This window comes from Nyctibius grandis, chromosome 5 (genome assembly GCF_013368605.1).
Source record: "Nyctibius grandis isolate bNycGra1 chromosome 5, bNycGra1.pri, whole genome shotgun sequence".
Lineage (NCBI taxonomy): Eukaryota > Metazoa > Chordata > Aves > Nyctibiiformes > Nyctibiidae > Nyctibius > Nyctibius grandis.
This window is the reverse complement of record NC_090662.1, coordinates 55,793,903-55,915,798: the sequence shown is the minus strand read 5'-3', so window position 1 is coordinate 55,915,798 and position 121,896 is coordinate 55,793,903. Positions and strand designations below refer to the sequence as shown.

At 39.6% G+C, this 121,896-nt stretch overlaps 4 protein-coding genes and 3 non-coding genes across 16 annotated transcripts; 2 read left to right on the top strand and 5 right to left on the bottom strand.

The window, feature by feature from the left end:
- Positions 1-5,625: 5,625 nt before the first annotated feature.
- On the bottom strand, positions 5,626-42,992 carry APAF1 (apoptotic peptidase activating factor 1). Of its 4 annotated transcripts, XM_068400449.1 has the most exons (28): positions 42,841-42,992; positions 42,231-42,411; positions 40,800-40,941; positions 40,316-40,505; positions 38,915-39,112; positions 37,704-37,887; positions 33,810-33,922; positions 33,147-33,278; positions 32,508-32,746; positions 31,786-31,953; positions 30,790-30,921; positions 27,258-27,371; positions 26,480-26,658; positions 24,447-24,573; positions 22,228-22,353; positions 21,477-21,608; positions 19,421-19,546; positions 18,148-18,309; positions 17,723-17,851; positions 16,820-16,945; positions 15,828-15,947; positions 13,688-13,813; positions 13,200-13,325; positions 11,407-11,526; positions 10,954-11,079; positions 10,036-10,161; positions 9,483-9,629; positions 5,626-5,855 (listed from the first exon to the last, which is right to left on the bottom strand). In XM_068400449.1, exons 3-28 carry the CDS (start codon positions 40,935-40,937, stop codon positions 5,712-5,714), a joined length of 3,750 nt encoding a protein of 1,249 aa, XP_068256550.1. In that variant the 5' UTR covers positions 40,938-40,941; positions 42,231-42,411; positions 42,841-42,992; the 3' UTR covers positions 5,626-5,711. The 4 variants fall into 4 exon arrangements, with proteins under 4 accessions (XP_068256550.1, XP_068256551.1, XP_068256552.1 ...); XM_068400450.1 differs by lacking the exon at positions 42,231-42,411; XM_068400451.1 differs by lacking the exon at positions 5,626-5,855 and having other exon boundaries at positions 9,530-9,583.
- Positions 42,993-43,114: 122 nt separating this feature from the next.
- IKBIP (IKBKB interacting protein) lies at positions 43,115-52,064 on the top strand. 3 transcript variants are annotated; one of them, XM_068401223.1, is made up of 4 exons: positions 43,115-43,219; positions 44,891-45,114; positions 46,700-46,817; positions 51,069-52,064. In XM_068401223.1, exons 2-4 carry the CDS (start codon positions 44,921-44,923, stop codon positions 51,822-51,824), a joined length of 1,068 nt encoding a protein of 355 aa, XP_068257324.1. In that variant the 5' UTR covers positions 43,115-43,219; positions 44,891-44,920; the 3' UTR covers positions 51,825-52,064. The 3 variants fall into 3 exon arrangements, with proteins under 3 accessions (XP_068257324.1, XP_068257321.1, XP_068257323.1); XM_068401220.1 differs by lacking the exon at positions 51,069-52,064 and adding an exon at positions 47,755-50,857; XM_068401222.1 differs by lacking the exons at positions 43,115-43,219; positions 51,069-52,064 and adding exons at positions 43,236-43,315; positions 47,755-50,857.
- A 5,921-nt stretch (positions 52,065-57,985) lies between these two features.
- On the bottom strand, positions 57,986-67,441 carry SLC25A3 (solute carrier family 25 member 3). Of its 2 annotated transcripts, none has more exons than XM_068400400.1 (8): positions 67,336-67,441; positions 67,033-67,186; positions 63,391-63,512; positions 60,309-60,488; positions 60,010-60,191; positions 59,120-59,292; positions 58,436-58,546; positions 57,986-58,320 (listed from the first exon to the last, which is right to left on the bottom strand). In XM_068400400.1, exons 2-8 carry the CDS (start codon positions 67,178-67,180, stop codon positions 58,160-58,162), a joined length of 1,077 nt encoding a protein of 358 aa, XP_068256501.1. In that variant the 5' UTR covers positions 67,181-67,186; positions 67,336-67,441; the 3' UTR covers positions 57,986-58,159. The 2 variants fall into 2 exon arrangements, with proteins under 2 accessions (XP_068256501.1, XP_068256502.1); XM_068400401.1 differs by lacking the exon at positions 63,391-63,512 and adding an exon at positions 63,105-63,226.
- LOC137664474 (small nucleolar RNA SNORA53) lies at positions 59,592-59,831 on the bottom strand. The gene has a single exon (XR_011048323.1). It is a non-coding gene; the product is annotated as a small nucleolar RNA SNORA53 (small nucleolar RNA).
- Positions 67,442-73,309: 5,868 nt separating the features above from the next.
- On the bottom strand, positions 73,310-97,914 carry TMPO (thymopoietin). Of its 4 annotated transcripts, XM_068401653.1 has the most exons (9): positions 97,458-97,914; positions 87,280-87,406; positions 85,472-85,630; positions 83,729-83,829; positions 78,777-78,896; positions 78,577-78,672; positions 77,897-78,007; positions 76,508-76,602; positions 73,310-75,197 (listed from the first exon to the last, which is right to left on the bottom strand). In XM_068401653.1, the coding sequence occupies exons 1-9, from the start codon at positions 97,707-97,709 to the stop codon at positions 74,906-74,908; spliced, it is 1,353 nt and encodes a 450-aa protein (XP_068257754.1). In that variant the 5' UTR covers positions 97,710-97,914; the 3' UTR covers positions 73,310-74,905. The 4 variants fall into 4 exon arrangements, with proteins under 4 accessions (XP_068257754.1, XP_068257755.1, XP_068257756.1 ...); XM_068401654.1 differs by lacking the exon at positions 78,777-78,896; XM_068401655.1 differs by lacking the exons at positions 78,577-78,672; positions 78,777-78,896.
- Positions 97,915-105,359: 7,445 nt separating this feature from the next.
- TRNAW-CCA (transfer RNA tryptophan (anticodon CCA)) lies at positions 105,360-105,431 on the bottom strand. Its single transcript has one exon. It is a non-coding gene; the product is annotated as a tRNA-Trp (tRNA).
- Positions 105,432-105,892: 461 nt separating this feature from the next.
- On the top strand, positions 105,893-105,964 carry TRNAD-GUC (transfer RNA aspartic acid (anticodon GUC)). The gene has a single exon. It is a non-coding gene; the product is annotated as a tRNA-Asp (tRNA).
- Positions 105,965-121,896: the final 15,932 nt, after the last annotated feature.

The window sequence follows — 121,896 nt, the reverse complement described above, 5'->3', positions numbered from 1 at the left end:
ATACGCCATTCCTCTCATGCAGTATCATCGTGCTGTTAAACCAAAAGTATTTTTTTCAGTGTTTCCTTAATCTTTTTTTCCTGCACTACTTCTGCCAAGGAGTTTATAAAAAACAGCCAATAAAGATCATGGTATTAAAAGATGAATTGAAGTGGTTCTAACTGTGAAGCGCAGAAAGAAATGTCCCTGTCATTGTGTTTCTGGGACTGGAAAACTTTCTCTTAAAACATAACAAGACTAAGATTTCTTAGCACTGGATTAAGAGTTTGTACCAGCGGGCTACAAAGTCTTAGCACACATAAACCTAAATATTGACTCTAGTGAGGAAGAGGAGTATGGACCAGTTATTACTGTCTTTGGAGAGTATTACAGAAAAATAACGTGATTTTTGGCACTACAGGAAATCCCTGCTCTCATTTGCTAGAAAGTACCAGTTATCTATAGCAATGAAATTTGCTACACAATTAGTAGAGAGCAATTAAAAAAGCATATTGCTCTTTCATGCGAGTAATGTAAAATATAATTTTTTTAAGTTATTTTAAATATTAAGCTTACTTTGTGTGCATTTATGCATTAGAAATAACACATGCTTTACCTAAATACGATTGTATTTAGTTTTACACAGCTGAATTGGGCAAATTTCTCTTTGCCTCATTTTGAGCCATTTTAAACGTTATGATTTTCAAAATTCAACAGTGTTCATATGTTATTAGAGAAAGTGGACAAAGCTAAAAAAAAAATCACAGAAGGAGACAAATAACAGAAAGAAGTAAACAGAAGAAATGAAAAATACCACCCATAAACACACAGACTCTAATTGTGGCATCCTAAGTGCTCAGATGATCCCTCTCGAGTACAGAACAAGAATCCTCTCTAGCGTGAAGGACTTGGATCTAACCATTCTCGGAGCACTTGTTACACGTACAACCTATGGTTTGTTAAATGGAAACAAGCACAGGAAGCTAATTTGTTCTGTAAACAGTCATGCCCCAAGAGAGAAACTGCCTATTGAAACACTTATAAGATACTTTCTCATCCTTCTGAATAAACACACACATGCCACTTAAATAATTAATCTAGTCCCAACTATCACACAGTTGTGCTAAATACCACAAGTGTAACTGCAGGAGATGATATAGGAACTGCTGAAGCCGTCAATAACACATGCAGACTGAAAATGTTACTCTTTTATACTCACTGGATCTTTTAGGATGCACCGTAACAGCCCGGCTTAGGTCTCTATTAAATCTAGTTGCAAAGTTTCTCATAAAAAGCCCCCTTAGAAGAAAGGTGTGCAGTAAGTTAATTTGGAAAACCTCGAAACCCAAGAAAACCCAACACCCCTCCTCCAAACCCACCTCTCCCCACCCCCTCAAAAAACCCCACACCAACATGTAAAGATGTGGATAGCAGCACACTGCACAGCAGCTTTGGAAGGTCTGAAAAGTATAGGTCAACCTACTGCAGAGTTCATGCCACAAACAAGCCTGGTCTCAGTTTGACAGCTTATTGCATGTTGGCAGAGCCAGGGATTGTCCCCCATTCCTAGATTGAAAGAGGAAAGGGAAACTGAGCACAAAAATCTCAGTGAAAGTGTTCTAGGTAGCTGGCACACTCCCTGTTCTCCAAACGTTAAGGTTCATTTGGCTTCTGCTCTTCTTGAAATCACAACAGAAATAAGGTGATCGAACTCCTCAGAGCTGTTGGGCATCATCATCACCATCTATGAGCCCAAATAAATTTTTGTCTTCATAGAAGACAGAAGGAAGAAAGCAAAATGTGGTCAAATATACCTGCGCATGGCATGTGCAATCAGAGGGAAATACCAGAAAGCCTCTCTCAGCCACCAAGCTGACTTGTGTGCTCCTTGGCACTGCCGTGGCATCTGTACTTGCTATGAAGGAGAAAGGGCGACTGAGCAGTTTGCTAACGGGTTCATGCTCTACCAGCAATTGGAAGAACATACCTGAATTCTCTGTGACCTACTGGTATTCTGGATTTACCAGCTTCTTGAAGATGGGGCGGAGTGGCCTCCCTGCAATGTTCCATTTCAGGAGGGCAGAAGAAACCCCGAGCCAGACTGCTTTCTCAGCCTGGCTTTCCCCTGAAACCTGCAAAGACATCAGCTTTTGTAAAACACCTCAGGGGAGCAGAGACAAGGACACAGACTCTGTCATAGCTAGACACAACCTGGGGAACCAGGTCCCAGCGACTTCACTTAAAAAAAAAAATAATTGGGGAAAAAATCAGCAACTTGCAGAGCATTCTGTAGTAGGGAGTTTAACTGCATCGTTTTCTAGGGGAGGCAGAAAAAATTTCAGGTGGAGGATGTTCCTCTACTGGCAACAGGTTACCCATTACAGCTCTACCCACACACCCCAGCACCACAAGAGATCTATAAACTTTTACATGGAAAAACCTCAGGCAGTAACCACACAGTTCCATTTCAAATCACTCTGTGATATCAGAGAGGGGGAAGGGGAGCGCTGTAGTTAAAGGAATAGTCCAGTTCAAGGCAATATAAAGCATCCTCTTGAGCAGCTGTATTGCACGTGGGTACAATTCCTTGTTAAAAAAGGAAAAAGAGATTTGTGAAGGAGCTGTAGGTCTAATTGCCAAAGTGAAGAGATTCAAAACTTCTACAGAAACTGATAGGCATCGTTAATAGGAAGTGTACCTAAAAATTGTTTACACAAAAGCATATTATAATTTCAGTTAAAGAACTAGATAAAATTGGCAATGCTCATTAGTTAAATTTGAATGCCGACTGATTCAATTTGATCTGGCATTACAAGAGATAATGGAAGCAATAATAATCTACATAAAAATTGCTTCTAGCCAAACTTTTTGTTTCCTTTAAAATACATCTAACACCAAAAAGAATAGCTAAATCTGATGACACAGCAGGACTTTATTTTTTATTACAGTAAACTGCCTTAACCTGCTTAAATATTTTAAATTAAAGAAGTTGTTGTCTTGGTTGGCCCCTATTTTAACAATTTTTCATTTAAATTTTGTCATCCTCTTCCTGTGAATCTATCTGTTCTTTGGCTCTTCAGACTTCCTCATCGCTATTTCCTCCTTCCACCTCAGTTACAAAGACTTACAGCCAACTCCATAGATTTGCACGTGAACGCAACCATCCTGACTCTGTTAAGACCACCTTCCATAAAGCACAGCTTCCTCAGTTCCAGCAACAAGTATAATGCTGCTGTGTTGTCATTCTTGCAGAATAATTCAAGAATGTACGATTTATCTCACACTTCAAGCTACTGTGCTACTTGCTTCCTACATGCTTCAAAACTGAAATAGTCTATGAACTCCGCTCACCCACCGTTCACTTTCTTCATTAAACCATGATCAGTTTTTCCTATTATCAGTTTCATTAGTGTTGTCACAAAAGACAACTTTCTGCCCTGGCTCTTCACGTGAAACATTTATCCTGTTATCTTTTTACCTAGTTGAGTCTGTTAAGTTCAGACCAACATCGTCCTGTGCAATAAGGACAGCCCAGCCTATGCAATCAAAACACACGAGCTGAGAGGAGCTTCCCACTCCTTAAGTCTTCAGCTGTTCAGGGAGGGTACAGATGAGGTCTGTACAAACTAGACAGTAGAAGCAGCTCTGCCCTGAACATGGTTGTTCAGCCTGGAGAAGAGAAGGCTTTGGGGAGACCTTATAGCAGCCCTCCAGTACCTGAAGGGGGCCTACAGGAAAGCAGGAGAGGGACTTTTTACAAAGGCGTGGACAGGACGAGGGGCAACAGTTTTAAACTGAAAGAGGGTAGATTTAGATTAGATATTAGGAAGAAATTCTTCACTGTGAGTGTGGTGAGACACTGGAGCAGGCTGCCGAGAGAAGTCGTGGGTGCCCCCTTCCTGGCAGTGTTCAAGGCCAGGTTGAGCAACCTGGTCTAGTGGAAGGTGTCCCTGCCCATGGCAGGGGGGTTGGAAGTAGATGATCTTCAAGGTCCCTTCCAACCCAAACCATTCTATGATTCTATGATTGCAGGACATGTTCCAAGACTTCACCTTTGTTCACTTTTTCCTCCATCCTCATATTTAATACTGTGCTTACCTGTCCAAGTATTTTTGATGTAGTTTGTAAAGCAGCATTACGTTTAGATTGAAAATAAAACCACAATAAAAGACAAGAAAAGAGGCAGCACTCCCCCTCCCTCCTAGCCTGTAAAAAAAAAACCAAACCACTCAAGAATTCAAATTCATTTACAACTTTGGCCAATATTGCCTGGATTATCTTTATTGAATGCTGTACATACTTAGAATACAAAACATCATGTTTTTTCTATTGAATTTCTTCTCTTTACATTTCTGGCAGCAGTACTTTGATTATACTGACCCGTATTCAATAGCACCTTAGAAATGGTGGAATTTCAAGTTAAAAAAAGAAGAAAAACTGGTGATTGTCAAAACCAAGAAAATACTAAGAATGTATATTAAATCTTCTGAAATGCACACACAAAAATACTAAAAGTGAGAATTTCATTATTCAGTATCACTTGCTAATGTACTTTTTACAATCAAGTACTAGATAGAGTGTTCTACTGCCAACTACAAAAATATGAAAATTAATGCTTGTGCAGTCACTCATAGCAGTTGAGAGGCAATTTACTAGAAAAAGGTTTACTAGGTACCGAAGAAAAATTATCTAATTATTCACAAAAGATATTTCAAGTATAGTTAGTACAAAACATCAAAATGTCAACCTTATATTAAATCTATAAATATATTGTAAAAACCCAAAAAACCCAAAAAATCAAACAAAAATCACATATTACCAGGCAAGAGATCCCTGTGCACAGAATCCCATGTAAACAAAGCTGATGACAATAAAATGTCTCCATAGTCTAAACTGACTGTTAATTCTAAAAGGAAAAATAACTAAAATTCACACCTTCTTATATTTTTCAATATAAAGCTTTTAAACTATTTCCATTCTCAGTTTAGCTGCTTAGCTCTAGTCACCCTTTGACTGGAAATGTGGCACAATCTCTTCCACTTCAATTGCAATATCCTTTCAGATCTTGCCTTGAGAAAACAAACCTCGAGATGTTCCCCTTAATAAGAATAGCTCATATGTGTTACAATGCACTTTATCTCCACAAGGCTGGAAGCATGAAGGTTCTTGCCACAAGCAGGAAGCACTCCTGCTCTAACAGCTACTTGATTTGTTTTGAGCATCAAGCACCAAGATAGTTAGTTTCATTTTTCAAATGAACGATGTCCCCGATTCTTTCCATTCTGTACTAAATGAAACTCCTTGCACCACAGTAAAAAAAAAATTTTTTTGCATCTTACACAGTTGTGTTCGTGGCTGGAGAGCATTTAGCCACCAGCCTTAGCACAAAATACAGTTTCGAAGTAATATATTCCTATTATTTCTTTACTGCTATTAATATTAATTTCAACTAATTTGAATAAATCTTAATATAATTTCCTTACAAAATTGGAAGCAACATACTTCAGATGCAAATCAAGGCTTAAGGCTTATAATAATGCTTATTAAAAACAAGATTAAATGCAAGCTCATTTGAAAAAACATGCATAAATGTACATAAATATACATGAAAACATCATGAATACAACAATAAAATATAATTCACAGCTTAAGGAGTGTCAGACAAAGATTTAGCAGAATTTTGTTTCCAGCTTAAAAAAAATCAATTAACTTTGCAACGTTCAGCACATTAATCACAACTTCTGTAATACATAAAGAATACCAAGATTATCAACAGTCACATACACTTTGAAGTCAGGGGACACATGTATTGACTTGAGGTTTGTTCCGTTTGTGTAGAAGGTTTGTAAGGATTCTCCAGTAGTTACATTCCACCACTACAAAAAATAACAACACACTTTCCATTAGTTGAAAGAAGCTTAGAATAAATGGCAAGACCAGTTGACTGCTTTCCCCAAAGAGGCAGAATTAAAAATAAAAATACAAGCAATAATAAGTGGAAAATGCTTAGGATCTGTTACTAGAGGTATAAGACTTTCAGATGAAAAGAAACTTCAAAAAGACTGAAGCTGTTCAATTTCAGGAAAGCATACAAAATAATAAATTCAGGTACTGTCCCCGACCCCATCACAAAATGCGATTAGTAGATGTAAACTGTAACATGTCCAAAATGTAAGAGTTTATGTATTTTTATATAACCAAATGAATACATGAAACACATTGCCAGACAATATAATTGAAACTATAGCTGGATTAAAATACTTAGCTGGACTCACCAAGAAGGTCAATCACGTACACATTTGAAACCATTTGCAGTTTTGTTAGCAGGACAGACTATTTTTCAGCGAGATTATAATTTTTTTTTTTTAGAATATACAGTAAGCACTAATAACAAAGATACAGAGAAACCTTCGAGTATCAGTTTACTCCATGAATGTAGACTGAAATTCCACATTTTTCAGTAAAAGTGTAGACCAATGCAAAATTGAGCCAAATGCAATCCAGCACAAAGCTGTTACTTGATTGTTCCAGTAAGAAGTCTACCCTCTATACTTGTAACATGAGTACAGTAGCAAAATATCAAAACAGATTATCTTCAGCTTTGATCTTCTATAAAAGCAAGTGGTATTACTATTTTTTAGCTTATTCATCTCATGAAATATGTAGCATTATAGTTGCATGCATAATACAGATTTGCAACTACACAACTATAATGTTTTGATTAAAAACACCTTTCCTAAAGTTTCTGTTATTTGATGGAGACCCAGAAAAAAACCAAACATCTCAATCAGCTCTTGAACCTTTGTTGGTGGATAAGTGATCAGGTGCTGGGCCAGTGGGTACTACTCACGCAGCAAGTTCAACAGTACAAAGCTGGATGCACCTCACCTATGAATAAGATAACTCATTTGTTTAAAGGTGTCTTCCATGTAACTCTACAATCCAATTCAGTCCAGTTTTTAGAGTTTTAGACTTTCACTGACTAGTATCTCCCTACAAAATGCTGCATATGTGTGTGTGCGTTTTCATGCACATCATACACATCCACCTGTAGATCTTGAAAGAAAAGTAGAAACACAATACTTTGAGAAGATATGGTGATTGAATCTGGTCCCAATGACCAGAAAAAGACAAATGCCATACTCATTTTCACAAAGGGCAAAGATGATGCTGGGAACTACAGGCCAGTAACCTTCACTCCAGTGTCTGGGATTTTTATGGAACAGGTTTTCTGGAAGCCAATTCAAGTCACGTGAAGGACAAGAAAGTTATCATGAACAACTAGCACAGATGTACCAAAGGGAAATCATGCTGAACGACCCCATTGACTTCTATTGACGATAATGGTGGCTCTGCAAACAGCATGGCAAGAGCAGTCCTGGGGTGTATTAGAAGGGGTGTGGTTAGCAGGTCACGAGAGGTTCTCCTCCCCCTCTACTCTGCCCTGGTGAGGCCGCATCTGGAATATTGTGTCCAGTTCTGGGCCCCTCAGTTCAAGAAGGACAGGGAACTGCTAGAGAGAGTCCAGCGCAGAGCCACGAAGATGATTAAGGGAGTGGAACATTTCCCTTATGAGGAGAGGCTGAGGGAGCTGGGTCTCTTTAGCTTAGAGAAGAGGAGACTGAGGGGTGACCTCATTAATGTTTATAAATATGTAAAGGGCAAGTGTCATGAGGATGGAGCCAGGCTCTTCTCAGTGACATCCCTTGACAGGACAAGGGGCAATGGGTGCAAGCTGGAACACAGGAGGTTCCACATAAATATGAGGAAAAACTTCTTTACGGTGAGGGTGACCGAACACTGGAACAGGCTGCCCAGAGAGGTTGTAGAGTCTCCTTCTCTGGAGACATTCAAAACCCGCCTGGATGCGTTCCTGTGTGATATGATCTAGGGAATCCTGCTCCGGCAGGGGGATTGGACTAGATGATCTTTCAAGGTCCCTTCCAATCCCTAACATTCTGTGATTCTGTGATTCTGTGAGCAGTGGATGTGATTAACCTCGACTTTAGCCAGGCCTTCAAAATGGTCTCCCATAGTGTCCCTATAGTTAAACTGGAGAGATAAAGACTGGGTGGGTGGAATACAAGGTAGGTGACTAACTGGGTGGACTGCTAGATTCAAAAAGCAGTAGTCAGCAGTTCAGTCACTGTGTGTTGAGCCCCACCCTAGTACAAGAAAAACACTGACAAACTGGAGCAAGTCCAGCACATGGTGATTGAGATGGCTGGACACCTAGAGCAAATGTCGTAGAAGAGAGACAGAGCACTGAATTTCTTTAGCCTGAAGAGAAGGCAGCTAACTGCTGTCTTCAACTATCAAAAAGAGGGTTACAGAAGACAGTCAGGCTCTCCTCTCAGGGCCCAAAGGCACCGTGTTGGAGTGAGGGATAAAACCTGATGGGGCAAGGCCCTAAGCAACTTTACCTAACTCTGCAAACTACTTGTAGCAAGGGGCTGGACTAGATGAGTTCCAGAAGTCCCTAAACCATCCTAAACCATTCTATGACTCTAAGAAGCATCACAACGCCATACTGTGTAACTACAAGACAAAATGGGAAGGAAGCTAAAAACGGGATGCATGTCTTGTTCTTTAATATGAAATGAATGTCAGAAGATGTTTTCAGTGCTCAATTAGAAAATTCAATGCTCTTTGTTAAATGGTTACTAACTGACTTCAAAGAATTAGTCTGGTAGCATGTCCAACAGCTAAACACTGATCAATAATCAACTAACTTCCAGCACTTTGTGAGATGAGAACTACACAACCTGTCGTTTCGCATACACACACAGTTTCTACTAACAGGTATTAGCTATCGCATGAGGGGAAAAAAAAAAAAAAAACTCATGAGAAATTTACAATTATGAAGAACCAATTCACAGACTGAAAGAAAGACCACCTTTTACCCTTCCCAAAAAACATATGTCCAGTAGATGTCTGAACCAATGAAAGACTGATGAGAAGACTGATTTCCTCAGTTTCAACATGCCCTTTTCCAAAGATTACTTATAGAATGTCTTTCAAGGCAGAAAATTATCACTTGCAATTTCTTCTGAATTTCTATTTATGAAAAAATGTAAAACTCCATATCTTTAAAAAAAAAATAAAAGCCTGACATAGAGCATTTTTCATTATAAAGAACACAATCCTGCTGAAATTGAATGGATATTAAGGCAGACAAAAATGACTGGGATCTTTAATATTAAAGATACTAATGAAAGACGTTGCTAATAAAAATCTAAAGCTAATAAAAATGGAAAATATGTAGTTTGAAAACAAACTCCAAGTCTGTAGTCTGAATTCTTAAGAGACCTTTTCAGGGGGGTTTCAGATTTGAGAAGAAATGAAGTGAAAAGTGCTAGACAGTCATGAAAATGGAGCAGCTTTGTGTTAAGCAAAACTTTCCAGGTTTGTTTCTTAGAATTAGTCTGCATTTTCCTTTAGAATTATCAGAGTACTGACATTTAATTAGGTATGTTAGGATATTTTATTACTTCAAGGTTTACCTTAAGATAGCCTCCAGATGACACAAGCATTTTACTGTCAGAAGAAAATGAGAGGTCTGTTACCCAACCACCATGTGTTGGCTCTCCTTCGTCTACAGTAACTGGGGAGCAAAAGTGAAGTAATGCACCTGTTAAAACGTCCCAAATCTAAAAGAGAGGGAAGATTATGTATATAAGTAAACTTAATGGGGAAAAAAAATCTCAAGTAAGGAAAGCTGAAATGTATTTTTCTATATTAGAGAAAAAACCCCTTGTAAATAAGCATTCTCCTCTTAGAACTGTATCATATATGGAGGATTTAATCACACATGCAATTCACAGTAGAATAATTAGTAAGTCATGTGAGTCAGTTCCTCAGCATTCATGGAACATAAATCTATCAATATGATTACAAACTACCATCTCATGTGACAAACTTTGCTATTTTCACCTCCCCAATGTCCACCACAATGCTAACAAATTAGACATGCAGAACAGAAACTATGAGAACTCTTCTGTCTGTGAACTGACTATCAATTGAACCCCAAAATAAACAGCAAGGTTAAAGCAGTACCCTTATTTCTCCTTTGTCATCTCCAGTGGCCAATAATTTGTTATTAGGAGAGAAAGTACAGCATCGCACACAGGCTTCGTGACTTTTCAGCTCATGAAGAACAGATGAACTTTCAAAGCTCCATATCTAAATGGAAAACATTACAAAAGTGAAGAAGATTAAGTTCAAAAACAATTATGATTTCTTTCTAAAAAGAGGTTAGTATTCAAATGTACATAAGACTTTTTTATTTACGCATATATGTGTGTGCATTTATGTATGCATTATACTGTAGTCTGTTTTTCTTTTTATTATCTGAATCACACAAGAATGCATTTGCTACAAATTACTGAACCAACTGCACGCATATTTCTTTCCTTGGAATATAGTCTTTAATGAAATGGATTAATTTACAAGGAAGTTTAAAGCTGTTCATAGAAAAAGGATTCATCGATCAATTTAAAGCTATATTTGATAAATCTAATGGGACACTTTAAAAATCTAACCGGACAGTCCCAGATTATTAAATAGTTCACTTCTTTTTGCATCTGGCTTCTGAACAGGAATACCAGAACCTACAGACAGCACTTTCACTGGAAGTTTCAGAAAGTTTTCTTAACTTACGTTTCCAAATTAAGAATGTTAGGCTATTAACAAATCAATACAGAGAACTAAACTAAGTGTTCTGCACAAACTTGTGCATTAAACACGCATTTTATTTGTACAGAAGTCACCAGGACAGCCTCAAGTTATATGCAAGATCAATTGTGAATGACTGTAACAGCTTTAGTAACATGTTCACAGACACAGGAAATTTAATACTATAAATACAACGGGATAACTTAAATAATCACTAGCTACCTCAGAATAAAAAAAATATAGCATACATTTCAGGATAAATAAGGCATATTTTTTATCTTTGTACAGAAAGGAACCAACCTTTGCAGTTTTGTCAGCAGAAGTAGATGAAAATTTACTACCAACAGGTGAAACAGCACAGGAAAGAACAGCACCTCCATGGCAAGCAAAATCTTTTTCTGTGTTTCCAGTAGTGATATTCCAAACCTACCAAATATACAGGAAAAACGGGTTACTTTTGTAACACTGTAAAAAGATTAAAACACCTGCATCTTACACAACAATATATGAGAGAAAACTCAGCTACATAGTTCTATGGTCAACATTTCATTATACTTACTGGTATAGTTAAAATACAAGAGGGTAAAACTTACTAGAAATAGAAAATGCAAAATTGTGTCTTAACAGTCAGCTTCCACTTTAGGATCAATTCAATCAAATGTGTGTCAACACAAAGTGCAGGAAATAACAAATGTTAGAAGAGACAGTAAAAAGTATTTGATGCGATCTGTCCACTCATAGCCTTTTATTTACCTTAACGGTTCCATCAAATGACCAAGAAAGAAGCTTTGAATTTTCCAGAAGTCTAAAATCCTTGATTGCTTCCTTGTGCCCTCTTAGAAACACACATTCGCTCAACTGCCAATTCCACACCTAATCATAAAGATGGAATACTTCTTGAAAAAAAAATGTAATGGCAAACATAAGTTAAGAAGAACAAACTAACTGATTGATTTTTAAGTCACAGGAATAATAAGAAGTTCTTATGGAGGTGGCAGCCAATTAAAAGATTAGATATTGAAGACAGCCATAATAGAGATGTTGAAGATTGAGGATGCCACAGTATTTAATAGTCAACCTGTGAGAGAGTTCCCTATAATACACACATAATCTAATTTTCAAAGTGAATTTGATGCTTAAAATTCACTGCTAATTTAAAAAGAAAAAGCAAAACAATAATTTTCTAGGTACCCCAGAAGTTTCAGGTTTTAAACCTTTGATTATTGCAACAAATAGACTTCTATCATCTGGCAGACCTCATATTTTCCATACTTAACTTTCTAATATATTTTTAAAGCGTATTTTTAATGAAATGCCATTTTGCTTTGCATTTTTATAACAAAACGACACTTCTATTTTTAATTCAACTGTTCACTGAAAACTAAAGAAGTGTCATTTTATTTTACAGAAGCTATTAAGCACCAATTTAATTTAAATGACAATGATTCAACAGTTTTCAAATTAATAGGTTTTCTGCCTCGAAGAAAGAACAGAAAGCAGAGGTGTTCAGATGACAATCCTGGAGGCTTCTCTGAGGCACTGTCCACTAGAGGGAGTGGAGGAGCCACAAGAAAAGCTACCCACATTAGACCCGGAAGAAGGATCCAAAAGCCAATAAACTGCTGAGCTGTCTGTACTGCTTAACGTACCACAGTGAGGGCACTCAAGCTTCAGATCGAAACGAACACCGAAGTGGGATACTGCATAGGTTACACATATATCAGCAAGTAGGTAGAACACTGATGTTGGAACAGATTTGGTGAGCTGAACAGTGCTGAGGACCAGCACCCACAAGAGTTTTGGAGGTTTTACTTCAAACCCGCTCAAGTTTGGTTGTGTGGACTGAATGTTCATTAGTAGCTGGAGCATGTGCTCTAGTTTAGGAATCCTGTCTGCATGCCTGCAACTGCTCTGCGGTGCAAACTAAAGCACAGTAAGCATAAACGGCCACGACATTCACTTCAAAAGTGCGTCCCTGAGGTGAGCTAAAATGCTCATACAGACATACCAGAATGCTTCTCTGGAGCCAATTTACCTTGCTGAGAGGCAGAGCTTATTAATTTGAGACTACATTAGCACAGCTGTTCTATTTCTAGCTAGCATCTGTATTCAGCACTGTATTGGACTAGGTGGACACACCAGCCCACTCAGAGACAGGTCTTTTTACCTCATTCCTTTAGACACCATAAGCAAGCCCACTGACAGACCTACCATATATAACCAGTTCTGGGTCACATCCCAAACCCTTCACTTATGCAATCAGAACTGTTGAGTTATCTTGTTTGAAAATTAATGTTCCTTTCACCCATCCTAAAGGAGCTGGTGCCTTTCTATCATACACAGCATTAAAAAACAGAAATTGTGCAATATTCATTGTCACATAAGGTGTAAATAGAGGCTACAGTTTCCACAGTCCCTTGCCCCAAGATGAAGCAATAGAGAATACAGTAGTCATTTACTGAGTTTACATTAACTATAGTATAAAAGATCTTTTTAAATAAATTGTAAGTAGGTTACAACATAATCTTTTTAAACATCTTCCAAACCTGTATAACTGAATCATGAGCACTTGAAATGAGAGTCTGACAATCAGAGGTAAATCGGCAATGCTGCACAGATGTCCTGTAGGCCTCCCGGGACTTCAGAACTTTCCCATCCAACAACCGTAGTACCTTTACAATGAAGAATGCAATAATCATATTTATTTTACATACTTGAGGAAAAGGAAGAAAAGAACATTCAATTCTTTTTTAAATAACACAAGACTGTAAATACACGATTCCCAGTCAATGGATTGGAACAACCATAAATTCCTGTCAGCTTAATCCTTGGTAAAATTAAAGTCAGAGCTACATTATTAGCACTACCTTTAAATTATCATCATTTAGGCACCACTCACAAATGTAAAACTTTAAAGTACTATGTTAAAGAATATTATTGTACAAAGCCATTCAAATGACATTTCTATAAAAAGAAAAAGCACCACGAAGGATATTTTCCAACTATTTTTAAAATCAAATTTAGGATTTAATACCTTTATTGCTCCACTCTCCTGTCCAAATGCTGCAAATTTAAGATCCTCACTTAAGCAACAGCAGGAAATGGGGGATTCTTGAGCTGCTGTCTGCAAAATAACACTGTCTGTATTTCCATTGATAAGCTGCAAGATAGGAGGTAAATTAAGTTATTATAATATTTTTAAATTTAAATTTAAATAAATTACAATACAGAGCTAAGAATGCTAAAGAAAACAGTGTACCAGTTTCAAACTTCGAATTATAAGGATCAGTCACTTTCATAAACCAATTGCTTTGAAGGTCAGTGTAACTATCACCATAGAATGTTCTCTGAACAGGACAAGTTTGCAAAAAGAAACACATCCCAGTATTAGAAGGCTCTTTAAAGTTTGTCTGACTACAGAAAACAGTAACTCAAAAGGCTACTCCCAAATTTCAAAAGCCATATAGTGAGCTCCACACTCAAATTTACCTTGCCAGCCAGATTTTACAGCTCATGCCAAATGGAGCATGAAATACTTTAAGTATAACCTCTAAGCATGACTTTAAACTTATTAGTACACATAATACACCAAATCTCAACTCAGTATTGCCCTCAAATCAATTCCCCAGGGGGAAAAAAAAAAGAAATCTTTAGGATACAATGATTTACAAAAGTTTAGAAAGCTACCAGTGTGAAGTGTTTAAAAATGCACATCAAAAGGTGACTCAGATCCCAGTTCTGAGAGATTACAAATTATAAAGGGTAAAACATCACGGTTGCAAAAAAACCTACTTTTATAGCTGTGATAGCAGAGATATATTGTTAAATTACAGTACACTTGCTTAACTGCAATTTGTCTTTTCAGTCAATTTCTCTTCTTGTGCAGGGTGAAAAATCTATTCTCTTTCTACAGTAGAGTCTTTTCTCATGACTGCACCTCTACAGGATGTCAGAATATTGTATGTAGGACAGTCTAAGCACCATCTTTCTCTAGGAAATGGTTCAAGTAAAGTTACAACAGAAATATACTAATCATAAATAAATAGATCAGGTCTACTAATTTAAATGAGAGTCAGACTACACCATTACATAGCAGTTGCTACAGATTTTACAATTCAGGAAGATTAAAACCTAGCGATTATCCTAAACTGCTCCCCACACATAAATAGGTATAACTCCATTTGCTGTGGTTTCTCCCATCTCTTCACTGCAACAGATGCAGCTTCTCTTTTCTCACATATTATTTGTTCACATAAATTTTAGTTTCAACACTGACTGCCTTCTGTTGGCTCAGAGTCTGAGATTTTTTTATTGTCAAGGTCCCATTGGAGACGCTTTAGCTATTCCTACATCTATATTCCCCACTATTCAACTATCATCACCATTCCACTTAAGGTTTTTTTAATAGGATTTTTAGGTAGAGTGAGAAATGACTACTTTGTTGACAGGACAGACAAAAGGAGGAGGATAGAAAACAATCAGGAAGAGAGAAACAGGAAGTACAGGGCAAACAAGAAGAAAAAATAGCCCACAAGGCTATGGGCCTGGATGGGATTCACCCCAGAGTAATGAAGGAACTGGCAGATGAACGTGCCAAACCACTCTCTATTATCTACCGGCAGTCCTGGTTAACTGGAAAAGTTCCAGCTGACTGGAGCATAATCTGAATGAACTGTATTGCTTTCACTTCAAAGAAAATCCTATCAACTGACTTTGTGATGTATTAGAGAACCATGCTAAGAAAGGATGGTGTGCATACATTTGCTATCATGGAATGGAAAATTATATTTTGGATGTTGGTGTACTCGCTACTTGGTGGAGGGGTCCACAGTAGTAAGAGTGTATCCACTATTAATATTTTCTTTAGGACATAAAAGACCCCATGCTTTGCTAAGGCTATAGGCAGACCTGTGCTCACACCTTTCACTCCCCCAGTTTGAGATGATTCCTTCAGCTATTACACAGTAGTTCTGATGCATTGCGTACGTGCTGTGTAACACCTGGTCTATACAGGCTGCACACATTACACATTGCTGTGCACAGCTAAGCCACTTGGAGGGCCCACAGCCTCCCCAATTGTGAAAACAGTTTTGCTCCTCTGCATCCAGCTTCAGTTTCCTACTGAGATTTGCAGGTAACATTCAAATGTACTAACATTGAGAAACACAGCTTACTTGTAAATGCTTCTGATTGTAAATTGCTAAAATCGTCACTTCACCATTGTGAAATACAACATCTAGTTCACTTTTTAGCACAGCATCAGACGACTTGCACACTTTCTTTGTTTCCCAAATCTGTTGAGGAACACAGTATTTCATCAGTTTTATTAAAGGACAATATATAAAACTTGCTGAGCAAGAGTACCTGTAAACCACAGTCTTATAAACTTGCAAGTAACACTGATTTTTTAAATCAGTGAAAATTATGCTTTTGCTATGTTTATTTAGGGAAGGTTGTGCAATTACTATAATGATTCCAACAGATGAAACAGAACTAATTTTTTCCAGGCTGACTAGCAGATTCCCCCATGTTTAAAGTCATAGCTATACAGTCCACAATTTTCTTATCCAAAAAAGAGCATTAAAATTCAATTACAAAAAAATACCAAGTACAGATTTCTATATTTCAACTGCTTTCAAAATTCCAAAAATGTAGTGTTAACTTGGGAGAAAAGGAAAAGTTACTTTGGTAAACTATGGTTCTACTTTCACGGTTTTAATGAGGCACTACAATTATAGAAATCTATGCTAAATATTAACATGCAAATATATCTAACAATGAAAGTAATATCAAGTCTGCTAGGATCCTAAAAAAACTTCACAATTCCTGATTCAGATAAAATCTAAAACAAAACAGAATGTTACAATTACTCTGGAACAGCCACTGGACTTAAAAAATCATATACATATACAGTAAATTTAGATATACAATAAATAAAGTAAAAAAGCCAGCTCATTGTACTGTATATCTAAAATAATTTTATAACAAATATTTAAATTTATATTGCCTATTAACATACATAAACACTAAATATATCATAATATAAACATATATATATTATGTAATTTTATAATAAACAATTCCTTAAATGAATAATTTAATAATATTTATATAAATTCACATTTAAAAAAAAAAAAAAAAGATTTTTCTGTAAAAAAGATCTTACACGTATTGTCTGGTCATCAGACGACGTCAGAAATAAAGATCCATCTGGTGAAAATGTCACACAGTGAACCCAGCTCATGTGTCCCCTGCAATACGCTACTTTGGATAAAGATGTAATATTCCACAACTACAACAAAAATATGAAAGAAGAACTCAAATGGATTTAGATTGCACTTACAGGGAAGACAGTGCAAAACAAGTAGTATACTTAATTACTATTTCTTCTAGTATTTTCTTACTTCTCATTCTGAAATCAGATGTAACAAGAATTGTGCCTACTTATCACATTTCGATGGTCAGGGAAATTGAATCAGCAGCCTCTTTGACTGCTATAATTTCAAAAAGATGAGGGGAAAAAAAAGAAAAAATCACTCAGTATTAAAAAAAAAAATATAAGTTCAACTGATCATGTAGATTGGAAAACCAAAAAAAAAACCCAAACAACGACAAAAAAAACCCAACCCCAACACAGATACTTGTACAGACTTACTCCAGCTGTGCTAGTCCCAAACTCATTCTAGCTGTTTTATTCCTTTTTAGTGAGTTGCCACACTCTGTAGCAGCATATAGAAGAAGAGGGGGTTTTGTTTGAGTTAAGCAATGGGAAGGTCTATACTCCTGAGAGTGACAACAGTAACTTTAAAGGAATTTAGTAGCCTAATCTTTTTATATAAATGTGAGTTCTGTTGTCCAAAATGAACACATAATTTTAAAATGTTATTTCCCAATTGATATTTTACATTTCCAAAGTGAAGGAAGATTAAAAAGAATGAAGCACATTGAAAGCCCACTAAAATAGCTACATGTGTTTTACCTCTGCATACAGGAAACTACTAAGACAAATAGAACTTTTTATATTACAAATAGTCTTTCGTAGTATATTGTAGCAAAGACCATCACTTACCTCAACAGAACAGTGAGACAAAGCAATGGCTACTAACTCATCATCAGGACAGAAGTCACAGTATTGGATTGTACTGTGATGACTTACGATGACTTGCGTTAACAAATCACACGTTTTAACGTCAAAAAGCTGTGAACACATAATTGCAATAGTTAGCACACAGTTTGTATGACTTCACTATAGACAAACAGCTTATATGCTCAACAGTGTACATTCTTGAATTTAGAAGGTATTTCTCTCAGTCTACAAGTTTGTTGCCCACTTATTTTTACTTTACACTCACTTGAAACCATGCACCTTATATATGAAACATCTTAGTGGACTAGAATTTTACCTTAAATCATAATTTCTAACTACATGATCTTTAAGGTCCAACACAAACCATTCTATGATTCTATACTATCTCAAAATTATTATTAACTTACCAAAAGCTTATTTTTGGCTACCACCAAAATCATGTCACCATTTCTGGACCAAGAGCAACATTTTACTAAAACCTCCACATCATCTAGTTGCTCATCTGCATTTTTGAAGAAATCTTTTATCTCAATACTTTTCAGTTCATTGGCTGAGCGCGTTTCCCAAAGCTGCAACAAAAAGCAAAGGAATTACACAAAACCCCTTTTTACTGATGTGGACACAGAATACAACAGGGGAGAGCTAACTCCTAATCCCTTCTAGGGAAGAAGGGAGGCAGGCAGTAGAATACAAAAAAGCTTTTGCTGCTTTCCCCAGTCAAGAAATAGCATTAGAATATTTACAAGCCCAGACAGCTTAGACCAAAAGGAAAAAAAGAAAAAACAACCCACAAAGAAAGAAAAAGCAAAACCAAAAAACAAAGAAGATTGCACTGTAGCAGAACCCTCTCCCTGGGTTTTTCTTTCATATCATTCCAGCTATAACACTCTCTTAACAAAAGAATAAAACCAAAAATAGTATCTGCTCTGCAACTCTATTAAAAGTCCACTCACCGTGAGAAACCTGGTATACATGTAGCTTTGCACCCTAATTTCATTGAGGCACTTGCCAAAAATCTACTGAATATTTCTGTTCCTTCCACAATTTTCCTTCTGAATGACAACAGCTACAGCAACCCTTCTTTCCTAATTTAGCAACTCTACAGAAACACAACAGTGTTTTAAGAACTGCAATACTGAAATAGCATAGTTCTGTTGCAACCAAAGGCAGTAAAAAGAATACTTACATTCTGAGGAGAAACAAAACATAAAACTCTCAATTCTCTTGTAGTGCATACATGAAAAATGGCACATAGAAATCGCTTTTAACTCTTATGTCTACTGATTATTCATTTGCAGAGATGACAGAACTTTCAATTAATCTACAAATTTATTACTTTTTTTTTTCCCCAGCAAGTTTCACCCTCCCTCCCCCTGCCCCCAAGTTTCCTTAAAGTACATTAGGGAAAAAAGGGGAAAAAAAAGATGGTGACAAGTAAAAGATTCAAAATGAGGCTACCTAGGATTTATTTACAACTACAGGCACCCAACTTTTTTCCCCTGGTACTGGACAAGCCATTTCAAAATCTTGCATTAAACATGGGACCAATAATCAACTGTTTCAGGATTTAATTCATTAAAGCTGACCATACAGACACAGAGTTTTCTTATACATATTCTGCATTTTATAAAAAAAAAAATCCATCAAAACAAACAGTTGATTTAAAAATACACTGTGTACCTTTACTGTTCCATCTGTTGAGCAGCTAGCAACATATTCATCATTTGGTGAAAATCTACAGTGATTGACAGAATTTACGTGACCCATCATCGTATTTCTAGAATACTTTTTGTTCAAGTCCCAAAGCTGCATGAGAAATAAACACAAATATCACTGTATTCATGAATTATTCAAAGACAGATTGTTCATGTTCTTCTCAAAATCAAGCACTGGCAACAAAAACCTCAATTTTTTTTTCCTTAGTTTTACCTACATGCTCATTGACTTGATGCTATGCCCTGGGCTACCCCACAATTTATCTCCATATGCTAATGTGCCTGAAAACTATTAACATCAGAATTACATAGAAATAGTTAAACTTTCTGTACAATGCAGAGAAGACCTTTGAACAGCACAAAGTTACCGAAAGTTTCCTCAGACTGAGGAAGAAGCTTCCTCTTGTCTCTTTCCCTTTTAACTTTGAAGTTCAGAATTACGTAGCTTCAACATAATAACAAAAATGAAATCTCTCACGTTAGCCTTGGACAGTCCGAACATCATCCTTGCCACATCCATACTAACAAAGTTAAAAAAACATTCCATATGTTTTTTTGTTTAGGGCTCCTCCTCCCCACCCCTCTCACACACACTGTTTTTCAAGCCTGTAGCCCACACTTCCTTTCTCCATTTCCAAATTTCTTCCCTTTCTCCTATAAAAAAAAATCATGTATTTTAAGTGTTCATGTGAAAGCTCAAAACAAGAACAGCCACTTATATGGTGTTCTCTGAAAAAAAAAATCATGCCCTTTTGATTATTGCACATACTTCAGTTCCATTATCCATTAGTTACGAAAGCGTCCCTGTCTAAAATCTTAACCGCATTACAGTATAAAAATGGTCATTTTAAACAAGTCCCTTGCAAATCTACCTGTTCCAAGATGTCAGTCTCAGACAGCAAATGCATCTCCTGAGACATCCACGAGGTCATCACAAAAGCCTGTTCTTTCCACCTTGACATCAGATCGTAACTGTATTTTACCTCCAGTTTACACAAACACAAGCTCTTGCAAGAACTCTTCAGATAAGACTTCACATTACAATTAAAACACCTCACATCCTGCTAGCTACAGCTGGAAGAGACAGCTGTTGCCCCTGACTAACAATCTCACTACTCACTGTCTACTCCCAACAGTTCTCTTGAGCTGGAACTGAGCAATTGAGCCAGTACAGGGAACTAAACAAGCAGAAAACAAATCCCACCAAACAGAGGTTTTTGCTGAGTTAGTTCCTTGAACCATAACACTGCAGAATGAGATCAGCACATGCACTGCAACAAAGGGAAGAATATACAGCCAGGGCAGTAGGACCATCATCTTCAGTGCCAGTTAACGATATGATTTACTTAGTTGTACTGTGAAATTGCACTCTCATTTGCCACAGTCTAGGTCTTACTTGATTCTTCTGTTTTCCCCCTTCCCTCAGATGCAGACTTCAGCTGGCCAGTTTCTGCTCTTTCTGTGTATACATACTGCCTCTCAGTCTGAACAGTGCCGGCTGGTTAACCCGACAAACCTCTTGCTTTGATTACCATTATTTTGTTGGCTTCCACTTTCATTTCTTTACTATGCCCAATAAATTTAATCAAAAAAATGTACCTGCTACACTTCCATAATGCTTTTTTTTTCTTTAATCTTTCAGCATCCAGTTTTTTATATTATTAATGCTTTCAATCCTAAATTTCTGCTTTAGTTTTTCTTATGCTGTTTTTAATCAGGTATTTCACTCTCATACTTTCCTATTCCCATCCCATCCTCTAAAAGTCTTGCCAAAGCCCTCGCCTTCATGCCCTACCAATAGAGGACTTGCCCATTCTCCTTTGCTGAGTATAAACACTCCTTCTGTTCTGCCTTGTTGAAATCCGATTACAGAGCTGTAGTCAGTACTCTTCATCTGTTGCTATCTCTTCTAGAAGGCTCATTAAGAAACCTTCATTTATAGTATTTAAATGTATATATACATCAACAATTATCCTGTTATGATAAGCCACATGAGAATAATCTCAACCTTTTCCACTTACTTTGATGAAAGTGTCACTTGAGCAGGTGGCTAAAAGATACTGACCACTTCTGTTACTGAACTGGCAGCAATTCACCTGCTCTGAGTGTTCTTCATAGACACACCTACGCTGGCCTGTTCTTGAATTCCAGATCTAGACAGAATTGAAGGACGAAAAAGACTTTTAAATATATTTAAAGCACTTCATTTAAAAAAACCTGTAAAATTATGCTGAAATACAGATAAAGCCCTAAAACATTCTTAATAACCTCAAAAATGTTTTGAAGATAAAGGGAAAGCATATATATGTACATTTAGAAACAAGAAGTTATGAGGGGAAAGGCCGCAATTCAGATTAGAATCTGATAAATACTGGAATTTCATCAAGGTTTTGCTACAATACCGAGGAATTAAAAATTCCAAATAATTAACATGTAACAGAAAAAAAAATTAAAAAAGAGTTATGGATACATTCACCTCATGTTATGGTTAGGATTTGACTCAGATATTATGTTCTACTTAAAAAGAATCATCTGATAATACAAGTAAAATAAGTGGTAATTCTCCAAGTATGATGTCAACATTAAGCATCTTTTATGTTACGTAACAAGCGGGGCTCTTCTGTTTGTCTGTTAAGTAGTGAAGTATCCACATAAGATTTAAGACAGTTAAAAAAAATTTTAGTCTTAAGAATCTGCTCTGCCTGGGTTGGATAAAACTGAAATTAAAATTATTAATTTAAAAAAAAATTTGGCTTCTCTCCATTTCCTTACCTTCACTTTTTTATCAGCTGAACAAGTTGCTACAAATTCACCATCTGCAGAGAAGGCGCAACAAAGTATTTCATCATCATGGGCACTTATCTCCAGGACTCTCTCTCCACTTTCTGCTTTAAACACCTAAAACAACAAACAATAAAATCTTATAACTTGCATACAATTTAAAAACACAATAGAAGTTTGTTTTCTCTCAAACAGCTCTCTTTATATGAGCTCTTCATAAAATTGGTTTGCTTTTGAAAGCATTTATAGTTTCAGGGAAATTATAAAAATATTTACTTTGAGCTTCAATTTTGTAAGCATTATAGAAATTGTTAGGGAGAGAAACAGTGAAAACTGATTTTAAAAAAAGATTTCTGCATGCAATATGTGTTTCATTAATGACTTTTTCTACCCTTGCTCTTTAAGTCTAAATCCATGTCCTTTCTCAGCATTTTTTAATAGTCACTGCACAACATTGTATCTATTAACAAAATCTAAACTATTCTTAAAACGACAAATCCAAGGTTTTTAGATATATCTATTTATATTTTTTTATATATATATATGATTTCCTTCTGTGGACAGTAAGAATTTCAGCAGCAATTGATGATTTGGGGAAAAAACAAGAAGTAGTGGAAAGTTGTACAGAATGACACAAGTCTCAGTCTTGAGCTAGTCATAGGCAATAAAAGGACAGTTGGGGAAAAGTGTCACATATTAATCAATTTCCCAAAATTCTGTGATTTAACTTCAAAATGGGGGGGTGGGGAAATCAGGTCTCCCTTTCCTCCTTAGGTTACGTATTCTTAATCATTAAAACAAAATCACAAGGTGTTCTTTACAGCAGCGTTCAGGACACTACAATTGTGAAGTCACTGTTTTTTCCTTTACTTTTTCATTGAATGGGAATATGAATGACAATGAAATGGTTGGTATTAGTTCAAATAAGAACATAAATACTGAAGTAACAGGAAATCTACATTTACAGTAAATTCTGCTTAAAATCTGTTCTTAATCTAGCAATCATTTTTTTATTTTACAGAAACAGTAGAAGTAGCCTCGAAAACTGGAAAGCTTAGTTTTATCCCCATGCCACTGTTAGGAAAAACATGAATAAGCTCGGAGTTAAACAATGAAAAATGGATTATTGCTAATTTTCCTATTACTTCTTCAACAAAAGTTTAGTTTAAATGCAATCGCAGTCCATAGACGTTACTTTTTTGGGTAGAAAATGAAGAGAAAAATAAGCAATCTGCAGTCTCAATAATGAGGCCATTAAGTACAGAAGCCCAGCACAGCAGCTTCAGCACAGCATACAACGAGTACATCCACGAGACATCTCCTTAAGTGGATGCCATGATCATAACATTGTAGAAGCCAGCAAACAAAATAAATAAATAAAACCAAAATAACATCACATTAAGTAGCCAAATGAACAGCAACTAAGCACCACTAATATTATTACTTTAGTACTCAACTTATCAAGCATCCAAACAATACCAAAGGCTTGCAGAAAAGTTGTTCTTTTCCCTTACCTTTGGCTGTCTGGAATATGGATACTTTACCAGGTTACTGGCTGGCTGATTGCTAGTTTTCTTGAGAGCTGGCTGGCTCCCCTCCAGGCAGACTGCTGGCAAATTTACATTAGTCACTTTCCTCTCTGTCTCCCCTAATCGACTTCCTAAGCACTTTGGGCCCGTTTCCAATCTCATACTGCCCTCAACTTCAGGGGTTCATTTTTCTCCCCAGATTTATTTCCTTTGCACAAGACAATTTACTAACTAAGCACCGAAGTAGCATAATGTTCACTACCATCCCATGGAAATAGTGAAGCTATAACTAAAACGTCTTACTGTTTCTCAGTTCTGTAGGTGGTCTACAGTGACTGGAAATAACCTTTTTGCAAGCAAATATTAAATATGTGAGGGTGTATTACTTAGGCTGTGAGCTTTTCCACATCATTAAAAGGCATCTCATGTTCACATATTACAGTGGTGAGGGTATAAACCCTGAAATCACACAGTTTAGCTTTCGAACCAAAAGATAATGCTTACTATTTTAAACATGCAACTTGATGTTTATGTAATACATCCTTTTCAATCATATGTCTCCAATACATTCTAGATCCCTAATATCTCCACACAATAGCATAAGAAAAGCGACAGGACTGTTAACAAGTGTTATCAAAATGGTACACAGCATCTCTTTTCACTCGTGCAGAGGCATCTTACCTGAAGTGTTCTATCAGCTCCACATGATGCTATTCTTTGTCTATCCTTAGAAAAGCAGGCATGGTAAACTGCATCTCTATGTGGACAAACAACCAGACGGTAGAGGTTTTTCAAGGATTTTTTATTTCTACAGGGTAAAGACAGTTGATTTTAGATGAGTAGGATTTCCTAGTGCCTTTTTGTTATTCAAAAACCTCTACAAAAAAGAGAACACTTTTTCACACATCTTGAGCAGCAAGCTTTATAATAGACACACCAACCAACCCACTATACCTTACCTCTCAGCCTGTATGCTGAAGTAATAAGGGAAACACAAATTCCAACATTTACTGAGAGTTTTTATGGCCCTCCAATAGTTACAGCTTAGAGATTGAGAAACACAATATGTGCATGAGAAATTAACGTGCTACTTTATGGGCAAAGCTGTTGCACTGCAAGACACAGCCTTCCTAATGACATATAATTATCTGATATGCGCTATTTCCAAATACAAATTTCTTCCCAGGAATTCTTGTTCTCTTGAAAGTTCCTTTTCAAGCTTTCTCAAAAACATTTCTAAATTTGTTTACATTTTAGTACATTTACTTAATTTTCACAGCAATGACTCAATTCTTATCATTAGAATTTTAAATAAAACCTAGGACTATCAATGCATTTCAATCAGGGATTAAGTATAGAATCTAACACCTCTTAGATGACTCTTGCCTCACTTTAACAAAAACTTAGGATGCTTATGATTGCTACTAATTCTGTTTAGCCAGATCTTAATACAGAAAGCTGTCACTGTAATAAGATGATTTTTGGTGATGAATAGATTGTTACAAGATTAATTGTTTTCTAGAGTCAAAACGAATCAATGTACTTCAAGTTTTTATCAGTAACAGTTTCAGTCTTCAGGCTTAGCATTTAAATAATGGGGAAAACATCTCAAACAAAGTAGCTGTGCTTTAGAATGAAAACAATTTTTCACTGCAAAATACTGACTCATCTAAGCCAACTTTTTTTTTTTATGTTTTAATAAAGCTAAAATTGCTGGTCAAGAGAGCAGTGTATTCACCTACATATCCTACAAACCATTTTTTAGAACCTTCCTTTAGAATGGGAGACAAAAACATCAGTCTCTGTTCTACTGATTTCAGTCATGTTCTTCAGCATGTCTCCCACATTCAAGGTGAAAGCCCTGAACTACCTCGAGACTGACTCTTGAACTGTGCAACTTCCAAGCGGTTTTTTTTTTAGAATTCTGCTAGCTATGCAAAACGAAATAACCAAATATCCGAAGAGAAGACTTGAATTCAAGTATGCCTGGATTAACCTGCCTGGTTATTACCATAATTACCTGACAGAGTCATTCTGTTTTCTAACCACCAAGTACTGCAGATATCAGAACAGAAACATCAAACAGAATAGGCTAACAGAGACAGTTACATGGTCAGATGACTACTGGACTATGCTGGAAAAATGTTTAGATATGTATACTTTTTCCTTAGACAATTTCCAAAAATATGAAAACATAAAAAAATTATTTAAATAGGAGAAATTTCAAGATTGAGTAGAGATTACAAAGCCTTTTAGTATTTCCCATCTCACTACTTTCAAAAACTTTGCAAGTTAACACAAATGCTCTCCTTTTTAAAGCATACATTTTACTAGAAAACCTAAAAACATACTGTAACATACCCAATACTTGCACTACAATTCTAACTTTGTTAAAAAAATATATTTAGAGAAGTTTCAAAGTACCTTATTTTCTTCTTTGCACAGTTATTTAAAAGGAACAATCACTGAGTAGAGAAGTAAATATATTCCTCTATTTATTTCTATGTAATTATTACTAATTTGTGGCCTTAAATATCCAGAGTTCTCCTCCTCCCACAAGCTCCTGAAAACTATTTCACTTTCTTTCCCCAGAAAAAATACTTCAGTTCTTAAAAAGGTCCTTATATTAGACATACATTGTATTTAGTTGTACATTAAATTATTTTCTTGGATCGAGGGATCAGCATAACAGCAGATACACTGCAGCTACTTACATCCATTCCAAATAAAATGCTCCTGTTTCTCTTTGAGCACGTAGCTTGGCCTGTTGATACACCTCTGATGTCTCTGGCTGGCAAAGACCCAGTTGTATAATGTCAGGAAACGGCTGCCGTCCAAGAAGGTGCCCATTTAAAGACAGAAATTCCTGGAAGTTCTCGCGTACTGTGCTATCCTATGTACAGAGCAGATAATATTTGATAACACGGAAAGTGGATTTATTTCCTAAGTGCCCTTTGCTTTTTTAATTTTCTATACAGCTAATATTCTCACAGAAGCACTTAGGTCTACTTTTCTATTTAGTTCTATTAGCAAGTACATATGATAGACTGAAATATTTCATTATCCTATTCAGGAACGCATATTATCCTTATTTTTCAAATAAAGACTATTGGCAACAGTGATTTACTCAATAAGCAGTCCATGTGAAATATCAGAAAGACTATTCCAACTGGCCAACAAAATTCCACTCCTCCTCAAAAGCAGAGTACCGTATGTACCCACCATTAGTTATTGTTGTCCACATTTGTTACCAAGTTCCATGGTCAATTACTTGGGCACACACTGAAGTTACAACTAAAACTAAACTTGCCAACTAAGTTTTCTTTATTTTTTCTAAGTTAAACTTTAACTTGGAGAAGAGAACTGTTTTTCTGTTTTAGTTTTTTTAAGCTTTCTATGTATCTCCCATATATGCATACAGTCAACAAAATGCAATTAAACATGGAAAAATATATTTGGAACAGACCAATCATTTACCTTTTAGTATCATACCTTTTGATCCAGGATTGAACTATATTCTACATATTCATGAATCAGATGAGCGGGCCCTACCAATTCTGTTTTAGCTTTAATCCAATCTAGAGAAAACATAAGATCACGGAGTTCCTACAAGAAATACAAATTTAAGTTCAGAGCATGAGTTCCACAACAAAATCTACTTAAGGGGAAAAAGGAAAGCACAGGAAATACATTAGGTATTGAATATGCTTCAGTACAATTGCCTCCAGTTAAAAACTTAGGCAATTTCCCATTTCCTGCATCTTACTTGATCAGGTATGAAAATTCTGGGTATAGAAGGCTAAGCTGCTTGTTTTAATGCAAAGGATTGCTCTTTGATACTGCTAGTTAGACAAGGGATGGGGGTACAAAGCAGATCTTGACTTTTGTAACACACAAGACCTGGTTTAAGATACAAGTCTGAAAAAGCTTCTTCTAGTCCAGTCCCGGCAAAGATCACTCTGCTAGTAGTGATCTGTAGTTCTTCCTAACAGATGCTGAATTTGAATGAAAGCAAAAAATCTGCTATAGTTGCATTTAACTTAAAAATGAGAAAGCTACTTAAAAGGCAATCAGAAACTGCAAACAGAATTATTAGAATAGAATAGACTATTTCAGTTGGAAGGACCCTACAACGATCATCTAGTCCAACTGCCTGACCACTTCAGAGCCGACCAAAAGCTAAAGCATGTTATTAAGGGCATTGTCCAAATGCCTCTTAAACACTGATAGGCTTGGGGCATCGACCACCTCTCTAGGAAGCCTGTTCCAGTGTTTGACCATCCTCTCGGTGAAGAAATGCTTCCTAAGGTCCAGTCTAAACCTCCCCTGGTGCAGCTTTGCACCATTCCCACACATCCTATCACTAGATATCAGGGAGAAGAGATCAGCACCTCCTTTACCAATTTCCCTGCTCATGAAGCTGTAGAGAGCCATGAGGTCACCCCTCAGCCTCCTTTTCTCCAGACAAACCCAAAGTCCTTAGCCACTCCTCAGAGGACATTCCTTCCAGCCCTGTCACCACCTTTGTTGCCCTCCTCTAGATGCATTCAAGGACCTTCACATCTTTCTTAAATTGTGAGGCCCAGAACTGCACACAGTACTCAAGGTGAGGCCGCACCAGTGCTGAATACAGTACCCCAAGATGTGGTTTGCCCTCTGGGCTGCCAAGGTACACAGCTGGCTCATACGGAGCCTGCTGTTGAGTAGCACCCCCAGATCCTTTTCTGCAGGGCTGCTCTCCAGCCACTCCTCTCCCAATTTCTATTTGTGCCTGGCGTTACTCTGTCCTAAGTGCAGAATCTGGCATTTGGACTTGTTAAATTTCATCCCATTAATCATTGCCCAATGCGCCAATCTATCTAGATCCCCCTGCAAGGCCTCTTGTCCCTCAAGAGAGTGAACAGCACCTTCCAGTTTGGTATCATCAGCAAACTTGCTAACGGTGCATTCAACTCCTGCCTCCAGATCATTGATAAATGTATCGAACAGAACTGGCCCTAGAATTGAACCTTGAGGAACACTGCCAGTGACCGATCACCAGCCAGATATAGACCCATTTGCTACAACCCTTTGAGCTCTGCCCTTCAGCCAGTTCTTCACCCAGCACACTATGAACCTGCTCACCCACAGCTGGACAACTTGTCCAGAAGGATGCTGTGAGGGACAGTATTAAAAGTCTTACTAAAATCCAGAAAAACTACATCCACTGCTTTCCCTTCACCCACTAGGTGGGTGACCTTATCATAGAAGGATACCAAATTAGTTAAACAGGATTTTCCTTTTATGAACCCATGTTGACTGTGCCTGATGATTGCATTACTCTTTAAATGCCTTTCAATAGCACCCAGTGTTATCTTCTCCATAGTTTTTCCAGGAACTTAAGTTAGACTAACAGGTCTGTAGTTCCCTGGATCTTTCCTTTCTTCTTGTAAATTGGAATAACATTGACCAGCTTCCAGTCAGCAGGGATCTCCCCAGACTCCCAAGACCTTCAGTTTATGATCAAGGGTCCTACCCATCTGCTAGTTCCTTCAGTACTCTGGGAAGAATGTCATCAGGCCCCATGGACTTGTGAACATTCAGCTGATACAGCTGGCCCCTTACAATTTCAGTGTCCACAAATGCAAAGTCACTTCCCACACTCATAGTCCTCTGACTCAGGGGACTAGGCAGCCCAAGGTCTGTCAGTATTATTAAAGACTGAGACAAAAAAGCATTGAATGCTTCCACTTTTTCTTCGTCCCTGTTAGTCAGATGGCCATCTTCAACAAGTATCGGCCCAATGTTTTCTTTAGACCTCCTCTTGCTATTAACGTACTTAAAAAAGCCCTTCTCGTTAAAAAAAAAAAACATACTTGCTGGGATCAGAAAAACTGCTTAGAGACAACACTGCACAGGCTCAAAGTATATTCCAATTTAAAATCAGTGAATACTGCAAGGATTAAAAGATTATCATGGTTAAACAAAAAAAGAATACCTCCCCATCTTTATTACCCTTCCAACAAATAGAAATCATGTCTAAATAAGGAGAAATAAGTAATATAAAGAGTGTAAACTCTGGGAAGCATACAGCCATAATGAGACAGGCTAAAGAACTCTGAGAAGCTAATTCTACAAAATGTAGAAAGGCTAATAATAAAAACATTTTCCCAATACATTGAAATTAAAGAGACTGAGATAATGAAATAAGTATGATCCAAAAAACCTAGATTTGTAGCCCACATCAATTATGAAGGTTCCTATAAGATATAAGTACACAAAGTGTATTTTATATGATGAGTCAGATGAACCATCTCAAAAGAATTTCAACTGAAAAGCTTTGAGTGTGAAATAAAGCAATTGTCAACCAGGACCAAATGCTATTTAAGACAAGAATTCTAAAGACATTCAAGTGAAACTACTGAAGTGTTAATCTTCCTGCATGATTTGCATCTCATGCTAGCTCAGTACCTAAAGAACAGTAGGTGGCAAAAATTACAGCATTTTTTTAAAGGCACCAATGCAATCCTAAGAAAAAGAGGTTTACTCATCTAACTCTTGCTGGATTTTTTGTGGCTATTGAAATCTAGTAATATAGAGAATGAACTTTTACACACAAATCATTATGACATAACAGGACAAAACTAAGAAGACTTCTGTAGAAAAATGTAACTAATCTAATCAAATTCTCTGAAGAAATCAATTTACTTGTATTATCATACAATAAAGCAAACCTGAGTCTTCTAAAAGGTTTAGAGAAGATTTCTTATCAAAGTTTCTTCAAAAGGAAAAGAAAAACACAAGCTATTGTGACACAAAATAAATCTTCTCAAGAACTGGTTGAAAAGACAAAACACAAAGGGCAGAAATAAAGTAGTTTTCATAACAGACAGGGATTATCAGTGGAGCCCCTAAAGGACTCTATGTTGAGTGTTTACCTGTCTGCACAAAGCCTGGGAGAAGAGAGGTGCAAGTGGGAAAAAGCCTGGGGGGAAAAGCAGGGGTAAGGGTGGGTCAAGAAGGGAGGACTCTAGTCAGAACTCACCTTCTGCATGTTAGCACCAGCCATGTGATATGCCAGAAAGTTATACCAGTACATGCAATCCTCTTGAGATGGAACTGGCATATTAAGTTTGTAATATTTCTTGTACTGATTTACTATGTTTTTATGTAGCTCCTGCAATGTGAGTCAAAACACACTTTCCGTTAAGACTATATCAAGGTATGGATTGGTTTTAGTATTGAGGAATTATTATTAATATTATATTGTATATAGTACTGAGGAATAATAATATTATTATTTATGAATCATAATACGTCAACAAATGAAATAAGAAAAGCTTACCTTCCAACACTGTACACTTAACCTAATTTACTGCTTAAGACTTCTCCAGAAACATTCTCTGGATATTAAAAGACAGAAAAGTAAGCTGTTAACCTTCCTTCTTAGGTTGAGAACAGCTATCAAATCACTCTTCAACATTAAATGTGGGTAGCCAACAAAAAAAAAAAAAAAAAAAAAAAGAGACCCTTACATATATAAAGCAAGTCTAAAGACTTGCCTCTAAAAACTTGCCTCTTCTTCATATCTACTCTTTCTGCCCTGTCCTTCAGAACTGATAAATTTATTGTGCCCATCTTAGAGGTCCTCTCCCTGCAAGTATTGCCTTAAATTGAAACAAATGAGTAAAAAGCACTTCTGTGTATTAAAGAAGAAAGTTCCTATTCTGGTAGGGTCTTCATGCCTTTGGAATCATCAGTGGAACATTCCGTCTCCTGCTAGAAACATCTTTGACAGAGAAATAATGGATATAGAGTCTTCTCTCGGTTTAGTTTCTTATCTCCAAATGGAACTATCATGAAATCAGTCCACAGTTTCAAGTTGAAAATAAATGTTTTTATAGTCAGCATTAAGTTTAACTGCACTGTGAACCTATTCTATGAAGCTACTCTGGATACCATTTAACAAAGGAACATTTTCTGAAGAGTGCCAAGCTACAGAGAGTAAAGTTAAAAGTAAATAGATTACTCAATACCCTACCTGAAGCTGGTTGCGATTCTTCTCTGTAAGAAAGTCAAGTTGAAGATCATGTAAATAATAATGGAATGACTTCCCATTACGATCACAGAACAACAGCGATTTGTTAACAAATTCCTGTAGTATATCTTCAACTTCTTCAGTTTCCATATCCCAAAGAATACAGAGAACCTAAAAAAGCATATTAAGACATAAAAGAATCAGAACTAAGAGGTAATATGACTTGTACGAATAACATAAAAGGCTACCAATTAACTGACAACAAAACACATGCTAACAAATATAGACATATTACAAATGGTAATAAATTCAATAAGTTACCAATTCTTCCATACCAAATTACAGGGCAGATAATACAAGTTATCCCATCTTTTGTCTATTTGTGCTGATTTATGGTGATCGTACCTTTTTCTTAAAGAAGAAAAATTTCACATGACAGTTTTTAAGCCTTCAGAGAGCTCAATTACAATCTAATTAAAGACCTATATATGGAATGTACATTAAATTAACATTATGAATACATTTATTCAGTTACAATTTTTTATTTTCACTACTGACAATAAAAGCAATGATACAATAATAGACCTGACCTACCCAATCTAGCAATTACTAGTAAGTTACATATAGCATAAGTTACACACAACAATTATAAATTTTATGAATTCTTTAAAGTTATAGTTCGTATCTCATTAAAAATGATGAGATTTCTGCATTGCTGGTATTACCTTAGTAGGCACTCTAACATCTTTTGGGAGGATAGAGAGGTCTTTATAGTAGTCTTTACAATTGTCATTCAGTTGCTCAACACTTATGGACATCGCTTCATCAAGAGCTTCATAATCATAAGAAGAAGATTTTCTTATTCTTTTAAACTGCTTATTCTGCAGCTGTTTGAGATAGTATTCCCAACGACTAGGGAAGTCTCGTAACAATGCACCTATCAAGGATATCACAAGAGGAGAACCTGAAGGAAAAGATTAATTTAATCTTAGAGGTTTTCAAGGAACACAATCCAATAGTTTAGTCAAGTCATTGAATAAATCTGGTAATTTTTCCTATAAATTTATTAAATTCTTGAGGTGTGGAGGACAAACAAAACATGTCACCCATGTAGACATCTGCAAACTCAGAGAATGTAAGTGTAACAGGGGGGCAGGGAGAAGACATGCTGAAGAATACTCAAAAATCAACACAGACACTTCTATTTAGCTTAAAAAAAAAAAAAGCATTTAACAAACACTTGTGTTTTACTTAAGGTGTACAGCATTAAGGAATGTTCCCTCTCCTCTATCTGTAAGCCAAAACCTAGAAAAAAACTCCATACATTCAGTGGTAAATGGTACGTTAAATAGCAGCAAGTGTACCTTTGCATTCCCTTACAAGGCAGTTAGCTTGTTCTGGTAGTTCTGATACTTTCATATTCACAAATAAAGATAAAATCTCCAGTCCTTTCTCGTGTGCTAGTCCACTTTCCACATGAACCTCATATTTATGGCCTAGACATAGAAACATGGAAAAAAATTAAAAGAATGTAAAAAATCCTATGGAAATTGAGAGTATTTTCCAAACAAAATCTGGAGTGAAAGACCTGGCTCGTGATTTTTTGCATAGTATTTTATATGCTTAGTACTGAGAAGAGTATAAATTCTACTTATCAGAACCAAGTTTGCATTAGAGAGACAAAAAAAAACAGACTATAACAATTACAAATGCATTATGGGCATGTCGTAGCAGTGACTGCTTAATAGCATAGAGAAAATCAGTCTAACAGCAGCAGTGCCACAGAGGTTAATTTATCCTGTTGAGAATCATTGCAGTCTTCAACATAGACAAGTATCTTTCAGGATAACATACAACATTTATTTCACAAAGAGCATAAAGTCTTACAGAGCAGAATTCTAAAACTTTGTCACTTGTGCACAAGTTGATAGACGTAGATCCTATCAGATTCTTTAAAAGTTCACAAGAACAAACTGCATACATATACACACACAATCTGTAGTGCAGGAGAGGAAACTGTTCCTTACCAGCCACAGCATCTGTTACACTCCTGTCCCTGCTGGTGATAAGAACCTGACATTGATTATCAAAGGCTTTTAATACCCAGGAATCCCAAATGTCATCCAGGATCAAGAGAGATCTAGTGCAAGAAGAAATATTGCAGATTTCAGATCAACTATTAGTGCTAAAATACAGTATTGCATTTTAATAATGAAAGAACATTTTCAGAATTTACGATGTATCACTGCATAATTTTTTATATTAATATGTAAAATATCTTAAGAGGGCATTAAACATTGTGCAAGAAACCTAAATGCAAGTATCTTAGAAAAATATTTTTACCATTTATTGCTTTAGAGCTACAATTGAAACAAACAATAAATTTTAGAGAAATATTTGCATTAGTAGATGCCAGGAACAACAGAAATATTTACTCTGTTTTTCAAGTCATCAGATATCATAAACGAAGAAAAAAGTTGTATAGGACTAGATAACAACTCTGCTTGACACAGGCTAGTGATAAGCTTTGTGGGAGAAAATGTTTCAGTGTCCTTTTGACTCAAGAGTTTTCAGTTTTGTTCCTGTATCTTCAGAAAGCTGTACGAGACTAATCTTCTTCTTGTCCTGGATGCTGAGGCTCTTTCTACATAAATAACATTTTATAGTGACTACATATTCAAATCCTATAGCTAGTCACGTTTGTAGGTTACTGCATGGAATCTCACCATAATAACGTAGACTTCCCTACACCTGCCTATATCTGACAAAGAAGTTACTGAAAACTGTTTTAAAAAGGTTGGTTCCAAGGGATCAACAAGTCAAAAAGACTGGCTGGCAAGCAGACTTATGAAACGCAATACCAGTTATTTGCATTCTGTGTGTTTTGTGGAGGAAAGTAAGTTATTGAAACACAATCTTACAAATTGTTTACATTTACTGGCTTTTTTTTTTAAAAGGGATGGAATTTTCAGCTACATTAGTCATTAGTTGTATTGTCCAATTCCCACTGAAGCATGCCAAGACTTGCACATTTTTCTTCAGCTAAATGACACTTACGCCATCGATGCTTATAAATAAGGATTTTATCCTTCATAAATAAGTGCATACACATTATGCCACATTTTCAAAGTTCCATATAAGTCTTAGATACCCATATCCCATTTTTATACAATTCCTCTAGTAATATCCTTTTGATAAACCAGAGGGTTTACAAGAATACTATCACAGCATAAATGACTAATTTTGTGGTACTTTCACACTTGAAAATATGCTGGGCACCATGAATTACAGTCTGATTTTATGCCTTTAATTAACCTGAGAACTTTAAAGTCCTCCCAGTCTTTTGGTACTAGTGACTTTCTTCCCTAACCACACCAACAAGTCTTAAATCCTAATTAGGATTATAAAAAAAATTAAGGGGAAAAAAAAGGGAAAAAACCCCACCAAAACACTGTGATAAAAATCACAGGAGATATAATTCTGAAATGTCTTACTTTAAAGAATATCATAGCTTCAGTTTCTTCAACCATAATCCAACAAAATACATAATGCTATTTAGCTCAGAAAGTTTTAATTTGACTAATAGTTTAATCCCAAGAAATGTACTGGGTTGACTATTTGAGTCATGTTTCCCTTGACGTCATTCTGTATACCCCTTTTCATCACTGAAGGCACCTACTTGGATTTCTCTTCTTTATCCATGTGTCAATTTTTCATAAACTTACAGAATTTTCAAAGATAAAAAGTTCCTACCTTTAGAGTCAACTTTGGCAATTAGCCAGGCAACTAGCAATAGGACAAGAGGACATAGCCTCGAGCTTTGCCAGGGGAGGTTCAGGTTAGACATTAGGAAGCGTTTCTTCTCAGAAAGGGTTATTAGACATTGGAATGGGCTGCCCAGAGAGGTGGTGGAGTCACCATCTCTGGATGTGTTTAAGAAAAGACTGGACATGGCACGTAGTGCCATGGTCTAGTTGACATGGTGGTGTCAGGGCAATGGTTGGACTCGATGATCCCAGAGGTCTCTTCCAACCTGATTGATTCTGTGATCAGTGTTTAGGGTTGAGGAGGAGAAGGGAAAGGATAAGCAGGACTAAGATGGAACAGTGTGATCACAGTAACATGGTTTCGAACTGGCAAAAAGCAGTCAGACTAGAAGTTTCATAATCAATTCTTGTACCTTTTCCTTGGGGTGCAGCCATTCTCTGCAATACTCCTATCTAACATCTGTTACTTTATCTTGAAAGAGATTAATGAACATTGCCAGGTCAACAGCATCCTACATGAGATGTCTGGCAGTTTATAAGGAAGACACTGCCACAGCTGGCACTGAAATGCCATCAAATAAGACCAAGTGCCTAATTGTTTCCAAAGCTGGCATTTTTTCTTCTTCCCTTAGCTTCCTCAGCATACAGGTGCACCTTTGACAAAACACAAGAAGTACCTCTCAAATGAGTCACTTTGTGCACTACAAACAATATAGCGTAGCGCAGTATATGAACCACGTTACGCTGTCTTGTTACTCGTCTATACAGTAGCTGCGAACTTCTGGAACAGTTCATGATGCCATAGGGATACACCTTACAAGAAAACAGCACATAGTTTTCCCTTCTACTCAGAAGAGACTGTACTGTTGTGCGTGAATTAAACATACGAGTTCTTCTGTATCGAAGAGGGTTTTTTTTGTTTGTTAACGAACAAAAAAATAAGAAGAATTGTGTCAATGGAGACAACCACTTAACATATTTCAGGAAAACCTACACTTTCAGTTGCAAGTGTCTTGTTTGCACTTTTTGTACTAAGACTTCCACAAAAAAATGAAAGATTTCTTTTGGAGGACCTCGCAGTGTTTTTCAAATCTTTCCTTTGCAAGAAAGGTTTGGTTTTTTTTTCTGTACAAAACTGCCAGTATTCTTCTACTCTATGTCATCTATAAAGATCACAAGGTTGAAGTATTATTCCTAAGATATCTCACTTATGTGCAGGCTTGTTTAGCTTAGCACAGATTTTCCCAGAGGGTAATGAAATCCTCAACAAATAAAAAAAACTATTGCTCAAAGATGAAAAAACCTGTGCAGTGACTGAGATGCCACTTGATTAAATCAAGCTACTTTTCCTGAAGTTTGAAAGCAACTGGTTTCTTGGCAATAATTGATCATTTCATGAAAACCTGCTCTCACTTTGATAACTCTAGGCCAAATACTTTAAAAAGATATCGGTGGTTCCGGAAAGGAAAAATTTTCTGCAGTGATGCACACCCTTTTACTCCTGTATGATCCTCCTGCATCAGTGAAGCATTCTAAGCACACAATGAGAACACTGAAAGTCAGAGCAATTCTTATTTCCAAATGTTCATTCCCAGCCTTCACTGTTCAACGACTACTGAATTTTCAAGCGAATGTGACTCCTGCACAGCTGCTTAACATATTTTGTTAGCAGAAGCCTTATTGGCCTACTAAATATATTCTTATCCAGGACAAGTTTACAATGTGTCCCTTAAGTTACTCCATTAAAAAAAAAAAGCACAACTAAACAGGGACAGAGTTATACTATGTATATTACAGATCTGCCTCTAGCATCTATTTACCCTTCAGCTTTTGTTCGCTTATCTGGCCTTACTTATTCTTTTATCATATAGAAGTCAGTAATTTAGAACATTTTAACAGGAACCCTACATAAGAATTAAAATTCTAGAAGTATTGTTAGCTTCACCTTGAATAACACTTCCTAATTATCTACAGTAAAATAGAAAAAGGGGAAGCACAAAGTGGAAAAGTTAGGAAGTTGGTTTGAAAAAAAAAAAAAAGTTATACACCAGAGACACCGGTAACTACAACAGAGACACCTTAGACAATTAGACCAAAGTTACTCTGTGGAGTTTTATCAGTTAGAAGAATAGTGTTTCATTTTACTGACATCACCTGGGATATTTGCGTAGCATCAGCAAACGAAGACGATCTTTAGCCTCCTCAATGTTAAGTGGTGGCCTTTGTGAAACAGTAGAGTCATGTTCTAATCTACTACAGAGATTCTGGAGTTTTATTAGGAGCCCTGCTTTGTCCTGTTTTCCAACAGAGATCCAGTGAACTCCTCCTGGAAAGTAATCTAACAAGAAAAGCAATATTGATCACGCTATACATTTAAAATCAGAAATATTTAACAGCAGCTTACAATTGCAATCAGTAAGTCAATTTCAATTAAAATACAAAACTGCAAAGTCTATTGCAAGCCAACCTTCCAACTCTACCATTAACACAGAAGGATGGTTCTACAAGACCACTACTTTTTATTTTTAAAGGAACAGGCTTTGTAGGGCAAGTTCCCACAGAATTCACACAGCCACTGACACTGTCGTCCCTCCTCTCTACATGCCTTCCTGCTTGCCCCTTGACAACCCCTTCTGCATCCATCTTCCTGCTAGTCTGACTTAGCATTTACTTTTTTCACCCTGTACTACTGCAGGAGTTCAGAGTCTGGGATGTGAAAATTATCCCAAAACAGTGAACAAGAAGGCATCTAGAAGAGTCAGCTGCAGCACAGGATGCTGTAGTCTCTATCCCTACATCATGTTTTCTCATGCCTGAATCTCACTTGCTCCTCCAAGTGTCCTACGCGGGAAAAAACAAATTAATAATCATTGAATAGTTTCATTTATGATCTGCTTTAAGCTAAAGTGATACTAGTGTCACCGCTCCACAAATGCCTGCCATTATTAAAACATATGCAAAAGTTAGAGCAAGATTTTTTAAACTCACATAGCAAGGGAAAGAATCTGAGGACTTAAAAAGCAACGCCCAAAAGGAATATAAACTAAATATTATTATTTTGCACTAACAAAAATAACAACTTCAATTTAATTAAGGATGCATCTATTCTCAGAAACCAAAGCAGATTCCAAGGTAAAACCTATTCAGGTTTTTTTCCCCATAAATTAGTAAAATACTTAGTGTTCCTAGAGCACTAAATGGTTATGAAAGCTGTAAGTTGCAAGCAAATATTTCAAAAGCACCTAAGGAATTTAGAAATCTAAATCCTAAATTACTGTCAAGATGACATAAGATACTTTGCTATGTATATCCAATATGCGTATATCTGTAGTAATTTTTATAAAAATATGTTTTTATAAAAGTACCTTCCAAGAGCCGATGATCTCTTAAAGCTTCTGCTGTCAAAACAGTCTTCCCACAACCTGCCATTCCATAAACTGTGACCCAGCCTGGATCACTTCCCAAGCAGCACAGTTTCTGCTTAATAGCATCTACTAGTTTTGGCCGGGTGACAAACACAACTGGTCTCTGTGGTACACCTCCTTCGCAGAGAACTGTCTTAACTAAGTTTAAAAACAAGATACATGAAAATAAAAAGTAATTTCTAAATGTGATGCTTCTTCAAACCAAACGAAAGAACTCTCCGCCACAAATAACTAGTGGGCTCCCTCCCCCAACTTGTGTCCCATACAAACGCCCTAAAAACTACTGGACCAACACCAAATACTGAAAAAACATTGCTTTTTACAAATAAGTTACTTAACACTTAAACTAGCCTCCCACCTGCAATAGTGTCCCAACTAATAACTACATTTTATGCAAGCTAGTTACATCCCTAGAAGTAAAAAGATAATTAACAGCTCCAGTAGAAACTGTGGCAAACAAACATAGGTGCTCAACATCACCATACCCACCTGTCAAGTCACTTTCTCAACCAGAAGTTACCATCCCATGGATGCAGCAGAAAAGAATGCCTGCTGTGTACGGCTTTTACTTTGTATTTAACAGCACAGCATTGTGGTCCAAGCTAAGATAGCACAACTTACAATAGAGCAGGTAAAGCAGAGCAGGAAAGGAAATGTGCGCTTCATCTGTCCACTGCTGGCCACAAACTGGCCATATGCAGTGCCATATTGTACTGATAAGCTTTGGGAAATCTTACTAGGGTAATCAAAATTCCATGTGTCTATGACACTTCTTAAAATGTAGAGTGACAGTAAACATGGCATTTAGTCATATGCAGTTAGAAGGTTCTTCCCATTAGAAACTACCAATTTATTTCACGTCAGTCAAAGATGATACTGACGACAATGTAGGTAAAAGTTACGAATTTATGTAGAGTAACTAAAAGATATGATGGAGAGAACTAAGCAACCTAACTAGATCAAATATTGGAATGTAAGATGAGAGATTATATTACTCTTCAAGAGAGGGGAAGTAGTGAGTGAATCCCTTGTTTTGCTTTGCTTGTGTACGCAGCTTCTGCTTTATCTATTAAACTGTCTTTATCTGAACCCATGGGTTTTCTCACTTTTACCCTTCTTATTCTCTCCCCGATCCCACCGGGGGGGAATGAGCAAGGAGCTGCGTGGTGCTTAGCTGCCGGCTGGGGTTAAACAACGACACTACTACGCTACCAAAACAAGTGAATGCACCAACTACTCCTTTTTCATTGAAACAGGTATTATAGAGAGTCACTTAGTACGGAAGAAAAAAGGCAACTTGTCTTTACTTTCAAGCCCAGGGATTGCTGTAGTTACACTGACCGTATGATGTCATTCCATCCATTGAACTCTTTCCGTTACCAGAGGAGATGGCAGGGATGCCGTCCTGAAGAAGCGCAGCAAGATCTCTGTACCCTTCATGAAGTAGTGCATTATAAAAGGATCTATATGAATTATTATCTTTTGTAAGAATAATGTTTATTAGCATAGCCGCTCGCTCCTTCTGTGTATTCTAGAAAAAACATTAAAAGAGATGTTATACCAAATTAAGAGACCTTAGAAATCATCTAATCTATCACTCTGTCAATTACAGACTGTGTTTATAGCCTTCAACAGTGAAATAGCCTTCAACTTGACCAAGCTCTTAACCCAACCTCATAAAATGCAATAAAAACTGCATGTCAGGCATACACTTAAGAATTTGCTGAATCCAGGAATGAGATAGACAGAAACTACTATTTTTAAAAAGGATGATAAAACATGTGAGTAGACTAGGAAGGTAAATAACAATGAGAGACGATTCTACCTGTTGTCTCACTCTCTCCTCCTCTTGTAATGTTAGTACTTCGTCAGAAATCATACGATCCATAATATAAGAGGTCTTGATGTCTTTTTCCAATGCTTGGCGATTCATAAGTAAATAATTTCTACTCTTGACATCCATATTTCTTCAGTGTGAAAAAGAGGGGGGGGGGGGAAGGTCAAGTCAGAAGCAGAACATAACTTACAAGTACAAGGAAAAAAGTTTTAAAATAGCTTATGAATTTTGGTTTTAAAGTCAGAAAAAGTAGCAGAGCAGCTGCATTAGTGGAAAACAGTGAATCTTCAGGCAAGCTCATACTACAAACTGCAGAAAGCTAAAAAATTTATTTTTTTTTTACTTTCTGTCTTGATAAAGAAACTTTCATACTACTGTTATATGAATGTAATTATACTGTTTATGACTCACTAGTCTAGCTTTGCTGGACAGTACAGTAGCATCAAGAAAACACTGGGGAAATCTTATATACCTTTTCAACAGAGTAAAAAAAAAAGGCACACTAATAGTTGAGCTGTAATAGTTCACAAGCTACTGTGAATATAAATAGTATTCTTACTGTTTAGATGCCATATGCTATTATGTTTAATAAAACATCCAGCTGAGCATTATTATAATTAATCTGACTACAATATTTCTCTGATTGCTCCACTTAGAGGCATATAAAGCAGGTATAAAAAGAATGTCAATCTTTAGCAATTAATTAGACTCATAGCAAAACTTTTGTGCTCCCTATGTGAATGGAAGTTTTCATTAAAAAAGCAGTTATGTACTGCTAATTCTGGAAAAAAAATACAAAATCTGAGTCCTTTTCCACATTTCTATGAATTTATATTTATGGACACTTGCAGAACTAAAGAATCACAGTCTGTGCAAGCTTCTCATATAGGAACTTGCTAAATGTCTCTGTGAAAAGGCCTTCTCCCAGCCCACTACATCCCTCAAATTTTTTAAGTTCTTGGATCATGTGATTGCGACAACAGGATGAGAAAGCAGACTAGTCTCATGGCTGACAGCACTGGGCAGAACTACAACAGAAAATAAAATCCCTGTGTACCAAATCCCATGAGATAAACTCGATGTTGTCTCCAAGTTCAGGACTCCATACAAGTACACTCAGATCTCGGACACATGATGGAGCACCGGAGACTGCCAATGACTGAGCTCTACCTTCCTTTGTCAGCACCTGATACACAACTATAAACTTGCATTCTTCCTCTATATCATAAAAAAATTGTCTGAAGACAATAAAAGGTGAAAACTATTGGCTACCACATAGTTTTCCAGTACTGATCAACTGCCCCTGAGAGTCCCTAATAATCAAAATTACCTCTCTGATCACACTCCTGCACAACGACCGAAGGCTCCGCAGGCAACTGCAAGCTCCTCCACAGAGCAGCTGCCCGCAGAAGCGCTCACCTTTTCCTTCACTCCCCCCTTCAGGAGCCGGGGAGATGCGGAGCAGCCGCCGCCGGGTAAGCCCGCGATAGAGCGCTTCCTCCGCCCTACCGACAGAACTGCCTGTTTTCACTGAAAATTACGTGGACAGGAAAGTCTTCCCACCGCACTTTTACCCCATCGCGCCGCTTAGGAAAGGGACCTGAAAGCTCCCCCGTCGAAAAACGTCCAGGTTAAAAAAAAAAATTATAATAACCAAACCACACGCGAAGCAAATACAAAACGAAAGCGCCCCACAAACACAGCCATAACACACAAAACAAAGGGTTACCTCACCCCCGACACGCCTTCCCGAAGCCGCCGTTACCAGCTGCCGGGAGAACGAAACAGAAACCGGAGCGCTCAGGCCAGCCGCCCGCCGCCGCCTTCCCCCCACCCCGCCGGGTCGGGGGGCTCTGCCCGCCCCCTCCGCAGCTTTCTCCTCCGAGGCGGGAGGTACAAGCCGCCTCCGCTGCGGAGGGCGCCGGAGCCCCAGGCTGCAGTCAGCCTCAGGGGGGCCGCGGCGAAACTGCCCGAGCACCTGCCGGGGCCTTTCCTCGTCCCCTGCCCTGTCTCCGCCGCGGCCGCTCACCTGGCGGGCAGCGCGGGGCCGTCCGGAGCCAGCAGCAACAAGTTCTCGCTGCGCCCTGAGGAGAAGCCGCTGCCCCGCACCGGGGAAGCAGCGTACCGCAAGCACTTCCCTCCTTCCGGGCCCAAGACCGGGAGAAGGGCCGGCCCGACCCGCTGCCCTCCCCGGCGGCCGGCAGCAGCCCGGCCCCCGCCCGCCCCGCGCGGAACAAAGCCCGGCGCTCCCGCGCCGGCGCAGAGCCGCGGAGGCCGGGCTCTGCGCACCGGGCCCGCTCGCCAGCCTCGGCTCGGCAGCGGGTGCGCGCCTGACGTGGCGCGCCGCAGGCTGAGGGAGCGACAGTGGCTGCTAGCGGCGGGGCGCCAGGCGCCGGCCCGGGCCAGAGGTGGGGCTCCGGGGCGTGTAAACGTGATACCGGCGGGGCAGGACGGCCCTCCCCGCCCCCTCCGCCTTGCAGCTGAGGCCGGAGGAAGCGCTGAGGGTAGGGAGGGTGCCCCGACGGTGGCAGCGGCCGGAGGGGGTGATGGGCTGCCGACGGGAAAGGGGGAAAGGCGGCCGACGTGCTGGGGGTCGGTGGTGCAGCGGGCGGCCGCTGGAGCGACAGGGCCGCGGGAGGTCGCCGGGGCTGGGTGGCGTCCCGCAGGCCCGCTCCGAGGGCGGGCGGGGGGCTCCTGGGCTGGGGGAGCTCCCTGGGAGCCCCGAGGGCGGAGAGGATATGGAAGTACCCGGAGCGGGGGGCGGCAGTCGGTCACTTTCGGTGCCCCGGGTGGAGGGCAGGCAGGGCTGGGGCGGCGGAGGCGAGAAGGGTGGGGGAGGCTCAGGGGGGTCTCTGCGGAGCTGCGGCCCTTTCCTCTGTATCGCACGGGGTTGCGCTGTGAGGTTGTCCCTATTAAAGCTGAGTTCTTGTTCCTGTATTAAACTATTTCCCTAACTACCATTCGGATCTCGCTTTTTTTTTTTTTTTTAATTTCATAATACATGCTCTCAATCCCAATGGTGTTTTAAAAGTTACAAAATAGCACTTTTGCTATTTTGGAGGGAGAGCAAAATATGTTTTTTTCCTACATACTTCAAACTCTTGAGTATGCTTCCTAGTACTGTGACTCACAAACAGCTCTAAGCTTCATGCTCTTGTGGCAGATTTAGATTTTAAACAGTGCCTTATACCCAATCTATGCGACTGTAAGTATCTCTAATATTTAAATATTTATATTTTAACATGTGACTAAGCTGCAGTACTGCAAAGTGATCCGGAAAGAAGCACAACATTTTTGTCTCAAACCGTGCTAAACCAAATCCAGCAAGGATCTAGCCTATTTTGAGCAGTATGGTGGAAGATATGGGGCTTAAAAATTCCACTCTGTACTTCCACTTGGTTGGTTAGAATATGAGCTTTTGTACTCTTTGAAACTGGAGATTCACATTGCCTGAATTTTAAAATTTAGCAAAGAGGAAATTACAGCTTTTCTTTTATCTAGATGCATTATTTCATTAATCTTCTATATTTTTCTGTTAGTGGCTTTTTTATTAACCGATGTCTGTGGTTTTAGAGATGACATTAAATCATTACAACAGAACTATTTCTAAATTAAATCTTGATATGCAATCCCATTTTTAAAAGTGAGAAAATTTATTTGCCTCTTTAATTTGAAGTAGGTAAGAACTTTTTTAAATCTACAAGTAAAATAGGATAGTGAAATTGTGACAGTAATCAACTATAAAAAGAAATATTGTGCTTTCAGTCCTTGTGATTTTAAATATATCTTCAGAATGGCTTATTGTACAACAGATGAAATATTTCTGGAAAGGCGAAATTAGCTAAAGTTTGAAAAGTTAGTTCAGTTTGAGAGAATATGAAAGCAGTGCATTATAGTATTGAAAACAAAAATTTTCACAAAGTCTTATGTTACAATAGTTCACATGACTAGAAAACATAGTAAACGCAGAAGGAAACATTTTTGGGAAAGTATTTGTGTAACTAAAGGGCAAAAGGTTATATTTGGGGATGCTTAGAAGTAACTAGTCCTTTTTGGTTTTGTTTGGTTTCTTTTCCTAGCTCTCTCTTGCTTCTCTTTTTAAAAACACAATGTCTGAAGTTAAGCAGAGGAAAAAAGGTATTTCTTCATCCAAGAGCAATGAAGATTCACAAAATGTTGAGAAGCACAGTAATTGTGGGAAGCTGGCAAGTCCCAGGACCAGCAATAATCGGAGTTCCTTTTGGATGGACTCACGGACCACCTTGAGCATAATTTCCCTTACTGTTTGCCTGGTGCTGACCTGGTAGGTAACCCTCTAAAATGGATTGTAATATTTTCTTTTGTATTCTATACTGTATTCAATCATGGGTAATATGATTAGTTACAGTTGAATATAGTGTTTGGGTTAAGTGACTATAGAAACTTGTTAAAGCTAGAAGCAGTGTTCACAAGTGTGGAAACATTGGTATATAGTGAGGGATTATAGAAGCTTGATCTGTTCTACTGTTTTGAAAGTGTAAAAGGTCCCTTGCTCATGAATTGTAAATACTGTGAAGAGCAACTTAATCTGGCAATAAGTACAAGGCTCATTTGGCAGGTAATAAATAAATCAACATAAGTGAAGTAGAGTTTTCTGGAAATAATTTGCTCAGCAGTGTGCTAAATTGTTCATTAGGTGGAGTCTTCAAGTAAAGGTCAAATGTCTTTGTAAAAGATGTTTTAGAATATCTCAGTGGCATCAGGACCTTAGTTCCATCAGAAACTGAGCTTCTTGCAGAAATTATATGATGAAATTCCCAGAACTCTAGTGCAAGAAATTAGTCCAATTATTACACTCTAGACATCAATCTGAAAATTAAGGTAAAATTTGTTCTTATTTTAATATCACCCAGATTTCATTATCTAAATCTTTGAGAAACAGAACATAGTAGAATAAAATGATTAGTGATGCTTCTGCTTACTGTTTTATGTGTATCTGTTTATGTCTGTTTTGCATCTATCTACAACTAACATCTTAGCTTTTATTGCCTAACTTAATACGTATAGACTATTGGAGATCTTTTAGAACTTCTAATTACTATGAATATACTAATATATATCAATTTATGAAAGCACAAGTATTTTAAATAAATTCTATCATTCTAGATAAAATTGTGCTTACTACTGAGAGGACCCCTGCACATTCTACAGTAAAACTTGTATTGGGATTAATAAACATCCAGCAAAATTCAGGGGTTTTTTGCTTGGTTTTCTCATTTCTGTTTTAACTGGACAAAGTGCTTACAGTTCAGAAAGCTCCCAAGCTCACAGTAAATGAATCTTGTATGTATATGAAGTACAGGATTGAGACCTCTACTGTCTGTACGAAGCGAGCATCATCATAACAGTAGCTATACAAGCTTTGCCACAATGCACCGTATGTTCTTGGATAGTTACAATTAAACATTAGAGTTAACCAGCCTTTCTAAATCCAAAGGCTTCAAATGCATGATTTTTTGATGCTTTGCAAGAAAGTCCAATTTATTTTTTGTGGTTTATTTCCACCAGTTAAATAATATTCTATCAATAAAATATATTGCCTTACCTGTGAAGCAGTGCATTACAAGCATGTAATGGCCTCCCTATGTCAGTAGTCTTACTGGACATTTTTCCTGTTTGAATGGCATACCGTGTAAAGTGAAGCACATCTATGGATGTTTCCTTATTTTTCCAGCTCTATTAGAACATAACTCCTGTAGGAAGACAGATCAACTTCATTAAACCCTAATTTTTTTCTTTCATGTATATGCACAAACCCCTGCAGTAACAGATTACTGTGAATTGGGTCTTGGAGCACTTAATATATGCTAATTATGTAGTTATGTTTGCTATTTATTTGTAATTTGCAGGTTCCTATTTCAGCAGTCAGGTCAATTTGCTGATATGGAAAAAAAGTACAGTTTCTTACAGCAAGAAGCTGAAAAATTCCTGGATGTGGAAAATAAAGTTAACTTAATTTTTGAAAAGGTAATCATTAACATCTTATTTGGATAATCTCTGGTGAAGATTTGCCATTGTTTTACTTTGTTGTCATTTAGTTAAATTTAACTGACTGTTTTAAAATAAATTTTCATAATGTGTTCTGCTTGCCTGTGAATAGGCCTTTGGAGAATATTTCATGTGACTAAATGTGTCAATCCATACTATTGTTCAAGTATGTGAATATAGTGGTTGTATCTCAGTATTATTTTTTAGACACTAAACTATTTTTCAAAACTTACATTTATGCACATACTTCATTCTGCCAGTACTGTTCTGTGTATAATTCTAATATACATTGATTTGAAGAAAATTTACAGGCATTTTTATGTAGTAGACCTGTTCTAATAATATGAAAGACATAATGAAGTGATAGTATTATTTTTTCATTACTATTTTATTTTCTTATCTATGTGTGACATTATCAAGTAGAAAACTTGGGCTGACTACTAAATTATCCCCTATATCTTACAGATAACAATGGGAGTACAGCATGGCTTATGCCAGTGATGTTGTTTTACCACTGATCTCATAATGATGTCATTTATACGTGATGTAATTTGGATATTTATATGCTATACTTCACATTGCAAAATATTGCATGGGATTTAGGTAATGTGATATACTTTACACACACGCCAAAAAAAAACAAACCACCACCATGGAAAATAAGGGATTGACAACAAAGAAAATGGCATGTATTATATAGAAATTCAGCAACAAATGTACCCTTTTCTGTGACTTTTTCATGCTAGGTTAATCAACAGTAAATTAAAGATGAAATATGAAAACAAATCATATAGGAGCTTTGTAACAAGTAAAGTGGCTTCTAAGGGACTTCATTCTCTGTTAAATAAATGCAAATGGTTTTCTGTTCTTACTTCTGTTAAGTAGACATGGACATTGTTTTGTGTTATAAATGCAGCTTGAGTCTTCTGAAAGTATTCTACGAGAAGCTGCCTCATCCATCTCTCTGGTGACTGAGTTTGAGCAGGAAATGTCTTCTCTTCATAACATCATAAGTGATATTCAGAACAATGAACAGATTCTCTCTATAAAGATGCAGAGCATTAATGAGAAGTTCCAAAATGTTACAGATTCCTGGAGAAGAAGCTTGGATGAAATGAACACCAACACTAGTGGTTTAAAATCTGAAGCAAAGTTCATACATACAGAAGTTACTTCCCAAATTAATGAAGTTGACCAAAGAATTAAATCCCTTTCAGAAAGAGTAAGGGATTTGGAAGACAGTACAGCCAGAAATATTAAAACGTTAAAAAGGCAAGAAGATGGTGAATTCTCTGGAGTTGAACAAAAGTTGGACTTGCACGCAAGGGCAGTTGAAAAGCTAGAAGAAGAACAGAATAGTCTGGTAGCCAAGGGTGCAGACCTGAATCAGAAACTTGCTAACTATGAACCTAAAATTGAGGAGTGCAAGACCTATTTGCCAACAATTGAAAATGCTATTCACTCTATTCTTAGATTATCAAGTGAATTGCTAAGTATGGAGAAAAAGATAAAGGACTTGACAACACAGCTATATACTGTGGAAAATGATATGTTGAAAACTGTTTCTGATACAGCGGCGATGCAAAAAGTTCTTGAAGGCATCCAGTACAATGACAGTGTATTGAAAGTGCAAAATAAAATAGTGGTTTTAGAAGAAGTAGTGCATGACATTAAAGTATCTTCAAAAGCAAAAGAAATAACTTCAGAAAATGACCAGAATGCAGATAAGTGAATTTGGACTTCGGGTTTTCATTGATGAAAAAGCACTTTAATTTATTATAAATAATGTGACTCCAAAATATGTTAAGGATAGCTGAAATATTGTCATTAATTTGAATAGGCATTGGATCAGACTGAAAGGCAAACTTATAATAAAGAGGCTGGAGAGCAAGAAATGCTGCATTGAAGGAGGAAAGGAGTACTTTCTTAAATTAAGGATTATTTTCAGCTTATTTATTAAAAGTTTGTTTTTATTAAAAAGGAATTTGAAGCAAAGTATTTAGATTTAAGAAAAAAAAAGTCAAAACCAGCAACATCAGATTACAATTTATATGTAGTTTTCGCTACTTAGCTTTTTATATGGTTACTTTTTGTATTCTATTCCATGGACTTGTATACACAATGAACAATTAAGTTCTTATCTCTAGGCAGATATACGTTGTACCTTGCTTTTAATGTATTATATACCATTATGTTTTTGTGCTTACGGTACAGACTTCTCAATGTCAGAGTTGTTACTGGGATCTACATATTTTATTACGTGCAGGAAAGCACTAAGTACGTTTTTATCCACTGAGGCTTAGATACAACAGCATTACAGAAAACACTAGTAAAGTATCCCTTACTGAGAACCTTCTCTTGTACTGGTATTTATAAGGGGGGGGTTACATAGCAGCTGGTGTTATCTTCTATGTCTTTGACCCCATGCAAATGGCCTCCTTAGACCTCATTTCCAGCCTTTTCAAACTTCCTAAAATCACTGGCATAGTTTTGTTCTGCCATTGAAGTCTTTGGACTACATATAGACTGAAGTTGTTATTAACAGATATTCCTGTTAGATTCTTCTTCCATCATTTAATTTGCAAGTTTGGTGTGATCAGTCACTGTATTAGTTTGGGGTTTTTTGTGGTTTTGTTTGGTTTGGTGCTGTTAGAAACAAGTTTTAACCTTTTCTTCTGTAGAATGTTCTTTTATGCATTACATGGTATTGCTTTGCTTTTCAAAGTGGAAGAAAAAACCTAACAATGACACTGACGGTGTTTCCCAAAGTTTGGTGAACCAAGTGATGCAAAAGCAATTAATGAAAGGCATGGAGTTATGTTCTTGGGGATAGGGAATATCTCATTTATCCATAGATCTGATAGATCTACCTACACAAGATGTAGAACTACCTAATAGGCCTGATAGCCATTCATTGAAATTTGGATCTCAGGACCACCATAAATTTGCGTCTACAGACTTACGTCTTTGTAATTTCCTATTTCTGATTTCTGAACTCAGGAAAGGATATTGCTTAGTGAACAGCATGACTTCAAAACATTTATGACAATCAGGCTTCAGTTAAAACTATTCTGGTTTTGTACATTCATTTATCTAGAACTCTACTGAATTCTTCACTAAACAGTTAATGCTGTACATTCAAGAGACTATTAACCCAGCATTTCTCAAGGTTATAAAGTCTTTCAGTTTCATGTATTTATTATTTATATATAGAGTTGTATCTGTTTACAGTCATATTCAATAAAAAATATATTGTAGTTGCTTGCCCTGTCCTGGTGCATGATCTAATTCAAAATAAATTGCTGTTCCAGAAGAGAGCATGGAATAAATACTTTAGGGTTCAGTGGTCCATTAAGAAATACTATTCTACATGGAAATGTTTTTTTAAATACTTCTCCCAAATATGTTTCTACTTCATGTATGTTTGGGGACGGGTGGCTAAATTATGAGTGGTATGCTCCCCAGTTTGAGGTCTTTCATGAACCCCAACCCTACTGAAAGCTGAATATACACAAGATTGAACAGGAAGTCCTCATCCTTGGAGTCATTACCTAGGAAACCAGCACAACTCCAGAACATAAATTTTGGTATTTTGTTTTTAAGCAAACAGTTCTGTGCTAGTGAGGAATAACCAACACTATCAAAAAGTTAAAAATATTTGTTTCTTTGGTGATATTTTTAGTAGTAATGTCAAGAAAAGGATTAGTATGAAACTAATTATAGCCTCCTAGAATGTGTTTCAGCTTGCCTGTTCGGTGTTTTTTTCTCTTCAAGTTCTACACTGACTTATTGGGGATTGAACAGGATAGTATCACTCAGGTATTTTCCTTTCTTCCTCTCAAATTTGAAAACCAAGAACCAGTCATTAAGCAGGTTATAGGCTTAAGACAAAAATTTCCATCAGAAAAATGGAAAACAAAAATTTCCAATCAGAAGATTGCATTTGATGACTTGTGTTTTCAGAGGTCATGCTCTGAAGTCATATAGCACCTTCCTGTAATTTTTGTTATAATAGAAAAAGTAGTAGCATTTGAATTTGTTATATATACTGAAAGGAAAAAAAAATAAATTTTTGGTTGTGTTGCAACAGAAGTTTATTTCCTAAAGACAGGGTTTGTGCTCAGTTTCAATATCAGAATAGTACGATATTTCATTAGAGTATAGCTTTAATTTTTATGTGAATTTTTAAGCTAGAAATCTTGTAAAATATTTTTGTTTGTATCCCTCTAGTGTGAAAAGACTTGGAACTTAATGGAACAGCTGGAAGAGCTTCAGATAATTTCCCACATTAAACATCTGCAGGAAGATATTTATACAATGAAAACATGGTCTAGCAGCATAATTAAAAAACAAGAAGAACTGCAGAAGAATTTAACAACCCTTTTTCATGCAGTTTCAAGTGTTGAAGAGAATGCAGCTTCTGTAGCAAAAAACATAACTTTGACGATTGTGACAGTAAAAACTGACATCAGGCGCATTTCAGGCCTAGTCTCAGATATGACTGTGCTGACTGATTCTTTGCAAACACTAGAAGATAAAGTAGAAAAAGGTGAAAAGAAGACAGTAAAAAATATAGGTGACCTGCTTACCAGTAGCATCGACCGAAGTACAAAACTACAAAGCTTGGCATCCAGTAACGCGAGAAAAATTGAGCAAATTAAGACAGCGTTATCTGAGCTACAAAGTGATTTTAACAAGCATTCGGGTAGACTTTTGAATCTCGAAGGTGACAGAACAAAAGTTCTGAAGACAGTTATATTTGCAAATGATTTAAAACCCAAGATGTACAAACTTAAAAAGGATTTTGCCGTCTTGGAGCCATTGATAAATGACCTAACACTGAGAATAGGAAGATTAGTGGAGGATGTATTGCGACAGGAGAAGGAAACTGCTTTACTGAATGAGAAACTGGCCAATCTAACAAGAGCTCAAACTGAGATCAAAGATATGAAAGATGAAATAACCAAGATTTCAGACATGAATTGATCACTGTGAAATGTCACTGCCTGAAGAACAGTGGTGGCTGAGGAGTGTTAACTCCATCATGTGTAGTAGTAAGAAGACAATATTTAAAGGCTTCATTTAGAAGCACACCGAAACTTGAGATTTGTCTTCTGCCTTTGGAAAGCACAGAAAAGAAGTCATACTGATTTCAAGGGACAACAAGGTATGATGTGAGCAAAAAACGTGTCTCTGTGTATGTATGTTTCTTTCTGAAGGATGACAGATGCTATATTTAATAAATTGCTTGTTTTGTACAATAAAACAGTGTTAAAGCATAAAATGATGTTCTTCCTTACCTTTAGAGTTTGCTTTCATGAAGAAAGTAGGGCCCAAGACTGACAGATCTTCAGCTTTCCTTTCCTGCTCCAAAGGAGGGAATAAAATTGTAGTTTCCAGATAGGTAAACAAGGGTTAATCAAACTGCAGTAGCAATTTAATAGTGTCGGTATATGAACTATGATTTTTGTAGACTATAGCACACTCTCTTTCTTTTTGTAAATAATCAGTATTTAAAGAGGTAAATGCAGTGAAGCAAGCAATGCTTAGAAATACTGCTGATGCCTTGCTTTATAGGCTTTTTAATTGTAATCACATCACTGCAGCACTGTTAAATCTTTAAAACACTGAACTCTGTACGGGGACAAAGCTTTGGAAGACCTACTAACCCTACTAATGGCTTTCTCCCAGTGTCGCGGTGTCTGTTTAGGAATCCTGACAGCGTTGTTCATTCGCTGTTTCTTAGCCTGTAAAATACTACAGTGAGCAGCAGAATTAGCAGAGAAGCTACTTAGGTCCCAAAAGGTTAGACTGATATGAGCCACTGGCAGTATTTCTGTGGTGAAGAGCAAGAGTTTAAGAGATCTGAGACATTTGAAAGTGCAGTAGGTGGTAGACTGAAGTAACAAGATAATGGGAATGGGTTTAGCAGAGGAAAGAGGGAAAAGTGCATTAAATAGGAATAAAAATTACTATAAAAACCAATTAGGAGAGATACAGCAATTAAGAAAATCCCTATAAATGGAATTATATAAAGAAGTATAAGCATACAGAAAGGCCTTTATAACTTCTCAATTGTTTAGTTGGTCATACCTCAACATCTTGCAGCTATTACTCTTCATTGTACGGCAGATACAACCATTCCCCTCCCTCACTATTCTCATCCTCATTCAGTGTTCTGTATCTTTTGGCCTGCTTGGTGTTGCTGGTCTTCTGCACCTTGCTTGCTTCGTTGCCCTCAACCAACCTTAAATGTTTTGTTTCACCAAGTTTTCCTCTTTTTGGTGTGGGTCCCCTTCCAGTCCACCTGACAGACTGCAAGGATAAACCTGTCAAAAGACAAGTTTTCCTAGAAAGCATCCACAGATACTATTTACCAACCAATGTCCCTTTGCCTTTTCACACAAGTCTTAAGCAAGCCCCTGAAAATAACCAAGTGGCATTTGAAGGAGACAGAAAAATTAAACATCCAGAATGATCAGCCATGGTCAAGCATGGGTTGTGTATCATATCTGAAAATATATATATATATATATATGCACAAACATATACCATAAGAGTTTGGAGTTTACATAATAAGTAGATCTCATTTGTATGTTAAAGCCTGGACTTCACTGAATCCACCAATCGGGGGTGGTGGGGCTGGCTTCTGTGCAAGCTCATGTTAGTCCCATCAGGGAGACCACTTGGCACTAAATGTTTTTGTCCCAAAATATGGTAATAGCTAGGCTTTTCTCACGCAAATACAGACTGCCTACAATAAATAAATTTGCCTTCCACTGTAGAAAGAAACTCAGACTTTGGATTTAAAACAAGGAGCTATGCAACCATCACAACAAGTTATGAAAAGATGAGTTAAGATAATCTGAATGTATCATAAGGATATCAGATTTTGACTAATGTGAAGTTTACTTACCTCAGAAAAATCTCCATACACATTTTATTTATGCAAGTGAAGAGAAGTGGAAAATATGCTGCAGCTGCACAGTTAATCAGAGAAGTCTTGACACAGCAAAGAGGTATTTCTGGATGAAAAGAGCATACTCTTTGGAGGAGTAACCAGAAAATAAGCAGAGATAAACAACTGTTGATTTCACTTTCAACCCCCAAATGAGTAACCTCCAAATCTCAGAACACAGCTACCAGTGAAATCTGAGTATACAGTCCTGACAATGGTCTCCATGGGAAGTAAAGTACACAAAAAATGTTACAGAACCATTAATTTCACTTTACCTATAGATGTATGCAGACCACCCACCCTTCCTTCCCAGGAAGTGCAAGTCCAAAGCATTATGATCCTTTCAGAAACATTGTTGCTACAAGCAAGAGAGAAAAAGTTTAAGTCACAGAGGTAAAGTTTACTTGGAAAAAAAGAAAAATTTGTATCTAAAATTTACACACCCACTGTATTGTCCTCAGAAGAAAGGGGAGTGATCAGTAATTCTCCCATAATCTGCACAGGTTATTACAAATCTTCGTTTGTCCTTCAAGCACACAGCTCCACTGTACTAAAAAATTAAAGTTTTAGAGTAGCTTTGTAATGGTCTAAGGACAGCGGCAAAGCTCTTTCTACATTGGAAAAGATGAGGTAGAGAGTGAGGTATTTTTCATAAATTTAAAGCAGACCACTCGCCTCACCTCCTTGGTTTAGCACTGTCAGCATCAGAGAGAGCGTCAGCTCAGTAAAACTGCAACCCCTTACTTAGTTCATCTGTAGGGGCACTCAACGATACTCTACAATTTTAAGTGATTGAGATATTCAGGTAATAATGAAAATTACAGCTATGCTACTTAAAACATAGGTGCTTAGGGACATGGTTCAGGGGTGGACTTGGCAGGGTTAAGTTTACGGCTGGACTCGATCTTAAGGGTCTTTTGCAACCTAAATGATTTTGAATCTGTTTCATCCCATGCAGCCCAACCTGTTGTGATAATCAGGACATCTTTGCTTTTAACTTAGTACGCAGGGATAGAACTGGCCAATTACATTCTTGTCAGCAACGCACAAGGGGAAAAAAAAAACAAAACATCAAACTCAGCAACAGCATTAAGTGATCAGTGCTGAAAAATGGCATGAGCAAAGTAATCCCAACACATTAAAATCTACTTTTAGACACCAGAACATCAGCTCAGCCAAGAAGTTTCTGCTAGCGACATCCTTCTTCCACACCACTCAAATTACAAAAATTGTATTCTGTACCAAGACCATGTAGCTATTAAGCTCAGCTATCCAAGGTACTCGTAATTGCTATAAAAAAGCAGGATGTTTATTGTTTCCACTGTGAACTACATCGTTTCTGTGTAGAAATGTAAATGAATTACAACTGTTTGTATTATTACAGCCCATTTTAAAATGGCACGCAACAGACATTTCAGCAAGTATCAGCACATCAGATCTGTAGTACAACCCGATACAAACATAGGGTGTGGAGCTGTTATTCCAAATTTACATAAACCATATGCTTTAAACCAGAAAGCTGAACTCCGCTCCAGTAATAGCAAGAAAGGATGTTTTCTCCTTCATAAAACAATATACACAAGCAGCATATACATAATCCATGTTTTACAAAGCACTTTGGAGTCTAGTGACTGGTCTGGAGTTACCCAAGTTCAGAACGCGGTGCTCCTTTTTGATACAGGACTTTCCTTGCAACAAAAGCGCAAGTCCATCAAAAGCACCACTGCTCCCCTGCCCCATCTTCTCAACTTTCGGAAAACGTACCGCATGTTATGCTGCAAAGCAGTTACCAATGACAAAGTTGACCTTTTAAATGCATTTTAATACTACAGTTTTCCCACTGAAGCTCATTTAACATTTCAGTGGGTGACCCTTCAAGCAGTTCGTATGTTAAACTCCTTCATCTCAAGCATCCGAACAAACCTATGGCTCAACGTCAATGAAATCAGCAGCTGCAAGGCAGTTCTCTTCCCCTCTCGGGTTTTCCACTGAAACACAATACTGGAAGCAGCACTAAGTGTATTTTCCCTTTCTCAGTTACAGAAGAAAAGGAGAACAGCTAGCTGCCCCTTGTAGTCTTATCTCAGGTTTACCTTGATAAAATTATCTAAGCATCTTTAAAAAGATAATTTCAGGTCTACTTTTGAGCAATGAGAGAACGGATTTAAGATTCTCTCATTACTGCACATATTTAAAATGGCCGCACAAAGGCAACCCAATTCCAGAGAAAAATTGTGTGCTTTTGCTCCACATATAGAACAAGAAAGTCTTGAGAAATTTCGCTTATTGGATTACGTGACAATCAGATTGACTACCTCACTGCACGAGCCAAGTTTGTCTCACTCTTCTGCCAGCCTTAAATGTTGACAAAAGTGCTTTACTTTCCCAGGATTAGAAGGAACTTGAGATATTTTCCAGTAAACGAAGAAAAATCTACTGATTTAAAACACTTTAATAGTTTCTACTATGATATTCAGTACACAGAAGTGATACTGCTTTTTCTAACAAGTTGAACCCCATACAAAAATCAACTTCAATAGCTGATTTAACATCAATGATCTTGATACAAGATCAAGCCATAGTTAACGCTCTTCTCCAAGGAAGCTCTTAGGAGCATTTCATGATTCGTTAAATAATTTCAAAGCTTCCCACTCACAATAGTGCAACATCAGGAAATACATTTAATTCAACACCAAAGTACTTGTACAAATGTTTTATTTAGGCTTACGGAATTTGACGTTGCTGTATAAGGCAGTTAGATACCAAACACTCTTAAGAATGTGTTTACCGCCATGGTGACAGGGAAATAGAACAGTTTTAGATTTTACTCCACACTTTGAAAGGTAGCAATTAAAAATAAGGCTTGGCATACTTGTTTAGCATCACCATCCAAAATCTTGGAAGTTGGCGGGTTTTCCCAGGGGGTGAGAAGCTCAATGCTATGTAAAATGGTAGCAGGAACATCAGACTCCAGTAAGACGCAGCAATCAGTGTATTTATGCTACTCCACTGGTGCCTGCTTTAGTGGTCCTTTTGACTCCAAAGGACATAAATAAAGAGGAAGCAGCAGTACAACATACAGGAATGCCAAGCTAAGTTCAGTATCATCAGCTCACATGCCGAAAGGCAGTGTATCCCAACAGCTTTGGAGAAAAGACACTCAAGCTCCAGCTCTACCAAGTCAACAAAGAAGTACTGGATACAGTGAACCCTTTATATACTATTAGGCATCTTCTGGATGTTTCTCAATGTGATTATCAACTGTAGGTTCTTGAACAGGCAAAATGCAGAAGGCAGCATGCTCATCTTTCTACAAAGGACTGGAAAAAACAAATTTATCACTTTAATAAAACACTGCATGAGTGTCTCCTGTTGCATGCCTAGAAGCCTAGATTTTGTCACATCAAGTAAGGTCAAAAAAAAAAAAACCAAACTGATATGGCTTCTTGCACTGCAGAAGTGCATGGTTCAACCAAAACTCAGCATTACAGTTAAACTAATTCAGGAAAAAAAAAAAAATCAAACTAGAGGAGTACCAAGCATAGGGAAAAGCTGGCAAGTTTGTCAAGCTCTACAATAAGAGGCAAGCCATTTTTATTTTACTATAAAGCTCCAGTAAGATTTTAGTGGTCAGATCTCTTTCAGAATTCTTTATTAACATCAGCTTTTGTTAAGGTAGCAGCTACTGTTTAATTCCACAGTACAGCCAAAAGGAGAGATCTTTGGTGCAGTTCAAAGCCAACAGAAGCAGAATTAGTCAAGTAAGCGTAAGTTAGTTATATTGGGATGACCTCCCCAAAGCAGAAATGGTTCTATTATGTATAAGGTTCCTTTTATCTCTATGGAGAACACTGCTATCACGACCAGGATGTCCTATCGGAACGCAGTCTCATCTCAGCCATTCAGGAGTTCAGCTATTCTACAGTTACAGCTAATTATAGGCAAATAAAACAGTGGACTCAAAGTGCATAGAACTGTAGTTAGTTTCTGCGGTTCTGCAAGGATAGGTTCTTGGCACTTCTCTAGAAACAGTGAAAGCCTGTTTTTGTTACAATTGTTTCACAATTCTCTAGTTTCTGAAGTGTAGAATAGGCTATTTTTTTTTTGGGGGGGGGGGAGGTGGGGAGTATTTGAGGTATTTGCTGCTATGAAAGGAAGCTTACATATGCAGTAGTAAACAGACACTAAGCACTTTTTCTCATTTATTTCAGGCAATGACAGTGGTAGAATCTAAACCCTCATGAGGGATGAGGGCACAGCCAATAATAACATCATATAGAGTTTGTTTTCTACATAGTCAAATATATAAAAGTTTCATGAAACTCATCACTGGGACAGCCAGCATAGTCAGTCCATGAGTTGTCTATTCAGTTAGACCAAGCTTCTTCTTCAGAGATTCTGGCATTTCAGGTGGAGGTGGACGAGGAAGTCTGAAATAAACCTTCACAGAATCATAGATGAACCACTGTAGTGCAGTCAGGGTACCAATCATAATGATACGGGCAAACAGACCTTTCCATACACCTGTAGAGCAAAACATAAAGCATGAGTAACATAAGAAGCCAGGAAAAAAAAATCCTCCCCAAAACACAAACCACCACAAACACTTAATCCAAAATACATGAGAGTAAGGATGTACCTTTGAATCCAAGCCTCATAAGAACCTGTGAAGCAGAACTGCCCTTTTCTTTGTTCAACACAGACACCACGGAGTCAGCAGGATGGGAAACAATGGCACAGAACACACCAGCTGAAAGAATAATTTGACATTAGTTCTGTGGTGTTTTAGCTGTACCACTACTGCAGACACTAAGTACAACCAACCGAAACCACACCTTGTAATAAATTGCTAATAAATTGCATAGAAGTTACATCAAGCCTCCTGGTATCCTAAAAGGACAGCAGGTACATATGTATAATGTGATGTGAATATTAGAAAACACCTCAGTTCTGCTCTTGCAGCACCTCTTCTGCTAAAACAAAACCCTTTCTGAATCTTTAGATATTGAAAATCTCCCTTCCATCCAGATTTCTCTCCCCTTCCTTCAACCTTTCCCAGCCTAGCAAAGATACAAGTTTTTTCACTTAAATCAGCTGCAGTTTCTGAACTTGTATATGAACATTGGTAATGCATAGGAACAATTAAGAGTATTGTCCTACTACAGATCCATTTTCTACTTACATAGTTTTTTCCTCTGCACATTTTAAAGTTACAAGTAAATTCTCCCATTCTAGTTACATCTATTTGATATTCTGAAAAGGGATAGGCTTCTAGAGTTGCGGTAGTTTGTTAATGGAAGTGTAGGACTTAAAGATTCCTTACCAATATAGCCTGCAATAAATGTGACCACCAGCTGTTCTGCTTTTGTACATTCACTTCGTGGCTTGGGAACGACGTACTTGTAGAGAGCTTCAACAGTACGTTCAAAGCAGGCAAATTTCATCATTGTGTATGGAATCTGTCTCATCCATAGTGGAGCAACACCTTTATAGAAACTTAACCAGAGAAGAGACAAACTTAGTTTCACCTTCTCCAGTATTTAAGTTACATTTCTAACTTGAAAAAAATTAGCTATTGTTGCTATCAAGAATACAACTTCTAAATACTGACACGGTAAGGATTAGTGTCTCAATACCTACAGAATAGAAAACTAAGTTTTTTAGTTCCCAAGTACTAACTTAAAACAGCAACACAAATCAGAATTTACCTGCTCTCTATGCTGCACAGCTGTTTTTGTAGTCGCTTTTCAGAGTACCACGCACTGCAGTACTGATACTACAAGTGCAGTAAGGCTCATGTCTGCACACCAGCCAAGTCCCGATAGTGATAAATGACTTGTATATTTACAGCCACTTCTATCAGAACAGAAAGCTAACATGCAGTTATACTACTCTTACATGCCAATGACTCAAGCACCTTTGACTGTACAACCAAAAAGTTGCTGAGTATCTCTGGCTGGAACTGCTAGAAACTGAACTTATCCAGCAGAACTCAGCACAAAGATACTCACAAAGATGGATCTAAGGAGCATGTGGAATTGACAACCAGTTCAGCACAGATTCCCTGAAGTATGTTAAGTTGTTATCTTGAACTATAAAGACCAAAAAGTATTATAAGCTAAAGCCACAATTAGTTTTAGTGACAGTTTTTCATTAGGAAAAAATCCTCAACATCAAGAACCTGAATAAAAATTAAAATCAAGAGATACTCACGCCCAGATGCCTTCTTCTCCAAACATTTTCGGTACAGCCTGGCGCAGAGTGTTGGCATATCCAGGCTGTGTCTGAATACGAACTTTAGCAGCTTCCATTGGAGCCAGAGCAATGTCAGCAAAAAACTCCGCACTGGCAGATGCAGCTAAATATAGCGAAGTACGCCACAAATATGCATTTTCCTGAAGTGAATTTAAACACACATTTTTATTAATGAATTGTGCTTTTGTGATTACTCTGCATTACTAATACTATTACGTTGCAGATATATAGCCTCATGTAAACCACTTCAGGCTTACCTCTCCCAGTAAGTTGCCATATAGGATTTTGAAAACTTCATAGAAACCAAATTTACAAAGCCCCTGCATGGAATATCCAATAAAGGTTGGAGCCCATCCCTTTGCCAAGCCACGAACACCATCTTCTTTGACTGTCACTGAAAATCCATTGAAGATGCTCTTGTATTTTTGTGGATCAACCTAAACAGAACAGACAGTTAATTGCTTGCTAGAGCTTACTATTTCCCTTCTCACACTCCCATACGAAATACAAAATTCTTAAATTCCTCATACAGCTGGGCTTCCTAAGGTTCCCTGGACAGACAATGTACTCACCGCAAGGTTACACTAATGTAACTGTAACCGTTAGTTGCTACTCTCAAACCCTAACTTATTTTAACAGCCAGTATGTACCTCAATACTCAGGAATCACCTGTCTGAATTTTGCTCTACATTTATTCTCCAAATCAACAATATGACTTTCTGTATCAAAAAGATTTACTGAAATCACTATTCTAAGTCAGTAGTATACTGATTATGTTTATATCAGATTCTGTAAAAATTTGACAGCTTCTGTAAGCAATCTCATCCACTCTACATGTCATATCTATGTACACTCAAGTGTCGCCACAAACCACACCTGACGATTGACCCGATTCTTAATCGGAAAAGGTTATTTGTCCACTGTTAGTTTGGTCCCTCCACACAGTGAGACTAAGACAGATGGAGCAAAGCAGATCAAAGAGCACTCAAGAACATCTACACTTGTGCTTTGACTTCACAGTAAAGGCTACATACAGATTATTTTCTGCACACAAAACTTACGAGTGAGATTTCACTAGTACTTCATCAGAAATTTAAAAAAGACCAACCTGAATAATTTTGTTTCATGTGAAACAAAACCATTTAACAGAAATTCCTAAAACAGGTAATTCTGACAAATTTTAAGTCACATCACACTGTCACTTTTCATATTTGACATCATCCAACATTTCCTCAGAGGATAAGAAGGAAGATATCAAATTAGAAGTCAACCAAAGCTTTCAGAAAGAGCTATGGGACATGCATGCCAACCTGCAGCAACTGATATTTTGTCTTGCAGTGTGGCAACAACCTACTTGAGAACTAGCTCACCTAAACATGTAAATTTTAAAAGATTCAGAATTTCAGAAAATTGGATATTTAATTGGGCACTGTAAAATGAGACTCTGTTCATGTCAGATCCATGCTTAATTATCATGTACATAACAGATGACCTCTTCTTAAAAAGACATGACAGGGCAGGCAATGGGTTTCTTCCTGGAGAATCTAGGAAAGATTAGTAACATGCTCTCTACTGGATCTGTAGAGAGATAAATGCTGACAGGTTTTACAGGGTCACACCTGGAAATCTACATAGAACCCTCCTCTTGACCTTCCTCTAAGTGCTGGAGAAGGAAGAGGAAGCATCACCATGCTTACCATATAAGAAGCCCAGGACCGGTGGCCCAAGCCAAGCATACCTACCAAGCAGTTAAAGCCTGGAAAGTACAAGGCCTTGCTCCCAGTTGTATATGCAGCATTGTATAGCTCTCGGGCCTTCTGCCCATTAACCTAGTTTGCAGTCCGATTAAGAACTGTTTGAGATGCTACATCCTCTTTACCCACGATCTATCTCCTCATCCTTAGGTACAGGTAGTCAAGCTACTGATCTTCGATTTTGAACTTCATAACAATAGAAAAGTGCACTTAAGCTACATTTTCAAAAATAAACCACATTCAGCTACAGCTATTCCCTACTAGTAGAAACAGGGAATTGCTACAGTTAGCCTGGTCTCAATGCAAATTTTGTGGGAAGCATCATGTTGCCCTCATTTGATGCATCCTGTGTTTGTCTGATGTGTTACAGAATTACTAATTTGAGACCAGAATTTCAGGTGCTTTCAAGTATTTGAAAAAACCTCTCTTGTAAAGAATGCTAAATAAAGGCCTTACAAAGTAACACAATTTCAAAGAGTATCACATGCAGTACTCTGAGTGTGACTAGTAGGTCTGACTAATTCATAGTTCCCTCCTAATTTCAGGAGTTCTATCATTACAGGATCGCCACTTTTATAATCAGTGTCAGCCTATGCAACGTTAACTACTGTATTTCCAGAAATTTCAAAGTGTGTTTTAATTTGCTTCATTCTTGAGGCACAGATTTGCCTAAATAAATCCATTAGAATGTTTTTATCTATGGCTGTTCACTAGATGATTTTAATGCGGAAACTGGTATTGCAAATTAAGCTCAATGTGACGACACTCCTTTTGGTTCAATCAAGAACCACTTCAAGGAAGCTAGCCCCAAGCACTGATGGCCTTACCAATACTATTTCAGGTTTTACCCACTCTATTCAAAGTGTCATCATTAGAAAGTATCCAATCCATAAGCCATGCAGTGATATCCACAGTGTTAACAGATCAAATTACACAAGCGTGTCACTCCAGGCTAAAACCCACAGATCTTCAAAACACCAAAGATACCGTTCCCTTCCTCCAAAAGCACACAAACAGTGCTAGACAGCCTACCAGCCAGCAGAGTAACATTGTGGTGGGTGCCTTTTAGCAAATATAGTCAGTTCAATGTGCCTTAAATGTAGTCAAAAATAATTCATCCAGATTATCCTAAATGCCTCTGCTTCTCTTGAAAGTGGTATTTTGGTAGTCTCACAGCAGTAGACTCGATCAAGTTTACTCATTTCCTGTCATCCAGAAATGACTGCGTCCCTACTGTAAACTCTTAATATGCTGGCTACATAGAGAAAAAGTTTAAGAAATGTTTAAGTTAATACAAACCTGCATACGACATTTCACTAAATCCAGAGGTACAACAGCAGTGTGTGTCAGGCCACAACTTAGGACCCCACCAACGCCACAGAGAGCATAAAACTTGAGCGAGCCATATTCACAACTGTATTCTGCAGCAAAACATAAAGACACACCATGCTTTTACATAAACTCCATGCACTGTGTTACAATAATGTCCAGGGGATAGTTTATGCCTCCAATTCATTAGTAGATTAATTATACCACACTAAACATGCTTTGTCAATGTCACCACATAGCAACATGCAGAACAAACCTGTATTCTGCATTTAACCAGGTCTAGAGGAACGAGTGCTGTATGTGTTGATCCACAGCTAATAATCCCACCAAGGCCACAAAGCATAAAGAATCTGCCTGAGCCATATGCACAGCTGTATTCTAGTTAATTGGAAAAAAATTACATAGATATGATCAATCACAAACAGTAACAAAGATCAGAAAAGAAACAAAATTGGCCGAGTGCTACTTTAAACTGAAGTAATCTCCCATCCTGTATTATTCACCTGTAGTGTTATACTCAAAAATAATTCCCTTACTTTAAATTAACACCTTTTGGACTGACAAGATTTGATTCTAGGCCTTCCAAATTGAGTTTGTAGCTTTAAAAAAAGCTATGGAAGAAAGCCAAGTTTTAGCTCACAGCACATTTAAACCATAGAAATTAATCGCAGAAGGTGCTAGTAGAAATTATGAATTAAAGTTGCAATATCCAACATTTTCTTCTATCAAGGAATTAAGCGAGAAGAGTGTTTCTCTAGTATTCTGGAGACAAAGCTGCTTTAGTTAAATACTCTGTGATAGTGCAACTTTTGTATTTTAAGTAGAGACCACACAGATCTATGAGATGAGTGCTGGATTTTTTTTCATACAGATGTATTTTCAGGTATTTTTCAGATTCTTTATAAAGTTTTTTTTTTAATTTTCTTTCAAATACAGAATCTTAGATTTATACAACTTCTGTTTAATGAAACTGCAGAATTTTATTAAATTAATCATCCCATTCAATGCTCATAAACGAGGTTCGTTAAAGAATCTTTCAGATCACATTTAATCAAGAGATATTTCATTTGCACTGTTCCATATAGTACCGTGTCTAAAACCATCCAGTCTTAAAAGAGCAAGTTATTTTCACAAATTCCAATAAAGCAAAGTTACTGGAGCTGAAAAACAAAAATCAGTTTCCCTCTTCCCTTTCTGAAGAAGCTACAGAGAATATGATTACGTGCAACCAGAAAACACTCAAGTTTAAAATTAACAGTATGAAATAAGTATAAGGTATCAGCACATTTCTGCTACTATGCTTAGCATTTTAAATATATAAGCAAAAGTAAAACTAATAGACTGAATAAGCATACAGAAAACAACACACTATGTAGAAAATATTCCCCAGAGTGGAAAGGGATCATGTAGGTTCTTTTGCTATTAGATCTAGTGGTGTTACTGCGATATAATGGAATAGACATTAAAGTGTTACACTAACTTAAGAACTATCTCCAGAGAAACACTAATAAAAATCAGGACAGCAAAACCTCATCTTATTCAGAGCTTCTTTGCCCTGTCTTTTTGCTTCTGAAATAAATTCCTTTTATGAGTATCAACTAAAATTTACACTTATATTCAACATAATTCAGCACCAGTTAACACTAGCAGGCTTATCCAGCTCACAACTTCACTATTATAAGGGAACTACTTCCCCCAAATGTTCCAGATTTTACATTACGTTTTACATTCACATTTCTGACCTTACTCTTCAAAATTAATCACCAAGACAATAAAAATGTCGTTTTAATGCATAACCTATGAGAATGTTTCTAATTGAGATACCGCTCAAGACTGTAAATATGCCGGGGTCTGGGACTTACACATACCACTAAACCAACTTGGTTATGCTAGCAGATTTGCAGACAGCAGTAATATTCTGTTTACAACTTGCCAGAATGACTGGTTAAACAAACATGGCTTTCTGTGCAAGTGTAATCAGAGAACAGACTCTGGGTCTGCATTACGGGGCAGCTCTGCCTAGTTACATCTTTGACCTGCAGCACAACACTACTGCAGTAGTTACCATGCTGCTCGGGTACCAGAACTGTTTGTTCACACTCCCTTTTTCACAACAATTTACCGTTAGAAGTCATACTCCTCAACTGACAGAGACAAATGTTTGTAGAAGCCACACAAAAGTAGAGCTTTATGTATCTGCTCCATTACAATGGTATTCAGACTGACCAGTCAGCTAGGTGTTCAAAAACAGCAATTAAGAAAAGCAAGCCATTATCAGTTAGGCTTGAGCTCTTTACAGGTACCTAAGATCATAGCGGTATAGCAGTATTCAGAAAAAAAGCCATAGTAGTTCCCTACTTTCTATTTCAGAAGTAGAGTCAAATTTCCTAAAAACTGTTACCTGAAAAGTACAGAGTGCAAGAAAGTTATTCTAACATACTTAGACACTGACTTAAGACAAACACCCTGAAGCTACTCAAATATAACTATACAGCACAAACCCATGTCTACTCTGTTAAGACAGCTACATCGTACCTATTTAATTTCTTTGCTTCTGCTCTGACATGTTAACAAGAATAAATTCCAAGAGCTGATCACAAAACACTTTGTCTCTGTGTCATGGTTGATGCCCTGAGCTGACTCAAAAGGTCTTGTGGTTTGTACTGACTTTGTGTGACCTTGCATAAGCTCAGATATCTTCTGCAACGTGTTACTCTCCCAACACAAAGGCCAGAGAACCAGCTGGTATGAACACAGCAGAAGAGACCACAAAGACGAACAAACTCTGGTCACCTTTGATCGCATCTGCCTAAAAACAGGATAAAGATTAATCATAATGCTTTTAAGAAATAAGTGCACCTATTGAATACACTTAGCCCAGTGACGAGCGATTCACGGCTTTAGTTAGCTAGCAATGAGATTACTAACTGAAAGCCAGAAGTACTTTATTGAAAACACAATAAAATCCCAGTTCTGTCTCTCTTTCACGTATTACATGAATGTTCATGCAAGAATGCTAACATACTTCAATAACGATAGTTCTTCAGAAGAGGTATCTTGCTGAAAGCACTTCTTTCTTCATTTTTTTTAAATAAAGGCAAAGAAAAGCTTTAAAGATATTAACAGCTTAAAAGAATTAGAATTTTAGCATCTACCTCTGCTGTTCAGAGTATCATCAAGGTCTGACCTTTGGAAGTCACGAAAGTGATCAGAAAAACATACAGGAAGCAGTAGCACTTAAATCTAAAATGCATCACTATCTTAGACAGCAGAGCTATCTGGTGTATGTCCCACAGCTACAAAGGAGAAAAAAAATAAAATAAATAAATAAATGAATAAAACCAGCTCCAGGCACCTTTAATGTGTCTGGATGTTCAGCTGTCCAGCTGTAAATAAACAAGAGAAAAAAAATAAGAGGAAAAGAAAAAAAGGATGGGAGAGATCGTCTTTCATATTCATTCAGATTCACATGCTGCACTTCTCTGCCAAAGGAAGAAGTAGGGGCCTACAGCCTCAGTCCCCGAGGCTGCAGGCCCAGCAGAGCAAGAAAAAGCACTCTCGTCTCCGCAACAGAGACTCCACCGGGGGTCTCTGTAATTACTCTGAACTAGAACCTTCCCGTGCCCTTTCCCGGTAACACCGGATCCCCGCTGCCACTCAGCACACACCGCTTGGGGAGCGGAAGAGGCTGCCAGCGCCTCCCCCGCCCGTGCCCTTCCTCGTCCTCCAAGCGGGAGCGTAGGCCCAGAGCCGGCTCCTCCCGGCCTGGCCGAGCCCCGCTGAGCGCGGACCCTCCCTCCGCCACCCCAGCGGGCACAGGCCCGCGCGAACGCGGGCACCGGCGCCTCCACCGCCCACAGGCCTCACCTCCGCCGCGACCCCTCCCTCCCGCTCTCACCTTCGGCGGCGGATGCGGCCGCCAAGCTCCGCCGCGTGGTCGGCGCCTCCGCTGGCTCCGCGCGCTTCCTTACCCCGTCCTGGACCAGCTGGAAGTGCGGCGCGTAGAAGGGGTTGAGCCGGGCGAGCGGCGCGATGGAGGAGAACATGGCGACCTGAGACGGGCGAGAAGAGCAGAGCGGCGTGTGACGGGGAGGCCCGCCACAGGCCCGGTCGGATGGCCCCGCACCCGCGAGGCGGCCCGTGGCCCCGGGGCGAGCAGCGGGCCCCGCCGGGCGGGCGCCCCTGCACCGCCCCCACTCACCTCCTAAGATGGCGGCGGCGCGCGAACCGCGGCTGTAGCGGCAGCTCTGAGCACGGGCTGACCGCGCGCCCGGCTCCGGCACTTTGTCCTTCGCCGACGCAAGGGGCGGAGCCACAGCTCAAGAAGCTGCAGGGCGATTGGCGGAGGCGCCCTGCGAGCCGGCACTGAAGCGCACGCGCAACAGAGGCCAACGCCCTCCCCCGCCTGCGTTCCGCGCTGGGAGCGGGGCGGCGGTCACCGCTTGTCCCCGGGTCTGCGCCCTGGGCGGCGAGGGGGGGGGCTGGGCGAGCGGAGCCCGGGCTAGCAGAGCCTCGGGGGACGGGGCCGGTGCGTCCCACGGTTGCCCCTCGGCTTACGGTCGGGTCATCGGCTGCCCTTGCCCTAGCAAGCATGAGGCTGGCGCGGCAGCCGCGACAGGCCGGAGAAAGGTGGCGATTGCGGCAGCAGGCCCGCCGGCGGGGGGACGCTTCGTCCCGGGTAGACAGGGTTGTATCGGTGCCCCTTCCCTACCTTAAACCCTGCGCCTGAACTTCTGCTCCTTCCTTCTCACGGCCCGTCGCTGGCAGCCTGCCGGTCAGCGCACGTGCTTCCCGCAGCCTGCACGCAGCGTCTGACAACCCGGGGCACTGTCAAGCCCGAGACACTCCCCACCACTGGCTCCACGGGCACCTTACCCGGGTGGCAGCAGCAGCAGTCTGGGCTGGATCCATGCTCTGCAGCAGTGGTACTTTGAATCACACACAGTTTTTAAGATGAGTTTAACACAGTCCTCAGTATGGCCCCAGAGCCAAACTGTTTATTAGCATCTAGTAACGCTTTCTAATCACACTCTGGTAAACACAAGACGCTGCTCCCTTAACAAAAGGTTCACCCCTCTCACCCAGCTTCCGCCACAGCACGGTGTGAGACCAAGCATGGTCAGGAGGTAGGCCACCACACACACTGGCCACAGCCTCTACAGCCACATGTCACCTTCGAAGGACAGGCTTGCAAGGCATTGTGACACGGCCTATGCTACAATGGCTGCAGCTGCTTACAGAACTGCTAGTTACTGGTTTGTTAAAAGTAGAATGTTACTTAACACAGCACCTATGCTTGGCCTTTCTAAGTGTGATTTCACTCATTTAGTGGACTTACATAGTATCAAATGAGTGCAGCACAGTTCAGCTCTCCAGTTACTGGAGAGAGAAGTCCACGTTTTCAGTGTCTTTAACAATTTTCACAGAATCAATCAGGTTGGAAGAGACCTCTGGGATCATCGAGTCCAACCGTTGCCCTGATACCACCATGTCAACTAGACCATGGCACAAAGTGCCATGTCCAGTCTTTTCTTAAACCCCTCCAGAGATGGTGACACCACCACCTCCCTGGGCAGCCCATTCCAATGTCTAATAACCCTTTCTGAAAAGAAATTCTTCCTAATGTCCAACCTGAACCTCCCCTGGCGAAGCTTGAGGCTGTGTCCTCTTGTCCTATCGCTAGTTGCCTGGGAGAAGAGGCTGACTCCCACTTCACCACAACCTCCCTTCAGGTAGTTGTAGACTGCAATAAGGTCACCTCTGAGCCTCCTCTTCTCCAGGCTAAACAACCCCAGCTCCCTCAGCCGTTCCTCGTAAGTCAGACCCTCCAGACCCTTCACCAGCTTGGTCGCCCTCCTCTGGACTCACTCCAACACCTCAACATCTTTCTTGAAGTGCGGGGCCCAGAACTGGACACAGTACTCAAGGTGCAGCCTCACCAGTGCCGAGTACAGAGGGACGATCACTTCCCTAGACCGGCTGGCTACACTATTCCTAATAGATCACATCCCTTCCGTTACAGTGCTCTGTAACAACATAAGCACAGAAGACAGCAAAGCAGGAGGCACGCACTGAATGTCCCAGCTATTACTTCTGGGCACAGAGACATAATGTAGCTGACAGCGCACCTGCACCGCCACACTGAGGAAACACCCCTTTGGTCAGCTCAGCAGCTGCTATCAGACTTCCCTGGAGGATGGAAGAGCTGCTACATCAGCCTTAGGGCTTGGCTCTACTTGCTGTATTTCACAACAAAGCTGATCGAGGCAGAGTCATACACAGGCAAAAATGACACATGCCTAACAGCACTGTCACAGAAGCCTAGGTTGGCTAAGTCCCTCTTGAGTAAGCTAGACTCCAGATGCCAAGTCAGAAAAGGTCAGCTGAAACGTGCATTCTTTAAATACTTTCATTTAGCAACCAGCCAAGAGCCTGAAGTGCTGTTCGCTTCGCTGCCACTGGCAGCAATGAAGACAGGCCAGAATTGTTCATTTTGCCAGTACTTGTTCTGCCCCACTCACTTGCATCATCTAAACAACTGGTGCAATGTTTTATCTAGAAACCAAACCCTGATACTTATTTTTAATTAGCTAATAACCTCTATACATGACTCAGACTTGGGCTCTTGTCTTGAAATTACATGTAAATTACTGCAATTCTTGCAGACTTTTCTGATTTTTAACACATAGAAAACCTCTGCTCCTTCCAATTATGAAGGATGAACATGTGACTATATTTATTTATATACATCTAATAGCAATTTGTGCACACAACTAATACTGACACTTAAAGAGTTACAGTCTGTGGAACAGTTTCTTTGGGTTTAGCTGACAACAGTATAGCTGTTAGAAGTTGATTAACAAGTACTATTAAACAGCAGTCTAACATATCCCTGTGAAAATACAGGGATAATTATATGTTCCTGCTGGAATGCACATCTTTTTACACAGAAAATGTCTTCAACTTTTCCCAGATGTGAAAGAATAAAATAACAATAGCCTGTAATTCAAACCATCTCGATTAATCTGATTTATGACACACGCTGAAGGCAGTAATAGATGAATCCTTGAAAAAAGTTACGTTTTGGTGTCCACCTCTGTCAGATTCACAGTAAAAAGCTATTGTAAATTAAATCCATTTTTTAAATCAGTAGCTTTTCAAATTTGGGGACTTTATGAAAATGTCAGTTTGGCAGCTCCAAAGTTTTCCTAATTACATCTCTCCGTTATTAACACCCACCACACCCCCTCTCCCATCCCTCACCCCCTGCCCCAAGCAGCATACAATCAAGAAATTGTAGACTAGTTCCTGTCTTACAATAACTTTTCACAGTTCTGACATTTTGGTGAAGCCTGTAAGAAAAATCAAAGCTCCTACAAGCTTGTTTTCCAGGTGACTTATTGTTTTCAAAAATATACAATGAGATAGTTAAACAGCCATCCAGACCTTTGATAATGAGGTTAACACAAGTACCATCTACTCCTGTTGTAAGCACGTTTTACCTACTCATTGTATCAACGACAGAACTACTAGACTGTCATTCTAGAGCATCAGTGATCAACTCAAGCTGTAAGTAGGTTTCACAGCCCAAGGGAAGCCTTAACACTGCAGCACCTCCTTCAACAGGATCCAAACTAGCTAAGTTGAACAACAGCAGTCACATGCTCTGAATGCAGGAAGTAATGAAACCTCTCCTATTCTTACTAGTCACTGCCATAAGTGTCCTCACCTGATAATCTTTTCTAATCTAAATTCTCCCCAGACATTACATGTTTTCCTCCATAAAAACATCACTTTTCCTAAATAAAGAAGGCAATGCAGATACACCTTTTAACGATAAACTACCAATGCTGACAGAGAATTTCAAAGTGAGGTGGCACAGAAAATCTGAGGAATTATTGTTTCAGATATCAATATATACATACTACTTATAAGCATATATGCGAATTTAGGATTATTTTACAAGTTGAATCAACTTGTAGACCCTATGCTATATGAACACATGCATGTATGCATACATCTGTTGTAGCTTGCTGTTGCACTGGTGCAAAGCAGCCTGGTATACTCCCCTAATGAAAAAGAAAAGCAGAAGTCATAGGAAAGTTTTAGACAAACAAAAGTAGATCTACCAAACGTACAGTAAAAGCTGTATTAACAGACAATGAACAGTATGCTGAAATGCCTGTTTGTAAACACAAGATTGAAAACTATATATATCACAACCCACCCCATATCTATTTTGATCAGTCAGATGAAGTTTTACATTTTTAAGAGCTTTTCAGCCCAATATGCAATTTCAGCCGTATCAAAGCAAGTCAAGAATACCACACACTAGACACCACACAATTTTACAAGCTTCGTTTGCAATTATTTTTCTGCTGAAGAGCCTCCTCTTGGAGCTGTATTATTTAAAGGCATTCTTTTTGTACTCAGCTTTTCTCATTTAACTCTGCACAAGCTAGTTAACACTTTTTTTTTTTAAAAGATATTTTGTTCCCAGAACCATCTCTCAGAAGAGAATCAGCAGGAACTAAGGACTTCAGTACCATGAAAATTTTCTAAGGTGTGCCACAGGAAACAAACCAAAACACACATAGATCAAGCTTAGGAGGAACCTGAAAGCATTCTGTGGAGCAGCACCAAGCATACTGTTAGCAAGTAAACTTGGAGAAGAAAAAGTTCCTTCACACCGTTTCCTACTTAAATACAAATCAAGGTTTCAAAACACACACAGAATAAGATCCTCCTTGAAAGTTTCTTGTCTCAGACACTAGGTAAGCTCTCACAACCTTACCATGGATCATGTGCCATAACATTAAGTCTCAACACCACAAGCGATATCCTCTAGTGATATGCAGCCTGATACCAGATCCTTGAGACCAAGTACATGTTAAAAGATTAGCACACAATTTAAAGGGAAAAGCGCAAGCTCCGTGTTACAAAGCTCTAATTCAGACAGGCAAACCAAGACCTGCCATGTTTTCAGCACATCATTCTAAGCAGCATGACCAATCCTGAGAACAAAACCCACCAGAACCAAAACCCATTGTCATGCCTATTAACTTACACGGGCCTTTTCACAGACTTTTTGCAGCCCTTGCCCCAAAAGGGACTTAAGCAATATTTACCATGTCAGAGCTCAACTAATTTTCGCAACTGGAATTTGGATACTAATACCAGTCCATAAAATTGCTCTATTTTGTGACTAGCTCTGAAAGTTTAACCTGGCTCTGTGTAGAAGCCAAGATAAACTAATAGAACAAAAGTGAGATTATTATTATTATAAAAAAAAAAAAAGAACACCAGTTCCTATTGCTTCAGCAATTTGATACAAAGACTACAGTATGCTTCAGTGTAAGTTACACAGCAGTACTTAGAAGGCTTTAAGCACGTGCAACTATTCAGCTAGTAGCACTATTATTACATGTGTTACTCAGCATAATGCAGCTTTAGGAATGCTGGTAAATCCATACTTGGGGCTGGGGGAGGAAAGGAGGGAATAAAGAAGGAAGAGATTACTCTCAGGGCTATCTCACACCATTAAATGCCTCAAGTATAAGAAGCTCATTCATTTCTTGAAGATGCATTGTCTTCCAACTGCAACTGAGCTACACATAGGTTACTTTGAGGACTTATATAGAAAAGTCATTACCTTCTGTGAAGTAACACTGAAGTTGAAAGGATTCTTTTGGAGATTCTCCAAAACACTGCATAAATGAAAGAATGATGACATTTAATTGCATTGCAGTTCAGGTTGTTTTTTGTTGTTGTTGTTGGGTTTTTTTGTTGTGGTTTTTTTGTTTGTTTGTTTGGTTGGTTTTTTTAATGATGCTAATAGTATCCCCAAAGGAGGTCAACTGAAAGTATTTCATGCAACTAGTAGAGAAAGATATATTTCATGTTAAAACATACAAAGTGGAGTGAAAAATAATTTAAAGTGAAAAGGAAGTTCCTTAAGCATTGAAAAGCAAATGAAGACAGGCTTCTCCCCCCATCCAAATTAAAGGATATAGGCTCAACCATTATGGTGCAAAACTGTTATTATAGTGCAAGTATGATGAATATTTCTCCCACCAAGTGTTGACATGAACTGCTCTGGTTTTACTATCAGATTTTTTTTTTTTTTTTAACATGGAAGACTGTAGCAGCACAAAATGACACCACTGATACATCAGTTGTCTTGCTTTTGCTGCTTTTCAGCAATGCATTTATTTTGATAAGGAAAATCCACACACATTAAAATCATTATTTTTCTGCATTTTGACACCAAAAGTGAACGTCTTATCTTACAATTTTCTATAGGATGGACACAAGTTTAGCTATTTGGATTACTCAAAAAAGCAGATTAAGAGGAAAAAAACATTAATCTTAACAAAAGAACAGAACAACTATTGCTTTGCTACAAATTACGTCTGTCCCAAAGTTCACAGAAAGTAAAGCTTCCCCACAGCTATAGTCTACACAAGAACTGTACCTAGAGTAAAAAGATATTGACTATTAACTAATGTTCTCAGCTTTTTATAAGTAGCACTTTAAGTAGTATGATTTATTGCGATTTTGTGCCAAGCAATGAGACTGAACATCCGTATGCTGCAGATTTAAGTACACCAAAATGTATACATTCACTTTATAAATGGTTGCCTATCACTCTCCATTGGTAGTAGTGAAGTCAGCTGCCTGCTCAACTAAGTTACACAACAGAGAGTGCTTCAGCATGCTTTCACTGAGAAAAATATTCAACTGCATGAAAGTAGTAAATCTCACCTTAGAAGATGAAACTGTAGCAGAAAATGCAGCAATGCCCTCTTCATACAAGAGTAAAACTTCATATGGAATTTTCACACTTTGAGAATACTTCTCTACATGAATATTCAAAGATAATCACATAAAGCTGTGTTGGAAAAACCTCACTTCAGAAAAGAAAAAAGACCACTGCTAAAGTCAGAATTTAGACTACTTCAGATAACAACCTTGACCCAAAAAAGGATTTTAGTAGCAAATTATATTGATGCAATCTTTATTTTCCACGCATATTACTAATAAATAAGTTCCTCTAAGACATCTCTTGCCAATTAGATTTGTATTCAGCTCCTACACCACTGTAAGCACTAAAATGAAGGGATACATTTAAATGATGTTACACTTAAACAGTTACTAATATGATACTACGACTTTTACAGAAATGCAAACAGGTTTACAGTTACATTTACTAAAAAGTTACAGTAATCTACAGAAAAGATGGTCGTTGTACTCTCTCTACATCCTAAAAGAGATCAAATTCAGTTACACTGTTACTGGAAAAAATGCATACAAAAATGCATTTCCCTTTATCACCTGTGTTAAAGTCCTCCTCTATAGAGGATCTGTAATAGAGACAAAAGTACAACTTCTTTTCTGTAAAAAGGAAAAGCTTTAAAAACACAGCTTCACATTTTACTACATTTTTGCCCTTCTCAGCTTCCAAGTTCTTGCAAAAAACAAATATACAGTTTCTCAAAAATGAATTTAAAGGATGTCCACATTAAAAAAATAAAGCCTACAAAAAGTTCAGAGATCTAAAAAAGTGTTACTCCTATGGCAAAGTGATTTCCTACTAGTCCACAGTCCAGAAAGTTACCGATGTCCATTTAATATTATCTTGCTTCATTTATCCAATTTATCAGGTTCCAATCACATTATTTGTAAGAAGTCCTTGAGCCGATGAGAGGGCAGAGGAGTTCTCTACAATTAAAAACAGGAGATCAAATCAGGTGCGCCTTTCAGAAAGATACTCATTTGGCACCGCCCGGAGAGACAATATTCATATATTTAGAGAAAGGATTTCCTTGGTTAGTTTCCATAGATTGATAAACCAAAAACAAGAAGACTGAAACAACAACAAAGAGAAGAATTTTCATCCACAGGGGAATGGAGCGTTCTTTTTTTGTTGGTGGTTTCTCTGACTTGATGTCAGTCGAGGTACCATATTTTGGAGCATACTTAGAGAAACTTTCCTCCATTCTGAAGTGACTGTGCTCTATAGGCCGGCTAGCAGCTCCTTTGATTGGTCTACGGCAGCTAGCACTATTAAAAAAAAAAACCCAAACAAACAACATGAAAGTATTGCATATTTAAAAGAGCAATCTAAAGTATAATTATACTAAAATTTTCCTATAAAGAACTAAAAAGTATTTCTAGTGAATGCAGTTCCTGAAATATCTGTCTCTAACTCTAACATGTCTATCATTACTATTTTTTAAAGTTAATCATTCAGTGTTCAAATACCCCTAAAAAAAAAACCTCAAATGCCAATTTACTTCACCCTATCCACATAATCAATGGATCATCACTGGCAATAAAACTCTAGGAAGTGTCTGTCTCTATCTGCATCTTTAATGATCACTTATGCAGTCCCACTGGGATTTCTAAACCTAAGATTGTCCCTGGCTGTTAAGATATCTACTGATGGCTAAACCAATACACAGAGCCAGAAGACAAAGCCATAAGGGTTAAGAAACCCACATACATTGCCAAGTCCTTATATATAAGGAGTACCCATGCATGATTTTTATTAAAAAGAAAAAAAATAGCATAGATTTAACTAGACTGATAGACCTCAAAACAAGAGAGAGCAAAGCTGAGTGGTGAGCAGATATGCCACAGTAACTGGTATCATATATTCTCCTTACGGTAAGACTTTATGGAATTGCAGTTTAAATTGAAGCTATAATTAGCATGTTGGAAACACAGAAGCTGATTTCACATCTTAACATAGTGAAACTTTTTCTCTTATTCTCTGAACAGGACAAAGTTTTGTGAATTGCTTAATTATCCAGAGGGCTGTTTTAATTTTTGTCTAAATACAAAGTTGAAAAGAAAAATTTAATAGCTCTTCCTAGATGCCATCCTTATTCATGCTAAGAGTAATCTTTGACAACAACAGGATTGCTACTTAAAGGAAAAAATAGGGTATTTGAAAATTCTTTTTGGCTTTCAAAAAGAAAGCTCAAACCTATGCTGGAAGGTCTTTCCTTAATTTAAGAGCAGGCCTGAAGCAGTTGCATCTAGCCAAAAACTTAATTATTGTGAGCTATTACCACAGAGAAGCCCTTTCCATTTAAACTTCCAGCATCCAGAAGTTCCAGTAATAATTCCTACTATAGTACTACTCTGTTCTCCCACCCTCAATTTAAATAAAGAGGAGGCTGTTTTGGCTAACAAAACTATGTACATAGAACAGAAGAGCTAGGTGGTCATCTCAACTTCTCAACTATCATTGAGCCAGATTGCAAAAACTGTTCCTCAGAAATCTACCAATATGATCAAACGATACTTGTCAGCTTAAGTAGGTTTACAAGAACCGAGAAACAAGCCCCCATAAACCTCAGAAATACCTAATTCCTGTAGGTGTTGATACTTCATGAGGGAACATTTCCTTAAGAATATCCCTTTCTACTCTTCGTTCTTCTGTATGAGTTCTCTCCAGCACCTAGGAAACCAAAACCAGTTATAAGTCTAACAGACTGCAAAATAAAAACCTCCTGCATAGCTGTCTCAGTGACCATAACCATGTGCAATTTGTAAGAATTAATGAGTCACCCAGTGACATTCAAGAAGTTTACTTCTTGGGTTTTAGAAGTTAGTTTAACCTTTGTTAGTGGCAGATGTCTGGTCACTTTTGGTGTCTTAAAGCATCCAGTGCACTCCTCAGTTTCCTTTAAGATAAAGGATATTTTGTATAAATACAATACACTGGCCAGCCAATGATGCAGATGATCAAAAAACTTAACCATCACCTCTATCATGGCTGTGTTGAGCAGATCACAGAATTGGTGGTGGCCAACATGATTAAAAAAGCACTGATGTGGGCAATGTGTCTCTTCTTGCTGTAATAAACAATGCCACAGTACAGTAAAATACTGACTGGAAAAAAACTTAGGCAGTGTGAAATAGAACATCAAGTTTTCCCACAACCTTCTATTTGACAACTAAGTCTACATTCCAGTCACATTATAAATAAATAAAGCAGCCCATTTCATAAATCTCAGACCCACTGGTAGAATAGGCTTCACAAGTGTTAATACAAGTTTTATCTACAGTAACTACATGAAGCAATGAACTCCATTTAACTACAGCCAAGCATTATTTTGTAATGTAAAATTCCACAATATTACAGTACATTAACACAACTACATATACTTGCAAGTGCTTTAGACAGTTCTCCAAGAGACATATAATTTTGATAGCTTGAATAGGCTGACAGTAAAAGAATTATTTTCTTTCTTAATACCTGGCAGGAATCTACAGATGCTTTTTAAATCCAGGCTTTTGGTCTAAAGTAATCCTACTATTTGATTCCCTAAATTAAGGCACATTGTGTTTTTTCAGGATAGGCTGATTTACAAGATCAAAGGTAGACAACCCAATTCTGCTCTATCTTTGAGCTACTTAAAGAATTTACAAGAAAAAAAAAATCTACATTTTTTTCAGAAAAATAGCAGCACAAGGAGAAATACACATGAAAATGTATTTGGCTTAGGAAAAACAGAAAAAAAGAAAAGAAAAAAGCAGGATTTCCACACACACCCCCCAAATCAGAAAGGGGAAAATAAAAATAAGTTTCTATTCTCTTTTATGCCACGTGACAACACTAGTTTATTTTGACTGGTGCCACCCGGGCAATGGTGTCCTCCACCCCTTCTGTACTAAGCAGCAAGCACATATACACATGAGTCTCGTTCACAGAGAGTAAGCAATAGCAATCTAAGTTTTAATTTATTTACTTCATCTGTCATCAATGGTTTCTTTGGTGTTCTTCTGGGCATGTCTGAGAGTTCACTGATTGACAGTGTAGGAGCTGCATGCTTGAAATTTCCAGGCACCCTATTGACAACCTGCCGAGATTCAAAATTGTTCAAACTCAGAATCAGCCAAAATACAAAATAAAAGGGTGGGGGGGAGGGGGCAGAACCAAACAACAAAACCTTTATGTGCATTGAATATATGCATGTTAGGAGTTAACTCAAGAAGGTTATGTAACAGACACTCCGAAACAAGCACAGGAAACACTCTGCTTATCATTTCAAGTAGTTTCTTTTAAGTCATATAGAAACATAAAAGCTGCTTAGTTCACAATAAAAGCCAAACTTAAAAGCAGATATTCTGCATGTACTTAAAATAAATTAAGAAAAAAAATCAAAGCTTTTAAAGTGGTTCTTCTCAACCCTCCACCCCAAAAGACATTAGATGGGACCTAGGGGTCTACCTAGTCCCACCTCAAAGTAAACAGCATTAGGTACTAATACAGATACTGAATATGTGGTTTCAAAGACTACTGAATAGTCTTAGTTTCCTTAAAACAGCCTTCTATCTGTTCAAAATAGAATGATTCTGTCAGTAAAGATATATTACAGAAGAATACCACTTGCATGATTTATTAAACATATTTACTAAGCATATTTACTAGGGTCTCGTCGCTTGCAGTCAATATAGTTTCAGCTATGGGAGTACTCTCTGTTATTACAGCATCATCTACAGGCAACTGTGCTGTAGCTTCCACCTGTTTGTTTAAAACAAACAAAAGAAAACAATTGAATAAAATAGCCACTGGCACCCTAACAGTGAGAAAAAAAAGCTTTTCTATTATAATAATCCTCTCATCACCCTTTTCCTTGGTGTTCTTCTTGACACTCTTGTAGACTCCCTAGAAAATGCCTGCAGAGGTCCACTTTTTGAAGATCCACTTGTCCAGACAGTCTCAGTAATTCCATCTTGAGAATAGGTCTATTCAAGCATCAAACACATGATCAAATACATGAAAGACATCTCTCAACATTGGATACCCACAAACAAAAGCCAGAATGGCATGCATACTCCAGAAGCAGTGTCTGCAATCCAAAAAAAAATGTGGATCCTAATACATTCAATAATGAATAGCTAGCTAGATTAGTAGTGTTGACCACAATATTTACATTAGAGCACGTTATTGTTCAAATACAGAACTGACTAGACAATGCCCAACAGTAAAAACTGATAATCTGCTCACGGCAATAGTGAACTAACTAATGCTGCAAGTAGTTACATCAAGCCATGGACAGCAGATATGCTCGCTTTCAGGCCCATTACATTACCTGCCTACACAAAAAAATTTATCTATGAGCATAAACAGAAATCATTACCTTGTTCTATACCCAGATAAGGGTCTGTTCTCTCAAGCAGAGATGGGAATGGTTTAGGCACAGCCACCTACATTTCAACAGGGACTAATCTCCAGCCATAGGGGACAGGGGGAGATGTTTTGTTATCTTAAAAGTTTCCACATGCAGAGATGAAACTCACAATTTTCACTTAAAAGTAGGTTTAAACAATCAAGCCTGACAGAGATCTTTACAAATCTAAGTAACAACATGAAATGCCAAGCTTTTCTAGCTATTCACAAACACAGATCATTCCCTATGCCTTATTGCAAAAGTTTTATGCTCAAGAAAAAAGTCCTCATCAAAACTAATTCCGAACACAGTCCTGGAAAGAAAGGGAGATGAGGGCCTGCTTCTTCTAGATTATATACAAGATTTTCCTTCTTATTTGGTTAGCTTTAAGAATAAAAATTATTACTTTTTTAATACTGAAATCTTTGCACATTTACACCTCATGCATTGATGTATTACCAAGTTTTTGGAAGTTATACTCAGTGCTGATGGAAGTTATACACAGCCTGCTACAACTGTCAATTACAGGTTTAACAGCAGAAATAACTTCACTGGAACAGTATTAGCCCCAAACCAATGTGTTAAGAGAGCAGGCTGGAAAGTATTTATCTATCAAGAGTGGGAAAAAAAGTCTAACAATGCCCTTATCCACTCCCCACTTTATCTTCAAACTTACTCCAGTGAAACTAGAAGCTGAGCAGCTTTATGATTCTTAACATAAGTTCTGTATTACAGCTGCTACATTTCCAGCAGAGGGAGCACAAGTGTTTCACTTTACTCCAAAGTCCCTGAAATACTTTGAAAACCAAATGATGTATATTTATGCACAGACCTCAAGTCCAAACAGATTCAGATGTTTCATATAGAACTGTAGATTTCAGCCTAGGTCTCCAATATTCTTTTCAATTTAAACAGACTTCTGATGAAAGATCTCCCAACCTCCCTTTATACATTCACCAGACACTGGCTTCTCTTCCCTATTAAGAAAAGCTTAACCTGCAACCTTCAATGATGGCCCCCCACCTCACTGCCATACACTTTCTATTTGAGAGGTGTTCTTCTTTAGGAGCTTAGAGAAAAACACTAACTTCAGAGTGGTTCCACTCAAATACCACTCAAGAAAGCAGTAAGGCAATTCCCTCATGCTACTAATGGAGAGATCCCCTGTCCCAGGCTGTCTGACTAGGAACTAGTTTTCTTCTAATAAAAAATTAGAAGTACTTCAATAAATAACTGCCTCTCTCCTTAGTTCTTCACATGCTTGTAAGTCATGTGTTTTAAGTACCAAGTTTGAAGTTTTTTCTTGCATGAAAAGTCTAGGAAAAAAAACCCAAAATCTACTGCATAAAACCCACCCAGACTTCAGCAGAGCATATTCAACAGAAAAAAAAAAAATGCTGTCTACAGTTAGTTATCCTCACTGTCAATTAAGCAGGCCTTGTCTGCTTATCCCACAAATATCTGAACTAAATAAATCCTGTTAGAATATAATACTCATGTTTAGATACACCAACACCCTATATATAGACAGAGAAAGTTACAATGGTGTGGTGCACAAGTACTATTCAGCCTGTGCTTTTAACTGTCGTATTACTCATGAGCCGGGAAACTATAGATTATGAGTTTACCTCAGCTATCACTTACCAAGTTGGTTTTTTTTTTGGGGTGTATGCCACATGAAATTTATATGCCAGCAGCTGCAATGCTGCGTGTTTTATTTTTAAGAAGCCCAGCTGTACAAGTAGTCAAAAAATGCAGGGAGGAGTAGGGGAAACACAGCAAACGCAGAATGTCACTATACAAAGTCTCAAGGAGAGAGAGAAGTTCTACATTGCTAGGACCCTTTAACATTGAAGTTGTTTACCCTGCCTCCTTCTGTCTAGCCATTTACTATGAGGCCTTAGGCTCAGTTTTGAACTCTATATTCACCTACCTGATTGGAAAGGGGCATTCAAAAGAGGGTATTCTTCAAACTTTTCCAGTTCAACATGAGGAGGCAACTACACACAAACAAATTCATCTAGCTCCAATTCATCTAGCCCTCCACTGCTGACTGATAAGACCCATAAGCCTGCTCAACCTCCCCACCCAATTTCTTTTGCACCAGCCTGCTTAAAGATTATTTGCACTCTTTTCTTAAGAGAGAAGCAACATCCATGCCTGCCAAATGACATACAGTCTTTTCAACTGCGTATGCCTGGACTAAGACTAGTCCTGCACAGGGCCTAGAAGTGACTAACGAGTCTGCTCACACCACACTACCATCCAGTTCAGCCTTACCGCTCTTCAGAGCCTCATAATCTTTGAGCCAATGCCACACAGTGCATGACAGTTGCATGTAATTCTGCAGAATAAGTATGGTCACTTGACACATTAGCTGCAAACTTATCCAATTGCACAGGAAGAGGGAAAGAAAAAAACATAACATCTTCCCCATTTATTCTCAGCAAAACATATGACTACACACATTTCCTAGCCAAAAACATTGAATTGTTCTTTGCTTCAAGCAGCTGTAAATTTTTGTTGGTGGGTTTTTTTTTTGTTGTTGGCTTTTTTGTTTGGTTGCTTTAAACACAGCAGTCAGGAGTTGAAAGGTAAAAGGTTTAACAAGCTAGAGAGTTAAAGAGTTCCTGAAGAATTTGGCTTCATTTTGAAATCAGATCATTTTTTGATTCATCAAGTGATATTCCTTTGATTAACTACTGGTAACTAAAATATGCAAGTCACAAAATATTGCATCTATACTGCACATGTAAAAGATTGCAATAAACACAATAATGACCTGGTGTTATTACAGTGAAACTGGATGACCAAAATGTTGAGTAAGCACTCATCACTCGAAAATGCCACAAAAATACATCACTGTATCTCTTCATTTTTATTGTGTAAGTGGGTTCCTGAAGACTAGGAAGCTTTGTCTGTTGATAACTGAATTAAATACCTATATTACACTGAGGGTGGAAGGGATTTCTGGGTGAACAGCGATTTAGAAAAAAGTAATCCTTAAAATACAGGAACCTCAAGATTCAGATGCCCTCAGATGTCACAAGCAGAAGTTGCCTGAATAAACTAAGGAATATTTTGTGTGTTGAACTATGTGTGTGTTTTGATTTGTAGAAGTGAAATTTCTGTTCAGCTTGTACCCTAAAAACCCAAATAAAAATAAGCAGAACCAGTTATGGATTTCCATAACTGTGTTGTATTACTCAAGCTCACATAGCAGCATGTTACCTGCTTTACGAGACATCCATAGCTAAAGCCTGTTTGTACATAAATACACACCATCTAAATAAGAAGTATTTGGCATTTACCATACTATAAAGTAGTGAGAAAAGTCACTGATCTGCTAAAATACATCAAGCTATTAACAGGTCAGATTTTGAATCACTGCATGTTTTCTATGCAAGTTCTTTACTGTAGCACAACTCCACTACTTAAAGGTCAGGTGAGTAACACTGTAAAGATCCTAAGTAACCAAAACCAGGAAACAGCTTATTTAGTGACACTGTCACATTACAAGGATAGATCAGCCACCAACTACTGAATCCAGTATTTAGCCAGTAGTTTGAAAACCTGAGGTGCTTCTGTAAAATCCCTCTTTCACCAAGACACAGAACTAATTATTTATAAGTAAAGAACAAGCGGTACATACAGCAAAGTTTAAATTTGTCATTTATTATTTTTCTTCTTAGGAGAAGCTTTTCAACAAATTAATGTCTACTCTAGTACTGCTGCTACAAGCGTAGTTGAGGAAAAAATATTATGTAGCTAGCTAGTGCATGTGTGTACACACACACACACACATATATATAAAAATATAGGCATATACAGAAGTATATTACTTCATGTATTATATTTAAATTAGTCATTACACAGATATATAGCTATATGTATGCATTTTAAATACATCAAACCAGATAGAAATATGATGTATGTACACGTATTTAAAAACATTTCTAAAAAAACCCAAAACAAAACCCAACTTTTTTTTTTTTTTTTTTTTTTGAGAAACTGCTTCTTTTATTGAATCAAGTTGTTTACAAACATCCAAAAGGATGACATCAGCCCATCTGACTTAAAAACCTGCCAGGTTTCCAAACCTGGTAAGGTTGGAAAACATGGTAAGGTTGCCTCTTATTTCTCTCTAGGAGGTGCTATAGCAGCTGGCAAGACAAACGGCTTTTATAGCATACCATAATTTTGAATGTTATCAGACAGGCTAAAAACAGCAGCTACAGTTAATTTACAAGATTTTCATGCTGTATTAGAACAGGCTTTCTGAAAGAACTTTTAAAAAACACCATAGCCCACTTAATCAAATATGATTATATTAAAAGTAGTAAGGTGCTTAGTGTGCACATCACCTGCAGTTAGTAGCCGTTCCAGATGCCACTAAATTAAACATACCTGGTTGTGTTCAACAACTCTTCTTTGTTTGAGTGCTACTGGAGTCTTTGTCCTGGCTTTCAATGGCTCTCTCTTCTCAAGCCTCAGCTCAGTCTTCAGATCTGTAACCAGTTTTAATATTACTACTTTCTATAACACTACTGATTGTCGTACTAGTTTAAACCAATTACATTTTAATAAAAATTCATTTTAAAAGGCAATATAAATCTGTTATGAGTTATCATTTCCTTAAAAAGTTGTGAGATACAGCTAAGTTTCTCCATTGAATGCAGAAGAACAAAGACTTTTGAAGAATAACCTTAAAAATTATTTTAAAATACTGACCCAAGTATTTCAGTTTTGTCCTAAAAATTTTAGATAAGCTTTGACCAATCCAGCAGTTCCATTTAGAAAATGGTATCAAGTTGCAACTACTTTAACCAAACTACCATTATATTATTGATTGTAGTAAGGGTATTGAAGCTTTTCAACATTGTTTAGGCTGTTAGTTTCCTTTAAAATAGGTCCTTTTATATGAAACTCCTTTTTGATGCAGAAGAAGGGTGAGTGGTTAGCAGTCATTCTACTAGTAAGAGGATGTATTATTTCTGCCTCCTTTCTAAAATTCTGATAGCATTACACCAACATATTTAGTTTATTTATTAACATCCCTTAGGTTTTTGAGTATTAACATACGGAAGCTTTTTTTTTTTGGAGGGGGTGTGTGTTTGTTTTGGTTTTTTTGTTTTTGTTTGTGTTTTTTGTTGTTGTTGTTTTGGGGGTTTTTTTTGTTGTTATTGTTGGTTTTTTGTGGTTTTTTTTTGTTTTTTTTTTCCCCCAGTGTTTGAACAGTTTGGTAATTAGATGAAGCATATGTAAGTATAAGGAGATAGCTGTCAGTTGTGACTGGGCTCTTGGCTGTCCTAAAAATAAATAAATAAATAGCTAATATCCCTCCCCGCCCTCAAAGTGCAAGAGATTAAAGTTCAAAGACAAGCCCAAATATGCAAGAGAGATCCACTGAGTTCCTAGTTGTATTTCAACCCTTTCTGTCCTACCTCCATGGAAGCTCTTGTAAAAAAACAACCACCACCACACACCCAAAACCAAACCACACAAAATAAACATCTTCTATTCAAGACACTCTTCAAAGCCTAGTGTTTTTACTTTTTGTAAGATGTATGGTGTTGTGTTTCAGGTTCCACTTCTCCCACTCCTATACTTTTGATATAAACTTCATAGAATCTTGACACTAAAACCGCAAAAACTACACCCAATACCAGTCAACCCACCCCAAACCAGGCCCATAAGGAACAGAGCATAAAAGAGACCGAGTCATACATGAAAGACATTAAACAACATTTAAAAAGTACAGAAGCTTAATAAACAAACATTCATACACTATCCAATAGTAAATAACTACTGTGAGCACCGTAAGACAAAATTGCACTTGCACTTAAAGATGAAGTGCAAAGAACACTGAACATTTAATACAGTTCTCCTACCTATGAGATTTACAGGCTCTGGTCTGGGAAAAATGCACAAAACGGAACTGTTTAGTAGCAAAAAGTTTCCTTTCCCCGAACAGGCACCTGGTTCACTGTGCTAGTACTGCATGATCAAGTACATGACTCACATGGTCTACAGCAGTATCTTAAAGCCTCACCTAACAGCAAGATCATGCCCTCATTAGATATTTCTTCTACTACAAGTATTACTTATGTATAATTTGAATAGCTCCCATTCAAGTTCCACTTGTCTTACCTTCTTCATTGTCACTGTACTGGTCAGAATCATTATTTCCATTTTGTCTGGTGTTCTCAGAAGTTGAAGAAATCGCTGGGAGAGGCACAGGTGCCTTCACTTCTGGACCCTGCTCCATCAGTTCCAACAGTTTTTTCTCATAAAGTCTCCTAGTAGTAGCTATAACAAGGAAGGATACATGCTAAAGATAGAGATTTCATTTTTCCTGACTTGACTGCTAGAACTTGGCTGTTATATATACCTTGTGAATCTCTAAACATATGGTTTTTATTTTTAACCCATCTCTATGGCCCAAAGCATATACCTCTAGGTATATAACTCTACCTCTAAGGCTTCTAACTTTTTGGTTTAAGAGAATTCTTAAGATAAACATAGACCTGTTAGTACACTGAAAGTTACAAGCATTTATCTATGGAAAGGGAACTTACCTGCTTCTTAGATGTTTTGTTTCATATGCTGCAATACACAAGTTATGCCCTCACAAAAAAATTTAGTGAGATTGAGATTGCAAGTGCAACAGTTTCCACGCAGATTCCACTATTACCCTCTTAATCCCTTTACCCTGAATTAACGCGCCTTCCCCCTTAGTTTAACCTTTGCCCTATTGGCAAATTCAGTCCAATAAGCATCAGAGGTGGTGCAAGTAAGCAGCAACAGAACTTCCTGTTTGCTACATCTAGCCATCAGGTTGGCTCGCTTGATCTAAAAGGACAGCTGTCTAAAACTAAAAGGTATCAACTCTAGCACATAATTCCATGTCAGGACCACGCTGGCAAAAATCTGTAGAGATGACCGGTGCCTGAGCTGTTAGCTGCAGAAAAGCCTAACCTTAGAAGATTTCAGATAAGAGGAAGCCACCCTTAAAAAGAAGCGGCAGACCCTCACAAGAAACAGCATACCCTGTAAGAACTAAGGCATTTGCTTAGACCAAATTTGAACACCTTTCCAGTAGACTGCATAGGTACTTGAATTTTTCAGAAACTTGAGCACTATGCAAGAGGAATAGGTTGAATGGGAAGGCATACAGAAACAGCTAACAGAAAATATTACGCATAAGACTTTGAATACACACAGGACTCCAGGCTCCATCACTGGCACTTCCATCCACCCAGGATTTCAAAAACGTTCCACAGAGGGCTCAGCATGCTACAGGCAACCATCTTTTTTTGAAGAGTTATAAAATCAAAGTCCCTTGCCATTAGGTTAGTGCACAATCTGAAAGGCTAGGAGCTTTGATCCCACATCACAGATGAGTGCCCAAGGCAGGAGATTAAGCTGGAGTCAGGACTTCTTACGTAGGTTAGCATGCAGGATACAACTCTAGGTTCAAGGGCCAGGGAAAAAAAAATTCAGCAAAGGAAAACATTACCACACAATGCAGTGAGTAGGAAATGCTCCAGGGAAAGGGAAGTTCCATGTTCTCATTCTGCTTTCAATGTTATTAGGTTATTATGTAATATGTATTTGCTATTTAAGTAGGTCCCAGATCTCAACCTCTGTATCAGAAGACCTAATTACCCCAGTGCTGAACTTTAACTAATAAACAGCTGCAGAACATAAGTTGGAACATCTCCCGCTGGCCTAGAACATAAGAGGAACAAACTGTGGGCTTGCCTACACTGCAATGCTTCAAGTCTTCTCAATGTAAATAGTTCAATGAAAACATCTTAAGTGGGAAGTAGGATTGCAACAGTATTGGTACTAAACTTAATAAGCAACTGTATCAGAGAAGCTTAGAGCACTCAGAACTGAGGTGTATTGAGAAATACATTGCACTGACAAGTATTTGATAGTTCAAGCTGACCTACCTACAATTGGGCCAGGATTTAATCCATACTTCACAAGTTGCTCTTGAAGATCTTCATTACTCATCTCTGTTATATCGAGGTCATCATTCTCCTCTGGCCTGGGTTTGTCCGTTTTCTTCGTGGCTTTCTGTGAGTGTGCAAGGGAGAAACAAGAGACAGTGTTTCCAGTTAATATAGAGCGTATCTTTTTCTTCTAAGGGAACAGGAATATGAGAGTCCTAAATATACAAAACCAGAAAAAGTAATTATATTCTCCACCACCACCACTAAAGCCTATGTGAAACACTTCAAACATTTACACCTATTAAACAAAACATGCACAAGTTTCCTACTTATATAAGGAAGTACCCATTACAAGCTTCCTCTATAGTAAATAATAATAATAAAAAAACACAACAAACAAATCTTACTCATGATTCTGATCATCTGTTTTAATTTGAAGTTCAAGCATACAACAGGAGAGGATTTCTTTCATATGACTGGAAAGGTAAGTTGTTTCACCATCACTACACATTATGTTCCATTGGCATTTCTTCACATTATTCTTCTACCTAGTAGGTCAACACTTCTTCCTCTGATGATATGGAAGAAGTCCTTCCGTAGCCACAGACTCTCAATCAAGTTCCCAAAATCCCCATTCCCACTTATCCTGGTGTTCTTTGTAAGATTACATGATGTTACAAATAAGTGCATAAAAGGCAAAGCCAGAAACACCCTCAAATTTTCAAAATCCTGCCTGTCTGCTTAGGCCTCTGCTACTGTAGCTCTAATAAATCCTAAACCCAACTCTGGCAACACTACTTGAACAGTTGGCAACACACCACCACCACATACAGATGGTCATCAAAATAATCTGCCAAGATACTACTCCTAAATTAGTAGTTTCTGCTATATCCAGAGTGATCATAACATTTGTTCAACTTGGGAAGCCTTTGTTACAATAGGCATTTCAAGCTCCAAGATCTGCAGGAGAGTGAGGAGATAAGACAGAAAAAATATGCTTAGAATCTGCTTGCTCTCAACTAAGAAAGATCTTGATACTGCTTTGAAATAAGTCACGTTTGTATCTCAAAGTTGTAGGACATAAACAGATAAGACTTCTACACTTAACATTTTTCTCAACTTGGTTGCCCAGGGGACCTATCTGGGTTTTCTGGTACTTACCAAACACTAAAATTCAAAATACAAATACCTTGTAACACTCAGTCACAGTTAAGTTTTTTTCTTGTTGTATTTAGTAAGATAGCACTAAAAGACTGCAAGATGACTGACATGAGTCAACAGTATCTAGCTATCCATTAATGCCAGTTCAATATTGGTTTGCATGCAAGCTTGGTCTTGCCTCAAGTGTCTTGATATTTTAAAGCTAAACAGGGACTGTATGAGGCTTTCCCAACTATAACTGACTCCCTAATTAAATTAGATTTTCCTCTGACTCCTAGTGTGTTAAAATCCCAGCATGATGAACTTAAAATCAGCTGCTGAAAAGCAACAGAATCTCCAAGAGCTTATGCTATTTCTTAATTCTAAGAAATAGACTCCAAGCAGTCTGAAGAAAGGATAGGGTCACTAAAGCGGCAGATTTGACTAATGGCAGATTCACAACTCACTTTATCAATAATTCCATTCCTTTATCACAAAAATCTACTTCATTTTCGAAGCAACTGAGCCTACTCAGCTAGTACACAAAAAACAACCAACCTGCAGCTATAAGAAACTTGTATTTACTTTTGAATATGTTGCTCATAATACTATTTCAAGTTAAGTATCACATTAACAAGAATTCCACATTCAGTGCTTTTTTCTGGACTACTGAACTGTCCAAACAGTGGGAAGAGTTCCAAAACACATGCTGGGTTTTCTGTTTGGGATCTGTTTAGACTATTGACAGCTCTGGTGTTTGCACACATCACCAAGCTAACTAAGATGCTACTTTCATATTTCAGAAGAAACAACTACCATGGTGCAGGAAATCAACATTCCAATGGCACTTTTAAAGAAGCTGGAAACCTAATTTAATATAGCTCTACCTTTGCATCACTTAGAGGCCACATAAGATATTATAACAATGTACACCAGAAGAACTACTCAGCCTTCTACTATACATTTTACAGAAATTTTAACTACCAGAAATCTAACTGCAACTAATGAGAAATACAGTCCTCTAATGCAAGTAAACTCACAAATCTCATAGTATCTTTGGTATTTTTTTTTTCTTTCCAAGAACTATTTCACTTTTTCCTGCAGTATTATCACACATTGAGACCATCAGAATCGTCAGTTTCAGCAGATAAAAAGGGCAGAGAGGAGATGAAAAATTGAAGGTAATCTGTGTTCTTCAGTAACATGGCCAGAGACATTGATTACCCTGTGTTCTGTGAGGTCTTCAACTTTTACTTTTCAATACCTATTCTCCTTAAAGCAGAAGCAAATGACTTCCCTACTTCACTTCTACAAGTAGAAAGCTGCCATTTAACCACTTACTGGACCATAAGATCAGTCTCTAGAAGCATAAGGTAGGATAGAAGAATTTCTCTCATAGCTTGGTTGTGGTATGACAGCATGAAACTCAGCAATATTAGCTTTAATTACCAATACTATTATAGCATAAAGCACCACTACACTTTCTGTGCATCATCACAACTTATCCATGGGACTACCCTATGAGAGAGATCAAAAGAGCTAGCTTTAAAATACATCATTGCAAATTAGAACTAAACAAAAAAAAAACAAACCCACATTTTCCAGGTCTTGTGACCATTAGTAAAATTAAAGTTGTCTTACTGTGGCGCAGAGGTGAAGTGCTTAAAATTAAATTGTGGCGAACACCAGGATTTGCCGAAGTAAGGTAGTGCAGCTGACTACTTTGCATGTAACAAATATTCTTGCAACGCTATACCCAGAGCAATAAATCCTTATCTAATCCTTATCTGAAGATCTTCTAATTCCATCAAGAGCTAGCAGCATTAAAAAAATATTTATAGACATTGCCATTTCCTAGAAAACAGAGGATGGAAGAGGATCTGCGTATTTCACTGGAGAGATTTATTCCCATTGAAGAGATGGCAATTTGGTGGTGATATCTGTCAGGCTCAGTTTCAGATTAACCAGGCCCCAACCCTTCAAACAAGTACTGAAGTGAATTATAAGCATGGGGCTCCCACACAGCATTCTCAGTTCTAGGGTCACAGGAATACCAAGCATAAGAGAAATTCATCTTCTCAAAGTGTCATCTCTCCACAGCAAAAAGCTTTCACCTTCTTTCACTAATGAGAGGAGAAGAAATTACAAGTGACAAGAATTCAGACCTGGAAGCTATCCCTTACCTCATCTTTGGCATTCCTGCTGAACAGAAATCCAACAGCCACAGACCAGTTTATCGGACAAACTTTACAGCTACCTGTACTAGTTTTAGCACTACTCCACCAAACACAAGCATAAGTAACATCTTAAATAATATAACAGACAACTATGGGACATCATCAAAAGAAGCATTTTCAAATCCCAAGTTAAATAGCACCTACATTTGTATATTCAAGGCCTGTAATCCCAAACAGGTGCAGCTTCATTACTATCAGCAGAAAGCCTCAAGGCTTCTTTAGTGTTTCTCTGAATGAGGTTAAGACAGGCTAAGAAAGCCCAACTCACACAAACAGAATGCTCTTTAATTCTCCAGTTTGTACAGTATCCTCACTGGTAACAAATAATGGTATTTGTCTTAGAGGAAGGAAAGATAAGGAACTGCACATGCCAAGTCTCAATAATAGACTTGTACTGTGAAATACAGAGGTCTCTATTCCACTTGCACTTTTTATTCTATCATAACACAAATATTTCCTGAAGTATAATTTTTTTTTTTTTTTTTTTTAAATCAAGTCCTACTGAATTTTTTAACCTCAAATGCCTGGAGACAGTTTTTACCAAAAGCTACAGGATAGACAAAATAAACAATAGAAAGGAAATTATGCAGCAGTAATTCAGAGATACCAATACACTCAACTTTAAGAATGCTCTATCCTTTAACCTTAGGAAGTGCCAGACTTTTTCCAAGCCTATGCATGGTAACAGTCCTAAATGATAAGATTAGGGATGACTTAACCCTTCCATCCCCTCCTCACCTCAGATGCTAAATTCCATGTTACTCAGTAAAGGGAATGTACCACTGTGAAAACAGCTGAATGCTGCATAATGAAGAGTCGTTTACAGAGAACCTCAGCGAAAGGGTAAAAATTCACAACAAAAACCAAATCAAGAAATCAAACTAACAGATGGTCTCATGGCTCAATCAACTGAATGCTGACCTGCAGATCTGACTTGTGTATGTGCCCCTGCTGAACAACTGACATGCACTGCTAGACAAAAATTACTTCAACAGCATTATTTTATTGAAATATAACTGCTATTATAACACCAGCACCCTAACAAGCACGTGTCCCTAGTTCATGAGTCTAGAACTGCAGAAAGTCTGAAGGTGCAGAACAGCATGGCAGGCCTTCTTACAACAGTGGGAATTACTCACCCCTACTGCCCACAGCTGTCACTCAGACAGCAGATGAGTGCCATTTAAAAGGCCACAAAGTTGTTAATCTGTATTCTGGGTCACATTTGTAGAGCACATCATAATTAAGAGACACAGCCATACATGAAACACTGAATAGATTATCTTCCTTCACTGTGTAGCATGTATGCTTTACATTCTCACCTATCTGAGTGTGCAGTTTCACACTCCTAATCTTCATGGACTACCAGTTTTACTATAACTTTCCCTTTTCCAATAGGGAAAGGGTTGAAACCATAGTTACCTGAGCTACAGATTTTATCACTACCACACCATTCTGACCATAAAGAGCTGAAGCTAGCTCTTTATTTACTTGGCTACTTGGTTAAAACAAAAAACATCTTTACCTGATAGGTCTCTTCTATAAATGTTCAAACAGGCCTTTCAGGTCCAGATGCTCTCATTATGCCTTCATTAACAGAAGCGAGGAGGAGACATCTGACTGATCTTTTTCAAATCACCATTTTAAAGGTCAAAAATGTCACTCAGTGTTTTCTAAGAGATTCTTTCAGGACATGAAATGCACCAATAAGCTAATTCATAAAATCCTACACATTCTGAGCTCTGAACAGCTCCTGTTTGGCAACAGTGTCAAGATGATATTTTTGGTATGTGCTTTAAAACAATGCTCCTAAAGAGGCAAAAATGCCATTTCATAGTTATTTTCCATTTGAGCTATCTGTCCTGATATTCAGCCCATAACTAACCAGGACCAGGAGCATCCAGATGTAGATGGTTCCCCCACCCCGCAGCAAAAAGGTGTCTCACATACCAGCCACTGTCCTTACATACCACTATGCTAAACAGGCTTAGAAAAAAAAAAAAGTTGCTCAAAAACATCAGTAGAGCTGGAGAAGCTGGCTCCTCCAGACAATATTCTCAGACTGAGGCGCAAACAAGCATGATTTTAAAAGCTTTTGCTCTCCTGGTAAGAGTATATAGCCAAAGTGAGCCCTTCCCCACCTCCCACCACCACCAAAAAAAAACACCACACAACAACAACAACAAAAAAAAACACTAACAAAAGAGAAGTATTACATCTAGAGAAGTGGCCATATTGAAAACGAGACTTGAATATTTCAAATATTTCACAGGAAAGCTTTTTTTTTTAGTATTTGGGCTAACATTTAATCTTACTTTGATTTAGTGAATTTTATGTATTTGACAGCATTTGAAGTAATCTACTACAAAGCACTTTATGCAATAGGAGGGGGGGCTTGCTGCATCACATTACAAAGCATAAAAACGCTGTCAGAGTTTCACCAAGGAGAAGTAAGATCTTACTACAGTAAAATAGCTTAATTTTTAACTGTAGGTCCCAAAAAAATGCTAACTGCCTAAAGAGTTTGCTGTTCCAAAGCACGATGGTTTCACGGCCTGAAAACAACGCAGTCAGAATAAAACCCCTATTAAGTCTTGATCTGCTCATACATGCATGTTCATCATCTGTATGTTCACTACTGTATCAGAATAAAAAACAGGTCAAAATAAACTCACGTGTATACTCATTTATATTCATGAATATAAATGAAACAGCAGCAGCATGACTATGGATGCATAACATGACACTTTGTCTCACAATACATCAACTTTACATCGCTACCATATTACAGTTTTTATTTGTTCTGAAAGAAGTTTAGGTTGGATGTAGTACTGATAGAGCTGTGCTGAAAGAGTGATAGATTTAAAAGACATGATTTGTAGTAGAATTAAAACTATGGGGTTTTGTCTCATTGCTGCATAGCTTTGATCAATAGGAAATGTGCACCTAAATGCATTATCAAATGCCCAGAATTTGGAAAAGAGAACACTACAGTGACAGTGTAGACAGTTTAAAATTACTAATGACTACAGCAGTGTCAAAACATCAGCTGTCAGTATCAAGAGACCTGGTTTAGCTTTGCTGTCTTTTCAATGACTGCAACACAGATATTCAGAGTGCTCCTTTGAACTAGTTTCTGGTATCCATTCTAAGAAAAACACTTCCCTGGCCCCTGTCACGATCCCCAAGTCCGCTGACAGATCAAGTAAGGTACCGATTCAAACGTGACAGGAGTACCCACTCCTTCCCCCTCAAACCGAGCCCCCCAGCCTTACCCCCCACACACACTCAGCGGGTGCCGAGGCACCAGCGCCTCCGGGGGGCGGAGCGCCCCCTGGCGGCCAGCCCCGCCCCTCACCCCGGCAGCGGGGCCGCAGCCGCTCTCGGCCCTGACCGGCCCCGCACGGACACGGGCACCGCAACCCCGACCGGCTGCGGGCTCAGAGGGCTGGAACTCTCGGCGCTTACCGAAGGGATGTGCGGGCGGACCCAGAGCGGGATGGGGGAAGGCTCCGCGACCAGTAAGTCCCTCCACTGACTCAAAAATCAGGACCGCCCTTACTCAGGGCAATGTGGTATCCCGATTGCAATCAATTTTCCTCACTAAAAGCCATATTAAACACTACATTTTGTACATCTTTGATAGCCTATGCCCACAAAGTAAGGACAGACTGCCTTTTGACTGTGATCCCAATCCTTTCAGGGGACCTGAGCAACAGTGAGTACTTCTCACCCCAGAGATCTGGACTTCAGCAGGCAGGCACACAAGAAGATAAGCTCTCACAACTGTTGTGTTATATCACTACTCAATATGCACAAACTTAAGAAAGAGACCACCTCTCTCACTTGTCTTGCTCTTCTCTATTCAAAAGCACCCATTTCTTTGTTCCAAGAGTGATTCCGTCCCTTTTCTGCCTCTCCCTCTATGCATCCGGCATTCATGCATTCATCACAGCAGTGGGAGTGAGTCTTCACTCCCAAATCAGTTTAAGTTTTTTGATTGTTTGTTGTTTTGTGTTGTTTTTTTTTTTAAGGATTGTACAATATTAAGCTATATCCAAAGAAATACCAAAATATAAGGAACAGCAGAAAGCACAGTGGGACAGAACCCTCCAAAATGCAAACCTCTTAGTGCTCTTTCACATGTTTTTACAAGTTAATACTAGCTTTGACTGAGTCATGCGGATTGAAGACTTTTGCAATCCTCAAGTTAAGCAGTATTCAAATTTTTAGTGTGATAGAGGAAACAGACTAGAGCAGTTGAAATTTTTTAATCCCATAGAAGATACCTTTTTAAGACAGTCAAGTATTTTGGTGTTCCAGAAACATCAAGTAGTTGATTGCCTGAGTTTGAAACAGCTGGTTTGCATCCCCCGCAATGTACACAAACTAATATTGCAATTTCTAAGACCCGTAATATACATAAAAATGGAACTAATAAAGCATTGTAATTTTGTTACTCAAATCTCCACTTAACAGCACAAAAGAGCCATGTTACTATACCAGTACATGTTATACAATACTTTTGTTTCCTTATGCACCCAGTGCAAACTGTTTCCTGGTCCTTTTCAATATCCACATAAAAGTAATACCTTAGATAAAACGATGAAGTTACACAGAGGAGTGAAAGACAGAAGATGCTAAATCTACCTTTGTTTCCAGAGCCTACACAGTGACTTACAGGAAATATGGGATTCCTTTATTTTATCCCTCCTTTCCATAATGCCTTGCAGTCCCAGCTTCCTCCCTTTGCCCCTTATTTCTAGTTTCTTCTCTTCCAGAGGTTTGAGTGCTTTCCCTCCTGTCCTCTCTTAATCTTAAAATATTTGGCTTTGTTTCCATACCAGAATCCCACTCCCCCCAATGTCAGACTTCCTCCACTCTGCCTCTCCCTCCCAACTGTTTTGGAGGCAAGTCACTCGGAGACCTGTACATTACTCTTTTGGAAGGAGAGCTGATCAGAGAAGCACCCTTATGCCAGAAGGAATTAAGAGCGACAGCAGCTACTCAAGCTACAAGCAGTTCCAGAACTACCTAAGCTGTACTAAGCAGACAACAAGCATACATCAACAGAGCTTTTTTTTTTTTTCCTTTGGGTCGGGGGTAAGCACGACAGACCCCAATCCAAGCAACCGTCCCTAGAATACTTGTTAAAGTTTTGGAAGTTATGATGATACACTGCTCTAATATTAACACACAAGGCTAGTCGAAATAGCACAGAGCCTTCCAGATGTTGTTAACAAAAGTGTAAGAGTACCACCCATTCTGTAAACATCAAAAAAGTCACCCGTAATTGTTTAAGCTTAAGCACTGGGGAAGGGAAAGAAACATCAGATCTAGGAACTTCAGCAGTCATGAGACTTTCCTTCTCCTACAAGCATGAAACACATCACATTCAGACTCATCCTATTTAACTCAAAAGCACCTTATGAATGCTAGAGGCAGACCATTAGAAGTGAAGCACCTAGTTCACTGTAAAGTTTCTCCAGTGAATTCCAGTTAAGTATTTGAAACAGTGATAAAATATTTCAAGAGAAATAAATAATTTGGTTAGAAATATCTTCCTCTTTTAGTTGCAGTTTTCAGTTTCTTAGTTCAAGAACTGTTTGTTGGGGGTTTTTTAAAGATTAAAGTATAAAAGACCTTCAGAGGAATCTGTTTCTCTGCACTCCCTTTACAAGTGAGCTTTGAAAGATAGTTTCAGATACAATTAAATACGTGCAATACCACACACATTACAACTCCAGTAGCCTGCAATCATTGTACAAGCCTTTACACGGGATCAGAAAGCTTAGAATTATGAATGAAAAGATTGCTTTCTCAATATATGCAAACTTACAGGCCACTTATTAAAAATTAAAAAGGAAATAGCATTTTCCCAAAGGGAAAAAATCCCAATAGCATCAGCTCCCTTCCTTTTCTTTACACAATAAAAGAAAGTATGTCTAAGAAAGCAAGTAAAAGTGGACCAACTGAACATGCAGCAGAGGCACTTTGCAATAAAACATATCCTTAGAGGTATGAGAGAGACAGCTACATTAAGCAGACCCTCTTTACACTAAACAGCTCACTTCATTAAACAAGATAAACAGGCTGTTCCTTCACAGCTTCATCCTTTCATCTAGAGATATTTACACAGAGGAGCGCTGCTTCAGTACAACTAAGACAGCTGACGGAGGGAGGCTTCTGTCCAAAGTTAAATTACAGCTTCGTGCAGAGTTTCTCTTGCTTTATTCCTCCAACGCCGAAGTATTTTACTTACGAGATTCCAAACAAAGTAAAGACTTCCCAATTTACAGTCGGGGAGGGGGGAGGTTCTCACACTCCACATGCGATCGCGCTGCCCCTCCCCGGCTGGAGGGGCCCCCGCCCGGCGCGCCCCACGGCCGAGCCGCTCCGGAGCCACAGCCACCGAGAAGCGCACACGCGGGACGTGACCTGGAAATGAAGCCGGCGGCTCCCCAGCACAGACCCTGCGGGTCCCAGTTCGCCTGCCGGCGCGGGACGGCCGCCTGGCAGCGAGCCCCTGCCCCAGGCGATAGGGACCGTCCCCGTCGGCACGATCGCGCCCTCAGCCCAGCCGGGCCGCGCCTCAAGGAAGGCGAGGCGGAGCCGTCCCCGGCCCTACGCGGGAGGAAGTGCATGGAGCCGCAGCGCCTCAAGCCGGTCTCCCAGCCGCGGTCGGCGGGACCTGGCGGACCCAATCGGGCGGGAAAGGGGGCCCGAGGCCGCCAGGAAGCCAAGGGAGCGCAGGCGGGGGCCAAGATCCTGGCGCAGGAGAGGCGTGGCGGTACTCACCCGCCCGGCGGCAGCGCCGCGGTTCCTGGCGCCCAGAGGCGTGGGTTCCCGCTCCTCGTCGCTGGAGAAGTCGGGCTGCGCAGCAGCAGCGGCGGCGGCGGGCGCGTTGCGGGCGGTGAGGTGCTGCAGGTAGAGCTGCACATACACATCCTTGCGCTGCTCGCCGCCCGGCAGGCTCACATTGTTAGCGATCAGCTCGCTCTTCAGCTTCTCCTTAGTCAGCACCGACGGATCCGCCAGGAACTCGGGCATGGCCGCCGGCCGCCGCCGCCCTCCCAGGAGAGGCACCAACAAAGCGCGGGGAGAAGGGGCGGGGGGAAAGAGGAGGCGGAGGAGGAGGCGGAGGAGGAGGAGGAGGAGGAGGAGGAGGCGGAGGCGGGCGGCTCGCCTACCCCGCACCAGGGACCCAGCTCCACAGCGGGCGGGCGCGCACACCGAGCGCTTCTCCCAGCCAGCAATAAACCGCACCCCGATTGGAGGAGAGGAGAACGAAGCGGCCCTATTATTGGCTGCCGGGCGGAAAAGGGGAGAGGCGCGCGGGACCCGCCAGCGTTAGTGCTTTGCGCGAGGGACTGTAACGCAGTTTAAATTCGGCTCAGGCGGGAGAGGCGCGAGGGGTGGTGCTTGCTCGCGCGCGCAGGCGGGGCGGGAGGTGGCGCGGGCGCTGCCGCTGCTTTAGGCGGCGGCCGCCACAGCCCTCGCGCTGCAGCCTCCCGCCGAGGCGGGCTGCTCGCAGCAGTGCTTCTGCCTCTAACGCTACCGCTGGGGTCTCCCCGCCGCCCCTCCTGGCGATAAGGGAGCGGCAGGCTGTTTTCCTTCGGCGGGAGAAGGGGCGGGAGCGCCCCGCTGGGGTGGTGGCTCAGGCCCGGCGTCGCAGGAGGGGGTGGGCGGTGAAGGAGCTCCCTATGACCTGCTGTGATCCCTGTGACCTGCTGTGACATCTGCCACCGGCTCGGTCCCCGCCGCCGCTGCTCCTCAGGCACCGGCTTAGCCGGCGCGATCGGCTCGCAGAGCTTGCCCGCGGGCTTCTCTCCAGTTGGCTGAGCCGGCTGCCGCGCAAATGCAGGAGTTCTCTCCTAGGGTAACAGAACTCGCTGCTGTCGCCAGCCAAGTGCTTTATTTCACGTTGTACGCTAGCTAGCAGGCTTCAGGAGAAATCCAGCCGGGAAACTGGTAGCTAATCTGTTAGTGTAACTGCTGCCGTTGTGATCACTTGTATAGTAAAAAAAAAAACAACACCAAAACCACAAACCAAAAACAACAAAAAAAACCCCAATCACTTCTATCGTATTGCAAAATTTGAAAAGCACATAGTAGTTTTATTGAGCTGGCTTCAAAAATTTGACAAGTGTGTCCCTGCTGGGGAAGTAGGACTGAGTTTAAGACTGCGCAGTCTTTAAACAAGCGTGTTAAACCGTTCTGTGTTTACACGCTGCTTGCTGGGAATACACTGCTATAAGTTTTCCTGTATTTTATGATGGGAACAATTTAATATTTAGATCTGACTATTTATCCTATGATTTTGAGAACTGTGTTACAGTATCAGAGATAAGAATTGAAATGTGAATATTTTAATTTGCCCATCAATCAATCGTGGACATGAAACAGGACTGTTAGTGTTTGCATCCACTCTGCTTTATGTTTCAAAAAAGGTTTAGATTGCTGTTGAGGAAAGGGATTTCCTCTGTTTGGATTTGCTCTGTCACTAAATATGGTGGCTGTCATTCCTGTTTACCTAGCCATTACCACAGTATCAGCTAGATGAAGGTGCTGAGGGTTATTTGTTGTGGAAGGTAATTTCCAGGCAAATCAAGGACCCACCCACAAGAAGAAGCCTGATGCTTCCAGCTGAGGCATTAGTGTGGTATAACAGAGTAATTAATACAAGGGAGGAGCTTAGCTTGAGGAATTTAATTTACCTTGTAGTGAAATCAGGTGGCCATCATCTGCAGTTCATTATATCTGAAAGTATTTGGTTCTTGGTGTTGTATATACTTTACCTATTCAGTTTGTTAGACAATGAGGCTGGATGGTGGGTAGAAACATCTTCCTTCCCTTGACAGCCTACATGTACAAAGCAAATATTCACATACCAGTGTGGATTGACTACCACTTGTAAGCCCAAATAGAACAAATTAGATGGTTCTGTTTATTTTTCAGCATATCTGACCCAAAGTTTTTTCCTGGAACATGGATATCACATGACAAATGTTTTGGAAATGCTGAAAGGAAATTGAATTCCTCTCCAAATTTGATAGTAATAATTTAAAGTGTAGATAGTATGTTTCACCTTGAAAAGCCTCTAGATGCCTTGGAAAATAGATCCTTCCCCCACGTTCAAGAATTCACATCTTATTCAGATATGTAACCAGTTGCAGACAGACACAGCATACTTCAGAAAGGCAGCAGCAGAGAGATTCTTCAGCTGTCCTATTGATGTAAAAACTGACAACCTCTATTCATATCAAGTAAAAAATGTTCTAAAGCAGTGTAAGGGGGACCTGGGTCTGGGAAATTTTAACCAAAGTTATCAGTGGAAATGCAATCTAAAAAACTGGTTGCAGACACCATCTAATATCCCCACCAGCAATAATGGTACTATATTTTAGGCCAGAAGCTTGTTTTCTGATGCTGCTTCTTAGAGGACGGCAGCCACGATTTGCAACTCATTGTACTGTTTGGAATATGCAATACAGTTGGTGCTCGCTTTTCTTGTGAGTGACCCTTAGGAGTGGAAAGGAGAAAAACTGTTGAAGTCAGTTTACACCTTTCAATCTAAGTACATTGATGGTAAGTCTGGTTTTAATGCATTAGGTGTAGCATAAAAAAATGCAACAGCAAGATGGTACGAAGTAGTAAATCACTACAGTTACACTCCTGGTTCAGCTTTGGTTGTAATAAATGGGTTAACTGGCTTTATGTTGGATCTGTATTTTTTGTCTTTTTGCTATTAGGCAAAACTGGTGTAGAAGCATGAAGACAGCAGAAACTCAGCATCGTATGTTTTGGCTGGTTGTTCAAAATCCCGTACAGTGGTTGTGGAGCCAGAGCCTCAGATTAACATGACTTACAGTTCATATTTACAGTCCGTTTATATTTTGAAGGTTATTTTCCCAATATAGAAATATGTATTATCTTTTGTGAATGATTTTCTCAGTTACATTGTTACACTGACATAACTCCCTTGCATGGACGCTGGGCTCTTACTGGCTTACCTTTAGCTGCTTCCAAAGTGACAAAAGCTAAAAAAGTATTGGATAACACTTCAGTGTCCTCCTATTTCAGAGCAGCAGACTTCGCTGGGAAGCGAAGTCCATAAAAAATCCTTGGCACAAAACTGTCCTTTATTCCCTGGCTCTACACTTTTCATTGTCACTTCTTGGGAGGAACAGGCATTCACCAGGCAAGGTAAAGACAGGGAAAGTAATATGGGAAAGCACCAAAATGTGCATATACATAATGATTAACACTGGAACCTGCAACTATCACCACAGTTAGACCTTAATACTGCTCAGGATCTGCACCTTTATTGCTTTGTTTGAAGGAAAGAAAGCTTGCATTTTCTAGCCTAACACAGCAGTCAAAGGGGATAAGGGAACAAGTTCATTATGAATGAGCTCAAGAGATCTTTCTAATGTTTTTACAGGGGAAACCGCCCCCCTGAGGTGGTCCATATGCCTATTAGACGATTTGCCTTTTAAAGGTTGTAGTACAAAACTGTTGTTTTGCCGTGCCTTCTGTGAAGCATTCCAATACTTCAGTGTTTATCCCTAATAGCAAGTTGTGTTTTTCAAAGACCAGAATACCTGCCTCCACCTGAGAAACAGGTAGTCACATTTTACCTCTTGTCAGTATAAATGGTGACAAAAACAGAGTTTAGGGGGAAAGTGCAAACGGTGTGAGACTATGGCCATTTTCAGTGGTTGAAAAACTGCTGTAGGCTTGCCTAAAAATGTGAAATATGCTGAAAGTAGAAGCCAAAAATCCTTCCTTTATAGGACCCCCCCAAGTGTCTGGAATTTGTTAGCTTTCCTTAAGCTTGAGAAAGATTTTCAGTCATACAGTCTTCTTTGACATGAAAACACTAAATGTCTTCTAAATTATCTCAGATTTCTAGCTTTGAGTTTCCCCAAGTTTATGATTCCTAACTTCTAATGCCACCCATAAAAATGAGACAGGTAGTTTATGTTGCTGCACTGAAAAAATGAATTTTCTATACCTGTGTGTTCAAAAAAGTACCCTAAATTCAGTGGAGGGTTTGGATAACATTTAATCCGTAATGCAGTATAGATGTGTCATTTGCATTCACATGTTAACATTTGCCTCATAATACATAATAAAATTGTGAAGGCTGTAAGTCCATTCATGGCAAAGTCACTTAGGTGCTACAGACATGCCCTTGTCTTAGGGTGAGCTGATATGGAAATCTTCTTGGCTAAAGGAAATGTCAAAAACCTATATGAAGTATTCATTCCGTCTTGGTGCACAGCGAGTTTCACAACGAAAATAATACTCCCTCTAGGAAAGGCAATAGAAACTGGAAAGCATTTCTATAAATAAAATAAGCAGTTGCCTAATCATTATGGCACAGTGTAACTATACTTTATAGAATCATTCATTTCTTCTCCACCTTCTTGATTAATTTAGAAAAATTAGATGGCTTTTTAATAACTCTAGCTTTCTTATCAGAAATGTCTTTTTAAAGCATAATCCAAGTAGAAATGGCAAAGTGATAAGAAAAAAACATGCCTTACTATAACAGAGCATATTGCTTCTGGAGCAGTTCTCTTACAGAAAAAGTGGCATCTCCTGCTGAATTTGCCAGTGGACATAGTTTTACCGGGGGACAGGCCAGACAGCTGCTCGCTCCGCAGCACCCATGAGGGAACGCTGCTGGGCCACCTGGTGTGGGAAACAGTTGGTCAGCTGCCCTTGCTGCGAGCACAGGGGTGCGACTGGTCTGCACCACTGTCTCCAGGCAGGGAAAGAAATGTGCACAACTGAGGGGTGTAACTGTTTTAAAACTTCTTACTGCTGACATTGTGATAGACAAAAGCCTGTACCAATGAGGACTGAAACAGAAGTATCTGCTCCTGCTTAACTACACTGACAGAAATGAAGTGAAAAGGACAGTTTACAGGGCCTTTTCCCACACTGAATCATTTCCAAACAAGCATTATTCGGACATCTATTTTTGTCATATACAGACAGAGACAGTGCAGAAGCTGTATTTACCATATGTAAGCTATTACTTCAGCTCCAAGATTTTTGAACCTTATGTGGATTTAAGTTATTGTCTATACTTAGCCAGTAATAATTTAATAAGAAAAAAAAAAATATCTGTTACGAGATCAGTCAGGCTACAAAATGAAGTATTCAAAAGTTAGAAAGGGACAAAAGCACAGAAGCACATGTACTGTAGATGCTGGTGAGAAACAAACGCCCACCAGCATCCTTGAGGGCCTCAGAATTAATGGAGTCAACTTGACAAAACATCTGCAAGATTAAAGAGAATTATTATCCCCATTTTACCGATAGGAAATTGAGAGGGAGAGTTTGCACAGAGCTAAGGCACATTTAATTATTTCATTTTATTTTGAAACATCGCTAGATTATTTTGATCTAGGGACAGTAGGCTCTCCCCCCAAAGAGCAACTGACAAAAAATTTAGCCGAATCATTGGTAGTTGTGGTTGTTGTCGAAAGGGATGATCCTGCTCCCTATCCTGTCCCGGGCCATGCCCTCCTGACGCTTTCCTTGTGTTGGATCTAGTGCTTGTGCAGCCAGATGCGTACGCTGAGCCAGCAGCTGCTGCTGCTGCATGATTGCACGATGTGATCCAAGTGGAACGGGGGAACCACACAGGCAGGGACAGACAGGGCAAAGCGAGGCTGACCGAGTCGTGACCACCTGCACTCGTGTTACATTAGGTACATACATTAGGTATGGTGTGAAACCACACCCTGAAGCTTCGACTCCTATTAATAGATCTTTTGTCTTGTCATTAGATGAACCCCTTGCTGCAAGCCAGAGATATTGTGTGGCAACAAACTGGAATGCTTAGAGCAGCGCACCTGCTTTGGCAGCGGTACAGGAGTGCAAGGAGAATGTCACCGCTTCTTACACCCAGCTCTCTGAGGGATGGTAAAGCAGAGACAGAAGATATTTTGTGGGACCTGTGAAACATCTAACAGATTATGCATTTATGTGGACTAACCACATAAATGGAAGTCCAGTCAGCAGAGCACGTGAGGTGGTCCTCCTATTCAGACCTGGTAAAATCTGAGTCAGCTGAAATACTGTGACCAGTTCTGGGCACTTAAAAATGCAACTCATTTGGAAAGACTCCAGAGGCAAGCGATACAAATAATTAGGGGCCCAGCAAACACGGTCTATTACTCTAGAACAGCTATGGAGAGGCATAATGAATTTCAAATATGTAAGAAGCACCTATAAAAAGGAAGGCAATAAACTGTTCTCCAGTGCTAATAGCACGAGGGCTGGATTTAAGTTATGGCAAAAGAGACATCAGGGTTGAACTACACATAGCCGCTTCATAACAGTAAGGGCAGCAAAGCGCTGGAACAGAATACTTAAGGAAGATGCAGAATTTCTGTATTTGAAAGGTTTTAAGGGCATGTGGAACAAATATTAGCCTGTAAAAACAAACGTGTTTATCTTAAAAAACCCACATAGTTTGATGACTCTGCTGAGTCTGATTTCTAAGACTTCTGTATTCTCTTCATTTTCTGCCATGGTTTACAACACTAATAATCAATTCTTACAAACTTAGAATCTTATCTCTGCAGTTTCTCTGTCCCTCATATTCAGGCCCTTGACAAACTATTTTGTTTCCCTCCTAATTAAATTTCATTAAGTGTCAAACATTCCAGTCCATCGAAATCACTAAAGGATTACTTCTAGGTCTCGCTATCTCATATCGAGACCAAAATAAAGTACTTTCTGTGCCTTTCTGCCTCTCGCACCGCAGCGTGTGGAAATGGCTACTCTTGAGAACACTTTCCTATTCTACAGCCCGAGCCTATCACCCTCTGAAGCACCTGCCCTGGCACCCCGCTCCCCCCTCCCTCCCTGAGGGTTTTGTTCTCTTTCATTAACACAGCATCTGTCCCAGCTCTTGGCTCATCCTGGACCACCTGCCATTTTTTTGGGGCTTCTGTCCCATTTAAAATTTAAAGCCACTCTTTCTATACATCTTTCCGACTTTTCCTCATCATTTCCGCACAGTGGGTTGTCTTGGTAACACTTAAAAAGCAGATCTGTGACACGTTCTTGCCTTTTGTATTTAAGCGCGCTGTTAGAAAGCCCTGCATACACAAACACCATCAACAAAGACGTGTCTATTTTATCCAACGGGATCTTTATTATTGCACTGACAGAGCAGGAATCCTTCTCCACCGCTCCCATTTAGCTCCGCGCACGCTTTTCAGCAGAGCACCCCGCGCTCCGCTCCGCCGGCCCCGCGCAGCCGGGCGGGCCCCGCGCTCCGCTCCGCCGGCCCCGCGCAGCCGGGCGGGCCCCCCGCGCCGCTCCGCCTGCCCAGCGCGGCGCGGCGGCCGCTGCGGTGCGAGGGCGGGGAAGGAAAGCAGCGTCCCGGTTTGCTCTCCCCTCGTGGGACTCCTTCGCCCCTGCACCTCCCCCAAACTGCTGCTGCCGAAATCCGACAGCCCGACGCTTTCCAAACACCCGTTCTTTGTGTTTCTCTCCCCCAGCTGCCTCGTCGGTGCCACGGTTCATTCGGGCCCCGTTTTCTACTCCTGCTTTCCTTCTCAAGCTCAAGCAAAAAGACCCTCAGCTTTAGGGAAAAAGAATAAAGAAAATTTCCCGCCCCTCCGTTTCCTGCGAGATCAGGCCAGTAAAGGCAATAGAGGAAAACGCAAATGACCCCGACGTGATTCGAACACGCAGCCTTCTGATCTGGAGTCAGACGCGCTACCGTTGCGCCACGAGGTCCTGCTGGGCACGTCTATCCCGCGTGCTAGAACTCGCCCACCATGCGCCGCCGTTCGCACCACCCCACGCCCCGGAGAGACAGGGCCGGGGGTGCCCTCGGGGACCGGCGCGGGCGAGGGCCTTTCTCACCCGCTATGGCGGCCGCACCGATTAAAACCGCATCCGCCGCGTCGGCCCCTCTCCGCCGCCACTGCTTCGATTCCCGCCTTCCCGCGCAAGTACGTAACCTCCTCCCACCCACACATCCACTACCGCCCCTAACAGCAGGGTCCTCCCGCCGCTCGGCGGTGCCGAGCTCGCCTCCCGCCACACTGCCGCCGTACGCAGGCTCGTGGGTGCCTGTTCCCGCTGCTCGCCCCTCCCACCCTTCTGCCGAAACGCCTCCTTTACCGTTGCCCACCGGCGGGGTGGGGTGGGCTCGCGCATAAAGGCAGCCCCGCGGACAATGCGTTCATAGCAGTTCCTCGTTAGTATAGTGGTAAGTATCCCCGCCTGTCACGCGGGAGACCGGGGTTCGATTCCCCGACGGGGAGACCATATATGCGATTTTTCTCTCTGCCCGCACACGCAGAAGGGCGCTGGCGCTTTTTGCGTCCTGACCGCCAAGGGGCCCAGCGCTGCTCGCGACGAGGAAGAGCGAAGAAAAACAGCGCGCCCATCCCGTCGGGGAATCGAACCCCGGTCTCCCGCGTGACAGGCAGGGATACTCACCACTATTCTAACGAGGAGCCGCGGCGTACCCCGCGCAGGCGCTCGCCGGCGAACGAAGGGGGGGTGCCGGCCCTGCGCAGCCCCGAGCCCCGGGGAGGCTCTCGGGGACTGAGGAGCCCCACAGCCGATTCTTTCCTTCCCCATGGCCTGGGGTAGGAGCGCTCGGGCGAGGGGAGTGCACGAAGTGCAGCAGCCGGCTGCGGGCCAGGGGAGGTGCCAGTCGGTGCGGGCGTCCTATAGCTTGTCCAGCGCGGGTAGAAGATGGGGAGATGAAAAGCTTCCACATGGCTCGCGTTTGTCTGGGCTATTGGGAGGGAGAGGTATTGTGGCCCTCCCACCCCTAGCTTTTGTCTTCCCTCCCGCCCCACAGCGGAGCGATCTGCGGACCTGCCTGCCCGGATCCGTGAAAATTGCGGTAGAGGGAGGCGGTGATGAGCAAAGCAGCAGCTCGGATGTCTTTGTATTTTTGCATCTCGTTCACGCAGGCAGTTTCTTTTTTCGGGAACCTGAGAAGCCCCGGAGTCAGCAGTCCTTGGGGTGAAGGGACTCGAGCACCTGCTTCTTACCTACCTAAAAAGGGAACGAGAGAAATGGAAACCAGTTACTTTGAGATTTGAGAGTAAAAGGCAGAAGGACCGTATGGCTTGATACTGGCTGGGTCAGCAGTAACACGGTTGTAAGTTTGCATCACAGTGGCACTAGACAGGAACTATATTTAATTTACGAGCTTGTTAGATGAAGAATTAGAGCCATATAATAAACAAGCGATTGGAACAACCAGTGTTCTCTTTTGATGGTCTCTGTACTGCTAATATTTCTTTGGATAAAAGGACCCCAGCTTGCTTTTTCAGACAAGCATTGCTAAAGAACAAACAGCAATCAATACGTAGATGTCTAAATATAAGTGAGCTGTAAACGAAACATTTCTAAAAATTGGCGTGCTGGTTTAAGCATTTGAATATAAACATGTGTTTCTCAGTGGATGCAACAAATTCACGAATTTTATCCTGACAAGTGAAAAATAAGAACTAACACCTCATAAGAATGTCATTGCTTCAGAGGCAGTGTAATGAGATGAACTGGTAGGGCTGTGATCAGGTGGTAGGCTTTAAACTTCCCACAGCAGGATCAAAACCAGTGTTGCTTGGCTGGTCTAAACTTGCTGTGCAGGTTCAAATTTTATTCAAAAGATGTTGATGGTTAACTTTAAGCAGGGAGACTTTATGGTGGATCAAATATTGCCTGTTCACATTTTGTGGGACCACTCACACTTAGCTACTTTAGACTTTTTTGCCAGTCACTTGTCAGTTACTTCTGTTCCTTGATCCCAACCGTCAGGTTGCTGAGATGTGACCACTTGTGTAAGTGGTGATGCTTGCTGCAGTCAGACCTTCCTTAGCTGCTGCTTTCTGCCCCAGAGCTGGTTTTGCCTCAGGTTCCTGGACAGACCTCTCCTCGGGCTGTCTTCTCTTGGAACAGGACTTCCGCTATCTCCATAACATCTCCTGCAAATTTTTGGCATTGCTAAGCACTTTCAGAATACCGGAGCCAGGCTCACAATTTATGTAGACATTTTGTTGTGTTCTTCGCTTTGTCCATGAGGGCAATAGCAGATGTGGCTGGGAGTTCTGGATCTGCTGGAGATATGGAGAAAGCCTATGGTGTGAGAGCCTCTTGAAGCACCATTTTCGATAGCTCAGGACATTGCTAAGGGTGTTTTTGTCAGAAAGCAGCTAGTTTAGTAACGAGAGTCCTTGGTCATGCCTCAATTCACTGCTCTGCTTCTGCACACCCACTCCCATTTTGGGACAGCTACTTCTGACTACATCAGCCATCTTGTACATTCTTCACACCTTCTTCCAACCAGGGCAACCCTGAACCATAAGTACCAGTCAATGTGGCGGCTTAGGCTCTTGCACAACCTCCTCCCACTCCCCCTTTGGCAGGGAGAGCAAGTGTATCTACTAAAAATACCTACTATGACCTGACCTGGTGATGGCAATTCTTAACCCTAAAGAAGGCTTAACCAACTGTCCTACTGTGGTGAAAGCAATGACCACCTTTGTTTTCTCAGTGGAGCCTATATCCTCTTCCGAAGCCAGACTGTCAAAGACATCCTTGTGTACTCCAACCAAGAAGATGACTTATCTGAAGCTAAGGAGGGGAGCGAGAAGAGACATTGAGGTATGAGTCAGCACAGCAGAAGTGCTGTTTTGAAGAGGATGGATGAGGAGAAGGAACACGCCTCCACACAATCCAATGTGAATCAAAGTGAAGACGCTTTATTAAGCATAAGCTGCCCCTTTTATACATTTTGTACTTTCCCTGGCTGTAAGCATGTGCATTGCTACTGGTTATATTACTAAACATACTCTTCTTTGATGTGTTGATTGGTCACTGTTCTGCCACTGGTCTTTTCTTAATTGGCTCCATCAGTTCTTGTTTCTTCTCCTCCGTGTTCGGCTCCCACCGGCTACTCCCTCAATTCTTGTTTGCTCAACTGCTGTTTTTCCTCATCTCTTCTCTCCAAGGTTGGCTTGTTGACACTAGCTACATGAATCTTGTCACACAGCTAGGCCCTCACTCCATACTCTCATACTTCTGGCTCATTACATGACCATTCTGCTCAAAAAACCCCTCTACAATTCCCCCTTTCTTTTCTTGAGCCAGAAAGGCCGTGTTTATCATCCGCTGCGGGGCCCTTTGCAAGCAGGAGAATAAACACGGTAATACAAGCATGATAATACAAATCATGAACAATCCCATCAATAGCATTTTAATCAATCCGACCAGCCATCCAGGAACCCATGCTGTTCCTGTATTTTCTGTGTGGTATCCATGAGCTCTTTGATCTGCTTATGAATTGACTTGGAGTGATCATTCAGATCCATGCAACACATCCCATCAAAATCCTGACATCCATGACCATGCACTAATAATAAAAAGTCTATAGCAGCTCTATTTTGTAAGGTAGCATGTCGGATACTATCTACATCATTGGCTAATGTTCCTAAAATTCTAGAAGTTTGATCAGCTCTTTTTGCAACCCAGCAAGCTAAATTTCGCAATTGTGTTAGTCCTTGTGCAGCATCGTTACATTCTATCCCTATGTTAGTGACACTTCTTTTTTACCTGGCCTTATGTAGGTTAGTATGGTTAGTATGACTTTTCGTGTAGGCATTAGTAGACTTAATTTACCTATGGTACACGGACCTCCCAGTTTCTTACTGGGCAACTTTGGTCAAGTCCTATCCCCACAAATTAGGAATAGACCCTTTGGTAATTTTTGCTTTCAGATCCCTTTAAGGGGACCCCCACTAGACATGTATGAAAGGGTTGTTCAGGCTGAGCTAAGGAGGCACAAAACTGTGTCGGGTTCAGGCTCCGCATCAGAGTCACCCAAACGTTGTGACTCCCCTTCCACGGTGTCAGCGGAAGGACTATCGGTTGATGACCTTTTGTCAGGTCCAGGATCCAAAGCAGGCTTAACACAGAAAAAAACAACCCATTGCTTCATCATGACTGCGCCTTTTGCTCCCTTTTCTATACCTCCCACGCAAACCTTTTTTCACACTTCCCGCAGTCAGGGCACTGGATCTCTCGAGAGGTCAGTGTTCTGAGGCAGATCCTGTGTTGGCTCCGGTAGTTCAGGTTGTTTTTGTAGCCACGGCTTCACCCACTTAGCTGGTACCCATTTGGCTCCTGTATCTGTAACGACACATGTATACCCTCGACCCAACATTATTAATTTCATTGGACCTTCCCACACACCAGTCACCCCAATTTTTACCATCACTTTGGCTTGTTCCTGTTCTTTCTGAAAAGCCTCCATACCGCCCTTTAACCCTGCACCATGTTTTACCACTGGAGGTACAGAGTAGTCCTGTGGCAAGCGTAAAAGGTTTAGTACATAAAGCGCTTTACACAACCTGTCAGGAGGAGATAGCCCTGGCTCTCCCCTTTTTTGTTTTTGTAAAAGGTGTTTCAGAGTTTGATTCATGCGCTCCACAATAACTTGTCCCCTTGGTGAATGTGGGACGCCCGTTACATGTGTTATACCCCACAGTTGGAAAAAGTCCTGTGTGGCGCGTGCCACATAGCCTGGGCCATTGTCCGTTTTAATCGTCTGTGGAATGCCCAGGGCCGCAATAGCAGAACGCCTGTGTCGTTGAACGTGTTTGCTGGATTCGCCTGTTTGCGCTGTAGCTATAATCAAAGAAGAAAAAGTGTCAATTGTTACATGAACATATTTTAACCTGCCAAATTCAGCAATGTGAGTTACATCTGTTTACCAAATGTCCAAGGCCTGCAGACCTCGAGGATTGGTTCCTTGTACTGGTGTAGGTTGCGGCAGTTGCTGACAATCAGGACACATAGCCACGATATTCCGAGCATCACTGTGTGACAAATGAAATTGTCGTCGCAGTGCCTGATGTCCTTGATGAAAAAACTCATGTGATATATGTGCCTGCTGTTTAATGTCCGGCACCTGTACAGTCATTGCAGTAGAATTTGTGGGGTCAGAAACCAAAGAGTCCACTTGAGCATTGCCTTCTGCAATAAACCCAGGCAAATTAGTATGATTTCTTACATATAAAACATAAAACAATGCAGTTCAGATTTGAATTTCTTGCCACAGAGCTCGCAGCAATTCAAAAACACACTGATTATGTGTATGCTCTATAACAGATCTATCCAATTGCTTTACAATGCCAGCCACATATGCTGAATCAGTAACCAAATTAAAGGGAATGGGAAAATTCTGAAATACTCCTAATACAGCTCGTAATTCTACCACCTGAGGTGAACCCTTTTGTTGTACTGCCATAGATTCCCACTTGCCGTCAGAATACCAGACAAGGCCCACCTTGACTGTTTTTCCAGATCCATCCATAAAAATGGTAATTCCATCCACAGGAGTGTCTGCGCACAACACTCTCATGGCAATTGGAAGTTCTGCACTCAATTTTGTAACAGGATGGGAGGGCAAGTGGTAAACAACCTGTCCCGAGAAATTCTCCATGGCTGTTTGCAAAGCAAAGCTATTGGCCATACACCACTCAAAATATTGAGCTGCAATAGGAACGGTTAGTGATGCAGGATCTCTGGCCACAAGCTCCCGATATCACATCCGTCCTTTCATGATAATCTGTGCCAATAGCTCTGCAATCATGGGGACAGTTTTCTTTGTTCTTAAAGGTAGAAACAACCAATTCCAATGCATGTAACAAATCTGATTATTCTGAATTCCATTGACCAATTATTGCCTACGGAATTTGCCTATCAAACAAAGTGATAATTTGTATTTCCTGATTCAAATCAATACGATGTACAAATTTGGAATGTAGCCTGCTTTCTATTTCTGTAATCAGTTGCTGTACCTCTGCAGTAGTCTGTTGTGGTGCTGTTAAATTTGTGTCCCCTGCTAACAATTGGAATAGAGACTGCAATTGTGACGACGTAAGCCCCAAGTACGGCCGCAGCCATAACCTGAGCCTTATGTTCCACAATGCCCACTTTTGTACATGCCTTTATCATAGCATTCAAATCTGGTTTTCCAGGTAAGACTTCAATGATCTTTTGACAATCAGCATTAGCATTATCCCTAGCTAATTGCATAACTAGAGTATCTCATAAACCAACATCAAAAACTTGCTTTTCAACTGCTTCTTGTAGCCTCTCAACACAGGATAAAAAGAGCTCCTTGGGTCCTTGTCTTACAGTAGTATATAATTGCATTCATACCCAGCGCTTTTTTTTTTTTTTTTTTTTTTGGTGATTGAACAGATAAAACAGCCACTCTATAACATGTAGCGGATCCTGCCAGCTCTCCTTCCACTGGCCCAGCAATCCCATGGGATGACAGTTGGCAATGGCTACATATAAACTTACTGGTGTCTCTAAATCCACACGATGTACCTTTTTCTGTTGCATACCATTGACATATTGTGGGATTGTTTTTCATGCCTTGCAGTAATACCGTCCACTGATATCGTTGACAAGGCACCATGTTGTTCCTACTAGGTATTGAAAAAGCAAATTAGCATTTGTCAATTTCATGTAAAGAGATAGTGAAAAAACAATCTTTCAGATCAATAATCAAAATGTATAGTCTGCATCAATAACTCCTGGTAAAACAAATAGACCTTGCAAGGTTACACTAGGACGTCCGAGTAATAGTGCACTTAGCCCATTTCCAGTGGGTCCCACGGCATTCAGTGGAACCTTATGCACTCTGCTATTCTCTGTTGTGATCGCGGTTGCTGTGGTAACATCCAGCCCGGCGCTCTCTGCGGTTCGGGCTGCGAGTTGACTGCTTAGGCCTGGAACTGGTTGGGAAGATTCATTTGTGTCAGTGGTTCCTCCCCGCGTTCTTTCTCCAGTTTCCCTTCACTCTGCAGCTGGTTGTTATCAGCTGACCTTGAGCATTATACTTAGACCTGCACTGCTTCACAAGATGCCCCAGCTTCCCACAGCAATGACACATCAAAACAAAGTTATCTCTCCCACTCAGCTTCGACTTCTTAAGGCAGTTTTTCTTAAAGTGACCTTCTTGCCTGCATGTATAACAACGATGAGCTACCTTAACTGCCGCCGCAAAAGTTTTTGCTAAATGCTCCATCTGAAATGTGGTGGTTCCCACTTTCCCAGAAGCATCCATTAGTTCGGTTAAGGTGGGGTTACGATTTGCCATCCCTGCAATAACTTTCCTGCAATCCTTATTTGCGTTGTCCTTCGCTAACTGTAACAACAATGCTTCTTTAAGCAGCCCCGTTTTGTATTTGTTTGTCTAAGGCAAATCACTCCCCAATTGAATGGCTCCCATTCGGGTGGGCTGCTTCCGTCCCCTCGATATACCGAGCAAGCCAATACCCTGCCACCCACAGCAGCCGCGGCCCCGAAATCACCGTTCGCAAGTGCCTGCTCTCTTAATTTTCTCCAGAACCTGGCCGGGTCCGGGCCAGACACAGCAACCTGGACTGGCTGCAGCGTGAACAACTCCTCCACGCTACCGCCTGACTTTCCCGACCCTCGGGCTCTGCAGCAATTATGTCCCGCTTCCACCTCTTCAGAAAGGTTTATTAAGGGTGGCTCAGTCTCAGATTCGGGTAACGGGACGGTAGAAGGATCAATGTTCCGCTGCTGTTCCCTGGGCTGTGGGGGGGGGCTCTGGCGGCGCAGTAGCGGGGGGGGGGCTCTGGCGGCGCGGAGGGTGAGGGGGGGGGAGCTCTGGTGGCGCGGAGGGCGAAGTCACTGTGAAAGGAGCTGTAGCCGCCTCAGCCGCCGCCTTTGCCTCTCTGTCCTCCTTCAATTGCTCCAGTGAGTCTATAACTAATCTCCACATCGTCAAATGACACAGTGGCGATCTTGTCCCTCCTTGAGGCAGCCTCAAACAGAGAAGTTCCAGCGCTTTGCCACGTACTAACTTTGAAAGCAGTCTGCGCCGTAGCTGGCAAATTATTCTTTTTACACCATAATTTACAATTATTTACACCAATTATTTACATCAATAGTCTCTGGAGCAAATGCTCATCATATTTTACCCCTCTCTTAGAGAGGATATGTAGGAGAAGCCTTACTATCGCACTTTCTTCTTTACAAATATTTTGGCCCATCTCCTTTTTCCCCGGCTGCTCACCTCACTAAGTGTCCCATTGCAACGTACTATTTTTTTCTTGCGAGTTGTCCTCCGGCTCGCCCCGGTCTTCAGTCCCGCTGAGCCGTACTCCAGCCGGTGTACCTCCTTCTGGGCTATTCCCCGAACTTGCCGTCGATCAGTGTCTCATCGGGGTCACCATCTGAGGAGAAGGAACACGCCTCCACACAATCCAATGTGAATCAAAGTGAAGACGCTTTATTAAGCATAAGCTGCCCCTTTTATACATTTTGTACTTTCCCTGGCTGTAAGCATGTGCATTGCTACTGGTTATATTACTAAACATACTCTTCTTTGATGTGTTGATTGGTCACTGCTCTGCCACTGGTCTTTTCTTAATTGGCTCCATCAGTTCTTGTTTCTTCTCTTCCGTGTTCGGCTCCCACCGGCTACTCCCTCAATTCTTGTTTGCTCAACTGCTGTTTTTCCTCATCTCTTCTCTCCAAGGTTGGCTTGTTGACACTAGCTACATGAATCTTGTCACACAGCTAGGCCCTCACTCCATACTCTCATACTTCTGGCTCATTACATGACCATTCTGCTCAAAAAACCCCTCTACAGGTGGACTATTATAATGCTGCAATGGCTTGCAGTTACAGAGCAAAGGCATTCCCTGTTGATTTGTCACAGAGAAATGTAAGCAGAGAGTAGAATGGGTACTAGGAACTAGTATCAATGTTCCAAGGTCTGTGAAGCATCTGCCTTCTCAGGATCTGCATACAGCTCTTCCATGTGTCCAACAACCTTGTTCAATGCTTTTCTCATCACTGTACCAGCTTTGTGCTCAGCAGTCACTAGGGACCTGCTCCCTGGGGCAACACCCATCTGCAAGAGGCCCTTTATGACCATAAGCAGGAGCAGGGCTGGGATCTAGCGCATTGTTGTAACTGGAAGCTAGTTACCTACCCTTCAGCTTGCCTAGCTGAAGCTCAGTTTGCAACTTGTCCAGCTGAGTTTTGAATATTTTCATGGATGGGAGATTCCACAAAATAGAACACAACAGGTTGTCCACCCTCACTGTGAAGAAATTTTTTTTTCCTTATATCTATTTGGAATTTGCCATGTTGCAACTTGATCAGTTGCCTCCTGTTGTTTTGTTGTGCACCTTCCAATAGAGTCTGGCTCCATCTTCTCTATTCCCTCCCACTGAGTAGCTGAAGACAACAATTAGATCGTCCTGTAGCCTTCTCTTCTTCAGGCTGAACAAACCCAGCTCTCTCAGTGTCTCCTTGTCACATGCTCCAGCTCCTTATTCATCTGGTCACCTTCCATCGAACTCTTTGCAGTTTGTTGATGTCTTTCTTGTATCACAGTGCCCCCGGCTGTGCACAGCACTCCATTAAGCAGTCTCACAAGGGCCAGGTGGGGGTGGGAGCAGTAATCACTTGCCTTGATCTGCTGGCTGTGCTGTTACTAATACAGCCCGGTATATGATTAGCTTTCATTACTACAGGAGCAACCGCTCACTCAAGTCCATCCTTCTTGTTCACTGGGACCTCCAGGGCCTTTTCTGCAAAGCTGCCGTTTACCCAGTCAGCTCCTGGCTGTTGTGTGGGTTTATTCTGTCCAAGGCACAGGACTTTACATTTGCCTTTGTTGAATTGGAAGACATTCGTGTTGGCCCATTTCTCCAGTCTTTCAAAGGCCTGCTGAATGACAGCCCTGCCCTTGAGTGTATCAGTTGCTCCCCTCAATTTGATGTCATCCACCTGTGTCATGTGTTGATATTTATTTGCCTTGACAAGAAACATATATTGTTATTGGCACGTTGAAGTGCAGCACAGCTGATCTCATCCTTGGCAGTGTGATCTGGGATGGATCCATGCTATGGCAGCTGCTCATCCTTCTGCCATGTAGAACTACTCCTGCTTCGCACTATGGTTGCCCAGACCATAGCTTCCTTTTGCAGATCTGAGATGCAAACTGCGAAGTGCAGCAGTGCTGCCTTGGAGGCACCGCCTGGTTTCCCGGGCAGAAGTCTGGGCTGCACAAAATATCCTCACAGTGCAGCTGTGCTGGCATCCCAGGGTCCATAAGCAGTGGATTTGACACAATGCAGGGTACCAGCAACATACTCATGGGTAACACTGGTACAAAGTCAAGGTACTGACTCTGGTTTGAAGTAGCCACTTAAAATTTGGCCATGTAACAGTGTCTTGAACTAGCAAGCCTCTTACACCAGGGCATCTCTCAGTATAAACTGCTTGTTGAACCATATTCTGAAAATTATGCCGTCTATTAAATATGTTAAGCTTTTTTTTCACATAAACAACTGTACTGATGACCATTTTTTATACAAATAGGAAGCTATTTGATATTGTGATTACTTTCCATTTACTTGAGGTAGCTTTTGGATAGCTTAGAATATATTCATACTTAAAAATGTATCTGCTTCAGATTAGTCAAGGTGAGTACTAAGTGACACCTGCTCAGTGTCACCTCCAAAACACTACAGTCTTCTGAAGAACTGCCCCGATACAGAAGAGTTATCTTCTGGGTTTTTGAAACCAGAGCCCATGAAGGAAGCTAGGAAAAGCAAACCAATTGTCATTTGGTTTAGATCTGTTGTACAGAGGTCTATAACCCCATTAGAAAAACTTTAGGGGTCCAAACTGAGGAAAATTTAAAAAGCTACAGAAGTGGTTTTGCCTCTTTTGCAGTTTATGGAGTGATCTGGAAAGTGTCAGCAGCAGGAATGTGCTAAGTGTAGGATGAAATGTTTTTAGGGCAGCTCCTTGTACCAGCAGTTCCCTCCTGGCTGTAGTTGCCACAATGATCTGGGTGGCCTGAAAGAAAGGACAGTCCTCAGAACCAGCGGTTTCTGACAGGTAAGGTTTGTGAGCCATAAGTCAGGCCCTCATCTCCTTGCCAGGCTGTAAAATGGAGCAAGTCATTTCAGCCCAATGACTATAATTTTATATTCAATGAAGGGGAAAAAAGAGCCTTCTCTACCTGCAGAAATTAATGCTTCTAAATCAATGTAAAAACACAAACCCTAGATGAGAAGCAAAGCCCTTCACTGATGTGGTCTGTAGGATGCCCCAGTCCAGAAGAGCTGCTGCAAATTGGATACATTTGATTCTGATTACTCTTCATAGCTATTTTGTACGCTCTTATTGCTGCCTATTCACACATATCCAACACTCCATCTGCTCTTTGGGTTCTATTTTCCATTTAATTTTTGTCTGTATCCTGACTCTGTGGAGTTTGCAGCACAGGATTTAATGAACTTTTCAGTAAGAATGTATGAGTTATCAAATGGCATATTAAGTTACAGGACTTCTTTCTGTATAGTTTTTGGCCTTATGCAATTTCTGTCCAGTGGTGATGGATTTGTTGTGCGGTCTGTATGACTTAGGGATCTCTTTCTGTGCTGATGCATTTTGATCAAGCTAAAACAAAGTTTTAGAAGTTATTAGAAAAATAAATTTACAACACTTAAGGGAATGAGTGATCAGACATCCTGTGTAAAATCAACAGCTGAAGAAATTCAAGGTAAAGAGAACTGTGACACTGTATGTCAGTGCCTACTAGATTAGTGGGAGGAGAGACTTAAAGGTCTTTCCCCTATTAGCATGCCTAGTATAGTTTATACAGTACTAAATGCAGCCACACAGCTGGGCAGCTTCCTCTCTGTGTTGCATCATGTGAACTGTCTAATAAATGGGGCCTTTTAACAACTTGATGGAGGAGGCTCAGGGCTTGAAAATGTGTGTCCTAAGAATTGTGAAATAAAATAGACAAGAAGTGCCCATGCAGAACTGCATTTTCTGTTCAGGTAAAAAGCACTCTGAAAGAAAAGTTGCATAGTTGAATCTAGCCATTTCTGTTCCTATAGCAAGGTTTAAATCCAATGGAGACTCCCAATAAGAGTAAACTCCTTCTCAGAGGGAATCTGCATTCTGATCACTTTTCCCCTCAAAAGGGATTGCCAAGCAAATGTACTGAAGAGATACCATAAAAAACCTGGAAAATTCAAACCGGGAGAAGTGGAGGCTGACTGGTTTTAATGAATAATTTCAACTATAGAATAGCAAAACCGGAGAGATGTCCTGCTTAGAAATCAGAGGGTAAGACACAGTAATTAAAAGGAAGAAGATTGATCAAGTTTGTATGCAGAGTGTATGAGGTGTATTGTTTTGGAGCAATGTCAAAAGAGTGTTTATGCAGTAAAGCCTTTAGAGCCATATCAGGACACTCCAAAACCCGAATAGATTGTGTACTAATGTAAGTGTTCCTGCATAATGCAACTCTGAATACTAGAATATGCCTACCATATGACTACAAGAATAGTCATAACTTTCTAGCTGTGATGAAAGACTGCAGCGGATCCAAACAATTTCATCATTGGTCTGATTTGGTGAAATATGGCATTTCTTAGAATCTCGAAATTGTCAATAATTTGCTTTAAAATAGTGCCTAAGGAGGAAAATTCTAGAGACAAATAGAAAAAAATTAAATACTGTCATATAGAGCCATAATACAACTGTCAGGTCTGACTCTCGCATCATATCAGTTCTAGGAGTAAACAACTGTCATTCAAAAAAAAGGAATCATGAACCTAATAAAGCAAAATGAAGTGTGGAGACAGGAAAAACATGGGATAGCAAAACCCACAGAAAAGTAATAGAGGAAAAAGCACCATAGACTGAAGTTAGGTATCCAAAACAAAGATGTCATGAGATAGAGGCATCACACAAAGAAATTAAGTACACTGTAAAGAGCAAGGGGAGATATTTAAAGGTCTTGGTTTTAAAAACTATAAATGAAGGAATATGCAATGAATTTAACTTTATTTTAGAAAGCTGATAATCACAAACTTCTTTTATGCATTCTGATGCTCACTTAATATAGGCATCATAGACAAGCGCGGGCCAAGTAATTAAGGTGGGGAATCTGGACATCGAAACCAAAGATGAGCATAGGGAGGAGGTGCTATTAAAACCAAAACCTCTGTGCTTGCTTAAGGTATGACATTAGAAATACACAAAAGATCCTGCAGAAGACTTGAAGAAAAAATGTATGCTCCCACATCAGAACTCACTAATGCCCCAGACCTTGAATAGTGCTTGTTGTTCCCTAAGTTTGACAGATTGTACTGCTGTAGTACTGAAAAATCATTGGTTAAAAAAAAATGTCAGTGTGCTGAGCAAGAATGAATAGAAGTCAGTTTAGTTTTTATCTAGTAGTTAACACAAGGAAGCTGACCTCACCTTGAAAACACTGATCAGAATGTGTCATGGAAGTATAAAAGGAAATTTATGTATGTTTTGCTGCTTTTGTGAAGGTTTTGAGAAGTTTCAGCATGACAGACAGATATGCATCACTGAAAAATGTATTGATGACTCACAAAATCCAGAGCTTAGAAAACATTGTAGCTGAGAGAGAAAGCAGCATTGTGAGTAGATATTGAAACATCATAGTGCATCATCAACGTACATTTTGTCTGTGAAAGCATTTGCTATTAAGTAGAAAGCATAACAAATGGCAGTTTGGAATCTTCTAAATAGCATCTGAGTTAATGGAGCTTATATGAACAATATAATGTCTGTTAGCAATCTTTCTCTAAGAGTTCTATTAGAGAAGAACTTCAGAGCTTGATGAATGTTTTGAAAAAAAATTATGATAAATGCTAAAAAACCAAAAATGCTAAGAATAGCCTCAGCAAAAGACAGAGTTGACAACTCCTTTATTTTAACAACCAAGCACTAGATCAAAGCTACCGGCACTCCAGCAATTTGTAGTAGTGCTGGCTTCACTGTGCATTCCTGGTCCTCCAGTCACCACCCTTTACTACTTCATTGTGTTGTGCATGGGGAACAGAAGAATAGCTCCCTTTCTAGACAAAACTAGGGCTTGATGGGGTAATAGTTTCCCTCCCTTCTCCTTTCCTTAGGATACAAGGACCACATGGCATGGAAACCACATTCTTCTTTTCCTTGCTCAGGGGTGTACTCCAATGATTGCTATAACCCATGTACACAGGGAAACCCTGAGAAACCCCAAGTGGTCCTCATGACTAACAAAAACCAGTAAAGCTTAATTCTCATTTCAGTAGTTGGTTTTCATCCTTGCCATGCATTGTACTATTACTCTTACTTCTGGCTTCTCCACTTTGCAGTCCTCACTCTTGTCTTCCTTTTCACTATTCTCCTCCCCCGCCCCGTTTTTTGTTTTACTCTTTCTCCTTGTCCAAATCATGGGGGTGCAAATGGGCGACCTGAAGGCTGGTGGAAACTGCTGGTCCTGTTCAGCCATGCCAGGAGAACATCCTGGGATTGGCTTCTTTTGCTTCTGACACAATTTTCAGTGGGTGGAAATTCACTGGGAATTCAGTGGGAAGGGAAGTAGATAAGTTTTTAGATTTAGCAGATGGAAGATGGTATAAAATAAAATGTTAAAAAGCCCTTACAGAAATTAATTGCCATTTCCAATGTTATTCATGATTGAGAAAAGCAAATGTGCACATTCACCAGAGATTGTTCAAGATGTGATGGATGGTTAACCATCTTACTCAATTGTAAAAGCCTGACACTTAAAAAAGATGCAGAAATAAATCAGAGTGCACTTTAAATTTGAAACAAGAGATGAATATTTAAAGTCAGTTGAATAGCCAAAACCACAAATGAGGAACTGTTGAGAATGATGAGCTTAGAGCACAGCTGCTTGAAGTAAGAGCTTAGCACTACTGTGTATCTGCAATACATTGCTGACAACCACCAAATTACTCTTAATTCTAATAAAATCTAAGAAAAAGCAGGAAGAGAAAAAAATATCAGATGCGTGGCTAAGTAGACCCAGGTTCAGAGAACACAAGACATTTTACAGCTTTCTCACAGCTGATAAGGATGGGAGGTGGTGATCTTCGATCACTGGTTTGGAGATGTCAGTTTAAAGAGATGAGTAAAGGCTGAGGAATTGGTGTGGGGCAACATGTGAAGGGGGACATTGTCAAGGTGACAATAAACAATTAAATAAGGGGTTATTAAGTGCAGTGCAATGCAAAATAATGCATCGATTCCTGGGAAAAAAATATAAGCAAGGTTTTTTTTTTCATTTACCTTAGCGTTCCTCATTATGTGTGATTGGAGTGTGGAGATTTTTACTTCAATGAGCACAAACACCGTGCTTCAGAACAATAATCATTATTTCTTTGCTGTCTGATATTTTGCAGGATAGTGATCTTTCGGTAAGTTTTTATTGCAAAGAACTAGAATTTCAAGTTTGCAATGGCACTGGCTCCCTCTGGTGGCACTCAGAAGTGCTCTACTTTACGGTCCGCTAAAATTGCTGATTCAAAATTAGTTTGATAGCAGAAATTGAGGTTGCTATTTATGTTAATTGTTGTATTAAAAATAGGAGAAAAAAAATCATATCCTTAAATCCAATTCAGCTTACACAAAATCAGCTCATGAAATGAAATTCTAGCAATCTGAGTCAAAATCAACGCTCATTTCCCCTCCCTCACATTCTCTCAACTGAATTCATGGATAGCTTTTTGCTAGTATGTGTTTGGAAAGGAGAAGAGTTACAGCAATTCTTAACTATGGGTCTGGACTGTTTCACTTGGCAGCAAAAATCAGTCTCTTACAGAAAGTTTTAATAGAAGAATTTCCATTTTGAAATTAAGGCGTTTGGTAGCTGTTGCCACTTGCATCCTGAGAGTTCTTGCCAGAGCTGAACCAGATGTGCAGTTAATGCCTGTTTTTGTCCATTTGTTACTAATAATAAATACAGAAATGAGAGGAAAGAAAGGATAAAGAGAAGCAGGAAATGGGGAAGAAGTTAGATCATTTCCCCTATTTATGCATTTGGGGATTTTGCAAAAGATGAATCTAACTCTTTCGCCTAGAGTTGGGTAACTCTGCAGTTGCCCATTCTCAGTGTAGCAAGACTGACCAAGAGGAAGAAAATTATTAAAGTTGCATCATCACTGCATACCAGTCCCCTATCTCTGCAGCATAAGTCCTCATTACTGAACATGGTAGGTTTCCCAAATGAATGAATGCTCCTGCTCCTTCTTTTACTTAATAATAACTGAGAGTTCAAGGACTATTGCCTGGAACCAGAGAGGGGGAATATTTTTTGGTCAGTTTG

What these genes read in the sequence shown, in the direction of transcription:
- TMPO (XM_068401653.1), bottom strand. Translation starts at nt 97,709, where the DNA reads ATGCCCGAGTTCCTGGCGGATCCGTCGGTGCTGACTAAGGAGAAGCTG. An exon ending in GTACAGTGACAATGAAGAAG is followed by an intron (nt 83,830 to 85,471) that starts GTAAGACAAGTG and finishes AACTGGTTACAG; the next exon opens with ATCTGAAGACTGAGCTGAGG. An exon ending in AACCATTGATGACAGATGAA is followed by an intron (nt 76,603 to 77,896) that starts GTAAATAAATTA and finishes TTGGTTTCCTAG; the next exon opens with GTGCTGGAGAGAACTCATAC.
- APAF1 (XM_068400449.1), bottom strand. Translation starts at nt 40,937, where the DNA reads ATGGATGTCAAGAGTAGAAATTATTTACTTATGAATCGCCAAGCATTG. An exon ending in GTTCAATCCTGGATCAAAAG is followed by an intron (nt 26,659 to 27,257) that starts GTATGATACTAA and finishes CTCTGTACATAG; the next exon opens with GATAGCACAGTACGCGAGAA. An exon ending in CTGCTGACAAAACTGCAAAG is followed by an intron (nt 10,162 to 10,953) that starts GTTGGTTCCTTT and finishes TTTTCCATTTAG; the next exon opens with ATATGGAGCTTTGAAAGTTC.
- SLC25A3 (XM_068400400.1), bottom strand. Translation starts at nt 67,180, where the DNA reads ATGTTCTCCTCCATCGCGCCGCTCGCCCGGCTCAACCCCTTCTACGCG. An exon ending in TGGTTAAATGCAGAATACAG is followed by an intron (nt 60,489 to 63,390) that starts GTTTGTTCTGCA and finishes TGTTCTGTTTAG; the next exon opens with GTTGATCCACAAAAATACAA. An exon ending in ATGGCAACTTACTGGGAGAG is followed by an intron (nt 60,192 to 60,308) that starts GTAAGCCTGAAG and finishes AATTCACTTCAG; the next exon opens with GAAAATGCATATTTGTGGCG.
- IKBIP (XM_068401220.1), top strand. Translation starts at nt 44,921, where the DNA reads ATGTCTGAAGTTAAGCAGAGGAAAAAAGGTATTTCTTCATCCAAGAGC. An exon ending in GTTTGCCTGGTGCTGACCTG is followed by an intron (nt 45,115 to 46,699) that starts GTAGGTAACCCT and finishes TGTAATTTGCAG; the next exon opens with GTTCCTATTTCAGCAGTCAG. An exon ending in TTAACTTAATTTTTGAAAAG is followed by an intron (nt 46,818 to 47,754) that starts GTAATCATTAAC and finishes TTATAAATGCAG; the next exon opens with CTTGAGTCTTCTGAAAGTAT.